Source organism: Syzygium oleosum, unplaced genomic scaffold (genome assembly GCF_021117445.2).
Source record: "Syzygium oleosum isolate NSW1041296 unplaced genomic scaffold, Sole_v2.1 Sole_v2.42, whole genome shotgun sequence".
NCBI lineage: Eukaryota > Viridiplantae > Streptophyta > Magnoliopsida > Myrtales > Myrtaceae > Syzygium > Syzygium oleosum.
The window spans coordinates 1,706,533-1,811,138 of NW_026607526.1; the positions used below are offsets into that span (position 1 = coordinate 1,706,533).

A 104,606-nucleotide genomic window follows, 5' to 3' on the forward strand; every position below is an offset into this window, starting at 1 on the left:
ATTTGATAGCTGAAATTGAGTGATCACTATAGCAAATTCTTCCATGCTTGAGCTATCTAAAGACGTCAACGGAATAAGATTTCTCAATCACAAGTCACTGAAGGGACTTGGTGTGCTATGCCAGGAAGACTAAAAGAAATAATAACCAAGTTCTTCAGTGATTTGCTCTCAACATAGGAGTACAGAAATTTCGACACGATTATAGATCAATGCCCTCGGGTGGTTCATTTGAGATGAACGCTGGACTCATTAGACCTCTGTTGATGGAAGAGATGAGATAATTGGGATGGGAGCGACAAAAGCACCCGACGGAATGAATGGATTGTTCTACCAAAGAAATCGGGAGACGAGTTATTTTCATATGGGCAGTTTGATATCTCAGATTGAACCAACCCTAGATTACATTAGTTCTCATAGTGCCACCGTGGAATGTATAACTCAATATTGCCAAATTAGCCTCTGCAATTTTGCTTTTAAAGTGATAGCAAAAGTATTAGCTGACTGATTAAAAAACATTAATGCCTCAATTGATTTCTCTGGTGTAAGGCGCCTTTGTTCCCAGGTGTGAAATTCAAAATAATTTTTTGTTGTGCATGAAGTGTTGCACCATTTAGGAAGAAGGTGAAGGAAGATGAAATTTATTGCTATGCTCAAATTAGACATGAGATCTATGGTTGGGTGGAGTCGGCCTTTTTAAGGGCTTATTGGATGAAGCTAGGATTCTGCTATGTATGTTTCCACTGGATCACACATTGCGTGACTGGTTCTACCGTTTCTTTCGGCAACAAGTTCAATGGAGAACTACTCCCGTATTTCATACGTTGCGAGGTTCATGACAAGAAGATCCATTCTCTACTCATCTGTTTATCCTAGTTGCAGAATCCCTATCAATCTTAATCATAGGCTAGCTCAAAGGAATAAGATTGACCTCGGAATGCCCTGTTTTGCCCCACTTATTGTTTGCTGAAGACCTGATATTCTTCCTGGAGAGATCTATCGGAGAATGTTAGGAGCTGTTGAACATTTTGAATCAATATTGTCATGCGTCTGCACAAGCAACTAACCTAAACAAATCCGGGGTTCCCTTGAGTAAGGCTTGTCCAGAGAGTCATCAGATAAATGTTGCAGAAACTCTCGGAGTACCGCTTTTACAAGGTGCAGGAGGATATTTAGGAGTGCCATCCCATGTTAAGCTGTGTTTTGTTTCAAAATACCAATATCTGTCTGTGGAATGATTGAAAAGAAGATCGCGAACTACTAGTGGTCCTCCGCAGAAGGCATAAATGGAGTCCATTGGGGAAGTTGGAAAGTTATGATGCTATCTCTGAGCATTTTCCTGAACACGTTGCCCACAAGATTTTGGCAATTCCTTTAAGTTCGAATGCAATTGAAGATAGCCAAATTTGGCCCTTGAATCGAATAGGAAGATCCGGTGTAAAAAGTGGGGAAAATGACATAAATGATTAATTAACTTTGACCCAACGTGCAATTTCATCCCTAAACTTTTAATTTATTCAATGTGGTCCTTTAACTTTAGTTTAATATACAATATCTTCCTTTAGCTTTTAATTTGTTCAATGCGATCCCATTTTTTTAATAAACGTTCAATCTAGTCCCTAAAGTTTATGAAAACATCCAATTTTATCCTTTCATTAATTCAAGTTCACGGAATTTACTGATTTGGCTTTTAATCTGGTATGTTTGAACCGTAAAAAAAAAAAAGTCACACGTGATTATTCACGTAAGATAATCAACTTAAATTAGAATATAATAATCTTTTTAATTTGTTCAATTTGATGGCATAGATTATTATATCTTGATTGGAGTTGAATATCTTATGTTGATAATTCGTGTGTAACATTATTTTTTGGCCCACCATTCGAACCTGTCGGATTAGAAACCAAATGAGCAAATTCCGTTAACTTGAATTAATGGAAGGATAAAATTAGATGTTTTTGTATAATATATGGATTAGATTGGAAACCAAATGCGCAAATTCCGTTAACTTGAATTAATGGAAGGATAAAATTAGATGTTTTTGTATAATATATGGATTAGATCGAACATTTACCAAAAGTTAGGGACCGCATTGAACAAGTTAAAAATTTAGGGATGATATTATACATTGGGTTAAAGTTTATGGACAATTTATGTCATTTTTTCCTAAAAGAAGGCTATGGATCAAGAACTTATGGAGTGTTTTATGGGGCAACTCAAGACATAACCAACGATTAAGTTTTTCCTACAAACTCTATTTTAGAATGCATCGCCAACGAGAGATTTACTGTTGAAAAATGTTGCCAACCTGCATTTTTACATTTAGTCAATGAAAGCTAAGAGTACCATTAAAAAAAAAAAAGAAAGAAGCTCTTCAAAACTTGTAGAATCTTGGGTTAATGCTAATGTCCCCCGTTTCCTGTTTATTATACATTCACAGATTTTGTGAGATAAAGGAGGATTTTGATATACGTCGAATATCATCTTGAATATTCTGAGCGAACAAGAATGATTTATTTAATTAGAGAGAGAGAGTGATTCGACATGATCCATACAGTGCTAAATTTGAGCACAGCAAAGAGATAGAGAGAGTGTGTGTGCTTGCGATGACGGAGGCGACTGTGACGACGCCGAGATCTTGGCCGGCGGCGGCGGCACTGCTGAGGCCGCGACTACAGCTTCCAAGCGTTCCACCAAAGTTGCTTCCTCCCTGTCTCTCTCTCTCTCTCTTTCACTTGGCCTATTCCTTTCTATTTCTCCAGATTCCCTCTTTTTTTATTTTGATAGAAGCAATAAGTTTTGTCCTATAATATGTTGTAGATCGAGGATTCGATTACAAAGATTTGGACTTTGCAAAAAAACAGAGAGGCGATCAGGGCAAATCCCAGAGCGCGCTTGTCATCCTCCTCGTTCTGATCCTTGCAATGAAGAAGAAGGGGAAGTACTCAGCAGATGATGCTGCAGCGATGGGCGGAGACGCCGCCGCCTCGGATACCGACTGCCACGATGTGTTCCTGAGTTTCAGTGGAGTCGGCGTTGGCTATTTTTTCGCCGAATCCCTGTACTGGAGCTCGGTTGATGCCGGGATCCGCGTCTTCAGAAACGCCGATGAATTTGGACTCGGTGAAGAAATTGGCCAGGAGATTCTGAGAGCTATCGACGGGGCCAAGATCTGCATCCCGATCTTCTCCAAATACTACGCTTACAGCGCGGGGTGTCTCCGGGAGCTTGCGGCAATGGTGGAAAGCAAGGCCAAATCGGGTGGTGGGAAAACGATATTCCCCATATTCTACGACGTGGAACCTCGTGATGTTAGGCTTGAAACCCCTCTGTACCGCGACGCCCTATCGATGCTCGAGAAGAGATACGGGTCCAAGGAAGTAAGCGCGTGGGAAGATGCTCTTAAACAGGTTGCTTCATTACCTGGATGGGAAATGAGATTTATGAGGTAAAAGGCCGAGACTTTATTGCAGGAGGGTTTGCAACTCATAAATCGTTTTCTAGTATAGCAACGCTAAACTCCAGTGGAAACAACTGATCACTTCGTTTTTTGATGTTGCGCTTTCAGTAGGAATAAACTTCAAATAGTTGTTTCGCAGTTCAATAGGAGTGGTTATTGCTTTGTCATATAATATCATCCCAAATGTTCAACTCGTGCCCTTTCTTTTCTAACTAAAACAGTTTACTTCTGTGGCAGCTCGACTGACATCAGAGAACACCTTGAAGTAATCACGGTCCAGCTGAAGGTAAACCGTGTGCATGTGAATAAACTCATATGTGACTCTCGCTGTCTACTTATCAGTAGTAGTTGATAACAGAAACTGCTCGATTATATTTCGTTGGTAGAGTTCACCTTAAGTATGAGATGTAAGACTATACGTGCTAGCCTTATATATAGTAGTGTGCATGGCATGGAATGGCAAACGACCTCACCTTAGAGGTCCAGTTATGGAAGTAATGAGCCATCATTTTTTATGATTTTTGTATCTCTAGAGAGATTGGGACATTATTGCAAATGGAGTATAATCATCCGAAGGTTGATTGCCTTCCAATTAATGATATATCCTAACTTGTTGAGCAGTCGAAGTGTTGTATCAACATAGGTGGGATCAGTTACTTGGATATGATTGGTGGGTTTTCTGTGTTGTTTCTGAGGCGCAGCAAGAAATAAAAGGAAAACTAAATCCAATTGTTACACTTTTTCATTTCCCGGAGCAGCTTGCTTGTTTACAATTTATTTGCTCTTGTAGGTGGTTCTAAGGAAAGATAAAAAAAAAGAACTAGTGGGAATTGACAAACAAGTGGAGGACATGATGGACTTACTTGATTTAGAAGTCAGTGATGTACGAATAGTTGGAATCTGGGGGGAGGGTGGGGTCGGCAAGACGACTCTTGCCAAGGTCATTTATGAGCAAATTTCCTCTCGTTTCGACAGTTGTAGTTTCCTTGCAGATATTGGGGCAACAGCGAAACAACTTGGAGGTGTTCGGCGTTTGCAAAGCAAGTTGATGTCTGATATCCTAAACCGAGAATACGAGGTTGATCAAGTTGCGAAAGGAATCGACTTTTTTAAAGGAATATTGCGGAATATGAAAGTCCTAATTGTTCTTGATGATGTGGAGGTACAGTCGCATCTCCACGAAATTGTTGGAGAGAAGCTTGATTGGTTTGGTTATGGATCTAGGATAATTGTCACCACTAGTATCAAATCTGTTCTTCCAGAATTCATACCTCGAGGGTTGGCTCATGTTTACGGTATCAACGTGATGAATAATGATCAAGCTCTTGAGCTTTTGAGAAAGCATGCACTGCCAAGAGAATTTTCAATTCTATATCTTGATGAAATTCCAAACGGTATAATGAACTCTGTGAATGGGATCCCATTACTTGTTGACGTAATTGGTTCACTCTGGTACGGAAAAAGAAGAGAAGAACGGGCTGCACTTGGGAAGCTAATTTTGCAATCTGGCCAGGATATTGAAAAGATTTTGATGGTTAGTTACAAAGAATTGAGCAAAGAGCAAAGAGAGATATTTCTTGATATTGCATGCCTCCCTGCTGATGTGGATGGTCGAATTGCTTCATTTATGTGGCATAATCCCAATTTTCGCCCCTGCGATGGAGTTGATGTGCTCCATGTCATGTCCCTGGTAAAAATTGGAAAAAATCGTGAACTAGGGATGCACAGGCTGTTAAGGGAGTTTGGCCAACAAATCATACGAAAAGAGGATGATCTAGATCCAGGAACGCGAGGCAGGTTATGCAATTTGGAATTGGCCTGGAAAACAGAGAAGATGGAGGTACAGTATCTTGTGTAATTCTATAGCGGAATGTGTGCCTTACCCTGTTCTCGAGCCTTGGAGTGTAGAGAAATTGTCCTTTCTCTTTAACATTGACTTATTTAGCTCTTGCTCATTTTTTCTCCACTTAATACTTTTTCCATTATAGGGGACAGACCACCTCAACTTTGATGCGAGAGATTTTAAGAGCATGCCGAACATAAGGTTTCTTATCTTGGATTGTGCAAAAGTTGTTGGTGATTTTGCCAATGTTTTTCCAAATTTGAAGTGGCTTAAATGGCAAGGATGCACCAGAGATTTTGAAGCTACTAATTTTCATGTCGAAAAATTAGTCATTCTTGATCTTTCATGGAGCAAAGTCACTGAAGACTGGGGAGGTTGGAGAAAAATCAAGGTAGATTAAGCTTTGTTTACTTCATGAAACTGTTTCCCTGATGAGTAAGTTTTCACCAGAAAGCTTTTTATGTAGACTGATTTAAGACGTGACACTTTCCGGCATATGGCATGTATAGAACTGAATGTTACTCTTGAAATACTTAAGGAAATAATTGGTTGCCTGCCAACAACAATTAGAGGGTGTGTGGATGATGGTGGTGGTGGAATTCCTAGGTTGAGTGAGTTAAGGGGAATGATTTCCTGGTTGTCGAAAGGGTAAGTCATTCTTTAGAATCTAGATAAGCATCTTCTTTGACTATGAAAGCATTTTCCATCCGAAATCTTCCTAAACTATGCCAGGATTGTAAGAATGGAAAACATATTTTCAGAAATTGTTTTTCTTCAAAACAAACAGAGCCTTGGACTTAATTTCCTCTAAAGATTTGTTCAGTGTACAATTTAATGTTTCTGTGCTATTTTTGCAGATGCCGCAGTTGAAAGTCTTGAATCTTGCTGGTTGTGCTGACCTATTGATAAGCCCCGACTTGTCCTCTTTCCCAGACTTGGAGATATTGATTCTCGAACGATGTTCTCGACTAATGAAGTTAGATCCTTCCATCCGTCATCTAAGATGCTTAACTACCTTAAATTTGAGGTTCTGCGATGAACTCAATATGTTGCCAATTGATCTGGGTCACATGAAAGCTCTTAAGGAGCTCCTTATTGATGGGACTTCGGTACAAGAAATTCCTATGTCAATGGGTTACATGGAGAAACTTGAGATTTTTAGTGCTTCCAACTGTCTCCAATTAAGTCACCTGCCTGATTCAGTTCGTGGCTTGACAGCTCTTTCAGTACTCTCACTGGAAAATGCAAAAATTACTCGAATCCCTGCCTCAGTTGAAAAGCTGGGGAAACTTCGGATCCTGTCTCTAAAGGATTGTCGTTGGATAGGAAGACTTCCGGATTCAATTTGCAATTTAAGAAACTCATTAGAGGAGTTGGATATAACAGGGACAGGCATATCTGAATTGCCCAATTCAATTACTTGCTTGGGGCGTTTAAAAGTGTTAAAGATGGATTCTTGCTTCATTAGGGAATTGCCTAGAGAAATTGGAAATTTGGTCAACCTTGAAGAGTTACATGCTTCCCATTGTAGGAGTTTGAAGGGAGCCATTCCAACTGCTATTAAGAGTCTAGATCGTCTGAGGATACTGAGATTGGGACATTCCAGTATTTCTGGCATTCCTTCGGAAATTGAAAGTCTTTCTTGTCTTCAGACTCTTGATTTACTTCGGTGCAACGAGATTCAAGTGCTGCCAGAGCTTCCCTCCAGTTTAACTTGTCTACGTGTGAGTTCTGAAAGGATGGAGGCCTTGCCAGATCTTAAGGATTTAGTGAAGTTGGAGGAGATATGTCTGAGTGATAAAGATCCTATGGAGCTCATATGTCCCTTAACACGGATGGAGCCAAAATCCAGATCGAGTGATTTCTTAGTTGTGTGCATAGTACTTCCGAAACTGAAGATGTTAGAGTTGTCTTATTCTCGAGTCAGTGAACTGCATCTTGGGATTGACCGAAAAGAAGAAGAAGTGCAACTTAGGCATGGTTCCGCGTCATGTACACATCTTAAGAAGCTAGTTCTATCTGGTGTGAATCTTGAAAATGTGCTGGAACTTCCCTCGTCGTTGTCTGTTTTATCTATTCGACATTGTTCGTCTTTGAGACAATTGACAGCAGTTCACCATCTGAGCAAACTATCAGAACTAAATATTACCCAATCTGCAGTAGAAAAGGTTAAGGGGCTTGGAGGACTAATTGCCCTGGAAATCTTGAATATATCACACTGTGAAATACGTAATCTCAATGGGCTTGGCCAATTAACAAATTTACGAAGTTTGATTTTGTCAGACTGTGATTCGCTTGGTGGATTGCCCGATATATCAAACTTGAAGATGTTGAATGTCCTAGTAGTCCAAAGATGCAGGATGATTTCTGATATTGAAGGGCTCATGGAGTTAACCTCCTTGGAAGTGCTGCATGTTAGTGAATGCGAGGCAGAAAGCACACAGCAAGTACAGGATGCATCAAAGCTCGTGATGGAACGTTCAATAAACAGTTGATGTCCCGTGCTCCTGGAGTGGACATTCATTAATTTACATGGCTCTTCAGACACAATCAAAACCATACAGCTGTGGAGGGCGACATCATTGAAGTCCACTGAGAATTGAGTTGGCAAACTGGCGCCAAAATTGCTGGAGCTGCAATTTGAAATCTGGCACCAAAAGTTTTTTGAGTCCTTTTATCTATCAAACCATGTGCCATGAACAAGCACCCTTGCATGACCTCACAGGTCATCAGATCCTTCATATTCTTCTCTCCCTCACCAATCCATCTTTCTGTCCAGTCTCTCAGTCAACTGGCGACTTAGTCGTTTCCTGTAAATTTGGAATGATCTAACTCCAAAGATATCTGGAAAATCTGGAGGCACTGCAAGGAATTTTCTTGTCTCAAAGGCATCTCCAATTCTTAGACGGTATACAAAAGCACAATATCAGGGGCACAGTTGGTAGCTCTCACATGTGAACGAACCCCCCATACAGCTGGTTGTCTGGCATGTCATGCAGGAGACGTAGATACAAATATTGCGTTTAGTGCGAGACATGCTCAGTCGAGGTAATAATTTTCTCCTGAGGTTTCTCATCATAAACAGGTGTCTATAGTTCCCAAATTTACAATTCATTTGACTGTAAGAAGTGCACCTCTTTTGCTCAAGCTCAGTGGGTAGTTAAGAAATGCACCTATTTTCCAATGATCTTTTACTCATCACCCGTGGAGAAAGACTCATGAGCCTTGTATGTTTCATACAGACTCTTCTTCATGGAATGATGTTGTTTCTTGGGTTCAGATTAATCTGAGAGGCAACACTATACAGATTTTAGTCTTTAAACTTGCCCAGAATGCATGAGTTTATTACAGTTGGAGAACTCGAAATTATCGGTTCCATTGTCCTGGGACTCACATTTGTATTGAGAACATTTCAATTGTTTTCTTGCTGATGTAATGCGTATGACACACCCGAGATGACATGGATGCCCCTCTACTCAAATGAAAGCATCCTCACAATAACTACCAAAAGTGACATTTATATCAAAACACGGATGGCTGAGAGGGCGAGCTGGTTAGAAATGATCTTGTAATGATTGTAAGTGGTCATTGATTTTGGCAACTGACTTCATCTTGGTTTAAGATCGCAAATAGGTTGTTTTAGGTAACCTTTGTTCAGCTTGAGCATTTTGCATTGGTACGGCACATCAATGCACAATTCTATTGATCCTAGGTCCACTTCTCACCCTTAACCTAATATGGCTTATCCCAATCCAATCATTTCCGAGTGCCCGCTGTTTTTGGCAGAATCGTTTGTAATTCAACTCCATGAATAAATGTGAGTGGAGAGAGTGAATGGAGAGCAGGGAATTCTAGTGTCCAGGTTCAGAGTGGTAATTGTGCGTGGAGCCTGTGAGGGAAAGGTGTTCTATGAAAGGAAGAGCTTGCCGGGTTAAGTTTGGCTTGCGGCTACAGGGAATTCAGAACGGATAAAATCTGAATGAAAGTTGGTGACTGGAAGATCTCATTGGTTTGTGCTGGGGGGACAAGAATAAATATGTAATTATCAGCAGCTTCTCGCCTGTTATAAGGGAAGAAGCTTCAGCATTATGTAGCAGCCTAGGAGGACATGGTGGAACCGGCGTTTTAGGTCAATGGTTTATGAAATTCCATACGGAGATGGAACTATTGGGTAGGTTTTCACTGGCCTGTGGGCAGAGAGAGAGAGAGAGAGAGAGAGAGAGAGAGTCGCGACACCATAAAATATGGCTGGTTTAATGAAAAATTTGGTCCTCGATGTTCCTCCCAAGCTTTCAAATTATAGTAGAAATACAAAGATCTTGGATATCTTTGACAATTATGGTATCGGTTTGTTTAGCATTTCAAAATTTACACTGATGCAAAGAGTTTCATATCATTAAAGGGCTTGTTTGGTTATCGGGAGTAAAACCAGCTGAATGAAATTATGATCATGATTATCTTTCGGGAAAATTGTCCAAAAAATCCTAAACCTATTGTACGGCGGCTAATTTAGTCCCAAACCTCTCAATTTTGTCAATTCAATTCTAAACCTTTTAATTGTGCCAATTTAGTCATAAACCTATTGACTATTTGCCAATTTAGTTCTAAACCTTTTAACGAATTGCCAATTTAGTCTTTTCGGCTAATTTTGATCGGAAATTGCTGACGTGGCGGTCTAGTCGGCGCCGGCCGTCCTACATGGTGTTGAAGTGGATAATTTTTTTTAAAAAAATCTATTTTTTATTGATTATTTTATTTTTATTCTTTTCTTTTCTTTTTCTTTCTTTTTTTTTGTTTTCCTTTCTTCTTGGTTGAGCTAGCAACTCACCGACCAAGGGCTGGCGGAGGTGGTCGGCCATTGGGCAAGGGCCGACGACCCTCGTTGACCCCAAGGTGAGGGCTACAAAGCCCTTAGCATCCATAGGCAAGGGCGTCGCGGCCCTCGCCAGATCTGAGCGAGGGCATCGTGAGCCCTCTCCGACCACAGTGAGGGCATCGCAACCCTCGCTCGCCCTTGCTGTGGTTGGCGAGGGTTGGCAATGCCCTCGCTGGCCCATCGAGGGTTGGCAATGCCCTCGTTGGTCCAGCGAGGGCTTGCGACGCCCTCGCCCAGGGGCCGGCAGGGGTCACTGGCCAAAATTAAAATAAAAATAAAATAATCAATAAAAAGTTCGAATTTAAAAAAAACAAAAAAAATTATCCACGTTAGCGATTTCCACCAAAATTAGCCGGAATGATTAAATTAGCAATTCGTTAAAAGGTTTATGACTAAATTGGCAAATAGTCAATAAGTTTAAGACTAAATTGATACAATTAAAAGGTTTAAGACTGAATTGATAACTTTTAAAAAATAAAATAATCAATAAAAAATAAAAAATTATCCATGTCAGCGTCACGTCATCGATTTTTGATCAAAATTAGTTAGAATGACTAAATTAGCAATTCGTTAAACGGTTTATGACTAAATTGGCAAATAGTTAAATAAGTTTTTGACTAAATTGGCATAATTGAAAGGTTTAGGACTAAACTAGCAACTTTTTAAAAGGTTTATGATAAAATTGAAAGGTTTAGGACTAAATTTGTGACATCCCGAATTTCGGCCCATTTTTGGGTTTTATAAAACGCGTAATTTGTCAGTGTGCTTATAGTAAAATCTCGCCCGGGAACTGATCACTCCCGGTTATCATTTTAAATTAGAGATTTCGCTAGAATCGCACTCGATCAAATCTGGCCGTTATTTAGACCCCGAACTTGGCAGTCGATTTTTGGGAGTTTCAGGACGAAATAAATTGGACGGTGTCAATATTATCGTAGCCAGCGTTGAGATTGTCAGGAATAATGGAAAAATGGGAGTTTTTGACCGGGTGCGAATTTGGACTAGTAGACCTCCCTCGCTATAGTTTGATTTAATTAATTCGGCTTTTGTCCCTTTTTATATGCGAGGCTTATTTTGGACCGGTAGATCGCTTTCGATTTTGAATTTGGGTCATCGGATCACATTTAATATTTGATTGAAGTTAATTTTTTTATTATTTTTCTCTCTCCTCTCTCCTCTCTCCTCCGCGCGCACGTTCTCTCTCTCTCTCTCTCTCTCTCCTTTCTCTTCTCTCCTCTCTGACCGCACGCAACCCCTCATGCAGAAGTCCACTCACGCCCATTCCTCTCCCCTCCTCTGACGCCCTCTCTCCTCTCTCTCGTCTTCTTCCTTCTTCTTCTCTTTCTTCTTCCTTTCTTTTTCTGCTTCGGTCTTCTTCCTCCTCGACGAGCCGCGTCTGGACTCCGCTCCGCCCGACGCCGTCCCGCTGTCGCGCTAGCTGCACCGCGCCGTCGCCGGCCGGCTCGACCGCCGCGCCACGCCGCGCCGTCGTCCGCCCCCGCCGCCACGACCTTCCTCTTCTCCTCCCTCGCGCGCAACCGAACTCACGCCCTTTGCCCGTCGCGCCGGCTGGCTGCCCGGCCGCGCTTGGCCATCGCCGCCATCGTCCCGGTCGCCGCCGTCCGTCGGCCATCGCCCCGACCGGCTGTCCTGTCCCCCTCCCCCTGTTTGCGCGAGCCGTGAGCTCGCCCCCGCGACCGCCGCGGGCCCGGCCCGTCCTTGTTGCCGACGCTCGGCGGCCCGCTCCGCCGCCCGGCTCGCCGCCGTCTTGCCTCGTCGCCGCCGGTCCGCCATCTCTCCCCCTCGGCCTCGATCCCTCTCTCTCCCTCACCCTCACCCCCGGTTCACTCTTTTTCTCCTGTCCCAGCTCGGCCGCCGCCGCGTCATTGTCGCCGTCGTCGTCACCGCCGCGTCGCCGCCACCACCGGTTCTTTGCCCCGGCCAGCCAGCCCAGGGCCGTGGCCGGCTTGTCGCCCACGCGACCAAGCCGCGCGCCCGTCGCCGTGCCCGTCGCCCGGGCGCGTTGCCCGTTCGGCCGGCGCGTCGCCCATCCGCTCGCTCGTGCGCCCCGGGCACGCCGCACGTCCGCCGCGCCCGCGAGCCAAGCATGCCGATCGGCCATTGTGCCCACTTTGGCCGGCCAGCGCGCCCGTTAGCCTGTGCCCACGCCTTGTTCGGTACTGTTCATCCTGGCCATTTTAAGCCCGAACCAACTTCTCCCGGGCCAAACTTAGGTAAGTGACTTCCTAAACCATATCTAGTACTTTGGGTATTTTTAGACTTGTTTAGGATGTGATTAGTATCGGGTTAGGAATTAATTTAGGCGTGGGCTAATTAGATTGAGTGTGCCCGATTTATGAATTATTGTGGTGATAATTGTGTGGCTAATTTAGTGATTGACTAAGGTAAATAGAATGACTGAATTGTCGTGGCGCTTGTGGGTGAATTGGAATAAATTGAATGTGTTGACTTGAATGTTGGGTCGGTGGGCCGATGTGGGGAGCATGAATTGAGTTGACTGATGTGGCGTGCTAGATTGACATTGGTAAAAGGGTGGTGATTGAAATTGATTTATATGACTAAGAGCATGGTGAATTTTGTATTGTGGTGCATGTGCATGAAAAAAGCCCGGATCGATCGGAGGGCTGAGCCTGAGGCATGTTTACGCGGGCTGTGAAAGGTGAGTTAGACCTGAGGCGTAGGTTACGCGGGTCATTGGAAAGGGAAAAATGTCCTGAGGCGTGGTTACGCGGGACGAAGCCCGGCTTGATCTGAGGGCTGACCTGAGGCGCAGTAGCGCGGGTCGTGGGAAAATGTGAAATGTCCAGTGAGGGACGGAGCCCGGCTTGATCGAGGGCGACCCGAAGCGCGATGGCGCGGGTCGTGAGAATGGGCCCCGAGGCGCAGTGGCGCGGGCAGTGTGAAAGGACCGGGAGGTCGTGAGAAAGTTGGCTGGACCACGCATGTTGCATAGTGTTTGATTATGAGGTGAATACTGCTAGGCATGGTATGGGACGTGCCCAAGTGGTTTTACCTTATAATCGAGACACGCGCGAGTGTTATTGTATGATGCATGGAAAATTTCCTTGTGTGATCTCGAATATGAGCTCTCTGGACGCACTAATGTGATTTGACTAATGTACGGTGTGGGCATGTGATTGGATGGCGAGGTAAGTCCATTGATGTGAATTATATATAAGTTATCGGTTAGATTGCATGTTACAACTTGTCTGGGTACGCATTGGCCTATGTGGGGGTATAAGGGATTGCTTATTGAGACTCGTTCTCACGGTTATTATATAACCATTTTCAGATCTGCGACCGTGATTGATTGGAGACGCCACCAGGGTATCTCGGGGATGGAGGACGGGTCAAGTTACCTCATATTTTGTGTGCCCCTCTTTTGTATAGCGAAGTAGGATACCCCACCACTATTCTCTTTTGATGTTGTGTATTTGGAATTATTGTTTTGTGCTATCCCTTTGTCATATTTTATTGTCTGGGTTGTTTTAAATTCGCTTCCGCTTGCCTTTATCGTTGGGTGTTTCGTTTGGGTCGGCGACGCGTCCTGGGACGTCGCGTTCAATACGACCGTTGAAGGGGTGTCGCGAGCCCGTTGGGGTCTGGGGCGTGACATCCCTGTTGATTTGGTATCAGAGCAAGGTTAGCTCGAACCAAGATGGTCGAAACTGGAGCGATAAGGAGCGATGACTTTGGGGTAGTCAGTTAAGGAGTCTTGTGTGCCATGCGTACCCCAGACCGTGTGATTGTGATTGCTGAGTGATTATATGCAATGACATGTGAAATGCAGGTGCGTCGGGACTTGAGGTAAGTGCGTGAAACCTGTTGGTTGTGATTGAGTGATGTTGGTGATTTGCTGCCTGCTTTGTGAATTGTGGTTGTGATTTGGTGTCATGGATGATTGGCTGCCTGCTAAGTGAATTATTGTTGTGATTCACTGCCTAGGGCTTTAGACTGATATAGTTGGCCTAGGTCTTTAATTCCCAAGGGGAATTATAGCAGGTAAGTGGGTGGTGTGAACCCTGTGAATATGAGTAGCCGAGGAAGGGGTCGAGGTCGAGGTCGAGGTCGTGTAGGTCCGCAAGTTGGAGTTGTAGAGGATCTCAGAATGGATGGAATTTTGAGGGCACTCGAGGAAGTTGAAATTTTAATGGGAAGGTAGACTGAGGAGTGAAATGCGACTGTTGTCACTGATGCTGAGGCCATTATTGTCGCCATTAATGGAAATGTTGGGAATCAAGGTCAAGGGCAAGTTAATGCAGTCAGATAGATGCGTCAGCTGGTTGGAAAATATTTGAAATCGAAACCTCTGAAGTTCGATGGTAAAGGTGACCCTGAAGCTAAATTGCTTTGGAGGTATTCGGGTGCACTGGTGAGGAGAAAGTGACCCTGGCTATATATCAACTCTAAGGAGATGCAAAGGATTGGTAAGAGGGCCCCGAAGTGGGATATTTCAGAGGACATATTTCCAAGCTGGGGTGTCGTTATCGAGGACTTCAATGGGAGGTACTTTCAGAGAGTGCGCGAGAACAGAAAATGACAGAGTTTCTTCGGCTTCGCTAAAATTGAATGTCAGTTGATCAGTATGAGATCGAGTTTGTAAGGTTGTCTAAGTACGCACCAAGGATAGTCAATGATCGTGTGGATAGAACAAGGAGGTTCTGGGATGGATTGAAATCGGAACTTTGCAATCAGTTAGTACTCTTGTGTCTTAAGGGATTACAATGAGCTGTATGAGAGGGCTCGATAGTTGAAATGGATATGAGTGACAGGGCTGTCGCTTCTGGATCGTGGTACGCGCCGGTTAGGGACAATAAGAACTTGGGAAGAAGTCTATGACAGAGAATCGGAGATTTGTTCCTCTAGTAAGAAAGAACTTTGGGAAGTCGAACTACGACTCCAACGCCGCATGTCGGTCTTATGGAAAGAGGCATAGGAATGACTATTGCCAAGGTAGAAGTGGAGCATGTTGTGGATGTGGACAGTAAGGTCACCAAGTGAGAAATTGTTGAACCAACAGGTTAGGTCACTAATGCAATCGCAGCGACCGCAGGTAGGACATTAAGCGAGAGCTGCCTCGCAGATTTATCAGAATCGACTAAGGACGTAAGGAAAAGTGTATGTTGTGGCTGAGAAGGAAGTGAATGATGCGCCTTGAAAGTCTAGATGCGTTATGAGATGGTATTGGGTACAATAGAAGATGATTTTGAAGTTATCGCTTGAGTGATCATGTAAGACTTATAATCAATTTTATGGTGAATAGGCGCGATCGATTTAAGGATTTATGGATTACTGATGATATTCTTGGACGGGTTTGGAAGGATAAGTGTTGCTTGGAAATTTGGATTTTGTAAAGAACCGGGGTGATTTAATTTGGGAGACTGTTGGATTGAAATTGGAGGGATTAAGCCTCGTCTTTGAGGTGTGAAAAGATAACTATCTTGTGATTAACTCGTTGGTTAAGGAGTCAAGGCTAGAGGACATAGCCGAAGTGTGTAATCTTCCTGATGTCTTTCCTTAGGAATTGCCGGAATTGCTACCTGATAGAGAAGTGGAGTTTGTGGGTGAATTAGCCCCAGGGATAGAACCGATCTTGAAAGTGCCCTATAGGATGTCACTGTCGGAATTGAAGGAATTGAAGGTCCAAACGCAGGAGTTATTGGATAAAGGTTTTATTCGCCGAGTGCGTCTCCATGGGGAGCGCCAGTGTTGTTCGTGAGGAAAAAGGATGGATCCTTGAGGCTGTGCATTGACTACAGACAATTGAATCAGGTGACCATTAAGAATAAGTATCCGTTGCCAAGGATAGATGACCTGTTTGATCAGTTGCAAGGTGCATCGATATTTTCAAAGATCGACTTGAGGACGGATTACCACCAATTGAGGATTAAGAAGGAGGATATACAGAAAACGGCATTTAGGACGAGATATGGGCACTATGAGTTTACAGTAATGCCATTTGGACTAACTAATGCCCTCGCTGCTTTCATGGATTTAATGAATCGGGTATTCAAGGAATTTTTAGATCAGTTTGTGATCGTGTTCATAGATGATATTCTGGTGTATTCAAAGAGTTCCGAGGAACATGAGGTACATTTGGAAAGAGTTCTATGGACGTTAAAGGAGCATGCACTGTATGCTAAGTTTAGCAAGTGCGAGTTTTGGCTGAACCGTGTAGCGTTTCTTGGGCACATAATTTCCGGAGAAGGAATCTCCGTGGATCCGGCAAAGATTGAGGCAGTGATGGATTGGCCGAGACCGACGACAGTTACTGAGGTTCGAAGCTTCTTAGGACTGGCAGGTTACTATAGACAATTTGTGGAAAGATTCTCGGCAATAGCCACTCTATTGACAAGGTTGCTTAAGAAGGAGACTAAGTTTGAATGGACGGAAAAGCGCAAAGAGAGTTTTCAGGAATTGAATATGAGCCAAAGGCGTTGGATGGAATTGCTAAAGGACTATGATTGTGATATATTGTATCATCCCGGTAAAGCCAACCGGGTAGCGGATGCCTTGAGTCGGAAATCGAGCATCGCGCATTTGTTGGTCAAAGAGTGAATTTTATTGGAGGGAGCGCGGAACTCAGAATTTAAGTTCGAGGTAGGACACCTCTCTAGTCTGATGGCGACATTAAGGATTGAACCGGAAGTGCAAGCCAAGATTAAGGCGTTGCAGTCTATGGACCCTGAGATTCAGAAGATTTTGGAGATGGATGCACTAAGAGGAAACCGGACTTCCAAGTGTCCGAGGACGGAATTCTTAAGTTTCGAGGACGTTATGCGTGCCCGATGATTGGGGACTTAAGGAAGAGATTTTGTCGAAGGCTCATAGGAGCAATTACAGTATCCACCCGGGCAGCACTAAGATGTACCAGAACCTCCGTCAACACTATTGGTGGAATGGAATGAAAGTAGACGTAGCCAAGCATGTGGCCAAGTGTTTGACGTGCCAACAAGTGAAGGCACAACATTGTAAGCCTGATGGAATGTTGCAACCGTTGGAAATCCCAGAATGGAAATGGGAACATATCACAATGGATTTTGTAACGGGACTGCCGAGAAGCCAGAGGGGACATGATTCTATTTGGGTGATAGTAGATAGATTGACGAAGTCAGCGCACTTCCTGGCGGTGCGAAAGGACTTCGAGCTAGAAAGGCTGGCAGAGTTATATGTGCGACAGGTTGTTCGTCTTCATGGAGTACCGGTATCAATCACTTCGGACCGTGATCCCCGGTTTACTGCGAATTTTTGAAAAAGTCTGCAATCGGCCATGGGGATTAAGTTGCAATTCAACACGGCCTATCATCCGCAGACGGATGGCCAGTCTGAGAGGACTATTCGGACATTAGAGGATATGTCGAAGGCGTGTGTGTTAGACTTTCGGGGCAAGTGGGAAGAATGTTGCATTTGGTGGAATTTGCCTACAATAATAGCTACCAACAGAGTATCGAATGGCACCGTTTGAGGCACTATATGGCAGGGCGTATGTAACACCATTGTGTTGGGATGAAGTGGGGAAAGAAGTATAACGGGTCCAGAGTTAGTTCAAGAATCGGTGAAAACAAAGAAAGGCTATCCGGGAAAGGTTGAGAATGACTCCCAGTAGTCGTCGAAAAGTTACGTTGCACCGAAGGCGTAGGCCGTTAGAGTTTCGGATTGGCGACCATGTATTTCTTAAGATCTCGCTAATGAGGGGACTATCTCGGTTTGGCAAGAAAGGGAAACTAAGTCCAAGGTATATAGGCCCGTTCGAGATTTTGGAAAGGATTGGGACGTTGGCCTACCGTCTCGCCTTGCCACCGAATTTGTCGCAAGTTCATAACGTCTCCCACGTGTCGATGTTTAGGAAGTACGAACCGGATCCGACCCACGTGCTGAATCATGTGGTAATAGACGTGGACGACAGGGTGTCGTACGTGGAGAAGCCTGTTCGGATCGAGGACAGGAAGGAACAGGTTTTGAGGAGCAAGACGATTCCGTTGGTTAAAGTTATCTGGGAACATCACGGGACGGAAGGTGCCACATGGGAAAGCGAGGAGGCGATGCGACAACAGTACCCCCAATTGTTTGAGTAGTCGGGTTTAGATTGTAAATTTCGAGGACGAAATTTTTGTAAGGGGGGAAGAGTTGTGACATCCCTAATTTCGGCCCATTTTTGGGTTTTATAAAACGTGTAATTTGTCAGTGTGCTTATAGTAAAATCTCGCCCGGGAACTGATCACTCCCGGTTATCATTTTAAATTAGAGATTTCGCTAGAATCGCACTCGATCAAATCTGGCCGTTATTTAGACCCCGAACTTGGCAGTCGATTTTTGGGAGTTTCAAGACGAAATAAATTGGACGGTGTCAATATTATCGTAGCCAGCGTTGAGATTGTCAGGAATAATGGAAAAATGGGAGTTTTTGACCGGGTGCGAATTTGGACTAGTAGACCTCCCTCGCTATAGTTTGATTTAATTAATTCGGCTTTTGTCCCTTTTTATATGCGAGGCTTATTTTGGACCGGTAGATCGCTTTCGATTTTGAATTTGGGTCATCGGATCACATTTAATATTTGATTGAAGTTAAATTTTTTATTATTTTTCTCTCTCCTCTCTCCTCTCTCCTCCGCGCGCACGTTCTCTCTCTCTCTCTCTCTCTCTCTCTCTCTCTCTCTCCTTTCTCTTCTCTCCTCTCTGACCGCACGCAACCCCCCATGCAGAAGTCCACTCACGCCCATTCCTCTCCCCTCCTCTGACGCCCTCTCTCCTCTCTCTCTTCTTCTTCCTTCTTCTTCTCTTTCTTCTTCCTTTCTTTTTCTGTTTCGGTCTTCTTCCTCCCCGACGAGCCGCGTCTGCCCGACGCCGTCCCGCTCGTCGCCGCGTACCGCGCCGTCGCCGGCCAGCTCGACCGCCGCGCCACGCCGCGGCTGTCCGCCAGCCACCGCCCGACCTTCCTCTTCTCCTCCCTCGCGCGCGCAGCTAGCCGAACTCACGCCATCGCTGCCGCGCCGGCGCCGTCCAGCCGCGCTGGCCATCGCCGCCGCCGTCCTGTCGCCGCCGTCCGTCGCCCATCGCCCCGACCGGCCTGTCCCTGCCCCTCCCCCGTTCGCACGAGCCGTGAGCTCGCCTCCCTCGACCGCCGCGGCCCAGCCTGTCCTCGTTGCCGCCGCTCGCCGGCCCGCTCCGTCAGTCCCGGCTCGCCGCCGTCTTGCCTCGTCGCCGCCGGTCCGCCATCTCTCCCTCGGCCTCGATCCCTCTCTCTCCCTCACCCTCACCCCCTGGGTTCACTCTTTTTCTCCCCTGTCCCAGCTCGCGCCGCTGCTCCGTGCTGCCGTCGCCGTCACCGCCGCGTCGCCGCCAACACCGGCTGTCGCCCGGCCCAGCCAGCCAGCCGTGGCCGACTTGTCGCCCACGCGACCAAGCCCGCGCGCCCGTCGCCGTGCCCGCGCCCACGCCTGTGCCCGTCGCCCAGCGCGTTGCCTGCTCGGCCGGCGCTGTCGCTCGGGCGCGTAGCCCATCTCGCTCGCTCGTGCGCCCCGGGCACGCCGCACGTCCGCCGCGCTCGCGAGCCAGGCATGCCGATCGGCCATTGTGCCCACTTTGGCCGGCCAGCGCGCCCGTTGGCCTGTGCCCACGCCTTGTTCGGTACTGTTCATCCGGGCCATTTTAGGCCCGAGCCGACTTCTCCCGGGCCAAACTTAGGTAAGTGACTTCCTAAACCCTATCTAGTACTTTGGGTATTTTTAGACTTGTTTAGGATGTGATTAGTATCGGGTTAGGAATTAATTTAGGCGTGGGCTAATTAGATTGAGTGTGCCCGATTTATGAATTATTGTGGTGATAATTGTGTGGCTAATTTAGTGATTGACTGAGGTAAATAGAATGACTGAATTGTCGTGGCGCTTGTGGGTGAATTGGAATAAATTGAATGTATTGACTTGAATGTCGGGTCGGTGGGCCGATGTGGGGAGCATGAATTGAGTTGACTGATGTGGCGTGCTAGATTGACATTGGTAAAAGGGTGGTGATTGAAATTGATTTATATGACTAAGAGCATGGTGAATTTTGTATTGTGGTGCATGTGCATGAAAAAAGCCTGGATCGATCGGAGGGCTGAGCCTGAGGCGTGTTTACGCGGGCTGTGAAAGGTGAGTTAGACCTGAGGCGTAGGTTACGCGGGTCATTGGAAAGGGAAAAATGTCCTGAGGCGTGGTTACGCGGGACGAAGCCCGGCTTGATCTGAGGGCTGACCTGAGGCGCAGTAGCGCGGGTCGTGGGAAAGTATGAAATGTCCAGTGAGGGACGGAGCCCGGCTTGATCTGAGGGCTGACTTGAAGCGCAGTAGCGCGGGTCGTGAGAATGGGCCTGAGGCGCAGTGGCGCGGGCAGTGTGAAAGGACCTGGGAGGTCGTGAGAAAGTTGGATCGGACCACGCATGTTGCATAGTGTTTGATTATGAGGTGAATACTCGCTAGGCATGGTATGGGATGTGCCCAAGTGGTTTTACCTTATAATCGAGACACGCGCGAGTGTTATTGTATGATGCATGGAAAATTTCCTTGTGTGATCTGAATATGAGCTCTGCTGGATGCACTAATGTGATTTGACTAATGTACAGTGTGGGCATGTGATTGGATGGCGAGGTAAGTCCATTGATGTGAATTATATATAAGTTATCGGTTAGATTGCATGTTACAACTTGTCTGGGTACGCATTGGCCTATGTGGGGTATAGGGGGTTGCTTATTGAGACTCGTTCTCACGGTTATTATATAACCATTTTCAGATCTGCGACCGTGATTGATTGGAGACGCCACCAGGGTATCTCGGGGATGGAGGACGGGTCAAGTTACCTCATATTTTGTGTGCCCCTCTTTTGTATAGCGAAGTAGGATACCCCACCACTATTCTCTTTTGATGTTGTGTATTTGGAATTATTGTTTTGTGCTATCCCTTTATCATATTTTATTGTTTGGGTTGTTTTAAATTCGCTTCCGCTTGCCTTTATCGTTGGGTGTTTCGTTTGGGTCGGCGAAGCGTCCTGGGACGTCACGTTCAATACGACCGTTGAAGGGGTGTCGTGAGCCCGTTGGGGTCCGGGGCGTGACAAAATTGGTCACCGTACGATAGGTTTATGACTTTTTGGATAATTTTTCCATTCTCTTTCTTGCCAATGTTTGATGAATTAGAATGAGACTGAATGGAAATGAAACTCGAGAAGGAAAATCGTTTGCATTGTTGCATTTTCATTACTATGGAGGAAAAGAACAAGGACAAGTAAAAAAAAAGTGGATAATGGATCATTAGCCACTGCCTTTTTTTTCTTGCTCGACACGCCGTGGATGACCACGCGTAGCCCTCCTTACCTCCTCCTCCGGCACCGTAACGAGCATAAGTCAAACGTGCGTCTTCCAGAGCCACTCTGTTGTGTCTCTCCCGGCTTTCTGTCCATTGATCCGGAGAATCCTTCTCTGCTCGACCTTTCCACCTTCTCTTTGCTCAATCCAAGAATGTCGGCTTTGAACGCATGTACAGTCGGAGTCTCCTCCCAATTGACGAAACCTTGCGTGAACGACATCACCGCGGAGTCACTTTTGGCTTTCGAGTCTGTCTTTGAGATCGACTTCCCCATTTGACCTCGCTAAGATGGTGTAAGGTTATACTATCTTTGAAATGGATAAATATAATTTATAGAAACTTCTGTCTACTGATTAATATAATAAAAATTGTAAATTGTGTTATTAAACTAAAATAAAAAAAATATTTTTTAAGTACAAATGAGTTACAATTAAATAGTAAAACAATAAAGGGAGAGGACGGTGTGGATTGTTTATCCGTAGTAGCTAGTCAAACCGCAATATTTGAATGCCCCGTGTTATTAAAAAAAAGAAAAAAAAAGAGAAATGAGGTGCAATAAATTAAGGGTTTTTTTTTTTTGATAACCCAGGAAACCCCCGCACGGCCGACAGCCGGGAGGTAAACCCTGGGGGCGACACGTGCTAGCCACCACACACGTGCACCGGTTAAGTCACCCTGCGGCACCCGGGATTCGAACACTCAACCTTTTGCGAGAGGAAGAGTGCGCGCTCCAGCAGCGCCACCCAGGCGGGTGGTGCAATAAATAAATAAATTAAGGGTTAATACCATGAAAAACCCAAAACTAGTACAGTTGTGACAATTTTACCCAAAACTATTTTTTTTACCAAAAAAACCCCAAACTGGTACACCTATGACAAATTTACCCCGAACTATTTTTTTGACCACCAAAAACCATAAACTAATATACTTGTGACAATTTTACCTCGAAATAATTTTTTAATACTATTTTTTATTTTTTATTTTATTTTGTTTTTTTCCTTCATCTTCTTCATCTTCAACCTCTGGCCGGTCGCCGGTCCGGCGAAATCGGTCCCGCCGGTCGTTGGCGAGGTCGAGCCTCGCCGTTGCTGGGCGAGGCCGACCTCGGCAGTTGCCAGCGAGTTCGAGCCTCATCAACTGGCGAGGTCGGCCTCGCGCAACGTCAGCGAGGTCGAGCCTCGCCAGCAACCGGCAAGGCCGAGCTCTTGCTAGATCTGGCGAGGCTCAAACTCGCCGGCAATTGGCTAGGTCGGCCTCGCCCAGCAACGACGAGGTCGAGCCTCGCCAGCGGCCGGCGGGGCTGACCTCGCCGGCTTTCGCCTCTGGCCGGCCGTCGGTCTGGCGACCGGCCGGAGGTTGAAGATGAAGAAGATGAAGGAAAAAAATAAAATAAAAAATAAAAAAAATTCGAAAAAATAAAAAAATAATATTAAAAAATTAGTTCGGGGTAAAATTGTCACAAATATACCAGTTTGGAGTTTTTGGTGGTCAAAAAAATAGTTAGGGGTAAATTTGTCACAAGTGTACTAGTTTAGGGTTTTTTGTGATCAAAAAAATAATTTGGGGTAAAATTGTTATAATTGTATTAGTTTGGGATTTTTCGTGGTATTAACCCATAAATTAATGCATAAATGTCTAGCGATGTCAGGACAAATTAAAAATTAACATTGGCCACAAAAAGTTGCAGCCGTATTCTTTTCTTTTTGTGACCCTCGGATTTAATATTCACATAATAACTAGATGCAAGAGAAAACAAATGAATTTTTCATATTTGAATGTTATTGCAAAAGGTCTATCAACAAAACAAAATCGTATTGATACCCGGTGAATCGTAATGCAAGCTAAGGGCCTTTCTATCTTGGAATACCACATCGATGTTTTTAAAGATTTCAAAAAGAAAAAAAAGGAAAGAAAGAAAAAAAATCGAACTGGAAAATCTGTAAACCAAACGAAAATTGACGTTTGTTTTCTTTTTGGTGATCTTTCACTTGGGTTTAGCTTAGTTTAGCTTCCCAATTAATACTATTAGAAATTCCAAATTGGTACCCCAAAAACTAATTTTCATCTCACTAAAAATTTTTATTTGGTACCCCAATAACACATTTACCCAAAACTAATTTTTGCTCGTAAAAAATCCCAAACTGATATCCCACAATACAATTACCCAAATCTAATTTTCATCTTATGAAAAAATTCAAATGGGTACTCCTTACCAAATTCTGCCTTCCATTGGCATTCCATTCAATAGCATATTTGTCAATACGTGTGGCAAATAATTACTATACGGATCTAACATGGAGTGTGATAGATCTGATATAAAAATTCATTTGTGTTGACAAATATGCATTTCAAAGGAGGGTAATTTTGGGTCAGGAGTACCAGTTTGGGGGTTTTTTGTGAGATTGGGGTAAATGTGTCATGGGGTGTAGTAGTTTGGGATTTTACTAGTTTTTTTTTAATGAAAGTCTCAAAACTAATTATTTTCTTTAGATGGATATCAAAAACTATTAACCTGTGGAAGGTGATAAAGTACTTATGGACAATGGGACAATTATCCAATAAGTCCCAAACATGTTGTACTTTTTCCAATCCAGTCATAAATCTTTCAATTTTGCTAATTGAGTATTAAATCTTTTTACGTTTTGCCAATTGAGTCCATCGGGCCAATTTTGGCAGGAAATTGCTAACATGGACGCTAGCCGTCGTACGTGGTGCGACAGGTGCTGACATGGATAATTTTTAATAAGATTTTAATATTTTTTCGAATTTATTTAATCTTTTATTTTTTTTTTCTTCCCTTCTTCATCTAGCCGGTCGCTACGCCTCAGTGATGGCCGACGATCGACCAAAGGTGAGGTCGACCTCACCGGCCCTTGCCAATGGAAGAAAAAAAAGAAAGAAAAGAAAAAGAAAAAGAAAAAAGAAAAAAGAAAAACATAATAAATAAATTCGAAAAAATATTAAAATATTATTTAAAAAATTCAATGTTAGTGCCGGCTCGGCCACATAGGATGGCTAGCGTCTATGTCAACGATCAAAATTGGCCGAATGGACTCGATTGGCAAAATGTGAAAATGTTTAGGACTCAATCGAAAAAATTGAAAGGTTTATAATTGAATTGGCAAAAGTGCAATAGTTTTAGGACTTCTTGGATAATTTTCCCTATGGACAGTACTCAGTGATAGAGCTAGAATTCCAGTGGAGGGGGCGAAATATTCAACGTGATTGATTTAAAGGTTTAATTAATATTTTTTTATCATATTAATTGTAGGAAAGAGAACCATGTAATAGCTTAGAAGAAAAATGTAAAATAATAAAAGATAGTTTGTTTTGGACTGAGATAAAAATACTAAACAGCACTATTGAAATAATCGTAGTTAATGGTGTATTTTAAGTTTATTTTACGAAAATTCATCATTTTTAAGGACACCAAAAAGCTAATAATAAGAAAATCAGTATCCATAAGAAAAATGCACACGTTACGTGGGTGCAAGAGAAAACGACAATTAATTTCATGCTGTAGAATTATTTTGCTTTATATACATTCTAATGTAGCAGCATCTTAATGTCCATGTTGTAAATAGAAAGGATCTAATATCAAGAAAACTTAAATTTCCGCATCAACTTCAGTAGATAAACAATAATGCTAGTGAGGGTAAAATGCAAATGATGCTTTTAAGCTCCGTTCGTTTCGCAGAAAATAACTTCCAGAAAAATGTTTTTCGGATTTTCCGACGTTCGATTTATGGAAAATAAACTACTCAAGGAAAATATTTTCCCTCAATGGAAAAAACACCTTCAAAAGTGAGGGAAAATATTTTTCTCTTTTTTGAAAAGAGGAAATTATTTTCCCTCCTCCTTTCACCATTCATTTTAATTATTTTAATAATTTTTATTAAAATTCTAATTTTTAATTATTTGTTCTATGTTTTTTTACTTCTTCGCCATGGTCGTTTGCCGGCCATGGCGAAGGCCGGCGACCGGCTGAAGAAGAAGGTAAAAAAAAAGAACAAAAAAAGAAAAAAGGTAATTAAAAATAATTAAAAGTTAATTTTAAAAAATAAAAAATATTAAAAATAGTGCATGGAGGAAAATCTATTCCATACCAAATAGCGGAAAATATTTTCCGGGTCTTTTTTAGATTTCAGCATAATATCGAAAAGTTATGTTATTTTCCTTAAAGGTAGCTTTCTGAAAACGTCATATATTTCGCGAAACGATCGGATACTTGGTTCCTGTGTTTTTCTTTAGTTTTCTCTTCTTCCTTTTTTCAGTAAAAATGCCTCCTAACGGAATTGAACGTGGTTGAGAAAGTGACTATCAAAATAAAGCTATTTTGATCGTTTTAAAATTGGACTTTATAAAATGAAAAGGACGGGCAATATATTTAAAATCAGACTTTATGTATAATATGGACGTGGGACTTTTGCCCCACTTTCGGTCATTCATCATAGAGGTTAGTGTGGTAATTTCCATTACCTCATTTTCTATGCTTTCCGTACCCACTTTCTCTACCACCATACCTTTCTCGCTCCCCTGATACAAATTTTTAACGAAAGGCTAATTTCCTAAAAAAATCCTAACTTTAAGTTAAATATTAATTTTATCTCGAATTTTTTTTAAAAAAAATTCAAGCTTTTACTCTGATCCCGAATTTGCTCACGGATCCAAAAATCGCAACAAGTTTCTTCAAAATTATTAATATCAAGGCCAGTTAGAAATTTATTATTGTGAGTTGCGTCTTCATTAATACTCTAGAACAACAACAGTCTCGTGTGGACATATATGAGATTATAGTGAAAATTGAGGACTTTTAAATAAAAAGAAACTTCAGGACAAAATTGAAAGTAGACCTAAAATTTAGGATTTTTTTAGGGAATTAATCTTTTTGATCCATTTTTAATCCCCTTTCGCTTGACTTTTCAACTCTTGCATCTTCCACTGGCATTGACTTGGCGAGTCTTGCATCTTCCCCTGGCCTTCACTTCTGATCAATTTTTTATCTGATATCCTAAGATCCAACTTCGGGAGGTGATTCAAATGGAGCGAGAGATATCTTGCCGTAGCATCGACAGTGAGCGAGAGAGGGAGGCGACGGCCCCCAGCTCGTCTGTGAGAAAGCTGGTTAGTTCCGCTTCCCCGTGTTTGTGCGTTTCTTTCGTTCTTTTGATTTTTTGGGTGATGTCTGTGTGAGGATGAGGACTGTTGATTCAGCTGGTATATGCTCAGAGCTGCATCTTCGGTGCAAACGTTATCTTTGGACTGCAATAAAGGATAACATTTCTTGATCTTGATTTGGTATTCAAATCGGTTAGATCTCATATCCTTTTCAGAACATCGTCAATGAGCCTAGATCGGATGGGATCAACTCTTTTTCTTTCCTTTTCTTTTGGTTTTTTTTTGTACTTTCTAAAGCAACTTCATTGTCTCAGATCAGAACATCCTAGTCAAGGCCTTTATGCCTCCACTTTTTGCTTTTGTTACTCTGCCGAAATTATCCAGAACGAAGTGGCAACTTGTGATAGAGTTCGCCTTTTTCATTTTACAGGGGTTGGTCTCTTCACCGCCTTCTCCGTCCCCGCTGTCGCTGTCCTCTCCGTCGCCGCGGCCACCCCCTCCATCCCTGCCTCCGCCCTCGCTGCCTCCGTCATCATCGCGGCCGCCGTCAGCCATCTCTACCTCATCAAGAAACAATTACGAAGTGTTCTTGAGTTTTAGAGGTCCCGATACTCGCAAGGGATTTGCAGATTGCCTCTACACCAGCCTGATTAATGCAAGGATCATTGTCTTTAGAGACGATAATGAACTTCATCCTGGAGATAATATCCCTGATGCATTGGTTCAATCCATAAAGCAATCCAAGATATGAATACCCATTATCTCCAAGGATTATGCATCCAGTAAGAGTTGTCTCATGGAATTGGCACAAATGGTGGAATGCAACGAAGCAGACGCTCAACTGATCGTGCCCATTTTCTATGATATTGACCCTGCTGATTTAAAATACCAACGTGGATGTGTTGGGGAGTCCTTCAGTAAGCACGAGAGCCGTGGAATTGACCGCGAGGTCATTAAAAAATGGAAGGAGGCTCTCGAAAAGATTACTGTGACGAAGGGTCATGACCTGCAGAATACAGAAATTAAGTAATCATCTTTTTACTGTCCTTTTAATTTTATTAGCTTTATCTTTATGAGAATTTTGCCAAGCACAATGTTTTTGAAATCATTAATTGGATGGGACTGGATTTTTTTTTGATAATGTGGTAAATGTGCTTTCCGTGTCCTTCTTGTTGCCCACTGCATCGTCCTTGTTGGTCAATTTAGTACGGTTTAACTGGATAATTTCCTTCGTAATTTTCGTGGACTGTTATTAATTATTTTGTAATCTCATCATGATTCCTTATTTTCATCATCACATTTGGCAGTCATGGTGCACTCATAAAGAAAGTTGTTTCGGATATTCTGGAGTGGTTGAAGAAGAATGATTTAGATGTGACTGACGGTTTAGTGGGCATGGAACCCCGCGTACGGGAGGTTATGAAAACGCTTGGTGTCATCTATGTCAATGGGCCGGCAACCGGAGTATATGACAAAGATGTACGTGTACTTGGGATATGCGGCATGCCAGGGATTGGCAAGACTACCCTTGCAAAGGTTGTGTACAACAAAATCCATAGTCTCTTTCAACGTTGTAATTTTCTTTCAAATATTCACGAAAATGTTGCATTTAATGGACTCATGGGCCTCCAAGAACAGTTAATCTCAGACCTCTGAAGGCAAGAGTTTACAAGGCTAGAAACTCTTGACAAAAAAACTGAAGCCATAAAAATTTCATTGAGAGGAATGAAAGTTCTCATTCTCCTTGATGACGTGCATCATTTTGACCAAATCAAGCATTTAGTTGGGGATCTAAGTTGGTTCGACCCAGGAAGCAGGATTCTCATGACAGTTGGAAATAGTAATGTTCTTGATGGTTACGGAAATGGAGTGGCTTATAAGTATGAGGTTGGAGAAATGGGGCCTCCTCAAGCTCTTAAACTTTTCCACATACATGCTTTTCGTGAGTATACTCGCAAAGATGAGGATGAGCATGATTCTCTGTCCAAAGTCATTGTTGACATTATTGGAGGTATTCCATTTGCTATTGAAGTAACGGCTTCATTCTTGCATAAGAATAAAGGGGAAAGACAAATATGGCAACATACATTGGATACCTTAAGAAGGAGGCCAGAAGATAAAGTCCAAAAAGTGATCCAGTTCAGCTATGACTCTTTGCATGAAGAGACGAAAGAGATTTCTCGATATAGCATGTTTTTTCATTGGAACGGATCACAGAATTCCCCCGTACATGTGGTGTGCATGTAACTATGATCCAAGAGGAATCATGATTCTCTGTGACATGGGTTTAGTCAAAATAGGAGAAAACAATGAATTATGGATGCATAATCTACTAAGAGAGTTTGGCAGGGAAACTGTTAGGAAGCAAGATTGTCATGAGCCTCGAAACCGAAATAGGTTATGGAATCACATTGATGCACTTTCCACGCTTAATGGAGAGCAGGTATACTTTTCAAGCATAAGATCTTTTAGTTTAAACACAGTCAACAATCTTTGAAGATACTTCCTTTCCTTAATTTTTCTTTCCTAAAATGAAGCGTGAATGGCTATATTTCATTTCCCTTTCTACTTATTCAGTTCCCTCGATTTGCAGAGTCCTAGTAAGGTGGAAGCCCTTGGTCTCACATTTGACGAGGGACAAAGTGAATGTTTTAGACGTGAAAGATTTAGCCATCTAGGGCGCTTGAGGTTCTTGAGATTGGACAGGGCTACTATTAGAGGGAGTTCTTGGGATGTATTCGGCTATCTAGGGCGCTTGCGTTTGCAGATATTGGACCCGGCCACTGTTGGAGGGAGTTCTCAGAATGTTCTTTCAAATTTAAGGTGGCTTGATTGCCAAGGGTGCAGTCAGATCTCTGAACTACTTATTTTCCATTTAGAGAAACTGGTCGTTCTTGATCTATCTCGCAGTAAAGTCACTGGAGGTTCACAAGTATGGGAACAAATCCTGAAGGTAAAGTGCATATTTGTCTATGTATCCTGGGATTATTAGGATAGCTAGCACCAACTGAGCCTATTCTGTCCACTTTTCTCGCAGAAGGCAAAGGAATTGAAAGTTTTGGACCTCAGTAGCTGTCGTGACCTGAATGCTTTTCCAGACTTCCGTGCTTCGATGTACTTAGAGAGATTAGTCCTGGAACGTTGTTCGGCACTATCCCAAATTGGTCCATTGATAAGTAATCTAAAGAACTTAGTCTACTTAAATCTTAAGTTCTGCAGATTCGTCAGCTACTTGCCGCAAGAACTGTGTCATATGAAAGATTTGGAAGAACTTCTGATTGATGGAACTGCCATTAAAAGGATTGATTTCGAACTAGCCTCCATGAAGAAACTTAAGATTCTGAGCGCTTGCCAATGTGGAAGTTTGGCTCATGTGTCACCCTCTATTGGTCACTTGGAATCTCTTGAGCATCTTCGACTGGATGGTGCCGCTATTGAACGCCTACCAGAATCTATTAAGTCCTTAAAGAAACTTCGGAGCCTGCTTCTAGGAAATTGTCAGAATTTACTTGACCTTCCTGGTTCCATTGGGAATCTTGAGTCACTGGAAGTCATGGATCTATCCAGCACCAAGATTGCTAGTTTACCTAGGTCCGTCAAGCATTTGAAAAATTTGAAATTGCTGAAGATGGAGAATACACACTTAGAAAAATTCCCCAAAGATATAAAAAATCTAGAAAAGCTGGAAGAGATAGATCTTTCAAAATGCTGGAATCTGAGGGGGTGGATTATCTGGGATGTTAGAGGATTATCCTCTTTGAAAATCTTGAGATTATCATCTACCAAGATTTCTGGCCTACCCTGGACCCTTCCATTGCTCTCTGATCTCCAACAACTAGATTTAAGTGAATGTGACCAACTTTGGGATTTGCAAAGACTTCCATCTGGTTTAAGCATTCTTCGCTGGGGATCCAAAAAAATGCAGACGGTGCCAGACCTTTCTTTCTTAAGAAACTTGAAAGAGCTGTACTTGGGTGATAACTTTGATCCTACTGATCCAATGCAGAGTTCTTCGTCTTCCTCTGAGCCACCAGAAATTGGATGGTTAACAAGACTAGCGAATCTAGAAATCTTGGAGTTGTGCCTCTCAAACATCACCAAGCTACCTGAACATTTTAATAAACTTCAACTTAGAAAACTTGTTTTGCACCACGCAAAATTGCGTGACCTCGGAGAGCTACCCTCTAGCTTATCGGTATTGTGCCTCCAGCGCTGTGTGATTCAATATTCACAATTTTCTACGGTGAGAGGTCTATCTGAATTAGAACTTGAAAACTGTCTCCTGGCAGAGACTGTCAGTCTTGATAATTTGAGGCGGTTGGAACTTCTGAAAATATCCCACTGCTATGTTCGAACACTTGATGGGCTGGAAAATTTGCCTCGTTTTAGAAGGCTCACTTTAGACGACTGCCCTTCATTGACCGGATTACCTGATCGTACAAATCGTGCATTCGAAATCGATGGGTATAGTTTCCCAGAAGAACAAATAGTCGGCAGTTATGTTGCTCGCACCTAGGGTCAGAATATTGTGGGAATGCTTCAAGAATGATTCTGACTTATGAGTGAAGATCTTGCTGCACAACGGATCTTCTGTCTATCTTCAATGACAAGTCGGAGGCTTTTCTGGAAGGTAAATATTACTACTTTTTGCTTTCCTCGACTTGAACATCTGTACAACTACGTGATGCACCGGTTGGTCTTCTTCTCTTTCGGCTAAGACGCTGCGTGCATTCAAATTTCTGTGCAGTGTCCTCTCCACCTCGTGTGGGCTTGGAACTTCTCTGTTGGAAGGCCCGACCTTGTGGGTTTGGACAGGCAAGTTTGTGCTTTGAAATCTTCTACTAGCTTTTGATCCTAATTTCTCAATTCTTTTATTTTTTTTATTCTTTTAGTGAAAACGCATAAACGGTAACTGGATCACAGAACCAACATAAAACTTACAAAAAAAAAGATTGTTATTAGATAATTCAATTTGCCAGTGCTTTGTGCATGAAATCATGAAACATTCTTGGCATTTTAATTTCTTTATTGTTCGCTCGTTTTTGTCATTCAGAAGAAGTTTGTGACAGATTTACTAGCAATTTACCGGGTGGGCTGGGATGGATACTCAATATCAGAATGATGATTGGGCAAAGACTACTTGGTGGAGGAGGAGAGATGGCTGGCTCTTTTGTTTGAATGGGAGATTTGTAGCCTTGAAGTCCGGGGGATGCACGGGGAGAAGATAAGCCGATGGGACTCGAGTGCGGATGCATGGAGTCGCATACTGCTCCTTCCTTTTTGGGCTGAGGCTTGAAAGATTGACAGGGGAGTTGCAGCTGCAGTGTTGCAGAGTTTTAACTCTCAATCTGGGACGATGTCGGTAACTTAAAAGTAGCAATAATAGCACATTTCCCCTACCCGTGTGTCGGTGTTGCAACGAGCATCAAATGGGTAATCATTGTCTCATATCTGTTCTAATCAGTACACCGATCCCAAGTCTGTATTCTGCAACTTCCATCGGGCACTGCATTTTTCCATCAAACGTTGTTTTGCTTCATTATCCGCTGTGCTCGTGCTCTCTTATTCGAAGGCTTATTATGCGACGGTCATACCATGTTCGCACTTCCACAGGCCAAAATAATTCGTTCGTGTTTCTCAAAAAGGATTGTCCACCATAAAAGCTTATTATACTACATTTGGCCATGTGGTAAGGAGAAGAACCCACATGCTTGTGTTCTATGATATCATTTTCTCTGTTTTTTTTTTTCTTTGCTACCGAAAACGGTGATTCGTGGATGATTTTCCTGAGGAAGCCTCCAAGGTGTAACTGGAACTAGAATACATCATAGGGTCATCTTGTCATCTTAGACTTCTGCTCTAATGAGGACTGTACATGTAGACGATAACTAGATATAGAGAAAGTGAAAAGACATGGGAACTCTTCTTGTAGGAGAGAGGAAATGCAGAGTGCTTTCAGGTATCCTTTCGAATATGTTGTTTGATATGGATTTCGATTATGGATATTTACTGTGTCGCGAAAATATTGGAACATCTTGAATATTACCATCTGTCCGTCATCATTAAGAGACTTTTGGCCTCGGAGACACCTTAAATATTTTTGCGTTCCCTGCGAGCAACAGCCTTTGGCCGCCGAGAACACTGTCTGTCAAGACAGCCTTTGGCCGCGCAAACTCCTCCAAATTGTCTGAGTGACTGTAGTTTGGCTTTTGGCTCTGCTCAGAGCGACGAATATGTGCATGGAATCTCCACAGGGTCGAAATAACTCCGCCAGTAAACCTTGCTAGCAGTAATAAAATATTTAATCGCGAACAATTCGTTGAGAACATCTCCGGCAAGAGGGCATTGGACCGTGACGATGTTCGTTTCATATTATTTTGAACTCATGAGCAAGAGCGAGTGTTGCGATTAGGAAAAAAATGGACTTCTTGTGTAGGATGCTTTCGTTCAGGTGCAGCGCAGTAAGAATAACCCTAAAAGTAGGTTGTAGAACCATTTCTCCGAGACCATGTGGGGAGTGTTCTCTGAGGGCTTTTGCGTCATGAATGCTGAATTCTTATTGAAAGCTGTGTACGGTGAGAGTCGATTTGATTGCTGTTGCCCCGATCTTCGTTGAATCAGACAATTGGTTTTTTGGCCTTTTCTTATTATATATTGATTTTCTTTCGTGTTATTTCATAGCATGTTGTCTGTTAATTGCTTCGCCGAGGCAGCATTTCTCCGAGACTATGTTGAATTCTAATCTCACAATACCCCTCCATCTCGTCTTTCTCTGCCCACTCTTTGGTTTGCACCTCTACATATCACAGACCGGAGGTTTTCAAGGTGCAATGTTCACTAGTCGGGGTTGAACTAAGCACATGTTCATTTGTGACTCGAGAGGATCACCAAGAGGACCGCGCGTGTTGTGGAATGGAAATGTGGATGTGGAGGTACAAGTCCTGGCATCGGATAGTGCTCGTAACAAGGCTAGTCCTAGTCCTAAACCCTGATAAGTCTTAAACGGGTCTTTTGATGATTAGTACATAGATGTGCTGGTAGACAAAAATGACAAGAAATGCATTCAGATTAAAGTTACCTCATGCTCCTATGGATCGCCAGAATTGTCTGCATTTGTGGCATCATATGGAGAACTCAAATGCACCTTCAAACCCAGCCTAGGCCGTGGCTGGAGATTTTAAAGAATTGTTGTATCATTGGGAGAAGAAAGGGAGGAGAGGTGCACAAACTTTCGTCTGGATATTGTCAGACAGTTCTCAGATAATTGTCAATAATGGACTTAGAGAGTGAGGTATGCTGCTTCGGGTGGTTGAATATTAGGGATGGGTTGGCAAATGTTCGAGAATGAATCAATCGGGCAGTGGTGAACGTAGAATAGGAAAACCTCCCTCCCAAACGCTGAAATCCGAGCTCTTCCTACAGTGGGCTCCAATCATAGCCCTCTAACTAACTCGCTCTATGGAAACAACCAAGAGGAAAGAGCGGTTTCAGTTTGAAGAGTTATGGCAGGAACATGATGATTGTCCAAGCTTGATAGCAAAGAAACGGAGTGATACTACTGATTCTTCCAACGACATCCGTGATAAATTACAAGAGTTTCCTTGGCACTGACATCCTGGAGTAAGAAGAAGTTCAAGAATGCTAGGAAGGAGATGGAAAGCTTACAAAAACAGCTTACTCAGTTGGTAAGCAACAGAGCAGGCCAGCTTGATAGGGCAAGACCGAAATCTATTCAAGCAAGAATCGACTTGCTTCGGAGGCAAGAGGAGCAGTATTGGCATTTGAGGTCTAGGTTTTGATAGCTGAAATTGAGTGATCACCGTAGCAAATTCTTCCATGCTTGAGCTATCTGAAGATTTCTCTATCACAAGACACTGAAGGGACTTGGTGTGTTATGCCTGAACGACCAAAAGAAATAATAACCGAGTTCTTCAGTGACTTGTTCTCGACATAAGGTTACAGAAATTTTGACGCAATTATAGATCAATGCCCTCAGGTGGTATCAATTGAGATGAATGCGGGACTCATCGGACCTCTGTTGATGGAAAAGATCCGATATTTGGGATTGGATCGACAAAAGCACCCGACGGAATGAATGGATTGTTCTACCGAAGAAATAGGGAGACTAAAAGTTATTTTCACATGGGCAGTTTGATATCTTAGATTGAACCAAACCCAGATCACATTAGTTCTCATAGTGCCACCGTGGAATGCATAACTCAATATCGCCAAATTAGCCTATGCAACTTTGCTTATAAAGTGATAGCAAAAGTATTACTGACCGATAAAAAACCATTAATGCCTCAATTGATTTATCCGGTGTAAGGCGCCTTTGTTCCGGGGCGTGAAATTCAAAATAATTTTTTGTTGTGCATGACGCGTTGCATCGTTTACGAAGAAGGTGAAGGAAGATGAAATTTGTTGCTGTGCTCGAAATTAGACACGAGGCCTATGGTCATGTGGAGTGGGACTTTGCAAGGGCTTATTTGATGAAAGCTAGGATTCTGCTCTATACGGTTCTACTGGATCACGCATTCCGTGACTGGTGTTTCTTTCGGTGTTGAGTTAAATGGAGAACTACTCCCGTATTTCATACATTGCGAGGTTTACGACAAGATGATCCATTGTCTACTCATCCGTTTATTCTAGTTGCAGAATCCCTATCGATCTTAATCATAGGTTGGCTCAGAGTAATAAAATTGACCTCGGATTGCCCTGTTTTGTCCCATTTATTGTTTGCCAATGGCTTGATCTTCTTCCTTGAGAGATCTATCGGAAAATGTTAGGAGCTATTGCACTTTTTGAATCGATATTGTTATGCATCTGCACAAGCAATAAACCTAAACAAATCTGGGGTTCTCTTAATTAAGGCTTGTCCAGAGAGTCATCAGATAAATATTGTAGAAACTCTCGGAGTACCGCTTTTACGAGGTGCAGGAGGATATTTAGGTGTGCCATAGCAAGTTAAGCAGTGTTTTGTTTCAAACTACCAATATCTGTCTGTGGAATTATTGAAAAGAAGATTACGAATTACTGGTGGTCCTCTGCAGAAGGCATAAATGGAGTCCATTCGAGAAGCCGGAAAGTTACGATGATATCTCCGAGCATTTTCCTGAACACGTTGCCCACAAGATTTTGGCAATTTCTTTATGTTCGAATGCAATTGAAGATGGCCAAATTTGGCCCTTGAATTGAATAGGAAAATTCAGTGTAAAAAGTGGGGAAAATGACACAAATGATCAATTAACTTTGGCTCAAGGTGCAAAGTCATTCCTAAACTTTTAATTTGTTTAATGTGACCCTTTAACTTTGGTCTAATGTGCAATATCATTCTTTAACTTTTAATTTGTTCAATGCGATCCCTAATTTTTTATAAATGTTTAATCTAATCCCTAAATTTTATGAAAACATATAATTTTATCCTTTCATTAATTCAAATTTACGGAATTTACCGATTTAGTTTATAATCCGATATGTTTGAACTGTAAAAAAAAAATCACACATGATTATTCACGTAAGATAATCAACTTAAATTATAATATAATAATCTTTTTAATTTGTTCAATTTGATGACGTGGATTATTAAATCTTGATTTGAGTTGAATATCTTATGTTGATAATTCATGTGTAACTTTATTTTTTTTTTCACCATTTCAACTTGTCGGATTGGAAATCAAATGAACAAATTCCGTTAACTTGAATTAATAGAAGGATAAAATTGGATATTTTTGTATAATTTATGGATTAGATTGAACATTTACCAAAAGTTAGGGTTCGCATTGAACAAGTTAAAAATTCAGGGATGACATTATACATTGGGTTAAAATTCATGAACCATTTGTGTCATTTTTCCTAAAAGAAGGCTATGGATCAAGACCTTATGGAGTGTTTTATGGGGCAACTCAAGACACAACCAAAGATTAAGTTTTTCCTACAAACTCTACTTTAGAACGCATAGCCAGCAGAAGAGATTTACTGTTGAAAGATGTTGCCAATATGTACTCTTCCATTTTGTCAATGAAAGCTAAGATTACCATTAAAAAAAAAAAAGAAGCTCTTCCAAACTCGTAAAATCTTGTGTTAATGCCACTGTCTCTCGTTTCCTGTTTATTATACATTCACATATTCTACGAGATAAAGAGGGTTTAGATGTATGTCTGAATATCGGCACGAGTGTTCGGAGCGAGGAAGGACGATTTATCTCATCTCGGAAAGAGAGAGTTTCGACATGATCCATGCGGTGCTAGATCCAAGCACAAAAGGGATAGGGAGAGCGTGTTTGCGATGACGCCGAGATCATGGGCGCCGGCGGTGGCACTGCTGAGGCCGCGTCTACAGCTTCCAGCGTTCCACCAACGTGCTCCTCTCTCTCTGTTTCACTTGGCCTATTCCTTTCTATTTTTCCAGACACCCTCTTTCTACTTTGAAGAAGCAATAGTTTTGTTCTATAATATATTTTGTGAGCTTATCTCCACGTCGGATGTCACATGGATGTCACATGGATGGACGGAGGAAATATTCTCTACGAAATTAATCGAAGAGAAAATTAAAACCCGCGGTAGCGTAACCATGGAAAGAAACGAATAATGTAAATGGGAAATTTCACCTCATCGATGACTCAAGCAGCTCTAGAATGGCATAATTGTCTTTTCGCCGCTTTCTTTTACCCCTCATCGACGACGACTCAAGAACCAATGGGGAAAAAGAAAAACATAAAATAAACGGGGGAAATTCCACCTCATCCCTGTGCTCAAGCAGCTCGAGGATGGCGGAATCGTCTTTTCACCGCCGAATGTTTTTCGCCTTTCTACGGCGGGCGATGATCAACAGACGAAAACAGGGCGCAGGAAGAAGAGAAGGAAGAGAAACTCCGTGGACGCGGACATGGAGAGCCCCGGAACTGACCGTCCGTCGGAGGTCGAGACTTTGCCGGAATTTCCCGCTGAAAGTTTTTGCCTTTCAGGGCCGCCCATCTCTTCCTCCTCCACCTTCTGCTCCAACACCGTTCCCGAGATGGAGAAAGAAGGAAAAAGTTTGCTTGTTGATCTTTCTCTCTCTCCCCCATCCATGCCCGAGACCGGAACCGCCGCGACGACCGCAGATCCGATCCCCACGACGCGGAATACCCCGGACTCCGCCCGGGAGCACCTGTTCCGCGGCGTCCGGAAGCGGCCCTGGGGCAGATACGCCGCCGAGATCCGAGACCCGGGGAAGAAGAGTCGAATGTGGCTCGGCACCTTCGATACCGCCGAGGAAGCAGCCCGCGCCTACGACGCGGCCGCCCGCGAGCTCCGCGGCCCCAAGGCCAAGACCAACTTCCCCCTCCACCGGCTCACCGGCTCGCCCCAGGTCGCTTGCCATCCTTCTCATTCTGATCCTGCAATGAAGAAGGCGGTGTACTCAGCAGATGAAGCAGCGACTGGCAGAGACGCCGCCTCGGGTAGCAGCGACTGCGACGATGTGTACCTGAGTTTCAGAGGAGCCGACACTCGCTCTGTATTCGTGGACTTCCTGTACCAGAGCTTGGTTGATGCTGGAATCCGCGTCTTCATAGACGCCGACGATGAACTTCGACTCGGCGATGAAGCTGCCCGGCATCTTCTGAGAGCAATCGACGGCGCGAAAATCTGCATCCCCATCTTCTCCAAAAACTACGCTACCAGTACGTGGTATCTCCGGCAGCTTGCGGCAATGGTGGAAAGCAAGGTCAAATCGGGTGGTGGGAAAATGATCATCCCCATATTCTACGACGTGGAACCTCGTGATGTTAGGCTTGAAACCCCTCGGTACCGCGATGCACTAGTGGGGCTCGAGAGGATATTCGGGTTCGAGCAAGTAAGGGCGTGGGAAGGTGCTCTTAAAGAGGTTGCTTCATTACGCGGATGGGAAACGGGATCTAGCAGGTGAAAGGCCCAGAATTTATGACAGGAGGGTTTGCAACTCACGAATCGTTTTCTAGAATAGCAATGCTAAACTCCAATAGAACAATGTGACTCCTTCGCGCATTAAGTAGAAATAAACTTTAAATAGTTGATCCGCAGTTTCAATAGGATTGATTATTCCTTTGTCATATAGTATCAGCCCAAATGTTAAAACCCGCGCCCTTTCTTTTCTAACTGAAACGGCTTACTTCTGTTGCAGGCCGTCTCACATTGTCAGAGAAGTCACAGGAATCGTGATCAATCTGAAGGTAAACCATGTACACGTGAATAATCTCTTAAGTAGCTCTTATTTCTAATTATCAGTAGTTGATCATGGGAATTGCTTGAATATATTTCCTTGGTGGAGTGTTCACCTTACGTATGAGATGTAAGACTATGCACGCTCGTCTTATATATCGGAGATTCATGGCATGTGAAACAAAATTTGCCTTAGAGGTCCGGACACGGAAGGAATTAGTCATGATTATTTTATGGTTTTTGTATCTCTAGAGGGATTGGGATAATATCGCAATGAAGAAGGGGAAGGACTCAGCAGATGCAGAAGCAAAGGGCGGAGACGTCGCCTTGGGTACCGACTATGCCGATGTGTATTTGAGTTTCAGAGGAGCCGACACTCGCTCTGTGTTCGTCGACTTCCTTTGCCATAGCTTGGCTGATGGCGGAATCTGCTTCTTCAAAGACAACGAAGATCTTCCACCCGGTGGAGATATTGGCCAGGAGCTGCTGAGAGCAATCGACAGAGCCAAGATCTACATCCCCATCTTCTCCAGAAGCTACGCTTACAGTGCGTGGTGTCTCCGGGAGCTTGCGGCAATGGTGAAGAACAACGATAAGTCGGATGGCAGGAAAACGATCATCCCCGTATTCTACGATGTGGAACCTCAGGATGTTAAGCTTAAAACCCGTCTGTACCACGATGCCCTATTGGAGCACAGGGTTGGATACGGGTCCAAGGAAGTAAGTGCGTGGGAAGAAGCTCTTGCAGAGGTTGGTTCATTACGTGGATGGGACACGAGATCTAGCAGGTAAAAGGGCCAGATGTTATTACAGGAAGGCTTGCAACTCATGAATCATTTTCTAGAATAGCAATGCTAAACTCCAATAGAACAAACTGATTTCTTTGTTTTTGATGTTGCACTTTAAGTAGAAAGAAACTTCAAATAGTTGATCCGCAGTTCAATAGGAGTGGTTGTTGCTTTGTCAGATACTAATTTTCAAATGTTAAACTCGCGGCCTTTCTTTTCTAACTGAAACAGTTCACTTCTGCTGCAGGCCGTCTCACATTATCAGACAAGTAGTTGAAGATATCGTGGTAATGCTGAAGGTAAACTGTGTGCATGCGAATAAACTCATGTGACTCTCGGTTCTAATCGTCAGTAGTTGATCACGGAAATTGCTCGAGTATATTTCCTTGGTAGAGCGTTCAGCTTAATTATGAGATGTAAGACTATTCACACTAGTCCTATATGTAGGAGTATGCATGGCATGGCAAACAACCTTACCTTAGAGATCCAGTAATGGAAGTAATCAGTCATGATTTTTGATGATTTTTTTTTTTATCTCTAGAGAGATTGGGATAATATTGCAAATGGAGTTTAATCATCCGAAGGTTGATTACATTCCATTCAATGCTATATCCTAACTTGTTGAACGGTCGAAGTGTTGTATCAACGTAGGTGGGATCATTTACTAGGATATGGGTAGTGGTTTTCTGTGTTGTTTCTGAAGTGCAGCAAGAAACAAAAGGAAAATCAAGTACAATTGTTTCACTTTTTCACTTCCCGCAGCAGCTTTCTTGTTTACAATTTTTTTGCTATTGTAGGAGGTTCGAGAGAAAGACGAAGCAAAAGAACCAGTGGTACTTATTGGCAACTCATATAGGGAGAGCGCACATGTCGCTATCGAATATCCCGTGGGAGTTAACAGACAAGTGGAGGAAATGATGGATTTACTTGATTTAGAAGTCAGTGATGTACGAATAGTTGGAATCTGGGGGAAGGGTGGGGTCGGCAAGACGACTCTTGCCAAGGTCATTTATGAGCAAATTTCCTCTCAGTTCGACAGTTGTAGTTTCCTTGCAGATATTGGGGCAACAGCGAAACAACTTGGAGGTGTTCGGCTTTTGCAAAGCAAGTTGATGTCTGATATCCTAAACCGAGAATATGAAGTTGATCAAGTTGCGAAAGGAATCGATTTTTTTAAAGGAATATTACGGAATTTGAAAGTCCTAATTGTTCTGGATGATGTGGTGGCACGGTCACATCTCCATGAAATTGTTGGAGAGAAGCTTGATTGGTTTGGTTATGGATCTAGGATAATTGTCACCACCAGTATCGTGTCTGTTATTCCAGAGTTCATATCTCGAGGGTTGGCTTATGTTTACGGTATCAACGTGATGAATAATGATCAAGCTCTTGAGCTTTTCAGAAAGCATGCACTGCGAAGAAATCTTTCAGTTCCAGCTTTTGATGAAATTGCAAAGGGTATAGTCAACTCTGTGAATGGGATCCCATTACTTATCGAAGTAATTGGTTCACTTTTGTCCAGAAAAGTAGTAGAAGAATGGACTGCACTTAAGGAGCTAATTTTGCAATTTGGCCTGGATATTGAAAAGATTTTGAAAGTTAGTTATGAAGAATTGAGCAAAGAGCAAAGAGAGATATTTCTTGATATTGCATGCCTCCCTGCTGATGTGGATTGTCGAATTGCTTCATTTATGTGGCATAATCCAAAATTTCCCCCCTTCGACGGAGTTGCTGCACTCCATGTCATGTCCCTGGTAAAAATTGGAAAAAATCATGAACTAGGGATGCACAGGTTGTTAAGGGAGTTTGGCCAACAAATCATACGAAAAGAGGATGATCTAGATCCAGGAACGCGAGGCAGGTTATGTAATTTGGAATTGGCCTGGAATACAGAGAAGACGGAGGTACAGTATCTTGTGTAATTCTATAGCGGAATGTGTGCCTTACCCTGTTCTCGAGCCTTGGAGTGTTGAGAATTTGTCCTTTCTCTTTAATGTTGACTTATTTGGCTCTTCTCATTTTTTCTCCACTTGATACTTTTTCCATTATAGGGGACAGGCCACCTCAACTTTGTTGCAGAAGATTTTAAGGGCATGCCAAACATAAGGTTTCTTATCTTGGATTGTGCAAAAGTTGCTGGTGATTTTGCCGATGTTCTTCCAAATTTAAAGTGGCTCCAGTGGCAAGGATGCACCAGAGATTTTGAAGCTACTAATTTTCATGTCGAGAAATTAGTCGTTCTTGATCTTTCATGGAGCAAAGTCACTGAAGATTGGGGAGGCTGGAGTGAAATCAAGGTAGATTAAGCTTTGTTTATTTCATTAAAATGTTTCCCTGATGAATAAGTTTTCAGCAGAAAGCTCTTTATGAAGACTGATTTAAGATGCGACACTTTCCGGCATATGGAATGTAAGAACTGAATATTACTTTTGAAATACTTAAGGAAATAATTGGTTGCCTGCCAACAACAATTAGAGGTTGTGTGGACGATGGTGGTGGTGGAATCTTAGGTTGAGTGAGTTAAGGGGAATGATTTTGTGGTTGTTGAAAGGGCAAGTCATTCTTCAGAATCTAAATAAGCATCTTCTTTGACTATGAAAACATTTTCAATGAGAAATCTTCCTGAACTATGCCAGGATTGTAAGATTGGAAAACATATTTTCGAAAATTGTTTTTCTTCAAAACACAGAGCCTCAGACTTTATTTCCTTTAAAGATTTGTTCAGAGTAGGAGTAATGTTTGTGTGTTATTTTTGCAGATGCCACAGTTAAAAGTCTTGAATCTTACTGGTTGTGCTGACCTATTGATAAGCCCTGACTTGTCCTCTTTCCCAGACTTGGAGATATTGATTCTCGAACGATGTTCTCGACTAATCAAGTTAGACCCTTCCATCCGTCATCTAAAACGCTTAACTTCCTTAAATTTGAGGTTCTGCGATGAACTCAATATGTTGCCAATTGAACTGGGTCACATGAAAGCTCTCAAGGAGCTCCATATTGATGGGACTTCGGTACAAGAAATTCCTGTGTCAATGGGTTACATGGAGAAACTTGAGGTTTTTAGTGCCTCCAACTGTCTCCAACTAAGTCGCCTGCCTGATTCAGTTCGTGGCTTGACAGCTCTTTTAGAACTCTCACTGGAAAAAGCAAAAATTACTCGAATCCCTGCCTCAGTTGAAAAGCTGGGGAAACTTCGGATCCTGTCTCTGAAGGATTGTCGTTGGATAGGAAGACTTTCGGATTCAATTTGCAATTTGGGAAACTCATTAGAGGAGTTGGATATAACAGGGACAGGCATATCTGAATTGCCCAATTTAATTACTTGCTTGGGGCGTTTAAAAGTGTTAAAAATGGATTCTTGCTTCATTGGAGAATTGCCTAGAGAAATTGGAAATTTGGTCAACCTTGAAGAGTTACATGCTTCCCATTGTAGGAGTTTGAAGGGAGCCGTTCCAACTGCTATTAAGAGTCTAGATCGTCTGAGGATACTGAGATTGGGACATTCCAGTATTTCTGGCATTCCTTCGGAAATTGGAAGTCTTTCTTGTCTTCAGACTCTTGATTTACTTTGGTGCAACGAGATTCAAGCGCTGCCGGAGCTTCCCTCCAGTTTAACTTGTCTACGTGTGAGTTCTGAAAGGATGGAGGCCTTGCCAGATCTGAAAGATTTAGTGAAGTTGGAGGAGATATGTCTGGGTGATAAAGATCCTAAGGAACTCATACATCCCTCAACACGGATGGAGCCAAAATCCAGATCGAATGATCTCTTAGTTGTGCCCATAGTACTTCCAAAACTGAAGATGTTAGAGTTGTCTCATTCTCGAGTCAGTGAACTGCAACTTGGACATGGTTCCCTTTCATGTACACATCTTAAGAAGCTAGTTCTATCTGGTGTGAATCTTGAAAATGTGCCGGAACTTCCCTCGTCATTGTCCGTTTTATCTATTCGACGATGTTCATCTTGGAGACAATTGCCAGCAGTTCACCATCTGAAAAAACTATCAGAACTAAATCTCATTGAATCTGCGGTAGAAGAGATTAAGGGGCTTCAAGGACTAATTGCTCTGGAAATCTTGAATATAACGCGCTGTGAAATACGTAATCTCACTGGGCTTGGCCAATTAACAGATTTACGAAGTTTGATTTTGTCGGACTGTGATTCACTTGGTGGATTGCCCAATATATCAAACTTGAAGATGTTGAATGTCCTAGTTGTCCAAAGATGCAGGATGATTTCTGATATTGAAGGCCTCATGGAGTTAACCTCCTTGGAAGTGCTGCATGTTAGTGAATGCGAGGCAGAAAGCACACAGCAAGTACAGGATGCATTAAAGCTCGCGATGGAGCGTTCAATAAACAGTTGAGGTCCTGTGCTCCTGGAGTGGACATTCAGTTATTTACGTGGCTCTTCGGACACAATCAAAACCATACAGCTGTGGAGGGTGACATCATTGAAGTCCACTGCAAAATTGAGTGGCAAACTGGTGCCACAGTTGCTGGAGCTGCAATTTGAAAATTTGACACCAATAGTTTTTTGAGTCCTCCATCTATCAAAAGTGGAACCAAGTGCCATAAACAAGCGTCCTTGCACGACCTCTCAGGTCATCAGATCCTCATATTCCTTCCTCTCTCACCAATCCATCCAGTCTTTCTCATTCAACTGGCGACTTAGTCATTTCCTGTAAATTTGGATTGATCTAACTCCAAAGATATCTGGATAATCTGGAGGCACTGCAAGGAATTTTCTTGTCTCAAAGGCATCTCCAATTCTTAGACGGTATACATAAGCACAATTTAGGGGCACGGTTGGTAGCTCTCACATGTGAACGAACCCCCCACACAGCTGGTTGTCTGGCATGTCATGCAGGAGATGTAGATACAATTACTGCATTATACTGCATTTAGTGCAAGACATGCTTGGGCAAGGTAACAATACCGAATGAGAGATTTATCATCACAAATAGGTGTCTATAGTACCCAAATTTACAATTCATTTGACTGTAAGAAGTTCACCTCTTTTGCTCAAGCTCAGAGAGTAGTTAAGGAAAGCACCCATTTACCGATGTTTTACTCCTCACCTGCGGAGAAAGACTATGAGCCTTGTATGTTTCATACAGACTCTTCTTCATGGAATTGTTTCTTAGGTTCAGATTAATCTGAGAGGCAACACTATACAGATTTTAGTCTTTAAACTAGCCCAGAGTGCATGAGTTTATTACAGTTGGGGAACTCGAAATCATCAGTTCCATTGTCCTGGGACTCACATTTGTATCGAGAACATTTCAATTGTTTTCTTGCTGATGTAATGCGTATGACACACCCCAGATGACATGGATGCCCCTCTACTCAAATGAAAGCATCCTCACAATAACTACCAAGAGGGACATTTATCTCAAAACAGATGGCACAGAGGGCAAGCTGGTTAGAAAGGATCCAGTAATGATTGTAAGTGGTTATTGATTTGGGCTTCTTATTTCATCTTGGTTTAAGATCATAAATAGGTTGTTTTTAGGTAATGTTTGTTCAGCTTGAGCTTTATGAGTTGGTATTGGACATCAGTGCACAGTATTGTTGACCCTAGGTCTGCTTCTGCCCTTTAACCTAATATGGCTTATCCCAATCCAATCATTTCTGAGTGCCCGCTGTTTTTGGCAGAATCTTTTGTAATTTGACTCCGTGAGTAAATATGAATGGAGAGAGTGAATGGAGAGCAGGGAATTCTAGTATATTCTCGTTCAGAGCGGGAAGCGTGCGTTGAGCTCGAAATTATCAGTTCCATTTTCCTGGGACTCACATTTTTATCTAGAACATTTCAATCGTTTTTTTTTTGCTGATGTAATGCGTATGACACACCCCAGATGACATGGATGCCCCTCTACTCAAATGAAAGCATTGACACAATAACTACCAAAAGGGACATCTATCTCAAAACACAGATGGCAGAGAGGGCAAGCTGGATAGAAAGGATCTAGTAATGATTGTACGTGGTTATTGATTTTGGCATCTTCATCTTGGTTTAAGATCACAAATAGGTTGTTTTAGGTGACTTTTGTTCAGCTTGAGCTTTTTGCGTTGGTATGGGACATCGGTGCACAATTCTGTTGATCCTTGGTCAACTTCTCACCTTTAACCTAATATGGCTTATCCCAATCCAATCATTTATGAGTGCCTGCTGTTTTTAGCAGAATCATTTGTTATTCGACTCCTTGAGTAAATGTGAATGGAGAGCAGAGAATTCTAGTATCCAGGTTCAGAGCGGGAAGCGTGCGTTGAGCCTGCGAGGGAAAGGTGTTCTATGAAAGGAAGAGCTTGCCGGGTTAAGTTTGGCTTGCGGCTACAGGGAATTCAGAACAGACGAAATCTGAATGGAAGTTGGTGACTGGAAGATCTCATGGGTTTGTGCTGGGGGGACAAGAGTAGACATATCATCAGCAGCTTCTCGCCTGTTATTAGGGAAGAAGCTTCAGCATAATGTAGCAGCCTAGGAGCACATGGTGGAACTGGCGTTTTAGGTCAATGGTTTATGTATATGTAAATACCATATGGAGATGGAACTTTCAGGTAGGTTTTCACTGGCCAGTGGGCAGAGAGAGAGAGAGAGAGAGAGAGAGAGCATAACATATGGCTAATTTAATGAAAAATTTGGTCCTTGAAGTTCTTCCCAACCTTTCAAATTATAGCAGAAATACACAAATCTTGGATGTCTTTGACAAATATGGTATCAGTTTGTTTACCATTTCAAAATCCCTACTGATGCGGAGAGTTTCAAATCATTAAAGGCTTGTTTGGTTATCGGGAGTAAAACCAGCTGGGTGAAATTATGATCATGATTCTCTTTCTTGCCAATGCTTGGTGAATTAGAATGAGATGGAATGAAAATGAAACTTGAGAAAGAAAATTGTTTCATCATTGCATTTTCATTACTATGGAGGAAGGTGGGGTGGGTATAAGTGAGAAGAAGTGGATAATGGATCATTAGCCAATGCCTTTTTTCTCTAGTTCGACACGCTGTGGATGACAGCAGGCAGCTCTCCGTACCTCCTCCTCTGGCACCTTAACGAGCAGAAGCTAAATGTGCGTCTTCCAGAGCCACTCTGTCGTGTCTCTCCCGGATCTCTTTCCATTGATCTGAAGAATACTTCTCTGCTCGACCTTTCACCTTCTCTTTGCTCAATCCAAGAATGTCGGCTTTGAACACATGTACGGTCGGAGTCTCCTCCCAATCGATGAAAACTTGCATGAACGACATCACCGCGGAGCCACTTTTGGCTTTCGAGTCTTGTCTTTGAGATCGACCTCGCCGAGATGGTGCAATGTTATACTACCTTTGAAATGAATAAATATGATTTATAGAAACTTCTGTCTATTGATTAATATAAGAAAATTTGTAAATTGTGTTATTATACTAAAATAAAAAAATGTTTTTTAAGTACAAATGAGTTACAATTAAATAATAAAATAACAAAGAGAGAGGACGGGATGGATTGTATGTATCCGTAGGGACTAGTCAAGCTGCAATATTTGGATACTCCTTGTTATTAAAAAAAAAGAAAAAAAAGAATAATGGGCAATAAATTAGTGCATATATACTCCTTGCCGCTGCCGCCCACCAGTGCCGGAAAATGCTAGCGAGGGTTGGTTATGGTCGGCAACCCTCACTAACACCAGGCGAGGGTCGCCGCTAGCAGGGATTGGTCGCCAATGGTGGCCCTCAGCTAGATTTGGGTGAGGGTCGGTGACCTTGGCCCGATTTAGGCGAGGGTTGTCGGTCACTGGCCGGGGCCCGGCGACCCCTACAGGCCATCCCCCATCCTCGCCGGTCCTTTCCGGTGATGGTGGGGCAGCAGTGACAAGGGCTTCACCGCCTGGTGTGACATCCCGAATTTCGGCCCATAGTTGGGATTTATAAAACGTGTAATTCGTCAGTGTGCTTATAGTAAAAATTTCGCCCGGGAACTGATCACTCCCGGTTATTATTTTAAAATTGAGATTTCACTAGAATCGCACTCGATCGAATTTGGCCGTTATTTAGAGCCCAAACTTTGGTGTCGAATTTCTTGGAGTTTCGGGACGAATTTAATTGGACGGTGTTGATATGATTGTGGCCAGTCTCGAGATTACCTGGGATATGTGAAAAGTGAATTTTTGACCGGGTGCGGATTTGGACTAGTAAACCTCTCTCGTAATGTGTTTTGGGTTATTTTCTTTTGGCCATTTTTCTTAAAATATCAATTAGGATTTTTGTGGATCGTTAGATCGTTTTCGAGTTCGATCGTAGGCAATTGGATCGCGACGATGACGTTTTACTTTGTGGCTCTCTCTCTCTCTCTCTCTCTCTCTCTCTCCGGTCACCTCCCCCTGCGCACATCTGTGCCCTTTTTCCCCTAGTCAGGCCTATCCATGCTCCTCTCTCTCTCTTCCTTTTCTTCTTTTTCTTTTTCATCTTTTTCTTCTTCTTCTTCCCCGCTGGCGCTCTTGCTTCCCCGTTCTTGCTGCTCGACACTACTCGCCGCGTCGGACCAAAGCCACCATCGCCCATCGCCGCCCGCCTTGCGCCGCTGTCGCCCGACCGAGCCGCGCCGACGCTGGCCGGCCCTCGCTCACTGCCGCCGGGCCTCGCCGCTCGCGCTACACGCGAGCAAAGAACTTGCCGCTCGCGTCCGCCGCGGCTCGGCGTTGCCCACCCGTCCGCTGCCTGTCCTCCATTGCCCGGCCACCCGCGGCGCCGCTGTGCCGCCTCCGACCGCCGCGTGACCTCCCTCTCTTCCCCTATTTCTATCTCCCCGCGCCTTCCCCCTGTTTCGGCCCTTGGCTTCGCCGCCGCGAGCCGCCGCTCCAACCGCCGCCGCTTCGCCACCCAGTCTCTCCCCTTAGCCACCTCTGCGGCCCTGCCGCTCCCCCTTGGCCGCCACCACCTCCATTCCCCTGTTTTTCTTCCTCCCCGACGCCTCCCCTGTTTTGGGTTCTCCCGGCGCCGCCTCACCCAACCGCCGCGCATCGCTAGTTCCTGGTCGCGCCGCCGCTCCATCCCGCCACCACCCCGGCCCCAGGCGACCTTGCCGGCTACTTGCGGCCGCCGTGCTCGCGGAACAGCTAGCAACCGGCGCCATCGCCGTTAGCTGATCGTGGCCGAGCAGCTGAGCCGGCCAGCAAAGTGGCCGAGCTCGCCTGTGCCACCGCCCGGCACCTCGCCGTCCGGCTCGACGCCTTGCCCGTCCCGGCTCGCCCGTGCGCCCCGGCACGCTGTTCGGCCACCGCGCCGCGCGCTGAGGCACGCAGATCGGCCACCGTGCTCGTGTTGGCCGGCCAACGCACCGGTTGGCCCGCGCCCGCGCCTAGTTTGTCACTGTTCACCCAGGCCATTTTAGGCTCGAGCCGATTTTCTCCTGGCCAAAACCAAGTAAATGACCTCCTATTCCTTATTTAGTACTATGGGTATTTTTAGACTTGTTTAGGATGTGCTTGGTACCGGGTTAGGAATTAAATTAGGCGTGGGCTAATTTGACTGATTGTGCTCAATTTGTAAATTATTGTGGCGGTAATTGTGTGGCTAATTTAGTGATTGACTGAGATAAATAGCATGACTGAATTGTCGTGACGCTTGTGGGTGAATTGGATTAATTGAATGTGTTGACTTGAATGTCGGAATCGTGAGCTTGTGATTTGAAATTGGGATGATTGTGGGTGCATATTTGTGGCTATTGTGGTGAGTCAATGATTGGCTTATCGTGGCGGTTGTGAGTGGAATTGATAGCTGAATGTGACCGACTTGAAGGTCGGGTTGGTGGAATATTGTGGTGAGCATGCCTTGAGTTTGATTGGAACGACTTGTGAGAATTTCGAATTGTGTTGTGGTGCATGTGCATGAGATAAGCTCGGATTGATCGGAGGGCTACGGAGTTGGGACGTGTTGACGGCGGTCCATGTGAAGGCATGAATGGCCGGTGTGCCAAATGGATGCGGGCTTGAGACGTGTTGACGGTGGCCCGTTAAGGGTGTGTTGGACCGGGACGTGTTTACGTCGGTCATTAGAATTGAGCCCGGATTGATCGGAGGGCTACGGACTTGGGACGTGTTGACGGTGGTCCGTGTGAAAGCATGAATGGCCGGTGTGCCAATTGAGCCTGAGGCGTATTTACGCGGGCTGTGAGATTAGGCTTGAGGCGCAGTGGCGCGGGCAATGAGAATGGACCTGAGGCGCAGTGGCGCGGGTCGTGCGAAAGATGTTCGGCCATGCATGCAAATTGAAAGTGATTGAATTGACTAGTTGAGTGTGACTGAATTGGCTGGTTGAGTGTGTGATTGAATTGACTGATTGAGTGTGACTGAATTGGCTGGTTGAGTGTGTGATTGAATTGACTGGTTGAATGTGTGGTTGAATTAGTAAGATGGATTGCGTGCAAGTGTGGTCAGCGTTTGAGCAATTGCGATGTGTTATTTAATTATTATTATTGCATTATCACGTGACGACTAACGTGCAGAGTTTACATGGGCTTGATGGCAAGGTAAGTATAATGATGCGAATTTTATATGTTATGGGGTAAATTTCATATACGACTTGTCTGAGTACGCATTGGCCTATGTGGGGTATAGGGGGTTGCTTATTGAGACTCGTTCTCACGGTTATTATATAACCATTTCAGATCCGCGACCATGAGTGATTGGAGACGCTGCAAGGGTATCTCGGAGATCGAGGACTGGTTAAGTACCCGGTATTTTGAGTTCCCCTTTTTGTAGAGGAGTTAAGTTTGTGAACTATTGTCTCTTTTGAGGAATGTGGTTATGTTGTTGTGGCCTAGCTTGGGATTGTCTTTTTGTGAGCGTTGTATGTATCTGCCAAGAGTAGGAATTACAGTTATTGTTTCGTGCTACTGCTACCCCTTGTCTTTATTATTTGTCTGGGTTGTTTCTATTTGTTTCCGCGCGTGCCTAATCTCTGATGTTTGGGTTGGGTCGGCGACGTGCCTGGGACGTCGCATTCAATGATCGACCATCGAGGGGTGTCGCGAGCCCGTTAGGGTTCGGGGCGTGACATCCCGGTTGATTTGGTATCAGAGCAAGGTCAGCTCGAACCAAGATGGTCGAAGCCTGGAGTGATAAGGAGTGATGACTTTGGGGTAGCCAGTTAGGGAGACTTGTTGGCCATGCGTTACCCAAACTGTTTGATTATGATTGCTGAGTGATTTTTATGCAATATTACGTGAGATGCAAGTGCGTCCGGACTTGAGGTAAGTGCACGAACCCTATTGGTTGTGGTTGGGTGTTGTTTGTGATTGACTATCTGCTAATTAAATTGTGGTGATTCACTGTCTAGGGCTTGTGACTGGTATAGTTGGCCTAGGTCTTTAATTCCCGAGGGGAATTATAGCAGGTAAGTGGGTGGTGTGAACCCTGTGAGTATGAGTAGTCGAGGAAGAGGTCGAGGTCGTGTAGGTCCGCAAGTTGGAGTTGCAGAGGATCCCATAATGAATGGAATTTTGAGGGCACTCGAGGAAGTTGGAATTTTAATGGGAAGGTAGACTGAGGAGCGAAGTGCGACTGTTGCTACTGATGTTGAGGCCGATGTTGCCACCGCTAATGGAAATGACGTTAATCATGGGCATAATGGAAATGTCGGGAATCAAGGTCAATGGCAAGTTAATGCAGTCAGATAGATGCGTCAGCTGGTTAGAAAATTTTTGAAATTTAAACCTGCAAGGTTCGATGGGAAAAGTGACCCTGAGGCTACATCACTTTGGATATAAGAGTTGGAAAAGGGCTTTGAAGTATTGGAGTGCTTTGGTCGAGGCTTTCAATGGGAAGTACTTTTCGAAGAGTGTACGAGAACAGAAAAAGACAGAGTTTCTTCGGTTTCGCTAAAATCGGATGTCAGTCGATCAGTACGAGGTCAAGTTTGTAAGGTTGTCAAAGTACACACCAAGGATGGTCAAGGACCATGTGGATAGGACAAGGAGGTTTCGGGATGGATTGGAATCGGAATTCCGCAATCAGTTAGTACTTTTGAGTTTTAAGGGATTACAATGAGTTGTACGAGAGAGCTCTATGGTTGACATGGATATGAGTGAAAGGGCTGCCATTTCTGGATCGCGGTATGCGCCGGCTAGGGACAATAGGAACTTTGGAAAGAAGCCTATGACAGAGAATCGAAGATTTGTCCCTCTAGTAAGAAAGAACTCTGGAAAGCCGAATTACTACTCCAATGCCGCATGTCGGTCTTGTGGAAAGAGGCATAGGAATGGCCATTGCCAAGGTAGAAGTGGAGCATGTTGTGGATGTGGACAGCAAGGTCACCAAGTGGGAAATTGCTGAACCGACAGGGTAGACCACTAATGCAATCGCAGCAACCGCAGGTAAGACATTAAGCGAGGGCTGCCTCGCAGATTAATCAGAATCGGCTAAGGATGTAAGGAAAAGTGTATGTTGTGGCTGAGAAGGAAGTGAAGGATGTGCCTTAAAAGTCTAGATGAGTTATGAGATGATATTGGGTGCAATAGGAGATGATTTTGAAGTTATCGCTTGAGTAGTCATGAAAGACTTATAATCAATTTTATGGTGAATAGGCGCAATCGGTTTAAGGATTTATGGATTACTGATGATATTCTTGGACGGGTTTGGAAGGATGAGTGTTGCTTGGAAATTTCAAATTTTGTAAAGAACCGATGTGATTTGTTTTTGGGAGACTGTTGGATTGAAATTGGATGGATTGAGCTTTATCTTTGAGGTATAGAAAGATAATTATTTTATGGTTGACTAGTTAGTTGAGGAACCAAGGCTAAAGGACATAGCCGAGGTGTGTAATCTTCCCGATGTCTTTTCCTTGGAATTGCCGGGACTGCCACCTGATAGAGAAGTGGAATTCGTGATTGAGTTAGCCCTAGAGACAGAACCGATCTCGAAAGCGCCCTATAAGATGTCGTTGTCAGAATTGAAGGAATTAAAAGTTCAAATATAAGAGTTATTGGATAAAGGTTTCATTCGTCCGGGTGCGTCTCCATGGGGAGCGTCAGTATTATTCGTGAGGAAGAAGGATAGGTCGTTGAGGTTGTGCATTGATTACAGACAACTGAACCAGGTGATCATTAAGAATAAGTACCCGTTGCCAAGGATTGATGACATGTTCGATCAATTACAAGGGGCGTCAGTGTTTTCTAAGATCGATTTGAGGACTGGCTATTACCAATTGAGGATCAAGAAGGAGGACGTGCCGAAGTCGGCATTTAGGACGAAGTATGGACACTATGAGTTTACGGTGATGCCGTTTGGACTGACGAATGCCCCTGCAGCCTTTATGGATTTAATGAATTGAGTGTTCAAGAAATTTCTGGATCAGTTTGTAATTGTGTTTATAGATGATATCCTAGTATACTCAAAGAGTTCCGCCGAGTGTGAGTTACATTTGGAAAAAGGTTCTACGGACATCAAGGGAACATGCACTCTACGCTAAGTTTAATAAGTGTGAATTCTGGCTTCATCGAGTGGCATTCTTAGGACATGAGATACCCGGGGAAGGAATTGCAGTGGACCCAATGAAGATTGAGGCCATCATGAATTGGCCAATACCGACAATGGTAATCGAGGTTCGGAATTTCTTGGGTTTGGAAGGTTATTACAGACGTTTCGTAGAAAGGTTTTTAACGTTAGCGACACCGTGGACGCGTTTGCTAAAGAAGGAAACGGAATTTAAGTTTGAAGTGAGTCATGTCTCGAGTCTGCTTGTAGCATTGAGGATTAAACCGGAAATACAGACTAAGATTAAGACTTCACAATCGACGGACCCGGAGATTCAGAAGATTTTGGGTATGGAGGTCACAAAAAGGAAATCGGATTTTCAGGTATCCGAGGATGGGATTCTGAAGTTCCGTGGTTGGTTATGTGTACCCAGTGATACAGAACTGAAGGAAGAGATTTTGTCTAAAGCACACCGTAGCAATTACAGTATTCACCCGGGTAGTACGAAAATGTATCAGAACTTGCGACAATATTATTGGTGGAACGGCGTGAAAGTGGACGTGGCTAAGCATATGGCTAAGTATTTAACGTGCCAACAAGTGAAGGCGCAACATTACAAGCCGGGTGGAATGTTGCAGCCATTGGGAATCCCCGAGTGGAAATGGGAACACATCACGATGGACTTCGTCATTGAATTACCGAGGAGCCAGAGGGGCCATGATTCGATTTGGGTGATAGTGGATCGGTTGACAAAATCAGCACATTTTCTGGCAGTGCGAAAGGACTTCGCGTTAGAGAGGTACGCAGAGCTGTACGTGCAACAGATAGTTCGTCTACACGGAGTACTAGTGACAATCACTTCGGATCGTGATCCTAAGTTTACCGCCGCTTTGTGGAAAAGTCTTCAGACGGCATTAGGGACAAAGTTATAGTTAGCATGGCCTACCATCCACAGACGGATGGTCAGTCTGAGAGGACGATTCGAACTTTAGAAGATATGCTACGAGCATGTGTTTTGGATTTTAGGGGCAATTGGGAACAACAGTTACATTTGGTTGAGTTTGCCTATAACGATAGCTATCAGCAGAGTATTAGAATGGCACCGTTGGAAGCGTTATATGGCAGAGTTTGCAGAACACTGGTTTGTTAAGACAAAGTTGGTGAGAGGAGCATCACGAGTCCCGAGTTGGTTCAGCAGTCAGTCGAAACGGTCAAGGTGATTCGGGACAGGCTTAAGACCGCTCAAGGCTGCCAAAAGAATTATGCGAACCGGAGACGTAGGCCTTTGGAGTTTCAAGTGGAGGACCACGTTTTCCTCAAAGTGTCGCAGATGAGAGGATTGTCACGGTTTGGCAAGAAAGGAAAATTGAGCTCGAGATACGTGGGTCCATTCGAGGTCTTAGAGAGAATCGGCACTTTGGCCTATCGTCTCACGCTACCGCCAAATTTATCTCATGTTCATAATGTGTTCCATGTGTCTATGCTAAGGAAGTATGAACCGGACCCGACCCACGTGCTGAATTACGAGGAAATAGACGTGGACGACAGAGTGTCGTACGTGAAAAAGCCAGTTCGGATCGAGAATAAAATGGAAAGAGTGTTGCGAAACAAGACAATCCCGATGGTCAAGATGATTTGGGAGCACCTTGGGACCGAAGGTGTGACGTGGGAAAGCAAAGAGTTGATGTGACACCAGTACCCCCATTTATTTGGATAGTTGGGTTGGATTGTAAATTTCGAGGACGAAATTTTTGTAAGGGGGGAAGAGTTGTGACATCCCGAATTTCGGCCCATAGTTGGGATTTATAAAACGTGTAATTCGTCAGTGTGCTTATAGTAAAAATCTCGCCCGGGAACTGATCACTCCCAGTTATTATTTTAAAATTGAGATTTCGCTAGAATCACACTCGATCGAATTTGGCCGTTATTTAGAGCCCAAACTTTGGTGTCAATTTCTTGGAGTTTCGGGACGAATTTAATTGGACGGTGTTGATATTATTGTGGCCAGTCTCGAGATTACCTGGGATAAGTGAAAAATGAATTTTTAACCGGATGCGGATTTGGATTAGTAGACCCCCCTCGTAGTGTGTTTTGGGTTATTTTCTTTTGGCCATTTTTCCTAAAATATCAATTAGGATTTTTGTGGACCGTTAGATCGTTTTCGAGTTCGATCGTGGGTCGTTGGATCGCGACGATGACGTTTTACTTTGTGGTTTCTCTCTCTCTCTCTCTCTCTCTCTCTCTCTCTCTCTCTCTCTCTCCGGTCACCTCCCCACTGCCCACGTCTGTCCCCTTTTTCCCCTAGTCAGACCTATCCACTCTCCTCTCTCTCTCTTCCTTTTCTTCTTTTTCTTTTTCTTCTTCTTCTTCTTCCCCGCGGCTGCTCTTGCTTCCTGTTCTTGCCGGCTCGACGCCGCTCGCCGCCGGGACTAGCCTGGGCCATCGCCCGCGGCCCGCTCGCGCCGCCGCCGCCCGACCGAGCCGCGCCGCTGCTTGCCGCTCGCGACCGCCGCTCGGCTCCCGCTTTCGCTCGTTGCCGGCCCCCGCCTGCGTGCCGTACACGAGCAGCAACTTGCCGTCGCGCCCGCCGCGGCTCCGGGCGTTGCCTGCCCGCCCGCCGGCCTCGTCCTCCGTCGCCGGCCACCCGCGGCGCCGCATGTGCCGCCTCCAACCGCCGCGTGACCTCCTCTTCCCTCGTTTCTATCTCCCCAGGCGCCTTCCCCGTTTCGCCCTTGGCTTCGCCGCCGCCGCGAGCCGCCGTTCCAGCTGCGAGCCGCCGTTCCAGCCGCGAACCGCCGTTCCAGCCGCTGCCGCTCCGCCTCCGCCACCCAGTCTCTCCCCGTAGCCACCTCCGCGGCCCTGCCGCTCCCCCTTGGCTGCCACCACCTCCCTTCCCCTATTTTTCTTCCTCCCCGACGCCTCCCCTGTTTTGGGTCCTCTCCTCGGCCGCCGCCCTCACCTGCTGGGCCGTCGCCGCGCCGCCGTTTCGCTGCCGCCGTCGCTCCGTCCGCTCACCACCTGTACTTCCCGGCCGACCTTGCCCGGCTACTTGCCGCCGTGCAGCCGCGGGAATGCCCAACCGCTGTCACATCGCCGTTGGCCGGCCGCTGCCGAGCAGCCCAAAGCCAAGCCCGTGCCGCGCCGAGCTCCCCAGCCACCGCCCGCACCTCGCCCGTCCCGCACTCGACGCCTTGCCCGTCTGGGCTCGCCCGTGCGCCTGGCACGCCGTTCGGCCACCGCGCCCGCGCGCCAGGCACGCAGATCGGCCACCGTGCTCGTGTTGGCCGGCCAACGCACCGGTTGGCCCGCGCCCGCGCCTAGTTTGTCACCGTTCACCTGTGCCATTTTAGGCTCGAGCCGATTTTCCCGGCCAAAACCAAGTAAATGACCTCCTATTCCTTATTTAGTACTATGGGTATTTTTAGACTTGTTTAGGATGTGCTTGGTACCGGGTTAGGAATTAAATTAGGCGTGGGCTAATTTGACTGATTGTGCTCAATTTGTAAATTATTGTGGCGGTAATTGTGTGGCTAATTTAGTGATTGACTGAGATAAATAGCATGACTGAATTGTCGTGACGCTTGTGGGTGAATTGGATTAATTGAATGTGTTGACTTGAATGTCGGAATCGTGAGCTTGTGATTTGAAATTGGGATGATTGTGGGTGCATATTTGTGGCTATTGTGGTGAGTCAATGATTGGCTTATCGTGGCGGTTGTGAGTGGAATTGATAGCTGAATGTGACCGACTTGAAGGTCGGGTTGGTGGAATATTGTGGTGAGCATGCCTTGAGTTTGATTGGAACGACTTGTGAGAATTTCGAATTGTGTTGTGTTGCATGTGCATGAGATAAACCCGGATTGATCGGAGGGCTACGGAGTTGGGACGTGTTGACGGCGGTCCATGTGAAGGCATGAATGGCCGGTATGCCAAATGGATGCGGGCTTGAGACGTGTTGACGGTGTCCCGTTAAGGGTGTGTTGGACCGGGACGTGTTTACGTCGGTCATTAGAATTGAGCCCGGATTGATCGGAGGGCTACGGACTTGGAACGTGTTGACGGCGGTCCGTGTGAAAGCATGAATGGCCGGTGTGCCAATTGAGCCTGAGGCGTATTTACGCGGGCTGTGAGATTAGGCTTGAGGCGCAGTGGCGCGGGCAATGAGAATGAACCTGAGGCGCAGTGGCGCGGGTCGTGAGAAAGATGTTCGGCCATGCATGCGAATTGAGTGTGATTGAATTGGCTGGTTGAGTGTGACTGAATTGGCTGGTTGAGTGTGTGATTGAATTGACTGGTTGAGTATGTGATTGAATTGACTGGTTGAGTGTAACTGAATTGGCTGGTTGAGCATGTGATTGAATTGACTGGTTGAATGTGTGGTTGAATTAGTAAGATGGATTGCGTGTAAGTGTGGTTGGCGTTTGAGCAATTGCGATGTGTTATTTAATTACTATTATTGCATTATCACGTGACGACTAACGTGCAAAGTTTACATGGGCTTGATGGCAAGGTAAGTATAATGATGCGAATTTTATATGTTATGGGGTAAATTACATGTACGACTTGTCTGAGTACGCATTGGCCTATGTGGGGTATAGGGGGTTGCTTATTGAGACTCGTTCTTACGGTTATTATATAACCATTTCAGATCCGCGACCATGAGTGATTGGAGACGCTGCAAGGGTATCTCGGAGATCGAAGACGGGTTAAGTACCTGGTATTTTGAGTTCTCCTTTTTGTAGAGGAGTTAAGTTTGTGAACTATTGTCTCTTTTGAGGAATGTGGTTCTGTTGTTGTGGCCTAGCTTGGGATTATCTTTTTGTGAGCGTCGTATGTATCTGCCAAGAGTAGGAATTACAGTTATTGTTTCATGCTACTGTTACCCCTTGTCCTTATTATTTGTCTAGGTTGTTTCTATTTGTTTCCACGCGTGCCTAATCTCTGATGTTTGGGTTGGGTCGGCGACGTGCCTGGGACGTCGCATTCAATGATCGACCATCGAGGGGTGTCGCGAGCCCGTTAGGGTTCGGGGCGTGACACCTGATTTCTCACATTTCTCTCTCTATATAGAAAAGCTTATTTTTAATTTAATTGAAATAAAATTTGCATTAAAAATTGGATTTGGATCAAAACAATATCATTTTAGCCTTATATTTCATGTTTTAGCCACGTCATCACCACGTAGGAGAGAGAAAATATTAATAAAAGCCTCTTCAGTATTTTTCGTTAGCCAAGTTAGACGAAATTAACGAAAGAACTTAATTGCACCAATCTAACAAGTTTTAAGACTTTATTGCACTTTTTGTAAGTTTTAAGGCTCAAATGCACTTTTATGATAAATTTTAAGACCTTTAGTAGACTCATCCCAATAGAATATGATGGTGACTCTGATTTAGATGAAAATTGGCTGGAGTCAACATTAAGGGATGCATGTATTGGTTTTGAAAAGCTGGGGTAAGAAAATAAAAAATCGGGTGAAATTGAGAATCCCACAAACTAGTGTTGAATAGATATTCCTGGAATTAGTACTTACTCAAAGGGATACTAACATAAATAGTCAATGAACTTTGGTTTTATATGCAATATATTCCCTTAATTTTTAATTTATTCAATGTGGTCCCTGAACTGTAGCCCAATGTGTAATGTGGTTCATAAACTTTTAATTTGTTCAATATGGTCCATGGACTTTTGGTACGTGTTCAACTTAATCCCTGGACTATATGAAAATGTTTAATATTGTCCTTCCATTAATTCAACTTTAGGGACAATATTGAACATTTTCATATAATTCAGAGACTAAACTAAACATATATAAAAAAATCCAAGGACCACATTGAACAAATTAAAAGTTCAGCGACCATATTATACATTGTGCTACAGTTCATGAACCACATTGAATAAATTAAAAATTCAAGGAACATATTGTATATTAAACGAAAATTCATGTACCATTTGTGTCGTTTTCTCTTACTCAAATGAAGACACCCGCATTCTCATTTTACTAGAATGATCCCGCGTGTCACCAAGGAGAAAATTAAACTTCTTTTCAGTGAAAGATTATCTCAATGTAATTATTTTTCTTGAAACTGAATGAGTTTGTTGAAATTTCATATCACCAAAGGTACGAAGAATAACAGCCCAATGTCCTCTCATGTTATGTGTCTTTGCTTAAATTTTATGTCAATACCTCACACTAAAATTTTAATTATCTATTACACATAATAAAATTTCAACTTTTTTTCAAGTCATTTGACGATAGAATCGAAGTACTTCTATCAAAGATAAATCTTTAGTTTCCTTATTTTATTAGAGGCGCTAATGAAATGCAATGATTTCCCTGTAGTTTGATTGGACTATGATAAAAGACTAACGGATACACAGAAATTAAAATAAAAAGAAATATCAATATAGAACGATAATTTTTATGATTCGATAAGAAAAAAATAAAATGAACTAATTAGGTAAAGGAAACAACTTTATGAACAATAAATTGTTTTGACATTGGTAGTCCTTTATCAAACTAATTCTTCCTTTGCTTTAGTTAAAAAACAAAACTAATTTGGAGAGAAAAAATAATTATATAAAAATAAAACTAATTTTTACAGAAATACGAGCCTTACTTTCATGTTAAGACAAAAAAAGAAAGAGAAAAAATATACATAAAATTTAGGGCAAAAGCCACCAGAAAACCTTAAACTATGCCCACTGTAACATATTTATCTTCTGAAAAAAAAAAAAAAACACATTCACCCTAAATTTTTTTCTGTGACACTAAAAATCCCAAACTTGTACATATAAGTTCTGTCAATGAGAATTGATGAAAATATGTCTACATGGTTGCCATAAAAAGCATTGACATGATGCCCACGTGACTCAAGTGAAATAAAAACGACATTGTTTTAGTTGAAAAATCATTTAATGGAACCTTGTCGGAGGGTAAATGTGTTACATTGGTACAAATTGGGGGTTTTTTTACGTCAAAAGAAATGTTTAGGGTAAATATGCCTCATATGACATAGTTTGGGGTTTTTGATGTCACAAAAGAAGTTTAGGATAAATGTGACTTTTTCCCAAATTATTACTAGTGATGTTAGGAAAAATAAAAAAATTAATTTGTGCCACAAAAAAGTTACAGCCATTTTTCGACACCTGTTAGTGAAATTTTGATAAAAGTGTTATTTTTTTGTTACCCCCGGATTTAATTTTGGCATAATAACTAGATTCAAGAAAAAACAAATGAATTTTTTATATTTGAATTTTATTGCAAAAGGTCTAGATACCCGGTGAATCGGAACGCAAGCTAAGGGCCTTTCTATCTTAGTATACCACATTAATTTTTTTAAAGATTTCAAAAAGAAGAAAAAGGAATGAAAGAAAAAAAATCAAACTGGAAAATCTGTAAACAAAATGAAAAATAATGTTTGTTTTCTTTTTGGTGATCTCTCACTAGGGTTTGGCTTAGATTAGCTTTCTGATTAATACTACTAAAAATCCCAAATTGGTACCCTTAAATTTAATGTTCGTCTCACTAAAAATTTTAAGTTGGTAGCACAATAACACAGTTACCAAAAACTAATTTTCGCTCATAAAAAATCTCAGACTGATATCCATAACACATTTACCCCTATCTATTTTCGTCTTATAAAAAAAATTTAAATTGGTACCCCTTACCAAATTCCGCGTTTCATTGGCGTTCCGTTCAATATTCCGTTAAAAGGCACATTACGTGGAGCGTGATAGATCCGATATGAAAATTCACGTGTGTTGACAAGTACGCATTTTAAAGGAAGGTAATTTTGGGTCAGGAGTATCAGTTTGGGGTTTTTTTGTGAGGTTGGGGTAAATGTGTCATGGGTTACTAGTTTGGGATTTTAATGATATCAACCTCTTCTTCTTCTTTTTTTTTAATGAAAGTCTCAAAACTAATTATTTTTCTTTAGATAAAAATCAAAATTTAAAGGGAACTATTGACCTGTGGAAGGTGATAAAGTACTTATGGACAACACCCAGTGACAGAGCTAGAATTTTAGTGGAGGGGCGTCAACGTGATTGATTTAAAGGTATAATTAATATGTATATGTGTTATCATATTAATTGTAGGAAAGAGAACCACGTAATAGCTTAAAAGAAAAACGTAAAATAATAAAAGATATTTTGTTTTGGACTGAGATAAAAATACTAAAGAGCACTATTGAAATAATTCTAGTTAATGGTGTATTTTAAGTTTATTTTACGAAAATTCATCATTTTTAAGGACACCAAAAAGCCAATAATAAGAAAATTAGTATCCATACGAAAAAAATGCACATGGTACCTGTGTGCAAGAGAAAACAACAATTAAAATCATGCTGTAAAATTATTTTGCTATATATTCTATCTAATGATTGTTGGATCTTAATGTCTATGTTGTACATAGAAAGGATATAATATTAAGAAAATTTAAATTTCCTCGTCAACTTTAGTAGATAAACAATAGAGATAAGTGTACTGGAAGTGCTAAAACTTATTACGAAAGTGCAATTGAGTCCTAAAACTTGTCAAATTGATTCAATCGAGTCATTCTGTTCATTCCGTCCAACTTGGTTAATAGAAAATGTTGATGTGACTTATTATTATTATTTTCTTTATCCTACGTGACTAAAACGTCGTCGTTCTAGTTCAAATTTGATTTTTAATACAAATTTATTTAAATTAAATTAAAAAAAAGCTAATTTTTTTTTATAAAAAGGAGGGAGAAACCGGACGTTGAGGGCTGCAAGCCCTCGCCGCCCCAGCATCGCCGGGAAGGGCTGGCCATCCCCCACCTTCGCTGGCCCTTCCCAATGATGGTGGGGCGGTGGCGGCGGGGACTTGCAGCCCTCACGACCTAGTTTCTCCCTTTTCTTTAATTTAACTTATTTTTTAAATTTATTTTGTATTAAAAATTAGATTTAAACTAAAACGATGTCGTTTTAGCTTTTCATGATTTAGCCATATCATTGCCATTTATGAAAGAGAAAATATTTTTAAAAAAAGCCATGTTAATATTTTCCATTAGTCTAATACTAGTGACGGTAAAATGAAAATGATGCTTTTGTTTAGTTCCTATGTTTTTCTGTATTTTCTTCTGCTTTTTTTAAGTCAAAATGCCTGGTAATGGAGTGAACGTGGTTGAGAAAGTGACTATCAAAATAAAGTTAAACCGATCGTTTAAAGGATGGGCAATATATTTAAAATTGGACTTTATATATACAATATGGACGTGGAATTTTTGCCCCGTCCTCAGTTATTCATCATAGAGGTTAGTGTGGTAATTTCCATTACCTCGTTTTCTATGCTTTCCTCACCTAACTTCATCTCCGTTTGGGAACCATTTTCCAAAGGGGTTTTGGAAAAAAATTTGGAGTGTTTGTCAAATTCTTTGCCCAAACTTTGGCCAAATGCTAGCATTGTGAAAGTTAAAAACTCATTTTAGGGTTAGGAATTTTTTCTTCCAAAACTACTCTCACCAATTTATTCTTTTTTTTTATTTTGCCCTCATAAGCACTATTCATCTTCTCTACATAGGTGAAGCTCCATTGAGAATTGCACGAGGCCGGCCGTTGCTCGACCCCAAGCGAGGGGTCGCGTGACCCAGGCTATGGTGGTCACCTAAGGTCAGATGACCTTAGGAGAGGCTGCCATCAGACAGATTTGGCCTCGCTGGCCACTTGTTTTTCAATAGTTTTGAAGTTTTTTTTTATATAGTAAAAGTTCTTTCTAAAATTTGATTTTTCTGAACACCGTTTAAACCAAAGTTGTTTCTCAATGCACTTTGAAATTATGATTTACCAAATATTACTTGTATTTCGAAAAACCTTTTTAACCTAAAAATCTTTGCATTTTCATAAAAACTTTCCCTAAAAGCCAAACCAAACTCACCCTTTCTCCACCACCCTACCCTTTCTCTCTCCCTCGATACAAATTTTTAATCAAAGCCCAGTTCCCTAAAAAACCCAAACTTAAGGTCATATTTCAAATCTATCTTAAAATTGTTTTCTAATTTTTTTTAAATATTTCACTTTAATCTCAAATTGACTTGCGCGTCCAAAATCGCCACTAGTTCTTTTAAAATTATCAATATTAAGGCATGTTAGAGGTTCATTATCATAAGTTGCATTTTCATCAATACCCTAAATTAATAGCAGCCTGATAATGTTGATAATATTGAAGACATTTGTGGTAATTTTTGAATGCGTGGACGGATTTGAGAGTTGAATGAAAATTGAGGACTTTTTTAAATAAAAAGAAACTTCCGGACAAAATTGAAAGTAGACCTAAAATGTAGGGTCTTTTTAGGGAATTAGTCTTTTTTATCAATTTTTAATTCCCTTTCGCTTGACTTGTCAACTCTTGCATCTTCCACTGGCATTGACTTGGCAACCCTTTGCATCTTCCCCTGGCATTCACTTCTGATCAATTTTTGATCTGATATCCTAAGATCCAACCCCGGGAGGTGATTCAAATGAAGCGAAAGATCTCTTCCCGTAGCATAGACAGTGAGCGAGAGAGGGAGGCGACGGCCCCCAACTCGTCTGTGTCGCCTCGTTTGTATGGCCTGTGTTATGCACGCAAGAGGAGAAAGCCGGTTAGTTCCGCTTCCCCGTGTTTGTGCGTTTGTTTCTTTCTTTTGATTTTTCTGGGTTATGTCTGTGTGAGGATGAGGACTGTTGATTTAGCTGGTATATGCTCAGATCTGCATCTTCAGTGCAAATATTTTCTTTGGACATAAAGGATAACATTTCTTGATCTTGATTTGGTATTCAAATCGGCTAGATCTCATATCAACATCATCAATGAGCCTAGATTCAACGGGGTCAGCTCTTTTTCTTTTGTTTTTTTTTTAGGGAACTTTCTTGTCTCAGATAAGACCATTCTTGTCAAACCAGTCAGCCTGTATGCCTCCACTTTTTTCATTTCGCCAGTCTTCAGAAATTATCTAAAACGCAGTGGCAGCTTCTGATAGAGTTTGCCTCTTTCATTTTACAGGATTTGGTCTCGTCACCACCGCCGCCGTCTTCCTCCTCCTCCTCGTCGTCAAGAGCCAATTATGATGTGTTCTTGAGTTTTAGAGGTCCCGATACTCGTCAGGGATTTACAGATTGCCTCTACGCCAGCCTGAGAAATGCAGGGATCATTGTCTTTAGAGACAATAATGATCTTGATCCTGGAGAAAAGATCCACGATGCATTGGTTCAATCCATAAAGCAATCCAAGATATCAATTCCTATTATCTCCAAGGATTATGCATCCAGTAAGAGTTGTCTCATGGAATTGGCACAAATGATGGAATGCAAAAGAGCAGACACTCAACTGATCATACCCATTTTCTATGATATTAACCCCGCTGATTTAAAATACCAACTTGGATGTGTCGGGGAGTCCTTCCGTAAGCACGAGGACCGTGGAATTGACTGCACGGTCATTGATACATGGAAATGGGCTCTCCGAGAGATTATTGAGATCAAGGGGTATGATCTGCCGCATACATACGATGGGTAATGATCTTTTTACTGTCCTTTTAATGTAATTAGCTTTAAATTTGTGAGAATTTTGCCAAGCACAATGTTTTTGAAATCGTTAATTGGATGGGACTAGATTTGACAGTGAAGTAAATGTATTCCCGTGCCCTTGTTGTTACCCACTAAATCGTCCTTATTGGTCAATATTTAGTACGGTTTAACTGGATTATTTCCTTTGTATTATTCATAGGCTGTTGTTAATTGTTTTGTAATCTCATCATGATTCCTCATTTCCATCATTCGCGTTTGGCAGGCATCAAGGTGCACTCATACAGACAGTCGTTTCATATATTCTAGAGTTGTTGAAGAAGAATGATTTAAATGTAACCGACGGTTTAGTGGACATTGAACCCCACGTACGGGAGGTTATGAAAAAGCTCGGTGTTATCTATGCCAATGAGCGAGCAACGCAAGTATATGACAAAGATGTGCGTGTACTTGGAATAAACGGCACGCCCGGGATTGGCAAGACTACCATTGCAAAGGTTGTGTACAACAAAATCCATGGTCTCTTTCAACGTTGTAGTTTTCTTTCAAATATTCGAGAAAATGTTATATCCAATGGACTCATGGGCCTGCAAGAACAGTTAATCTCTGACCTCCAAAAGAAAGAATATAGAAGGCTAAGTACTTGTGACGAAGGTGCCAGAGTCATAGCAAATTCATTTAGCAATATGAAGGTTCTCATTCTCCTTGATGATGTGCATGATTTTGGCCAAATCGAGCATTTAGTTGGGAAATTCAGCTGGTTCGGCCCAGGAAGCAGGATTCTCATGACAGTTGGAAGAATTGATGTTCTTGATGGTTACAGAGATGGAGTGGCTGATAAATATGAGGTTGGAGAAATGGGGCGTGATCAAGCTCTTCAACTTTTCCGCAAGCATGCTTGTACTGCGTGTCCTCGAGAAGAGGAGGATGTGTATGATTCTCTGTCCGAAAAGATTGTCGACACCATTGGAGGGCTTCCTTTGGCAATTGAAGTAACCGCTTCATACTTGAATAGGAATAAGGGGAAAATACGAATATGGCAAGATACATTGCATAGACTAAGTAGAAAGCCGGAAGATATAGTCCAAGAAGCGATCAAGGTAAGCTATGACTCTTTGGATGAAGAGACGAGAAACATATTTCTCGATATAGCATGTTTTTTCATTGGAACGGATGAGAGAATTCCCTCATACATGTGGGATGCATGTGAATATTATCCTTCAAGAGGAATTGAGTTACTCCGTGACATGAGTTTGGTCAAAACAGGAGAAAACAATGAATTATGGATGCATAATCAATTAAGAGAGTTTGGCAGGGAAATTGTTAGGATGGAAGATTGCGATGAGCCTCAAAAGCGCAGTAGGTTATGGGATCACATTGATGCTCTTTCCACACTTAATGGAAAGAAGGTATACTAAAATCTTTTAGTGTAAAATAGTTAACAATCTTTGAAGATACTTCCTTTCTTTAATTTTTCTTTCTCAAAATGAAGTGTGAATGGTTATATTTCATTCCCCTTTCTATTTATTCAGTTCCCTCGATTTGCAGAGTGCTGAAAAGGTGGAAGCCCTTGGTCTCACGTTTGATAAGGGACAAAGTGAATGTTTTAGTTGTGAAGGATTTGGCCATCTACAGCGCTTGAGGTTTTTGAGATTGGACCAGGCGACTGTTGGAGGGAGTTCTCAGAATGTTCTTTCAAATTCAAGGTGGCTTCGCCATCTGCAGCGCTTGAGGTTTTTGGGATTGGACCAGGCTACTGTTGGAGAGAGTTCTCAGAATGTTCTTTCAAATTTAAGGTGGCTTGATTGGCAAGGGTGCAGCCAGATCTCTGAACTACTTATTTTCCATTTAGAGAAACTGGTCATTCTTGATCTATCTCGCAGTTTGGTCACTGGAGATTCACAAGTATGGGGACAAATCCTGAAGGTAAAGTGCATTTTTGTCTATGTACCCTGGGATTATTGGAATAGATAGCACCAGCTGAGCCTTTTCTATCCTCTTTTCTTGCAGAAGGCAAAGGAATTGAAAGTTTTCAACCTAAGTAGCTGTTGTAACCTAAATGCTTTTCCAGACTTCCGTGCTTCGATGTACCTAGAGAGATTAGTCCTGGAACGTTGTTCCGCACTATCCCAAATTGGTCCATTGATAGGTAATCTAAAGAACTTAGTCTCCTTAAATCTTAAGTTCTGCAAATCTGTCAGAGACTTGCCGCGAGAATTGTGTGATATGAAAGCTTTGGAAGAACTTCTGATTGATGGAACTGCCATTAGTGAGATTAATTTCGAACCAGCCTCCATGAAGAAACTTAAGACTCTGAGCGCTTGCCAATGTAAAAATTTGGCTCGTATATCAAACCCTATTGGTCACTTGGAATCTCTTTTGCATCTTCGACTGGATGGTGCTGCTATTGATAGCATCCCAGATTCTATTGGATCCTTAAAGAAACTTCGGAGCCTGCTTCTTGGAAATTGTCAGAATTTACTTGAGCTTCCTGGTTCTATTGGGAATCTTGAGTCACTGGAAGTCATGGATCTATCAAGCACAAAGATTGCTAGTTTACCTAGGTCTGTCAAGCATTTGAAAAATTTGAAAGTGCTGAAGATGGAGAATACTCACTTAGAAGAATTTCCCAAAGACATTAAAAATCTACAAAAGCTGGAAGAGATGGATCTTTCACAATGCAGGAATATGAAGGGGTGGATTCTCTGCGATATCAGAGGATTATCCTCTTTGAAAATCTTGAGATTATCATCTACCCAGATTTCTAGCCTACCCTCGACCCTTCCATTGCTCTCTGATCTCCAACAACTGGATTTAAGTGAATGTGACCAACTTTGGGATTTGCAAAGACTTCCATCTAGTTTAAGCATTCTTCGCTGGGGATCCAAAAAAATGCGGACGGTGCCAGACCTTTCTTTCTTAAGAAACTTGAAAGAGCTGTACTTGGGTGATAACTTTGATCCTACTGATCGAATGCAGAATTCCTCCTCTGAGCCACCAGAAATTGGATGGCTAACAAGACTAGCGAATCTAGAAATCTTGGAGTTGTGCCTCTCAAACATCACCAAGCTACCTGAACATTTTAATAAACTTCAACTTAGAAAACTTGTTTTGCACCACGCAAAATTGCTTGACCTCAGAGAGCTACCCTCTAGCTTATCGGTATTGTGCCTCCAGCGCTGTGTGATTCAATGTTCACAATTTTCTACGGTGAGAAGTCTATCTGAATTAGAACTCGAAAACTGTCTCCTGGCAGCGACTGTCAGTCTTGATAATTTGAGGCGATTGGAACTTCTGAAAATATCCGACTGCAATGTGCGAACACTTGATGGGCTGGAAAATTTGCCTCGTTTGAGAAGGCTCACTTTATTCGACTGCCCTTCATTGACCGGATTACCTGATCGAACAAATCGTACATTCGAAATCGATGGGTACAATTTTCCAGAAGAACAAATAGTTGGCAGTTACGTTGCTCACACCTAGCTATGGTCAGAATATTGTGGAAATGCTTCGAGAATGATTCCTACTTATGATTGAAGATCTTACTGCACAACGGATATTCGGTCTATCTTCAATAAAAAGTTGGAGGCTTTTCTGAAAGGTAAATATTGCTACTTTTTGCTTTCCTCAAGTCGACTTGAACATCTGTACAACTCCATGATGCACCAGTCGGTCTCTCTCCTTCGGCTAAGACACTGCCTGCAGTCAAATTTCTGTGCAGTTTCCTCTCCACCTCTCGGGCATGGAACTTCTCTGTTGGAAGGCCCGACCTTGTGGGCTTGGACAGGCAAGTTTGTCCTTTGAAATCTTTTACTAGCTTTTGATTCTAATTTCTCAATTCTTTTATTCTTTTTATTCTTTTGGTGAAAACGCATAAACGGTAACTGGAGCACAGAATCGACATAAATCTAACATGAGGAACATTAATATTAGATAATTCAATTTGGCAGTGCTTTGTGCATGAAATCATGAAACATTCTTGGCAATTTAATTTCTTTATTGTCCGTACGTTTTTGTCATTCAGAAGAAGTTGGGGACAGATTTACTAGAAATATACCAGGTGGGCTGGGATGGATACTCAATATCAGAATGATGATTGGGCAAAGACTACTTGGTGGAGGAGGATAGATTGGCTGGCTCTTTTGTTTGAATGGGAGATTAGTAGCGTTGAAGTCCGGGGGATGCACATTGAGAAGATAAGCTGATGGGACTTGAGTGCGGACGCGTGGAGTCGCATACTGCTCCTTCCTTTTTGGGCTGAGGTTGACAGGGTAGTTGCAGCTGCAGTGTTGCAGAGTTTTAACTCTCAATCTGGGACGATATTGGTAACTTTAAAGTAGCAATAATAGCGCATTTCCCCTACCCGTGTGTCGGTGTTGCGACGAGCGTCAAATGGGTAATCATTGTCTCATAGCTGTTCTAATCAGTACACCGATCCCGAGTCCGTATTATGCTACTTTGATCAGGCACTGCATATTTCCAACAAACATTGCTGTGCTGCATTATCCGCTGTGCTCGAGCTCTCTTATTCGAAGGCTTATTATGCGATGGTCATACGATGTTAGCACTTCCACAGGCCAAAATAATTCGTTCGTGTTTCTCAAAAAGGATTCTCCACCATAAAAGCTTATTATACTACATTTGGCCATGTGGTAAGGAGAAGAACCCACATGCTTGTGTTCTATGATATCATTTTCTCTGTTTCTTTTTTTCTTTGCTACCGAAAACGGTGATTCGTGGATGATTTTCCTGAGGAAGCCTCCAAGATGTAACTGGAACTAGAATACATCATAGGGTCATCTTGTCATCTTAGACTTCTGCTCTAATGAGGACTGTACATGTAGATGATAACTAGATATAGAGAAAGTGAAAAGACATGGGAACTCTTCTTGTAGGAGAGAGGAAATGCAGAGTGCTTTCAGGTATCCTTTCGAATATGTTGTTTGATATGGATTTCGATTATGGATATTTACTGTGTTCCGAAAATATTGGAACATCTTGAATATTACCATCTGTCCGTCATTAAGAGACTGTTGGCCTTGGAGACACCCTAAATATTTTCGCGTTCCCTTCGAGCAACAGCCTTTGGCCGCCGAGAACACTGTCTGTCAAGACAGCCTTTGGCCGCGCAAACTCCTCCAAATTGTCTGAGTGACTGTAGTTTGGCTTTTGGCTCTGCTCAGAGCGACGAATATGTGCATGGAAGCTCCATGGGGTCGAAATAACTACGCAAGTAAACCTTGCTAGCAGTAGATTCATTTAATCGCGAACAATTGGTCGAGAACATCTCCGGCACTCGCATTTAGCTGCGTCAATGAATGTGCCGACTGTGCCAATCTATAGCTTATGCCGGAGTAACCTCACTTTCATTTTCCCTAATGTCTTTTTACCTTTAGCGAGTAGATTTATTCCATAAGCAAAATTTGTATATCATTTTTTAGATTACTTGCCTGATAAAATATTAGTCCTTTATAACGACCTCCGCGGTTTGGCTCACTCGCATCGCAGCCGTCCAACCTCCCTGTGCACCATCGCCCTCCGCTGCTCGCCTCCGGTCCCTTAAATGACGAACCTCTCGCCGCCGCCGCCGCCGCCACCAGGTCCGTTCTCTCTCTCTCTCTACACCAAGCTCAGCATGTCGCAATTTAGGGGTTCTGATCAGCGAAAACCCCCAGGAGAAATCTCGTACCGCCGGTGACGCGGGCGGTCGAGAAATGGAGCGGGGCTTGTATTTTTTTTTTGGGGGGTTTCTAGCTTCATTTTTGTTAGGGTTTTTTAGTGGCGTATCGACAGGGACTGTTGGAATTGGAGTGTGGCATGGAGTTGTTCGGTGCTTCATTCTGAAGAAGTGTGGTGGAAGAAGGTATGGCGGAGCGCAAATGTAGTGGAGATGCTTTTGGGGGGAAGAGGGCATTGGACCGTGACGATGTTCGTTTCATATTATTTCGAACTGATGAGCAAGAGCGAGTGTTGAGATCAGGAATAAAAAAAGGACTTGATGTGTAGGATGCTTTCCTTCAGATGTAGCGCGGCAAGAATTGATGTTAGGTTTTAATGTGTGCGAACGAGCGAACTAAAAGTAGGTTGTGGAAGCATTTCTCCGAGACTATGTGGGGAGTGTTCTCAGAGGGCTTTCGCGTCGTGAATGCTGAATTCTAATTGAAAGTTGTGTACGACGAGAGTCGATTTGTTTGCTGTTGCCGCAATCTTCGTCGAATCGGACAATCGGTTTTTTGGCCTTTTCTTTTTATATGTTGATTTTCTTTGGTGTTATTTCATAGCATGTTGTCTGTTAATTGCTTTGCCGAGGCAGCATTTCTCCGAGATTATGTTGAATTCTAATGCCCCAATACCCCTCCATCTCGTCTTTCTCTATCCACTCTTTGGTTTGTACCTCTACATATCACAGACCGGAGGTTTTCAAGGTGTAATGTTCACTAGTCGGGGTTGAACTAAGCACATGTTCATTTGTGACTCGAGAGGATCACCAGGAGGGCCGTGCGTGTTGTGGAATGGAAATGTGGATACGGAGGTACAAGTCCTGGCATCGGATTTTGCTCGTAACAAGGCTAGTCCTAGTCCTAAACCCTGATAAGTCTTAAGCGGGTCTTTTGATGATTAGTACATAGATGTGTTGGTAGACAAAAATGACAGAAGAAATGCATTCAGATTAACGTTACCTCATGCTCCTATGGATTGCCAGAATTGTCTGCATCTGTGGCGTCATCTGGAGAACTCAAATGCACCTTCAAACCCAGCCTAGGCCGCGGCGGGAGATTTTAAAGTAGTGTTGTATCATCGGGAGAAGAAAGGGAGGAGAGATGCACAAACTTCCGCCTGGATATTTTCAGACAGTTCTTGGATAGTTGTCTGTAATGGACCTAGAGAGTGAGGTATGCTGCTTCGGGTGGTCGAATAATAGGGATGGGTTGGCAAATGTTCGAGAATGAATCAATCGGGCAGTGGCGAACGTAGAACAGGAAAACCTCCTTCCCAAATGCTGAAATCTGGGCTCTTCCTACAGTGGGCTCCGAACGTAGCCCTCTGTCTTAACTCGCTCTGTTGAACCAACTAGGACGAAAGAGGAGTCTGAAGAGTTATGGCAGGAATAAGATGAGTGTCCAGGTTTAATAGCAAAGCAATGGAGCGATACTATTGATTCTTCCAACGACATCTATGATAAATTAAAAGAGTCTCCTCGGCACTGACATCCTGGAGTAGAAAAAGAAGTTCAAGAATGCTAGGAAGGAGATTGAAAGCTTACAATAACAGCTTACTCAGTTGGTAAGCAACAGAGTAGGCCAGCTTGATAGGGCGAGACCGAAATTTATTCAAGCAAGAATCGACCTGCTTCGGAGGCAAGAGGACCAGTATTGGCATTTGAGGTCTAGGTTTTAATAGCTGAAATTGAGTGATCACTGTAGCAAATTCTTCCATGCTTGAGCTATCTGAAGATTTCTCTATCACAAGACACCGAAGGGACTTGGTGTGCTATGCCTGGAAGACTAAAAGAAATAATAACCAAGTTCTTCAGCGATTTGCTCTCAACATAGGAGTACAAAAATTTCGACGTGATTATAGATCAATAATGCCCTTGGGTGGTATCAATTGAGATGAACGCTGGACTCATTAGACCTCTGTTGATGGAAGAGATCCGATATTTGGGATGGGAGCGACAAAAGCACCTGACGGAATGAATGGATTGTTCTACCAAAGAAATCGGGAGACAAGAGTTATTTTCATATGGGCAGTTTGATATCTCAGATTGAACCAACCCCAGATTAAATTAGTTCTCATAATGCCACTGTGGAATGTATAACTCAATATCGCCAAATTAGCCTATGCAATTTTGCTTTTAAAGTGATAGCAAAAGTATTAGCTGACCGATTAAAAAATATTAATGCCTCAATTGATTTCTCTGGTGTAAGGCGCCTTTGTTCCGGGGCGTGAAATTCAAAATAATTTTTTGTTGTGCATGAAGTGTTGCACCATTTACCAAGAAGGTGAAGGAAGATGAAATTTATTGCTGTGCTCAAATTAGACATGAGGCCTATGGTCGGGGCTTATTGGATGAAGCTAGGATTCTGCTCTGTATGTTTCTACTGGATCACACATTGTGTGACTGGTTCTGGTGTTTCTTTCGGCATCGAGTTCAATGGAGAACTACTCCCGTATTTCCTACGTTGCGAGGTTCATGACAAGAAGATCCATTCTCTACTCGTCTGTTTATCCTAGTTGCAGAATCCCTATCAATCTTAATCATAGGTTGGCTCAAAGGAATAAGATTGACCTCGGAATGCCCTGTTTTGTCCCACTTATTGTTTGCTGAAGACCTGATCTTCTTCCTTGAGAGATCTATCGGAGAACGTTAGGAGCTGTTGAACATTTTGAATCAATATTGTCATGCGTCTGCGCAAGCAACTAACCTAAACAAATCTAGGGTTCCCTTGAGTAAGGCTTGTCCAGAGAGTCATCAGATAAATGTTGCAGAAACTCTCGGAGTACCGCTTTTACAAGGTGCCAGAGGATATTTAGGAGTGCCATCCCATGTTAAGCTATGTTTTGTTTCAAAATAGCAATATTTGTCTGTGGAATGATTGAAAAGAAGATTGCGAACTACTGGTGGTCCTCTCCAGAAGGCATAAATGGAGTCCATTGGAGAAGCTGGAAAGTTATGATGCTATCTCTTAGCATTTCCTTGAACACGTTGCCCACAAGATTTTGGCAATTCCTTTAAGTTCGAATGCAATTGAAGATAGCCAAATTTGGCCCTTTAATCGAATAGGAAGATCCGGCATAAAAAGTAGGGAAAATGACATAAATGATTAATTAACTTCGGCCCAACGTGCAATTTCATCCCTCAACTTTTAATTTATTCAATGTGGTCCTTTAACTTTAATTCAATGTATAATATCATCCTTTAACTTTTAATTTATTCAATGCGATCCTATTTTTTTTTTTTTATAAACGTTCAATCTAGTCCCTAAAGTTCATGAAAACATCCAATTTTATCCTTCCATTAATTCAAGTTCACGGAATTTACTAATTTGGCTTTTAATCCGGTATGTTTGAATTGTAAAAAAAAAGAAAAACGTCACACGTGATTATTCACGTAAGATAATCAACTTAAATTAGAATATAATAATCTTTTTAATTTGTTCAATTTGATGGCATGGATTATTATATCTTGATTGGAGTTGAATATCTTATGTTGATAATTCATGTGTAACTTTATTTTTTTGCCCAACATTCAAATTTGTCGGATTGGAAACCAAATGAGCAAATTCCATTAACTTGAATTAATGGAAGGATAAAATTAGATGTTTTTGTATAATATATGGATTAGATCGAACATTTACCAAAAGTTAGGGACCACATTGAACAAGTTAAAAGTTCAGGGATGATATTGTATACTGGGTTAAAGTTTATGGACAATTTATGTCATTTTTCTTAAAAGGTGGCTATGGATCAAGAACTTATGAAGTGTTTTATGGAGCAACTCAAGACATAACCAACGGTTAAGTTTTTCCTACAAACTCTATTTTAGAATGCATCGCCAACGAAAGAGATTTACTGTTGAAAGATGTTGCCAACCTACATTTTTACATTTAGTCAATGAAAGCTAAGAGTACCATCAAAAAAAAAAAAAAAAGAGGCTCTTCAAAACTTGTAGAATCTTGGGTTAATGCTAATGTCCCCCGTTTCCTGTTTATTATACATTCACAGATTTTGTGAGATAAAGGAGGATTTTGATATATGTCGAATATCATCTTAAATATTCTGAGCGAACAAGAATGATTTATCTAATTTCAGAGAGGGAGAGATTCGACATGAGTCATGCGATGCTAAATTCGAGCACAGCAAAGAGATAGAGAGTGTGTGTGCGCTTGTGACTGGCAAAGGCGACTGTGACGGTGCCGAGATCGCGGACGCCGGGGGCGGCACTGCTGAGGCCGCGACTACAGCTTCCAAGCGTTCCACCAAAGTTGCTTCCTCCCCGTCTCTCTCTCTCTGTTTCACTTGGCCTATTCCTTTCTATTTCTCCAGATTCCCTCTTTTTTTTATTTTGATAGAAGCAATAAGTTTTGTCCTATGATATTTTTTTGAGAACTTATTTCCACGTCGGATGTCACATGGATGTCAGCGGGGACCACGGACCAACTTTGAACAAATGAGACAGACTGACTGGCTATATGTTGTAGATCGAGGATTCGATTACAAAGATTTGGACTCTGCCAAAAAAACAGAGGCGCGATCAGGGCAAATCCCAGAGCGCGCTTGCCATCCTCCTCGTTCTGATCCTTGCAATGAAGAAGAAGGCGGAGGAGGACTCAGCAGATGAAGATGCAGCAGCAGCACCACCGATGGGCGGAGACGACGCGAAGGGGAAGTACTCAGCAGCTGAAGATGCAGCAGCACCACCACCGATGGGCGGAGACGACGCGAAGGGGAAGTACTCAGCAGCTGATGCTGCAGCAGCACCACCACCGATGGGCGGAGACGCCGCCGCCTCTGATACCGACTGCCCCGATGTGTTCCTGAGTTTCGGTGGATTCTACGCTCGCTATTTTTTCGTCGAATCCCTGTACCGGAGATTCGTTGATGCCGGGATCCGCGTCTTAGGAGACGACGATGTATTTCGAATCGGTGAAGAAATTGGCGAGGAGACTCTGAGAGCGATCGACGGGGCCAAGATCTGCATCCCCATCTTCTCCGGATACTACGCTTTCAGTGTGCGGTGTCTCCTGGAGCTCGCGGCAATGGTGGAAAGCAAGGCCAAGTCGGGTGGTGGGAAAACGATATTCCCCATATTCTACGACGTGGATCCTCGTGATGTTAGGCTTGAAACCTCTCTGTACCGCGACGCCCTATCTATACACGAGGAGATATACGGGTCCAAGGGGACAAGCGCGTGGGAAGATGCTCTTAAACAGGTTGGTTCATTACCTGGATGGATCACGGGATATAGCAGGTAAAAGGCCGAGACTTTATCACAGGAGGGTTTGCAACTCATAAATCGTTTTCTAGTATAGCAACGCTAAACTCTAAATAGAAACAACTGATCACTTCGTTTTTTGATGTTGCGCTTTAAGTAGAAATAAACTTCAAATTGTTGTTCCGCAGGTCAATAGGAGTGGTTATTGCTTTTGTCATATAGTATCAGCCCAACTGTTAAACTCGTGCCCTTTCTTTTCTAACTGAAACGGATTACTTCTGTGGCAGCTCGGCTGACGACATCAGAAAACTTGTTGAAGCAATCACGGTCAAGCTGAAGGTAAACCGTGTGCATGTGAATAAACTCATATGTGACTCTCACTTTCTTACTTATTAGTAGTTGATAACAGAGTGCTTGATTATATTTCCTAGCTAGAGTTCACCTTAAGTATGAGATGTAAGACTATACATGCTAGTCTTATATGTAGTAGTGGGCATGGCATGGCATGGCAAACAACCTCACCTTAGAGGTCCAGTTATGGAAGTAATCAGCCATCGTTTTTGATGAATTTTGTATCGCTAGAGAGATTGGGACATTATTGCAAATGGAGTATAATCATCCGAAGGTTGATTGCCTTCCAATTAATGCTATATCCTAACTTGTTGAACAGTCCAAGTGTTGTATCAACATAGGTGGGATGACTTACTTGGATATGATTGGTGGGTTTTCTGTGTTGTTTCTGAGGCGCAGCAAGATATAAAAGGAAAACTAAATCCAATTGTTACACTTTTTCATTTCCTGCAGCAGCTTTCTTGTTTACAATTTATTTGGTCTTGTAGGTGGTTCTAAGGAAAGATAAAGAAAAAGAACTAGTGGGAATTGACAAACAAGTGGAGGACATGATGGACTTACTTGATTTAGAAGTCAGTGATGTACGAATAGTTGGAATCTGGGGGGAGGGTGGGGTCGGCAAGACGACTCTTGCCAAGGTCATTTATGAGCAAATTTCCTCTCGTTTCGACAGTTGTAGTTTCCTTGCAGATATTGGGGCAACAGCGAAACAACTTGGAGGTGTTCGGCGTTTGCAAAGCAAGTTGATGTCTGATATCCCAAACCGAGAATACGAGGTTGATCAAGTTGCGAAAGGAATCGACTTTTTTAAAGGAATATTGCGGAATATGAAAGTCCTAATTGTTCTTGATGATGTGGAGGTACAGTCGCATCTCCACGAAATTGTTGGAGAGAAGCTTGATTGGTTTGGTTATGGATCTAGGATAATTGTCACCACTAGTATCAAATCTGTTCTTCCAGAATTCATACCTCGAGGGTTGGCTCATGTTTACGGTATCAACGTGATGAATAATGATCAAGCTCTTGAGCTTTTGAGAAAGCATGCACTGCTAAGAGAATTTTCAATTCTATATCTTGATGAAATCGCAACAGGTATAATCAACTCTGTGAATGGGATCCCATTACATATCGAAGTAATTGGTTCACTCTTGTCCAGAAAAGTAGTAGAAGAATGGACTGCACTTGAGGAGCTAATTTTGCAATCTGGCCAGGATATTGAAAAGATTTTGATGATTAGTTATGAAGAATTGAGCAAAGAGCAAAAGGAGATATTTCTTGATATTGCATGCCTCCCTGCTGATGTGGATGGTCGAATTGCTTCATTTATGTGGCATAATCCCAATTTTCCCCCGTCCGATGGAGTTGATGCGCTCCATGTCATGTCCCTGGTAAAAATTGGAAAAAATCGTGAACTAGGGATGCACAGGCTGTTAAGGGAGTTTGGCCGTCAAATCATACGAAAAGAGGATGATCTAGATCCAGGAATGCGAGGCAGGTTATGCAATTTGCAATTGGTCTGGAAAACAGAGAAGGTACAGTAACTTGTGTAATTCTATGGCGGAATGCTTGCCTGACCCTGTTCTCGAGCCTTGGAGTATTTTTGAAATTGTCCTCTCTCTAATGTTGACTTATTTAGCTCTTTCTCATTTTTTCTCCACTTAATACTTTTTCCATTATAGGGGACAGACCACCTCAACTTTGACACAAGAGATTTTAAGAGCATGCCAAACACAAGGTTTGTTATCTTGGATTGTGCAAAAGTTGTTGGCGATTTTGCCAATGTTTTTCCAAATTTAAAGTGGCTTCAATGGCAAGGATGCACCAGAGATTTTGAAGCTACTAATTTTCATGTCGAGAAATTAGTCATTCTTGATCTTTCATGGAGCAAAGTCACTGAAAACTGGGGAGGTTGGAGAAAAATCAAGGTAGGTTAAGCTTTGTTTATTTCATGAAACTGTTTCCCCGAGGAATAAGTTTTCACTAGAAAGCTTTTTATGAAGACTGATTTAAGACATGACACTTTCCGGCATATGGCATGTACAGAACTGAATGTTACTCTTGAAATACTTAAGGAAATAATCGGTTGCCTGCCAACAATAATTAGAGGGTGTGTGGACAATGGTGGTGCTGGAATTCCTAGGTTGAGTGAGTTAAGGGGAATGATTTTCTGGTTGTCGAAAGGGTAAGTCATTCTTTAGAATCTAGATAAGCATCTTCTTTGACCATGAATACATTTTCCATTAGAAATCTGCCTAAACTATGCCAGGATTGTATGGACGACATATTTTCAGAAATTGTTTTTCTTCAAAACAAACAGAGCTCTAGACTTTATTTCCTCTAAAGATTTGTTCAGTGTACGAATTAATGTTTCTGTGCTATTTTTGCAGATGCCACAGTTGAAAGTCTTGAATCTTACTGGTTGTGCTGACCTATTGATAAGCCCAGACTTGTCCACTTTCCCAGACTTGGAGGTATTGATTCTCGAACGATGTTCTCGACTAATGAAATTAGATCCTTCCATCAGTCATCTAAGACGCTTAACTACCTTAAATTTGAGGTTCTGCGATGAACTCAATATGTTGCCAATTGAACTGGGTCGCATGAAAGCTCTTAAGGAGCTCTTTATTGATGGGACTTCGGTACAAGAAATTCCTATGTCAATGGGTTACATGGAGAAACTTGAGATTTTTAGTGCTTCCAACTGTCTCCAGTTAAGTCACCTACCTGATTCAGTTCGTGGCTTGACAGCTCTTTCAGTACTCTCACTGGAAAATGCAAAAATTACTCGAATCCCTGCCTCAGTTAAAAAGCTGGCAAAACTTCGGATCCTGTCTCTAAAGGATTGTCATTGGATAGGAAGACTTCCTGATTCAATTTGGAATTTAAGAAACTCATTAGAGGAGTTGGATATAACAGGGACAGGCATTTCTGAATTGCCCAATTCAATTACTTGCTTGGGGCGTTTAAAAGTGTTAAAGATGGATTCTTGTTTCATTAGGGAATTGCCTAGAGAAATTGGAAATTTGGTCAACCTTGAAGAGTTGCATGCTTCCCATTGTAGGAGTTTGAAGGGAGCCATTCCAACTGCTATTAAGAGTCTAGATCGTCTGAAGATACTGAGATTGGGACATTCCAGTATTTCTGGCATTCCTTCGGAAATTGGAAGTCTTTCTTGCCTTCAGACTCTTGATTTACTTCGGTGCAACGAGATTCAAGCGCTGCCAGAGCTTCCCTCCAGTTTAACTTGTCTACGTGTGAGTTCTGAAAGGATGGAGGCCTTGCCAGATCTTAAGGATTTAGTGAAGTTGGAGGAGATATGTCTGAGTGATAAAGATCCTATGGAGCTCATGTGTCCCTTAACACGGATGGAGCCAAAATCCAGATCGAGTGATTTCTTAGTTGCGCGCATAGTACTTCCGAAACTGAAGATGTTAGAGTTGTCTCATTCTCGAGTCAGTAAACTGCAACTTGGGATTGACCCAAAAAAAAAAGATGTGCAACTTGGGCATGGTTCCCTGTCATGTACACATCTTAAGAAGCTAGTTCTATCTGGTGTGAATCTTGAAAATGTGCCGGAACTTCCCTCATCATTGTCCGTTTTATCTATTCAACGTTGTTCATCTTTGAGACAATTGCCAGCAGTTCACCATCTGAGCAAACTTGCAGAACTAAATCTCGACCAATCTGCGGTAGAAGAGATTAAGGGGCTTCAAGGACTAACTGCTCTTGAAATCTTGAATATAACGCACTGTGAAATGCGCAATCTCAATGGGCTTGGCCAATTAACAAATTTACGAAGTTTGATTTTGTCAGACTGTGATTCACTTGGTGGATTGCCCGATATATCAAACTTGAAGATGTTGAATGTCCTAGTAGTCCAAAGATGCAGGATGATTTCTGATATTGAAGGCCTCATGGAGTTAACCTCCTTGGAAGTGCTGCATGTTAGTGAATGCGAGGCAGAAAGCACACAGCAAGTACAGGATGCATCAAAGCTCGTGATGGAACGTTCAATAAACAGTTGATGTCCCGTGCTCCTGGAGTGGACATTCATTAATTTACATGGCTCTACAGACACAATCAAAACCATACAGCTGTGGGGGGTGACATCATTGAAGTCCACTGAGAATTGAGTTGGCAAACTGGTGCCAAAATTGCTGGAGCTGCAATTTGAAATTTGGCACCAAAAGTTTTTTGAGTCCTTTTATCTATCAAACCAAGTGCCATGAACAAGCACCCTTGTACGACCTCACAGGTCATCAGATCCTTCATATTCTTCTCTCCCTCACCAATCCATCTTTCTGTCCAGTCTCTCATTCAACTGGCAACTTAGTCGTTTCCTGTAAATTTGGAATGATCTAACTCCGAAGATATCTGGAAAATCTGGAGGCACTGCAAGGAATTTTCTTGTGTCAAAGGCATCTCCAATTCTTAGACGGTATACAAAAGCACAATATCAGGGGCACAGTTGGTAGCTCTCACATGTGAACGAACCCCTCATACAGCTGGTTGTCTGGCATGTCATGCAGGAGATGTAGATACAAATATTGCTTTTAGTGCAAGACATACTCAGTCGAGGTAATAATTTTCTCCTGAGGTTTCTCATCATAAACAGGTGTCTATAGTTCCCAAATTTACAATTCATTTGACTGTAAGAAGTGCACCTCTTTTGCTCAAGCTCAGTGGGTAGTTAAGAAATGCACCTATTTTCCAATGATCTTTTACTCATCACCCGTGGAGAAAGACTCATGAGCCTTGTATGTTTCATACAGACTCTTCTTCATGGAATGATGTTGTTTCTTGGGTTCAGATTAATCTGAGAGGCAACACTATACAGATTTTAGTCTTTAAACTAGCCCAGAATGCATGAGTTTATTACAGTTGGAGAACTCGAAATTATCGGTTCCATTGTCCTGGGACTCACATTTGTATTGAGAACATTTCAATTGTTTCCTTGCCGATGTAATGCGTACGACACACCCGAGATGACATGGATGCCCCTCTACTCAAATGAAAGCATCCTCACAATAACTACCAAAAGTGGCATTTATATCAAAACACGGATGGCAGAGAGGGCAAGCTGGTTAGAAAGGATCTTGTAATGATTGTAAGTGGTTATTGATTTTGGCATCTTACTTCATCTTGGTTTAAGATCGCAAATAGGTTGTTTTAGGTAACTTTTGTTCAGCTTGAGCATTTTGCATTGGTACGGCACATCAATGCACAATTCTATTGATCCTAGGTGCACTTCTCACCTTTAACCTAATATGGCTTATCCCAATCCAATCATTTCCGAGTGCCCGCTGTTTTTGGCAGAATCGTTTGTAATTCGACTCCATGAATAAATGTGAGTCGAGATAGTGAATGGAGAGCAGGGAATTCTAGTGTCCAGGTTCAGAGTGGGAATTGTGCGTTGAGCTTGTGAGGGAAAGGTGTTCTATGAAAGGAAGAGCTTGCCGGGTTAAGTTTGGCTTGCGGCTACAGGGAATTCAGAACGGATGAAATCTGAATGAAAGTTGGCGACTGGAAGATCTCATTGGTTTGTGCTGGGGGGACAAGAATAAATATGTAATCATCAGCAGCTTCTCGCCTGTTATAAGGGAAGAAGCTTCAGCATTATGTAGCAGCCTAGGAGGACTCGGTGGAACTGGCGTTTTAGGTCAATGGTTTATGAAATACCATAAAGAGATGGAACTTTTGGGTAGGTTTTCACTGGCCAGTGGGCAGAGAGAGAGAGAGAGAGAGTCGCGACACCATAAAATATGGCTGGTTTAATAAAAAATTTGTTCCTCGAAGTTCCTCCCAAGCTTTCAAATTATAGTAGAAATGCACAGATTTTGGATATCTTTGACAATTATGGTATCCGTTTGTTTACCATTTCAAAATTTACACTGATGCAAAGAGTTTTGTATCATTAAAGGGCTTGTTTGGTTATCGGGAGTAAAACCCACCGAATGAAATTATGATCATGATTATTTTTCAGGAAAATTGTCCAAAAAGTCCTAAATCTATTGTACGGCGGTTAATTTAGTCTTAAACTTTTTAATTTTGCTAATTTAGTCCTAAACCTTTTAAAAAGTTATCAATTCAATTCTCAACCTTTCAATTATGCCAATTTAGTCATCAATTTATTGACTATTTGTTAATTTAGTTCTAAACCTTTTAACGAATTGCCAATTTAGCCTTTCTGGCTAATTTTGACCGGAAATTGCTGACATGACGGTTTAGTCGGCGTCGGCCGTCATACATAGCGCTAATGTGGATAAATTTTTTAAAAAAAATCTATTTTTTTATTGATTGTTTTATTTTTATTCTTTTCTTTTCTTTTCTTTCTTTTTTTTTTTCCTTTCTTCTTGGTTGAGTCGGTGAGTCGCCGGTCAAGGGCTGGCGGAGGTGGTTGGCCACTAGGCAAGGGCCGGCGACCCCCGCCGGCCCCAAGGTGAGGGCTGCAAAGCCCTTGCCGGCCGTGGGCGAGGGCGTCGCGGCCCTTGCCAAATCTGAGCGAGGGCATCGTGAGCCTTTGTCGACCACAGTGAGGGCGTCGCAACCCTCGCCCGCCCTTGCTGTGGTTGGCGAGGGCTTGGGCGAGGGCTGGCGACGCCCTCGCCCAAGGGCAGGCAGGGGTTGCTAGCCAAAATTCGAATAAAAATTAAATAATCAATAAAAATTAAATTAATCAATAAAAAGTTTGAATTTTTTTAAAATAAAAAAATTATCCACGTCAGTGTCACGTCAGCGATTTCCGAACAAATTAGCTGGAATGACTAAATTAGCAATTCGTTAAAAGGTTTAGGACTAAATTGATAAATAGTCAATAAGTTTAGGACTAAATTGGCACAATTAAAAAGTTTAGGACTGAATTGACAAGTTTTTAAAAATAAAATAACCAATAAAAAATAAAAAAATTATCCATGTATGCGTCACGTCAGCGATTTCCAGTCAAAATTAGCCAGAATAACTAAATTAACAATTCGTTAAACGGTTTAGGACTAAATTGGCAAATAGTTAATAAGTTTAAGACTAAATTGGCACAATTGAAAGATTTAGAAATGAACTCGACAACTTTTTAAAAGGTTTAGGGACCGAATTAATGAAATTAAAAGGTTTAGGAATTTGAATTGGTCGTCGTACAATAGGTCTAGGACTTTTTGGACAAATTTCCCATTCTCTTTCTTGCCAATGTTTGGTGAATTAGAATGAGACTGAATGGAAATGAAACTCGAGAAGGAAAATCGTTTGCATTGTTGCATTTTCATTACTATGGAGGAAAAGAACAAGGACAAGTCAAAAAAAAAGAAAAAAGAAAGTGGATAATGGATCATTAGCCACTGCCTTTTTTTTCTTGTTCGACACGCCGTGGATGACCACGCGTAGGCCTCCTTACCTCCTCCTCCGGCACCGTAACGAGCAGAAGTCAATCGTGCGTCTTCCAAAGCCACTCTGTTGTCTCTCTCCCGGCTCTCTTTCCATTGATCCGTAGAATCCTTCTCTGCTCGACCTTTCCACCTTCTCTTTGCTCAATCCAAGCATGTTGGCTCTCCTCCCAATTGACGAAACCTTGCGTGAACGGCCTCACCGTGGAGTCACTTTTGGCTTTCGAGTCTGTCTTTGAGATCGACTTCTCCCATCTGACCTCGCCAAGATGGTGTAAGGTTATACTAACTTTGAAATGAATAAATATAATTTATAGAAACTTCTGTCTACTGATTAATATAATAAAAATTGTAAATTGTGTTATTATACTAAAATAAAAAAAATTGTTTTTTAAGTACAAATGAGTTACAATTAAATAATAAAATAACAAAGAGAGAGGACGGTATGGATTCTTTGTATCCGTAGGAACTAGTCAAACCGCAATATTTGAATACCCCGTGTTATTAAAAAAAAAAAAAAAAGAGAAATGAGGGGCAATAAATTAATGCATAAATGTCTAGCGATGTCAGGACAAATTAAAAATTAACATTGGCCACAAAAAGTTGCAGCCGTATTCTTTTCTTTTTGTGACCCCCGGATTTAATATTCACATAATAACTAGATGCAAGAGAAAACAAATGAATTTTTCATATTTGAATGTTAAGGTCTATCAACAAAACAAAATCATATTGATACCCGGTGAATCGTAATGCAAGCTAAGGGCCTTTCTATCTTGGTAGACCACATCGATGTTTTTAAAGATTTCAAAAAGATAAAAAGGAAAGAAAGAAAAAAAAATCGAACTGGAAAATCTATAAACCAAACGAAAATTGATGTTTGTTTTCTTTTTGGTGATCTCTCACTTGGGTTTAGCTTAGTTTAGCTTCCCAATTAATACTATTAGAAATTCCAAATTGGTACCCCAAAAACTAATTTTCATCTCACTAAAAATTTTAATTTGGTACCCCAATAATACATTTACCCAAAACTAATTTTTGCTCATAAAAAATCCCAAACTAATATCCCACAATACAATTACCCAAATCTAATTTTCGTCTTACGAAAAAATTCAAATGGGTACTCCTTACCAAATTCTGCCTTCCATTGGCATTCCATTCAATAGCATATTTGTCAATACATGTGACAAATAATTACTATACGGTTCTACCATGGAGCGTGATAGATTTGATATAAAAATTCATGTGTGTTGACAAATATGTATTTCAAAGGAGGGTAATTTTGGGTTAGGAGTACCAGTTTGGGGTTTTTTTTTGTGAGATTGGGGTAAATGTGTCATGGGGTGTACTAGTTTGGGATTTTACTGGTATTAACCTCTTTTTTTTTTTAATGAAAGTCTCAAAACTAATTATTTTCTTTAGATGGATCTCAAAAACTATTAACCTGTGGAAGGTGATAAAGTACTCATGGACAATGGGAAAATTATCCAACAAGTCCCAAACATGTTGTACTTTTTCTAATCCAGTTCTAAATCTTTCAATTTTGCTAATTGAGTATTAAATCTTTTTACGTTTTGCCAATTGAGTCAATCCGATCAATTTTGGCAAGAAATTGCTAACATGGACGCTGGCCATCATACGTGGTGCGACAGGTGTTGACATGGATAATTTTTAATAAGATTTTAATATTTTTTCGAATTCATTTAATCTTTTATTTTTTTTTTCTTCCCTTCTTCATCTAGCTGGTCGCCACGTCTCACTGATGGCTGACGACTAACCAAAGGCAAGGTCGACCTCACCGGTCCTTGCCAATGGAAGAAAAAAAAGAAAGAAAAGAAAAAGAAAAAGAAAAAACATAATAAATAAATTCAAAAAATATTAAAATATTATTTAAAAATTCCACGTTACGCAGCAACACATAGGATGGTTGGCATTTATGTCAGCGATCAAAATCGCTCGGATGGATTCAATTGCAAAAATGTGAAAATGTTTAGGATTCAATCGAAAAAATTGAAAGGTTTAAAACTGAATTGGCAAAAGTGCAATAGTTTTAGGACTTCTTGGACAATTTTCCCTATGGACAGTACTCAGTGATAGAGCTAGAATTTTAGTGGAGGGGGCGAAATATTCAACGTGATTGATTTAAAGGTTTAATTAATATTTTTTATCATATTAATTGTAGGAAAGAGAACCATGTAATAGCTTAGAAGAAAAATGCAAAATAATAAAAGATAGTTTGTTTTGGACTGAGATAAAAATACTAAACAGCACTATTGAAATAATCGTAGTTAATGGTGTATTTTAAGTTTATTTTACGAAAATTCATCATTTTTAAGGACACCAAAAAGCTAATAATAAGAAAATCAGTATCCATAAGAAAAATGCACACGTTACCTGGGTGCAAGAGAAAACGACAATTAATTTGATGCTGTAGAATTATTTTGCTTTATATACATTCTAATGTAGCAGCATCTTAATGTCCATGTTGCACATAGAAAGGATCTAATATCAAGAAAACTTAAATTTCCGCATCAACTTCAGTAGATAAACAATAATGCTAGTGAGGATAAAATGAAAATGATGCTTTTAAGCTCCGCTTGTTTCGCAGAAAATAACTTTCAGGAAAATATTTTCCGTATTTTCCGACGTTCGATTTATGGAAAATAAACTACTCAAGGAAAATATTTTCCCTCAATGGAAAAAACACCTTCAAAAGTGAGGGAAAATATTTTTATCTTTTTTGAAAAGAGGAAATTATTTTGCCTCTTCTTTCACCATTCATTTTAATTATTTTAATAATTTTTATTAAACTTCTAATTTTTAATTATTTGTTCTTTTTTTTTTTACTTCTTCGCCATGGTTGGTTGCCGGCCATGGCGAAGGCCGGCGACCGGCCGAAGAAGAAGGTAAAAAAAAAAAGAACAAAAAATAAAGAAAAAGGTAATTAAAAATAATTTAAAATCAATTTTAAAAAAATAAAAAATATTAAAAGTAGTGCATGGAGGAAAATCTATTCCATACCAAATAGCGGAAAGTATTTTCCGGATCTTTTTTAGATTTTAGCAGAATATCGAAAACTTGTGTTATTTTCCTTAAAGGTAGCTTTCTGAAAACTTGTGTTAGTTCCTATGTTTTTCTTTAGTTTTCTCTTCTTCTTTTTTTCAGTCAAAATGCCTGCTAACGGAATTGAACGTGGTTGAGAAAGTGACTATCAAAATAAAGCTATTTTGATCGTTTTAAAATTGGACTTTATAAAATGAAAAGGACGGGCAATTTATTTAAAATCAGACTTTATGTATAATATGGACGTGGGATTTTTGCCCCACTTTCAGTCATTCATCATAGAGGTTAGTGTGGTAATTTCCATTACCTCATTTTCTATGCTTTCCGTACCCACTTTCTCTACCACCATGCCTTTCTCGCTCCCCCGGTACAAATTTTGAATGAAAGGCTAATTTCCTAAAAAAATCCTAACTTTAAGTTAAATATTAATTTTATCTCGAACTTTTTTTTAAAAAAATTTAAAATTTTACTTTAATCTCCAATTTATTCACGTGTCCAAAAATCACAACAAGTTTCTTTAAAATTATTAATATCAAGGCCAGTTAAAAATTTATTATTGTGAGTTACGTCTTTATCAATACTCTAGAACAATAACAGTCTTGTGTGGACATATATGAGATTATAGTGAAAATTGGGGATTTTTAAATAAAAAGAAACTTCAGGACAAAATTGAAAGTAGACCTAAAATTTAGGATTTTTTTAGGGAATTAATCTTTTTGATCCATTTTTAATCCCCTTTCGCTTGACTTTTCAACTCTTGCATCTTCCACTGGCATTGACTTGGCGAGTCTCGCATCTTCCCCTGGCATTCACTTCTGATCAATTTTTGATCTGATATCCTAAGATCCAACTTCGGGAGGTGATTCAAATGGAGCGAGAGATCTCTTGCCGTAGCATCGACAGTGAGCGAGAGAGGGAGGCGACGGCCTCCAACTCGTCTGTGAGAAAGCTGGTTAGTTCCGCTTCCCCGTGTTTGTGGGTTTCTTTCGTTCTTTTGATTTTTTGGGTTATGTCTGTGTGAGGACGAGGACGAGGACTATTGATTTAGCTGGTATATGCTCAGATCTGCATCTTCAGTCCAAACGTTATCTTTGGACTGCAATAAAGGATAATACTTCTTGATCTTGATTTGGTATTCAAATCGGCTAGATCTCATATCCTTTTAAGAACATCATCAACGAGCCTAGATCGGATGGGGTCAACTCTTCTTCTTGATTCTTTCCTTTTTTTTCCCCTTTCTGAAGCAACTTCATTGTCTCAGATCAGAACATCCTAGTCAGGGCCTTATGCCTCCACTTTTTGCTTTTGCTGCTCTGAGGAAATTATCTAGAACGAAGTGGCAACTTTGTGATAGAGTTCGCCTTTTTCATTTTACTACAGGGGTCGGTCTCTTCACTGCCTCCTCCACCGCCCCCTCTGTCGCCGCCCCCGCCACTGTCGTCGCCGCCGCATCTGTCGCCCCTGCCTCTGTCTCCGCTGCATCCGACGCCCCTGCCTCTGTCTCCGCCGCTGCCGCCACCCCTGCTGCCAATTGCGCCTCCCTCATCAAGAAACAATTATGAAGTGTTCTTGAGTTTTAGAGGTCCTGATACTCGCCAGGGATTTGCAGATTACCTCTACACCAGCCTGATTAATGCAAGGATCATTGTCTTTAGAGACGATAATGAACTTGATCCTGGAGATAATATCCCTGATGCATTGGTTCAATCCATAAAGCAATCCAAGATATCAATACCTATTATCTCCAAGGATTATGCATCCAGTAAGAGTTGTCTCATGGAATTGGCACAAATGGTGGAATGCAACGAAGCAGACGCTCAACTGATCATGCCCATTTTCTATGATATTGACCCCGCTGATTTAACATACCAACGTGGACGTGTTGGGGAGTCCTTCAGTAAGCACGGGAACCGTGGAATTGACCACGAGGTCATTGATAAATGGAAGCAGGCTCTCGGAAAGATTACTAAGATGAAGGGGTATGATCTGCGGAATACAAACAATGGGTAATCATCTTTTTACTGTCCTTTTAATGTAATTAGCTTTAAGTTTGTGAGAATTTTGCCAAGCACAATGTTTTTGAACTCATTAATTGGATAGGACTAGATTTGATAATGAGGTAAATGTACTTGCCGTGCCGTTCTTGTTGCCCGCTACATCGTCCTTGGTGGTCAATTTAGTATGGTTTAACTGGATTATTTCCTTCGTAATTTTCAAAGACTGTTGTTAATTATTTGTAATCTCATCACGATTCCTCATTTTCATCATCACATTTGGCAGTCAGGGTGCAATCATAGAGAGAGTTGTTTCATATATTCTATATCGGTTGAAGAAGAATGATTTAGATGTGACTGACGGTTTAGTGGGCATGGAACCCCACGTACAGGAGGTTATGAAAAAGCTTGGTGTCATCTATGTCAATGAGCATGCAACCGGAGTATATGACAAAGATGTACGTGTACTTGGAATATACGGCATGCCAGGGATTGGCAAGACTACCCTTGCAAAGGCTGTGTACAACAAAATCCATCATCTCTTTCAACGTTGTAGTTTTCTTTCAAATATTGGAGAAAATGGTGCATCCAATGGACTCATCATGGGCCTACAAGAAGAGTTAATCTCAAACCTCCTAAGGAAAGAACGTAGAAGGCTAGGAACTCTTGACGAAGGGACTAATGTCATAAAAACTTCATTTAGGGAAATGAAAGTTCTTATTCTCCTTGATGATGTGTATAGTTTTGACCAAATCATGCATTTAGTTAGGGAATTCAAATGGTTTGGCCCAGGAAGCAGGATTCTCATGACAGTTAGAAGTATTGACATTCTTGATGGTTACCGAGATGGGGTGGCTGACAAGTATGAGGTTGGAAAAATGAGGCCTCATCAAGCTCTTCAACTTTTCCGCATGCATGCTTTTAGTGGGTATACTCGTGAAGAGGAGGATGAGTATGATTCTCTGTCCAGAGATATTGTTGCAACTATTGGAGGGATTCCTTTGGCAATTGAAGTAACAGCTTCATTCTTGCATAAGAATAAGGGGGAACGACAAACATGGAAAGATACATTAGATAGCTTAAGAAGGAAGCCAGAGGATAAAGTCCACAAAGCAATCAAGTTAAGCTATGACTCTTTGCATGAAGAAACGAAAAAGATATTTCTCGATATAGCATGTTTTTTCATTGGAACGGATCAGAGAATTCCCCCATACATGTGGCGTGCATGTGAATGTGATCCAAGGCGAATCAAAATTCTTCGTGACATGAGTTTGGTCAAAATAAGAGAAAACAACGAATTATGGATGCATAGTCAAATAAGAGAGTTTGGCAGGGAAACCGTTAGGATGCAAGATCCCCATGAGCCTCGAAACCGAAATAGGTTATGGAATCACATTGATGCACTTTCCACGCTTAATGGAGAGCAGGTATACTTTTCAAGCATAAGATCTTTTAGTTTAAACACAGTCAACAATCTTTGAAGATACTTCATTTCCTTAATTTTTCTTTCCCAAAATGAAGCGTGAATGGCTATATTTCATTTCCCTTTCTACTTATTCAGTTCCCTCGATTTGCAGAGTCCTAGTATGGTGGAAGCCCTTGGTCTCACATTTGACGAGGGACGAAGTGAATGTTTTAGACGTGAAAGATTTAGCCATCTAGGGCGCTTGAGGTTCTTGAGATTGGACCGGGCTACTGTTGGAGAAAGTTCTCAGAATGTATTTGGCTATCTAGGGCGCTTGTGGTTTCGGAGATTGGACCAGGCCACCGTTGGAGGGAGTTCTCAGAATGTTCTTTCAAATTTAAGGTGGCTTGATTGGCAAGGGTGCAGCCAGATCTCTGAACTACTTATTTTCCATTTGGAGAAACTGGTCATTCTTGATCTATCTCGCAGTAAGGTCACTGGAGGTTCACAAGTATGGGGACAAATCCTGGAGGTAAAGTGCATATTTGTCTATGTATCCTGGGATTATTCGGATAGCTAGCACCAACTGAGCCTATTCTGTCCTCTTTTCTTGCAGAAGGCAAAGGAATTGAAAGTTTTGAACCTAAGTAGCTGTCGTAACCTGAATGCTTTTCCAGACTTCCGTGCTTCGATGTACTTAGAGAGATTAGTCCTGGAACATTGTTCGGCACTATCCCAAATTGGTCCACTGATAGGTAATCTAAAGAACTTAGTCACCTTAAATCTTAAGTTCTGCACATTCGTCGGCGCCTTGCCGCAAGAACTGTGTCATATGAAAGATTTGGAAGAACTTCTGATTGATGGAACTGCCATTAGGGAGATTGATTTCAAACCAGCCTCCATGGAGAAACTTAAAATTCTGAGCGCTTGCCAATGTAAACGTTTGGCTCATATATCAGACTCTATTGGTCACTTGGAATCTCTTTTGCATCTTCGACTGGATGGTGCCGCTATTGAACGCCTACCAGAATCTATTAAGTCCTTAAAGAAACTTCGGAGCCTGCTTCTAGGAAATTGTCAGAATTTACTTGAGCTTCCTGGTTCCATTGGGAATCTTGAGTCACTGGAAGTCATGGATCTATCCAGCACCAAGATTGCTAGTTTACCTAGGTCCGTCAAGCATTTGAAAAATTTGAAAGTGCTGAAGATGGAGAATACTCACTTAGAAAAATTCCCCAAAGATATAAAAAATCTAGAAAAGCTGGAAGAGATAGATCTTTCAAAATGCTGGAATCTGAAGGGGTGGATTCTCTGTGATGTTAGAGGATTATCCTCTTTGAAAATCTTGAGATTATCATCCACCAAGATTTCTGGCCTACCCTGGACCCTTCCATTGCTCTCTGATCTCCAACAGCTAGATTTAAGTGAATGTGACCAACTTTGGGATTTGCAAAGACTTCCATCAAGTTTAAGCATTCTTCGCTGGGGATCCAAAAAAATGTGGACGGTGCCAGACCTTTCTTTCTTGAGAAACTTGAAAGAGCTGTACTTGAGTGATAACTTTGATCCTACTGATCCAATGCAGAGTTCTTCGTCTTCCTCTGAGCCACCAGAAATTGGATGGTTAACAAGACTAGCGAATCTAGAAATCTTGGAGTTGTGCCTCTCAAACATCACCAAGCTACCTGAACATTTTAATAAACTTCAACTTAGAAAACTTGTTTTGCACCATGCAAAATTGCGTGACCTCGGAGAGCTACCGTCTAGCTTATCGGTATTGTGCCTTCAGCACTGCATGATTCGACATTCACAATTTTCTACAGTGATAGGTCTATCTGAATTAGAACTCAAACACTGTTACTTGGCACGGACCGTCGGTCTTAAAGATTTGAGGCAATTGGAACTTCTGAAAATATCCGACTGCAATGTGCGAACACTTGATGGGCTGGAAATTTTGCCTTGTTTTAGAAGGCTCACTCTAGATGAGTGCCCTTTATTGACCGGATTACCTGATCGAACAAATCGTACATTCGAAATCGATGGGTACAATTTCACAGAAGAACAAAGAGTCGGCGGTTGTGTTGCTCGCACCTAGCTATGGTCAGAATATTGTGTAAATGCTTCGATAATGATTCTGACTTATGAGTGAAGATCTTGCTGCACAACGGATATTCGGTCTACCTTCAATAAAAAGTTGGAGGCTTTTCTGAAAGGTAAATATTGCTACTCTTTGCTTTCCTCAACTTCAATATCTGTACAACTCCATGATGCACCAGTTGGTCCTTTTCTCTTTTGGCTAAGACAGTTCCTGCAGTCAAATTTCTGTGATGTGTCCTCTCCACCTTGTGAGCTTGGAACTTTTCTGTTGGTAGGCCTGACCTTGTGGGCTTGGACAGGCAAGTTTGTGCTTTGAAATCTTTTACTAGCTTCTGATTCTAATTTCTAATTTTTTTTTCTTTTAGTGAAAATGCATAAAACGATAACTGGAGCACAGAACCAACATAAAACTAACAAAAGAAAAATTGATACTAGATAATTCAATTTGCCAGTTCTTTGTGCATGAAATCATGAAACATTCTGGGCATTTTAATTTCTTTATTGTTTGCTCGAATTTGTCATTCAGAAGAAGTTTGGGACAGATTTACTAGCAATATACCGGGTGAGCTGGGATGGATATTCAATATCAGAATGATGATTGGGCAAACGACTCTACTTGGTGGAGGAGGAGAGATGGCTGGCTGTTTTGTTTGAATGGGAGATATGTAGCCTTGAAGTCCGGGGGATGCACGATGAGAAGATAAGCTGATAGGACTCGAGTGCGGCTGCGTGGAGTCACATACTGCTCCTTCCTTTTTGGGCTGAGGCTTAAAAGATTGACCGGGGAGTTGCAGCTGCAGTGTTGAAGAGTTTAACTCTCAATCTCGGTCGATGTCGGTTACTTAAAAGTAGCAAGAACGACGCATTTCCCCTACCTGTGAGTGTTGCAACGGGCATCAAATGGTAATCATTGTCTCATATCTGTTCTAATGAAAACACTGACCCTGAGTCCGTGTTGTGCAACTTCCGTCAGGCACTGCATTTTTCCATCAAACATCGGTGTGCTTCATTATCCACTGTGCTCGGGCTCTCTTATTTGAAGGCTTATTATGCGACAGTTATATGATGTTGGCACTTCCACAAGCTGAAATAATTCGTTTGTGTTTCTCAAAAAGGATTCTCCACCATAAAAGCTTACTGTACTACATTTGGCCATGTGATAAGGAGAAGAATCCGCATGCTTCTGTTCTATGATATCATTTTCTTTCTCTTTCTTTTTATCTTTGCTACTGAGAATGGTGATTCGTGGATGATTTTCCTGAGGAAGCCTCCAAGATGTAACTGGAACTAGAATACTTAATAGGGTCATCTTGTCATCTTAAACTTCTGCTCTAATGAGTACAATACATGTAGACTATATATAGAGAAAGTAAAAAAAAAACATGGAACACTTGTTGTAGGAGAGAGGAAATGCAGAGTGCTTTCAGGTTGTCCTTTAGAACATGTTGTATGGATATTTACCCTGTCTCAAGAAATGTTGGAGCATCTTGAATATTACCGTCTGTCTGTCGTTAGAGACTTTGGTCGCGCGGACGCCTTAAATATTTTTGCGTTCCCTTCAAGCAACAGCCTTTGCCTGCCAAGAACAGTGTCATGACAGCCTTTGGCTGCGTATACTCCTCCAAATTTTCCGAGTGACTATAGTTTGGCTTTTGTCTATGCTCAGAGCAACCAATACGTACACGGAAGCTCCATACGGTCGAAATAACTACACAAGTAAACCTTACTAGCAGTAGTAGATTCATTTAATCGCGAACGATTCATCGAGAAGATCTCTGGCACTCGCATATAGCTGCGTCAATGAGTGTACTGACTGAGCCAATCTATAGCTTATGCCGGAGTAACCTCACTTTATCATGCACTGTTCTATTACAGTAGCACATGAAGATGAATCTCTCCTCTGTGCTGAAGATCGACTGAAAAGGATGAAACCCCGCAGAGCGAGTCCCTTGAATGAAGTTGGATTTCTTATTCCTGCTGATAACACGCGTTTGGAGTTCTGGAAAATATAGCAGACCGCCCGAAGCTGGTTCGACGATAAAGGGCCAAAGAACCTTGCTAAACGAAGCGATTAGCAAATTCATGAAGTAAACCTCAAGACCCAATTCCCATCTCTTGGTGTCGACCTCTGCCATATAAATAGAGGTTATGATCATGCAAGAAGACGAGGAAGAAAACGAGGAAGATCAAGAAACCATCATCAGAAGTTCAAGACCCGTAAATACAAGAACTAAAGGAAGATGAAGGAATGCTCAACCACGCCGAAACTCTTGTCGAATTTTTCGTATGATCTTTCCTTTGGGTTTTTCCTGCAATGTCTTTCGACTTTAGTCTTTCACTTTTATGTCACGGTCCGTTTGTTCAAAAGAAAAAAGTTCCCGGGAAATTGTTTTTCGACTTGACGGAAAATTAAATCATTTATGAAAAACGTAACAACGAATTTAGATTGGGGGGAAATGACTTCCTCTTCTGACCTAAACCGCCAAACAAATGAAAATTAACCATTTTCCTTATCATAAAGTTTTCAGTGAAACAAGATGCGCCATTCATAACACGTCTGGTTGGTTATACCGACTCGTGTCAATGTTTTTAACCTTTAGCGAGTAGATTTATTTCATAAGTAAAATTTATGCATTATTATTTTTGGGATTACTTGCCTAATGAAAGATTAGCCCTTTATAACGACCTCCACGATTTGGATCAGTATTCACATCACAGCCGTCCAACCTCCCTGAGCACCGTCGTCCTCCGGTCCTCGCCTCCGGTCCCTTAAACGACGAATCTCTCGCCGCCACCGCCGCCGCCAGGTCCGTTCTCTCTCTCCACCAAGCTCAGCATGTCGCAATTTAGGGGTTCCGATCACTGAAAACCCCAGGAGAAATCTCGTACTGCCGGTGATGCGCGCGGTTGAGAAATGGAGTGGAGCTTTTTTTTTTTTTTGGGGTTTCTAACTTCATTTTTGTTAGGGTTTTTTAGTGGCGTATCGACAGGGACTATTGGAATTGGATTGTGGCATGGAGTTGTTCGGTGCTTCATTCTGAAGAAGTGTGGTGGAAGAAGGTATTGGCTTAGCGCAAATGTAGTGTAGATGCTTTTGCGGGCAAGAGGGCATTGGACCGTGACGATGTTCGTTTCATATTATTTCGAACTGATGAGCAAGAGCGAGTGTTGCGATCAGGAAAAAAATGGACTTAATGTGTAGGATGCTTTCGTTCAGATGCAGCGCGGCAAGAATAACCCAAAAACTAGGTTGTGGAAGCATTTGTCCGAGACCATGTGGGGAGTGTTCTGAGAGGGCTTTCGCGTCGTGAATGCTGAATTCTCATTGAAAGCTGTGTACGGCAATAGTAGATTTGATTGCTGTTGCAGTGATCTCCGTTGAATCAGACAATCGGTTTTTTGGCCTTTTCTTATTATATGTTGATTTTCTTTCATGTTATTTCACATGTTGTCTGTTAATTGCTTCGCCGAGGCAGCATTTCTCCGAAACTATGTTGAATTGTAATCCCCCAATACCCCTCCATCTCATCTTTCTCCATCTCATCTTTCTCTGCCCACTTTTTGGTTTGCACCTCTACATATCACAGACCGGAGGTTTTCAAGGTGTAATGTTCACTAGTTGGGGTTGAACAAAGCACATGTTCATTTGTGACTCGAGAGGATCACCAGGAGGGCTGCGCGTGTTGTGGAATGGAAATGTGGATGCGGAGATACAAGTCCTGGCACCGGATAGTGCTCGTAACAAGGCTAGTCCTAGTCCTAAACCCTGATAAGTCTTAAGCGGATCTTTTGATGATAAGTACATAGATGTGCTGGTAGACAAAAATGGCAGAAGAAATGCATTCATATTAACGTTACCTCATGCTCCTATGGATTGCCAGAATCGTCTGCATCTGTGGCATCATCCGGAGAACTCAAATGCACCTTCAAACCCAGCCTAGGCCATGGCAGGAGATTTTAAGTAAGTGTTATATCATTGGGGAAGAATGGGAGGAGGGATGCACAAACTTCCGCCTGGATATTGTCAGACAGTTCTTAGATAGTTGTCTGTAATGGACCTAAAGAGTGAGGTACGCTGCTTCAGGTGGTCGAATAATATGGATGGGTTGGCAAATGTTCGAGAATGAATCAATCAGGCAGTGACGAACGTAGCATAGGAAAACCTCCTTCCCAAACGTTCTGAAGCTAGTACTTTGTTTTCTCATACTATTACTTAATGAAAGTTATGAAGTTTTTTCGACCAGAAAAAAGAATAAAAAAGAGCAGACCAGCTTGATAGGAAGAGACTGGAATCTATTCGAGCAAGAATCGACCAGCTTCGGAGGCAAGAGGAGCAGTATTGGCGTTTGATGTCTAGGGTTTGATAGCCGAAATTGAGCGATCACTATAGCAAACTCTTCCATGCTTAAGCTATCTAAATGTTAAATTATGTCTCAAATTTGAGCCCATAGCATAAACACGCGCAAGTCCGGCCGAATGGACAAAGTTCAAGTTGGACTTTTGTGAGGTCTTCGATTTTGTTCCCTCATTAATCCTATCTCCATGCGTAGAAGGAAGAAGTCAAAGAAAGCTGCACGCGGAGTCGGAGAAGATTGATTTGCTTCAGCCGAAAAAGAGGGCCTCCACAATCTAATCTTTGCATTAAATAAAGGGACCCGTAAACTGGTGCACATAAATGAAGAAGATTAGGTCTGACATGGAAGCTCCTCATTTCAGCCGCGAGTGGAATTGAAGCATGTGACTCTGTCGTTTGTCTCCATCCCAAATAAATGAACAATAGACCTCACCACAAAAGAGGAGCCGAAGCCCCCACAAGGGGTCTTCACAGCATGTGACGATAGGCTCTATAGATGCGTTTATTATTTTAACGTGTCGGTATTTGCATGCCCTACACCCATCCACTCCCAATTCCCACCATATCTTTGCCTTCACTGGTGAGAGGGAATACCTTTGAGGTGCTTTACACCCTTGGGTACTCTGAGGTCTGAGTGAGGCCTAGGATGAAACTTTTAATGTCATGCTTAGAACGTAGAACTCTCTCTCTCTATATATATGGACATAAAAGAGTGAAATGAGCAGAGGAGGTGTTAGCTGTAACAAGAGCTCTCCTTTATGCATATTCGTAGAGGTCTCTATATGCGGGGAGATTTGTGCATAGAATTGAGACCGTCGAGTTGAGTTATTAAACACTATGGGTATTGGTATAAACTACAGCTGGGAAATACTCGAGTGTTTGAGTGATTGTAACTCTATAATTCTCCAATTTATTAGTGGATTATTTGGTAGCTCTCCCTGCGGACGTAGGTTTCGACATTAGGACCGAACCACGTAAATTTCTTCTTTCCTTTTATTGTTCCTCATTTCATTTCTCTTTCGATTTCTATAGCTCCCGATTATGTTGCAAAGTTATGATCCGCTTCCGCTGCGTCACCTATAACAACACTGAAGACGTCAACTAAATAAGATTTTCTCTATCACAAGACACTGAAGGGACTTGGTGTGCTATGCCTGAAAGACTAAAAGAAATAATTACCAAATCCTTCAGTGATTTGTTCTCGATATAGGGTTATAGAAACTTTGATGCGATAATAGATCGATGCCCGATGCCCTCAGGTGGTATCAATTGAGAGAACGCTGAACTCATTAGACCTTTGTTGATGGAAGAGATCTGATATTTGGGATTAGAGCAACAAAAAGCACCCAATGGAATGAATGGATTGTTCTTCCAAAGAAATTGGGAGACAAGTTATTTTCATATTGGTAGTTTGATATCTTAGATTGAACGAAACCCATATTACATTAGTTGTCATAGTGCCACCGTGGAATGTATAACTCAATATTGCCAAATTAGCCTCTGCAATTTTGCTTTTAAAGTGATAGCAGAAGTATTAGCTGACTGATTAAAAAACATTAATGCCTCAATTGATTTCTCTAGTGTAAGGCGCCTTTGTTCCGGTGCGTGAAATTCAAAATAAATTTTTGTTGTGCATGAAGTGTTGCACCATTTACGAAGAATGTGAAGGAAGATGAAATTTATTGCTATGCTCAAATTAGACATGAGGCCTATGGTCGGGTGGAGTCGGACTTTGTAAGGGCTTATTTGATGAAGCTAGGATTCTGCTCTATATGGTTCTACTGGATCACGCATTGCGTGACCGATTCTGGTGTTTCTTTCGGCATCGAGTTAAATGGAGAAGTACTCCCGTATTTCTTACGTTGCGAGGTTCATGACAAGAAGATCCATTCTCTACTCATCTGTTTATCCTAGTTGCAGAATCCCTATCAATCTTAATCATAGGTTGGCTCAAAGGAATAAGATTGACCTCGGAATGCCCTGTTTTGTCCCACTTATTGTTTGCTGATGACCTGATCTTCTTCCTCGAGAGGTCTATCGAAGAACGTTAGGAGCTGTTGAACATTTTGAATCAATATTGTTATGCATCTGCGCAAGTGACAACCTAAACAAATTTGGGGTTCCCTTGAGTAAGGCTTGTTCAGAGTCATCTGATAGACGTTGCAGAAACTCTCAAGAGTCCTGCTTTTACAGGGTGTATGAGGATATTTAGGAGTGCCATCCCATGTTAAGCTATGTTTTGTTTCAAAATACCAATATCTGTCTGTGGAATGATTGAAAAGAAGATTGCGAACTACTGGTGGTCCTCTGCAGAAGGCATACATGGAGTCCATTGGAGAAGCTAGAAAGTTATGATGCTATCTCTGGCCATTTTCCTGAACACGTTGCCGACAAGATTTTGGCAATTCCTTTAAGTTCGAGTGCAATTGAAGATAGCCAAATTTGGCCCTTGAATCGAATAGGAAGATCCGGTGTAAAAAGTGGGGAAAATGACATAAATGATTAATTAACTTCGGCCCAATGTGCAATTTCATTCCTAAACTTTTAATTTATTTAATGTAGTCCTTTAACTTTAGTTTCATGTACAATATCGTCCTTTAACTTTTAATTTGTTCAATGCGATCCCATTTTTTTTTTTATAAACATTCAATCTAGTCCCTAAAGTTTATGAAAACATCCAATTTTATCCTTCAATTAATTCAAGTTCACGGAATTTACTGATTTGGCTTTTAATCGGGTATGTTTGAACTGTAAAAAAAAAAAAAATGTTACACGTGATTATTCACTTAAGATAATCAACTTAAATTATAATATAATAATCTTTTTAATTTGTTCAATTTGATGGCATGGATTTTTATATCTTGATTGGAGTTGAATATCTTATGTTGATAATTCATGTGTAACTTTATTTGTTTGCCCACCATTCGAATTTGTCGGATTGAAAACCAAATGAGCAAATTCCGTTAACTTGAATTAATGGAACGAAAAAATTAGATGTTTTTGTATAATATATGGATTAGATTGGAAACCAAATGAACAAATTCCGTTAACTTGAATTAATGAAAGGATGAAATTGGATGTTTTTGTATAATATATGGATTAGATTGAACATTTACCAAAAGTTAGGGACCGCATTGAACAAGTTAAAAGTTCAGGGGTAATATTACATATTGGACTAAAGTTCATAGACTATTTGTGTCATTTTTCCTAAAAAAAGGCTATGGATCAAGAACTTATGAAGTGTTTTGTGGGGCAACTCAAGACATAACCAACGGTGAAGTTTTTCCTACAAACTCTATTTTAGAATTAATCGCCAACGAAAGAGATTTACTGTTGAAAGATGTTGCCAACCTGCATTTTTACATTTAGTTGATGAAAGCTAAGAGTATCATTAAAAAAAAAAAAAGAAGCTCTTCCAAACTTGTAAAATCTTGTTTTAATGCTAATGTCCCCCGTTTCCTGTTTATTATACATTCATAGATTTTGTGAGATAAAAGAGGATTTTGATGTATGTAGAATATCACCGTGAGTGTTCTGAGTGAGCAAGAACAATTTACTTAGTTTTAGAGAGAGAGAGATTCGACATGATCCATGCAGTGCTAGATTCGAGCACAGCAAAAAGATAGAGAGTGTGTGTGCGCTTGCGACGGGCGGAGGCGACTGCGACAATGCTGGGATCGCAGATGCCAGGGGTGGCATTGCTGAGGCTGCGACTACAGCTTCCAAGTGTTCCACCAACGTTGCTTCCTCTCTCTCCCTGTCTCAGTTTCCCTTGGCCTATTCCTTTCTATTTCTCCATATCCCTGTTTTTTTATTTTGAAAAAAGCAATAAGTTTTGGGGAAAATTCCAAAAAAAATCTGAAGTAGAGTCATTTTCTCAAATAAGGATACAAAGTGGATATTGTCTCAAATAAGGGCTTGAAGTGCCCTTATTTTTTCAAATAAGGGCTTGAAGTAAATCTTATCTCAAATAAGGACTTGAAGTGGTCATATCAATATCAAATAAGGACCTAACATCACCGGCCAAAGGGTATTTTCGTCTTTTACTTTTTTAAAAAAAATTTTCTTTTTTTTTTGCCTTTTTCTATTTTTTCCTCTCTTCCCTTCGTTGGCCATCACCGGGCCCGGCAGAGGCCGCACTTGCCGGTGACGAGCGAGGGCGAGGCCAGCCCAAGCGAGATGACCCTCGTCCGACGCCGGCGAGGGCCACCCTTGCCCTCTCCGGATCTGGCGAGGGTAATCCTCGCCTCACCCTCGCTCGACGCCGGCGAGGGCAACCCTCGCCAATTCTAGCAAGGGTCCTCCTCTCCCGCCTGGCCCAGGTGAGGCAACCCTCGCCCGACACCGACGAGGGTGGTCTCGCCTGAGGTCGACGGAGGTCGCCAGCCAGGCGCAGTGAAGGTTGGGAGGGAAGAAGAAAAAAAAAAAGGAAAAGGAAAAGAAAAAAAAAGTAAAAAAAAAAAAAACCAAAAAAAAATATACTTATAATGTTTTTGACTAAAATACCTCTTCTCCGGCAACGGAATAGTTACCGGCCGGTCAAAGGTCCTTTTTTAAGACGATTTGGCCACTTCAAGCCCTTATTTGAGATAAGATTCACTTCAGATCCTTATTTGAAAAAATGATTCTACTTCGAGTCCCTTTTTTAAATTTTCCCCAAGTTTTGTTCTATGATATTTTTTCGAGAGCTTATTTCCACGTCAGACGTCACATGGATGTCACCGGGACCACGGACCAACTTGAACAAATGAGAGAGACCGGCTAGTCATGGCCACGGTTCGGAACCGACCGGTTCCGGTTCGGAACCGGCGGTTCCGGTTCGTGGCCAAGTATGAACCGGAACCGGAACTGCCCATGGCGGTTCCGGTTCCGGGCCGGTTCCGGTTCCGATTCAGGTTCGGAACTGGTCGGTTCGGAACCGGTTCCGGGCCGGTTCATAATTTTTCTTTTCTGTTCTTTTCCTTTTTCTTTTCCTTTTCTTTTTTTTTTTCTTTTCTTCCTCCGCCGGCCATAGCCGGGGCCAGCGGAGGTCGCCGGCCTTAGGCGAGGCTGCCCTTGCCTAGGCTGGGCGAGGCCGGCCTCGCCAGATCGGGCGAGGGCTCGACCTCGCTGCGTCGGGCGAGCCGACCTCGCCTCGCAACCGGGCGAGGCCGGGCCTCGCCGACGCCGGCAGCTCGACCTCGCCGAAGCACCGCGGCGAGGCCGGCGAGGTCGAACCCTCGCCGTGATCCGGGCGAGGCTCGACCTCACCGGGCGTCGGCGAGGCCGGCCTCGCCACTTGCCGGCGAGGTCGAGCCCTCGCTCGATCTCGGCGAGGCCGGCCTCGCCCGGCCCGAGCGAGGGCGGCCTCGCCCGACGCCGGCGAGGGCGGCCTCACCTGAGGCCGGCGACCTCCGCCGGCCCCGGCTATGGCCGGCAGAGGAAGAAAAGAAAAAAAAACGAAAAGGAAAAGGAAAAGAAAAAAAACAGAAAAGGAAAAACAGAAAAGAAAATAATAAAAAAATTAAAAATTACTGTTCCGGTGACGGAACATTATTCAATATAAATTGTAATTAAAATGTAAATTGTAATCAAATTTGGGGACAAAAAGACAAGAGAGAAAGAGATGGCTTGAACTTAATAAATTATCATTAAGCACATTACAATTCGTTACAACGATCTATAAAAAAAGGGAGCACAATATATATGCCCTAAAATGATCCCAAAACCTAAGCATTTCGTGCGCAGGGGACCAGAGGTCACATGTTGTCGGATTATACTTCGGTTTCCCTAAACTCACGTGGGCGTACCCGGTATGAGAAACAAGGGTTCCCGAAATATTTGCCAACTCCAATAGTTCTTTTACCCTCAATGGTCACTACCCGTTCCAGTACCGGTACCGGTAGAGGTAGTATCTCCGTCGTTAAAGAATTCGGATTCATTATTCCGATCTATCTCTTGTTGCCGGTATTGAGCCTTCGTCCAATCAGCAACACAAGCTTGAATCTCCATTGATTCTGGAGCTAATCTTGAACGATGTTCGTCCAAAATATTACCTCCGGCACTGAATGCTTGTTCGACCGCAACTGTGAAACAAGGGGTTGAAAAAATCTGTTTTGCAATAAGAGAAAGGATTGGGTATTGGCTTGCGTGCCTCTTCCACCAATCCAAAATTAAAAAATCTGTACTACCTTCGGATTCAGTAAACTCAAATGAAACGGTTAGATAAATCTCTAATTCAGAAATATTTCCTATTACTCCCTTTTGTTTTTTTTGTCTATGTAATAAAAGTTGGTACCCTCTACTAATTTTACCTGTACTGTCATTTTGTATCTCCGTAGATTGAGAAGATCCAATATCACCTAAATTATATTTAGTATAAAATTCATTATATATTTCTATTACTACGTTTTTAACCTCACGTACTATGGTTGTAACATTTATCGCATTATAATGTAAACATTGATAATACGTACGCAAAAATTCATTTAAGCCATCCAATTTGCAACGCGGATAAAAAACACAAGCAACTAAATAAATAATGGGAATTTCGCTATAATAATGTAGACACTTCATTTTCATTACAATTATAGTATGTTGTAATTCAACATCATTTTCATATTCATCAAAAATTCCGACAATATTAGTACACTCTACTAAAAATAAATATGTAGTAGGATAATAAACACCGGACAAAGTATAAGTTGCATCATTAAAAACCTTTAAAACATCTAAATTTTTTTGTCAAATATCCCACTCTTGTGGGTATAAATTAATCTGAGGTATATTATTAGAAATGAATGCACATAATAAATCTTTATATGCTAAAGATTAACTAAGCAAGTGGAAAGTAGAATTCCAACGAGTTGGAACATCTCTTGGAAATCTTTTTGGCTTTTTGCCATTTTCTCTACAAAATCTACCCCATTCTTTCATTTTTTGGGATGTTTCCATAAAAATTGAATCGACGTTTTTATTGATTGAAGAAAAATATCAAGAGTTTTCAAATCATCTTGTACACATAAATTTAAAACATGACAAGCACATCTAACGTGAAAAAATTTTCCGCCAAAAGCGGGTTTACAAATATTTTCTAAATCGGCAATTGAAGCGGTATTTGCGTGCGGCATTATCAAAACCAATTGAAAAAATTTTGTTAAGCAAATAATATTCTTCTAAAACTTGCCTAATTATTCTATAAATATTATTTGCCGTATGCTTATCATCGAAAACTCTAAATGCAATAACTCTTTTTTGAATACTCCACTCGTCATCTATCCAATGATATGTTATGCCCATGTAAGAATGATTTTGCCAATGATCACTCCAAATATCACTACCTATATGCACGCATCCATTAAATTGCACAAAAAAGTTTTGTAAATCTTTTTTTCTATTTTTGTAAAGATCTTTAATTACTCGTTTAGTTGAATTTCTAGGAACACGTTTTGCTTGTGGAGCACATGCTTTTTGTACAAATTCATTAAAACCAAATCTTTCTCCAAAATTAAATGCTAAATGCTCAACGGAAATAAATTTGCCTAATTCTTCCTTATAAGTTTTTTCATTAAAACGAAATAAAGGGGAAGTGTTAGGATTGACGTACCCGGAAATTTGTTGTTGCCCGATATCGATTCCCGTTTCGGTTGGATGTTTGCTCCTAAGATGTCGTTTAAATGTTCCATATCCTTGTCCACCTGTATATTTATATATTTTCCCACAATATTTACAAATTATATCATATCTTTTTTGACCAATATCAAACCTTTCCATTTTCGTGAAGTGATTCCAAATGTCAGATGTAAATTCCCGTTCCGCTTCCTTTGTTGTAGATATTTCGGCAGGAGGATGAAAACTTTCTTGCGTCGGGACGCGCTCCACATCGGGAAAAATGTTGATTTCATCATCTTGAAAATCTGCATATTCACGAGGATCAAAAGAATGATGGGATTCCGTCATGATATTCTTACCTTTGCCAGTTGGCACTCGACTTTCACTTGCCATTTTTTGAGTGGATTGAGAGAATTGAGCGGATTAATTGGGAGAATTAAGAAAGAATTGCGTGGATTGAGAAAATTGAGAGAATTTAAGAGAATTTGAGAGAATTTCGAGTATTGAGAAAATTTGAGACTTGAGAGAAGAGAATTTGAGAGAATTTATAAGAAAAAAATGAGAAGAAAATTTAGGATTAAAAAAAAAGAAAAGATAACCGTTGCAATTTTGCAACGGTTATCTTTTTCTTTTATTATAAATTTTTGCCCGTTTGGGCGTTGGCCTTGGCCGTTGCCAGGGCAGCAAGGCGCAAGCCCATGCTGCAAGCCAGGGCTGCGAGACGTGCGAGCCCCGCTCGCTGGGCTTTTTTTTTTTTTTAAATTTGCCCGCAGCAGGCTTGCGAGACGTGCAGCCCCGCGCCGGGTTTTTTTTTAAAAAAATTTGCCCGCAGCCAGGCCTCCGAGACGAG

The 104,606-nt window shown here is 42.0% G+C and overlaps 6 protein-coding genes and 1 pseudogene across 14 annotated transcripts; all 7 read left to right on the forward strand.

The window, feature by feature from the left end:
• Positions 1 to 2,844: 2,844 nt before the first annotated feature.
• LOC130136164 (disease resistance protein L6-like) lies at positions 2,845 to 38,794 on the forward strand. Its single transcript, XM_056306294.1, has 2 exons — positions 2,845 to 3,595; positions 38,695 to 38,794. The coding sequence occupies exon 1, from the start codon at positions 2,922 to 2,924 to the stop codon at positions 3,447 to 3,449; it is 528 nt and encodes a 175-aa protein (XP_056162269.1). The 5' UTR covers positions 2,845 to 2,921; the 3' UTR covers positions 3,450 to 3,595; positions 38,695 to 38,794.
• LOC130136162 (disease resistance protein RPV1-like) lies at positions 4,005 to 8,828 on the forward strand. Of its 5 annotated transcripts, none has more exons than XM_056306288.1 (5): positions 4,082 to 4,100; positions 4,248 to 4,340; positions 4,450 to 5,297; positions 5,446 to 5,691; positions 6,158 to 8,828. In XM_056306288.1, exons 3-5 carry the CDS (start codon positions 4,506 to 4,508, stop codon positions 7,793 to 7,795), a joined length of 2,676 nt encoding a protein of 891 aa, XP_056162263.1. In that variant the 5' UTR covers positions 4,082 to 4,100; positions 4,248 to 4,340; positions 4,450 to 4,505; the 3' UTR covers positions 7,796 to 8,828. The 5 variants fall into 5 exon arrangements, with proteins under 5 accessions (XP_056162262.1, XP_056162265.1, XP_056162261.1 ...); XM_056306289.1 differs by having other exon boundaries at positions 4,086 to 4,100; positions 4,248 to 4,331; XM_056306286.1 differs by having other exon boundaries at positions 4,021 to 4,100; positions 4,248 to 5,297.
• On the forward strand, positions 26,451 to 32,618 carry LOC130136165 (disease resistance protein L6-like; annotated as a pseudogene).
• LOC115664149 (disease resistance protein L6-like) lies at positions 37,523 to 45,194 on the forward strand. Its single transcript, XM_056306277.1, has 7 exons — positions 37,523 to 38,556; positions 38,795 to 38,843; positions 39,085 to 39,620; positions 39,868 to 39,919; positions 40,418 to 41,524; positions 41,672 to 41,917; positions 42,379 to 45,194. The coding sequence occupies exons 1-7, from the start codon at positions 37,538 to 37,540 to the stop codon at positions 43,981 to 43,983; spliced, it is 4,614 nt and encodes a 1,537-aa protein (XP_056162252.1). The 5' UTR covers positions 37,523 to 37,537; the 3' UTR covers positions 43,984 to 45,194.
• Positions 45,195 to 63,452: 18,258 nt separating this feature from the next.
• On the forward strand, positions 63,453 to 69,521 carry LOC115664529 (disease resistance protein RUN1-like). 2 transcript variants are annotated; one of them, XR_008815191.1, is made up of 6 exons: positions 63,453 to 63,674; positions 64,076 to 64,584; positions 64,862 to 66,005; positions 66,145 to 66,522; positions 66,607 to 68,185; positions 68,291 to 69,521. XR_008815191.1 is itself a non-coding variant. In XM_056306278.1 (5 exons), the coding sequence occupies exons 1-5, from the start codon at positions 63,552 to 63,554 to the stop codon at positions 68,077 to 68,079; spliced, it is 3,627 nt and encodes a 1,208-aa protein (XP_056162253.1). In that variant the 5' UTR covers positions 63,453 to 63,551; the 3' UTR covers positions 68,080 to 69,521. The 2 variants fall into 2 exon arrangements, 1 of the variants encoding a protein (XP_056162253.1); XM_056306278.1 differs by having other exon boundaries at positions 66,607 to 69,521.
• Positions 69,522 to 75,341: 5,820 nt separating this feature from the next.
• On the forward strand, positions 75,342 to 80,878 carry LOC130136161 (disease resistance protein RPV1-like). 4 transcript variants are annotated; one of them, XM_056306282.1, is made up of 4 exons: positions 75,342 to 75,568; positions 75,820 to 75,871; positions 76,372 to 77,415; positions 78,271 to 80,878. In XM_056306282.1, the coding sequence occupies exons 1-4, from the start codon at positions 75,357 to 75,359 to the stop codon at positions 79,906 to 79,908; spliced, it is 2,946 nt and encodes a 981-aa protein (XP_056162257.1). In that variant the 5' UTR covers positions 75,342 to 75,356; the 3' UTR covers positions 79,909 to 80,878. The 4 variants fall into 4 exon arrangements, with proteins under 4 accessions (XP_056162257.1, XP_056162258.1, XP_056162259.1 ...); XM_056306283.1 differs by lacking the exon at positions 75,342 to 75,568 and adding an exon at positions 77,563 to 77,808 and having other exon boundaries at positions 75,735 to 75,871; XM_056306284.1 differs by lacking the exons at positions 75,342 to 75,568; positions 75,820 to 75,871 and adding exons at positions 76,036 to 76,224; positions 77,563 to 77,808.
• Positions 80,879 to 87,184: 6,306 nt separating this feature from the next.
• Positions 87,185 to 92,102, forward strand: LOC130136119 (disease resistance protein L6-like). Its single transcript, XM_056306199.1, has 5 exons — positions 87,185 to 87,268; positions 87,697 to 88,322; positions 88,597 to 89,737; positions 89,888 to 90,247; positions 90,332 to 92,102. Exons 1-5 carry the CDS (start codon positions 87,185 to 87,187, stop codon positions 91,808 to 91,810), a joined length of 3,690 nt encoding a protein of 1,229 aa, XP_056162174.1. The 3' UTR covers positions 91,811 to 92,102.
• Positions 92,103 to 104,606: the final 12,504 nt, after the last annotated feature.

Excerpts from the sequence above, each read along its gene's own strand:
- LOC130136164 (XM_056306294.1), top strand. The coding sequence starts at position 2,922 with ATGAAGAAGAAGGGGAAGTACTCAGCAGATGATGCTGCAGCGATGGGC.
- LOC115664529 (XM_056306278.1), top strand. The coding sequence starts at position 63,552 with ATGAAGCGAAAGATCTCTTCCCGTAGCATAGACAGTGAGCGAGAGAGG. Across the intron at positions 64,585-64,861 it reads CTGCCGCATACATACGATGG|GCATCAAGGTGCACTCATAC; the intron begins GTAATGATCTTT and ends CGCGTTTGGCAG. Across the intron at positions 66,523-66,606 it reads TATGGGGACAAATCCTGAAG|AAGGCAAAGGAATTGAAAGT; the intron begins GTAAAGTGCATT and ends CTTTTCTTGCAG.
- LOC115664149 (XM_056306277.1), top strand. The coding sequence starts at position 37,538 with ATGGAGAGCCCCGGAACTGACCGTCCGTCGGAGGTCGAGACTTTGCCG. Across the intron at positions 41,525-41,671 it reads GGAATACAGAGAAGACGGAG|GGGACAGGCCACCTCAACTT; the intron begins GTACAGTATCTT and ends TTTCCATTATAG. Across the intron at positions 41,918-42,378 it reads GAGGCTGGAGTGAAATCAAG|ATGCCACAGTTAAAAGTCTT; the intron begins GTAGATTAAGCT and ends TTATTTTTGCAG.
- LOC130136162 (XM_056306286.1), top strand. The coding sequence starts at position 4,308 with ATGATGGACTTACTTGATTTAGAAGTCAGTGATGTACGAATAGTTGGA. Across the intron at positions 5,298-5,445 it reads GGAAAACAGAGAAGATGGAG|GGGACAGACCACCTCAACTT; the intron begins GTACAGTATCTT and ends TTTCCATTATAG. Across the intron at positions 5,692-6,157 it reads GAGGTTGGAGAAAAATCAAG|ATGCCGCAGTTGAAAGTCTT; the intron begins GTAGATTAAGCT and ends CTATTTTTGCAG.
- LOC130136161 (XM_056306282.1), top strand. The coding sequence starts at position 75,357 with ATGGTGGAAAGCAAGGCCAAGTCGGGTGGTGGGAAAACGATATTCCCC. Across the intron at positions 75,569-75,819 it reads TGGATCACGGGATATAGCAG|CTCGGCTGACGACATCAGAA; the intron begins GTAAAAGGCCGA and ends CTTCTGTGGCAG. Across the intron at positions 75,872-76,371 it reads CAATCACGGTCAAGCTGAAG|GTGGTTCTAAGGAAAGATAA; the intron begins GTAAACCGTGTG and ends TTGGTCTTGTAG.
- LOC130136119 (XM_056306199.1), top strand. The coding sequence starts at position 87,185 with ATGGAGCGAGAGATCTCTTGCCGTAGCATCGACAGTGAGCGAGAGAGG. Across the intron at positions 87,269-87,696 it reads ACTCGTCTGTGAGAAAGCTG|GGGTCGGTCTCTTCACTGCC; the intron begins GTTAGTTCCGCT and ends ATTTTACTACAG. Across the intron at positions 88,323-88,596 it reads CTGCGGAATACAAACAATGG|TCAGGGTGCAATCATAGAGA; the intron begins GTAATCATCTTT and ends CACATTTGGCAG.